The sequence below is a fragment of the Pelophylax lessonae genome (assembly GCF_965119305.1).
Source record: "Pelophylax lessonae genome assembly, chromosome: 2".
Lineage (NCBI taxonomy): Eukaryota > Metazoa > Chordata > Amphibia > Anura > Ranidae > Pelophylax > Pelophylax lessonae.
Window position 1 is genome coordinate 579,902,414 of NC_138769.1, and position 144,179 is coordinate 580,046,592.

Here is a 144,179-nt window from a genome sequence, read left to right on the forward strand (position 1 = left end):
CTGGGGGGCTGGGAGAGAATGGTCTTCTCTGAAGAGAGATATGTACCTTACCTACAATTTATTCCATTCTGGTACAGGTACATTGATGACCTGTTCCTGGCATGGACTGGCTCTGAGGATATTTTACATGACTTTTTGGACATGTTAAACATGAATGATTGGAATTTACAGTTTACCTACTCTTATAGTACTGATCAAATTTCTTTCTTGGATATTACGATTATGAAACTACCTGACCGAACTATCATCACTGACCTTTGCCGTAAACCATCAGCTGGCAACACACTGCACGCAACGAGTGTACATCCCAAATCCCTCATCCACAGAATCCGTACGCGCAATATTTGCGCCTACGTAGGAATTGCTATAGGGATGATGACTTCCACATTCAAGCAAACTCTTTACGTGATCGCCTCCTCCAGAGAGGATATTCCCATACCAACTTAAGAAAGGCTTTCAACAGAGCTTGTGCCAGGGACAGAAATTCTCTATTATACCCTTCCCCCAAACCCCCTCAACCTAATACAATTAAACTGATAACAACATTTTCGGATCACCATCAAAAACTCTTTAGTGGTCTCTCTTCATTGGCATCTGCTGACGGATCATCATATTATTGGGAAATATGTTAGAGATACTCCCGAGCTAGTGTTCCGTAGGGCCACCTCTTTACGCGATCAACTTATCCACAGTCAATATGACAGTAATAGCCATCGGCCAGTGAGTACCAGGGGCACTTTCTAATGTGGGGAGTGCCCCCGTTGCCCATGGATACTGGAGGGCACCACATACAAATTACCCAATGGTGATCTTTTTTCACCTCGTACCCACGCCAATTGTGGCACTAGAGGCGTAATATACCTCATGATCTGTGACTGTAACGCTTTATACGTCGGAAAAACTAGACGTGAATTACGTCAACGAATTGGGGACCATTTTTATTACATTTTTTTATTTTATTCTAACAGCAGTAAACTAACAGCTAATGGCAGACATATTGGTTTATGCCACAGATTTAAATCAGAGGTGGCAAAGTTTTTTGTCCTAGATTTTGTTCCCGAGGATCCCCGAGGTGGGAATTGGGACAAGAAATTATTACAACGAGAAACCTTGTGGATAGAAAGATTAAATGCAGTTATCCCTCCAGGCCTCAATGAGGTAATAACATATAAACCTTTTCTGTGACATTTCCTTCCCCTCTCTTTTTCCCTTTCTCTTTGTTGTCATTTGTCAGTTGCCAGTTGTCATTCCTTTTGTTTTCCCATCCCCTGTGTTTATGCAACAAATAGAGCATTTGATAGATGGTTTAGATACAATAAACCTTGTTATTTATTTATTAATTCAGATACCTAGAATATAGAAAAATATATATATTGACTGTCACTATTGTATGTTTTTTGCCCTTGGTGGCTACATACGTTCTATATGTATATATTTTGTATGTTACTAGTGTCTCTCCTTCTTTGTCTATTTGGGCAAAATATTTCCTTTTTCTTATGTTTATATATATCTTTTATGTTCAGAGGTGAGCTCATCATTTGTTAGGTCACCGTGGCAATGGAAAGCCTTTCCTGGCCGTGTCATTCCCCTCTCGGTGGGCATGTGATCCCCAGTATGATGGCGACCTCGTTCTGAGGTTTCCTGCATTCACTGCGGCGGTCCGCCCAGATCACGGCAGTGCTGCGCATGCGCAGCGTTGGCGCATGCGCGGTCAGCGGGACCAGAGCAGATGACATCACCCGCCAATCACGGGCGTGTGTGGTTTCCTCTGCTAGGAGACACATAAATAGCAGACGCCGTCAGACATGGCGGCATCTGCTGTTTATCTTCACACCAGGGTCACGCTACCTTCTGACTGGTTAAGGTGGGACAAATAAAGACTGCTAACTGCCCTCCCTATGCTTAGCCTTGGATTTTGTAATCCTTAAAATTCTCTATCTTTTCTATATACTAGATACTCATATGGGATAACGGCAAAGTCTCTGGACCCAGCGCTAAAATTATCTATCTATAACATTTTGTTGGCAAGAGTACCTTCCAGTCTTCCGATTCCTTTTTTTCCACACGCTCCCTGGTTGTGGACAATTACCCAATTTTTCTACATATTTTTATGGTATGAAAAAGTTTTTTGCATATACACCAGTGGATATCACTTCTCTACTTTATCCTTCCTCCTTTCCCTTTTTTTCCCCTTTTCTTCCCCTCCCTCCCCCCCCCCCTCCTTCCTCTCTCTTTCCCCCTCCCCCCCCTTTTTCCCCTTTTCCCTCCCCCCTTCCCCTCCTGTCCTCCCCCTTTCCTTCCCACTCCCCCTCTTCCCTCCCTCCATTCCCTTCTTCCTTTTCCCTTCCCTGGCCCCACCCTCCTACCCCCCCTCTCCTTTCCTTCTTTTCTCCCTCCCCCTTCTTTTTCCTCTCATTTCTGTTTTTCTCTCCCCTTCCCCCCTCCCCCCTTCTTTTTCCTCCCATTTCTGTTTCTCTCTCCCCTCCCCCCCTTTTTTGGTGTTCTCTTTCTTTTTCTCCCCTAGTGATTATCCAATTTTGACAAATAGTATTTTCCTAAACTTCCTATTATCATTCCACACCAGTGTACTATGATTAACGTATCCCATGCTTGCCAGTGAGAGGTTATTTGGTGGCCTGGCCTGATGGGCTTGATCCATAGTGGCTATTGGCTTCAGGTGAGCTCACCCCTCCCCAATTATCATGTGTATATATATTGAAGTATATATCTTCTGTCAAATTGATATTAATTATACTATATAATTATTATTAGAACATGCGTATTTTCAAAATCCTCCTGAAGAAGCGGTATATACCATGAAACATGTCGAGGGACATACATATGCCTGGATTTCTGCATTCCTCTGTTTTGAATATTGAATAAAATTTCGAAAAAATTCCTTTTATACGTTATATCAATTCTATGGTACCCTAAAAATCCTATTTCATATTCCCTGTCCCCATTTCCCTATCCCCCTTGGACCTCCTTGGGGAGGATTGGTCCTTGTTTCCTGTTCCCCATAATTGCTTATTCAGTTTGGATGTTGGTACATTTTAATATAAGCATATCTCAGGCTCAACTATTTATCCCTAACCTGTCTGGTGTGTTCCGTGGCCTTCACGATGCTGTTTGTTTACTATAGTTCTCTAACAAATCCATGAGGGCCTCACAGGAGGATAGTTGAATTTATACTGAGATTAACACACATTAACACACAGGTGGACTCTATTTACTAATTAGGTGACTTCTGAAGGTAATTGGTTCCACTAGATTTTAGTTAGGGGTATCAGAGTAAAGGGGGCTGAATACAAATGCACTCCACACTTTTCAGATATTTATTTGTAAAAAAAATTGAAAACCATTTATCATTTTCCTTCCACTTCACAATTATGTGCCACTTTGTGTTGGTCTATTACATAAAATCCAAATAAAATCCATTCAGGTTTTTGGTTGCAACATGACAAAATGTGGAAAATTTTAAGGGGTATGAATACTTTTTCAAGGCACTGTAAAGCCACAACTTGCTTTAGGTTTTGTAAATTATAGAGAGAAAATAACACCTCATATCAGTATTTTTTTTTCCGCTATATGTACCCCCTGGGGAGTTTTCCCTTCCATTCTTGCCCCAAATATGCAACAGGAAATGAGAGGAAATTTTACCAAAGCGAGTAGAATTCCAGTCTTAGACAGTTGTAACTAGAACAGGTGTTGCCCTTAAATGATTTCTCCTCACCTCTTGTTCTGGTGAGAGCTCCACAATGTTGGGCTTTCCTTGACCTACTGTCTCTGTGACAATTTTCAATAGGAACAAATAGAGGGTTAATCTGCCCACCGGTGAGACAAACACCAATAAAACGTTGGCAGAGGTTCTAATTCTTATCAAAAATTAAAAAAAATGTTTTGCATACACCCTAACAGTGCTGCCATGCATGGTCACGCAGTGGCACAGTAAGTGACATTATGTGAAGTGTCTCATTTAAAAGTGTTAAAGTGTACCTATAGCCAAAAGGTTTTTTCAGCTATAAATTATTACTAAAGGCAAAACTTTTTTGGTATTGGATAGAGCGGAGAGGGATTAGAACACCTGTCAGTTTTTATTGCTGTCTTTGCCTCTGTTAGGGAGATTCCCCCTCTCTATTGTCCTGTTTACCATTATCATTGAGTGCTGGTTCACATATATGTGATGTTAGACATCACATGTGAATCGCACTGCACTGCTCTTCAAATCACATGAGATATCTGTGCGTTGCGAATTCAGCCATACAGATTTACACAAACTGATCCTCTGTATGTCTCTCCCTGCAGAACAGAAGCTGAAAGCCAGCGGAAGGGAGCTTTCAGCTGCTGCAGAAAGGGACATACAGGGGATCATTTCTTGTAATTGCCCCCCCCCCCCCCCGAATCACCTTCCATGTCCAGGTATTGACCCCCCCCCCCCCTGTGTGTCCCCCCCCTGTGTGTCCCCCCCCTCCCCTCCACAGTGCTGCCAGTTTTACTCCTCTACCGCCAGCTGCTACAGGCACACAGGGCAGGGGATCTTTTCAGGATGGATCTTTTCAGTGATCGGTAATGAACACTGACTAGGTTCATTCATAACTGAAGCATAGCAAGCTGCATTTACTATGCACCAGTTTGTGAATGAACAAGAGCCTCTGTACAGGGCGCTTTCTGTTTATTCACTGTCAAATGCAGCTGAGGCTGCAGAGAAAGGGATGGATGAATCTTTTTTTAAAAGTGAGACATCAGGGTTCCGTTCACCCCAGACCTCCCCAAGCATTGTGATTAAAAAAAAAAAACAGATAATAAAAAATGTAACAAAATAATAGAAAAAAAGAAAGGCTCATTCAGACAGGTTTCTTTGGCTCATACAGTATGAATGAGTGTTTTTTGTGCAACTGTAGCCACCTGTTACTCAAGGAGGACACAGCGGCTGTACAAACACAGGTGCGGTTAAGTGGCCCTGAATACTCATTGTCTATGTTTGGGGACAAACGCGTGCATCAGCCTGTCAAATAAGGACTTGCGGCTGTGTTTGTACAGCTACCACATCCTCATAGCGTAACATAGCCTGCCTACACACAGCTCCAGCCACATAAAAAAAAAAAAAGCTGATTCACACAGTACAGGCCACAGAACCCATGTGAATGAGCCCCAAGGCCTCATTTACACACAGCACTTTGTTTATTAACTCAAAAGTTTGGCTACTCCCCTTGGTATTCCCTCTCCAAGTGTTCCCCCCAATTTACCTCCTCCCCCTACTCCCCCCCCCCCCCCTTCTTTTATCCCATCCCTTCTAATGGTTTTTGAAAGCGAGTAGTTCTGTTTTACTCCTATTGACTTTTCAGTAGGCGATTATGTGTACATGTGTCAAGTTGTTCTCATTGTTTATAACGTTTGATTGTTATTATTTTGAAAACCCAATAAAATTTGTTTAAAAAAAAAAAAAAAAAAAAAACAGTTTTTATCTTTTAGAGTTAGCACAAATTGTAAAAGTTATTTTGTGTTTGTGTCCGCTAATGATTTTAGTATATTTTTGGTGAAAATATTTACATTTTTTGGGTGGAGGGGACTTGTCAGGTAGACTGTACAGGGCCCCGAGATTTCTAACAGAAACCCTGGGCATGCTGCATGCACTGCAGTGAAATGTGGTGCAACAAAATTGCATTCACCGTGGGAAGGACATAAAACGTGAGCCTATGTACAGTGTTTCAGGAGTATATAACGTACAAAGTACAGGAGTCAGAAGTATTTAACCACTTGCCGTCTGCTCACTAGAGCTGTACTGCGGCAAAGTGGCTCTTGTAGGTCTGGCGACGTAGTACTACGTCGGCAGACACTCCCCGTTCTAGGCGGCGCGCGCGCGCCGCCGGAGGCTCGCTCCCGCTGTATTCAGTCACAGCGGGAGTCAGGCCAGGATCGTCGGGGGAATCGAGTGTGGAGATCCGCCCGCTTGTGTAAACACAAGCGGGCGGATCTCCTAAGTGACAGACAGGGTCAGATTGCAGGGTTCAGCATAGCCGAACCCTCGATCTGTCCTTGTGTCACTCAGTCACCTCCCCCCACACACGTCAGTAAGCACCAGGCATACATTAACCCCTCCCTCTCCAATAAAATTAACCCCTTCCCTGCCAGTGTCATTTTTACAGTAACAGTGCATATTTATAGCAATGATTACTGCAGTAATGTCACTGGTACCCCCAAAAGTGTCAAAAATGTCAGTCAAGGGTGGGATCTGTCTGCCGCAATGTCGCAGTCCCACAAAAAAAAAATCGCAGATTGCTGCCATTACTCGTTACAAAAAAAAACACCAAAAATGACATAAATCTTTCCCTTAGTTAGTAAACGCAATAACTTTTGCGCAAACCAATCAAAATACGCTTATTGCGATTTTTTTTACCAAACATAGGTAGCAGAAAACAAATTGGCCAAAAATGTAAAAAAATTTTGATTTTTACATTTTTTTGGAGGGGAATTTCATATAAAAAAATGTTAAAAATATTGTTATTTTTTCAAAATTTACGCTCTTTTTTTGTTTATAGCGCAAAAAGTAAAAATCGCACAGGTGATCAAATATCACCAAAAGAAAGCTCTATTTGTGGGAAAAAAAGGACGTCAATTTCATTTGGGTACGGCATCGCACGACTGCGCAATTGTCAGTTAAAATCACACAGTGCCGAATCGCAAAAAGTGGCCCAGACGTAAGACAGCAAAATCCTCCGGTGGTAAAGTGGTTAAAGGACAGAGTGCGGATGTCAGGTGTATGTAACATGCATAATGTATGGATCAGAAGTATATACAGCCCAGTACAGAGCACCCACTAAGATTATTTTCACCACCACCTTTAACCACTTCTGGACCGGAAGGATTTGCCCCCAAATAAAATTGATGTAATTTTTTCCCACAAATAGAGCTTTCTTTTGGTGGTATTTGATCACCTGTGCGATTTTTATTTTTTGCACTATAAACAAAAAAAGAGCGACAATTCTGAAAAAAATATTTTTCACATTTTGCTATATAACATTTCCAAAAAAAAAATTTAAAAATCTAAATTTTTTAACATTTTAGGCCAATTTGTTTTCTGCTACATATTTTTGGTAAAATATTTTTGATTGGTTTGCACAAAAGTTATCGCTTCTACTAACTACGGGGAAAGATTTATGTAATTTGTATTGTTTTTTTTTTTTACTATTTTTTTTTACTAGTAATAGCGGCAATCTGCGATTTTTTGCGGGACTGCGACATTGGGGCAGACAGATCGGACCCCTAACCGACATCTTTTACACTTTTGTGGGGACCAGTGACATTACTACAGTAATCAGTGCTAAAAATATGCACTGTTACTATAATAATGACACTGGCAGGGAAGGGGTTAACATTGTGGGTGATCAAGGGGTTAAATGTGAGCCTAGGGGAGTGATTCTAACTGTGGAGGGGTGTGGCTTGAGAAATGACCATAGAGACCTGCGATCCTATATAGAAGGATCACAGGGGCTCTATGATCATTTCAGGGAGAAGAACGGTCAGCTGTGTTTACAATAGTCGACCATCCTTCTCTCTCAGCGGGGAAGGATCGCAGGTGCCAGGCGGCAATCGGAGCCACCTGCCCCGTGCATCGGCTTCCCCGCTGACGATCGGGAGCACGGCAGCGCGCGCTCGTCCCCTAGCTCCCTGTGCGCAACCGTTGTATACCTACGGTGGTGTGCGCAGGAGCGGCTGCCTGCCACAGTATAACTGCGGCGGGTGGTCACAAAGTGGTTAATATACATGGCACAGAACTACCTCTATTTGCACACATTGTACACACTGTACTGTACATTCACACTGTACACACACACACATTGTACACACACATATGCTTTATACACTTACACCTCTGGTGAAATGGTTTTGAGCTGACTCACCTTCAAACAGCTCTAGCTCCTTAAAGCGGAGTTCCACCCAAAAGTGGAACTTCCGCTTATATGCTTCCTCCCCCCCCTCTGGGGCCACATTTGGCACCTTTTAGGGGGGAGGGGGGAACGGGTACCTGTTTTTGTTTTTGGTACCCTTCCCCACTTCCGGGAGACAGTGCCCCAGCATTGTCCCTCAGAAGTTCACCCCCCCCTCCTTCTTCCTTCGCCACCCGGCCAATTAGAAAGTGCAGCGCGCTTCGCACATGCACAGTAGGGAACCAGCTGTGAAACAGAAAAGCTTCACTGCCGGGTTACCTTACCCTGAATGGCGGCAGCAGCACCCAAGAGCCGATACAAAAATCTGGTGCCGACATCGCGGGAACCCTGGACAGTTAATTTCTAATATTTAAAAGTCAGCAGCTACAGTATTTGTAGCTGCTGACTTTAAATTTTTTCCTGGGGGACGAAACTCCTCTTTAAGGGGCCAATTCACACTATGTGCGATGACAGACGTTTTACTGCAGTATTAAACGTCTGTCTTAGCAGAAAAACAAAGCAGACAAATGTTTTCTTTGTGTCCCATTCACACTGCAATGCAGCCTACGTAGTGCTGCAGCGTGCTGCAATAAGATGCAGACATGCTGCATTTTATTGCAGCGCATCGGGCCAAATCGCACTGCAATGTCAGGCAGCGCAACGTATTATAAACCATGGCCATTATAAACCATGGCTAACAGGTGTACCAAAGAGCCAATTTATGCGCTTACGGCGCAATTGTACTCTTATGGCTGATTTTTATAAACAAGCATCAGAATTAAGATCCAAATTCATTGATAAGGGATATGATGGCCTTTCCCTTGATACTACTATTAATGAAGTGGCCAATTTAGATAGGAATACCCTGCTTATGCATGGTAACCGGAGTCAGTCTCAGGATTCATTTAAAAATATTTTTCTTACATCATTTTCCACCCAACATTATTTAATCAAAAAAAATATATATATATTCCAGAAACATTGGCCCATTATCAAGAGTGATCGAGCCCTGCATTACCCTATAAACCTTCAGTAGTTTTTAGAGGGGTACCTTCCCTTAGACACAAGATAGCTCAAAATGTAATAGACATACCAAAGAGACCCACAATTTTTTCAGACCTGAAAGGCTATTACCCTTGCCATAAGTGTAACATCTGTGCCATAAACAGTTTCAAAGGTAGAAAAATAGAAAAATTTATTTCAACACAAACTGGAAAGGAATATACAATTAACTCCTTCATAACATGAAGCACAAAAAATGTTGTATATTTAATACAATGTAAATGCGGCAAACAATACATTGGCCGCACTACGAGGGCCCTTCAAGTCAGAGTCGGTGAACACGTGGGTAATATTAAGAGAGGTTTTCCAGGCCATAGTGTGTCTAAACACTATAGTTTTTGCCATCATAAAAATCCAAAAAACACCTTCTTCACAGCTGCTGACAAACATACCCCACACTGGAGGGGCTCTAATGCAAAAAGGGAGATTTTGCATGCAGAAACCAGGTGGATCTATTGTTTGAAGACTTACGTTCCATTTGGCCTTAATGTTGAATGGGACGTGAATTGTTATATTAACAATAGTTAGTTCCTTTGTCCTTTTTTTCCCATTTCCCACTCTTCTTTTAACCTTATTTTTTTATTCTTCTATTGTATTCATTATACAGTAAATGTATATATATTCTCCATAGGATGCTTTTTAATCTTACATTTTTACACTTTTTTGCATTATTTAGCTCATGTATAGGGGATATCAAGTGCTGCACCATAATAATTCTTACGTGTATCATTTAACCACTTGCCGACCAGTCACCGGCACTGTACTGCGGCAAAGTGGCTCGATTCCGTCCAGCGACGTAGACCTATGTTGCTGGACTCCTCCCCTTGTAGGCGATCGCCGCTGCTCTTCCCCGATCGTTGGGGATTTGAGTTTGGAGATCCGCCCGCTCTGTTTACACAAGCAGGCGTATCTCCTAAGTGACAAACAGTGACAGATTGCAGGGTTCAGCATAGCTGAACATGCGATCTGTCCCTGTGTCACTCAGTCACCTCCCCCCACACACGTTAGTAAGCACCAGGCATACATTAACCCCTCCCTCTCCAATAAAATTAACCCCTTCCCTGCCAGTGTCATTTTTACAGTAACAGTGCATATGTATAGCACTGATTACTGCAGTAATGTCACTGGTACCCCCAAAAGAGTCAAAAATGTCAGTCAAGGGTCCGATCTGTCCGCCGCAATGTCGCAGTCCCGCAAAAAAAATCGCAGATCGCCGCCATTACTCGTTAAAAAAAAAACACCAAAAATGACAGAAATCTTTCCCTTAGTTAGTAAACGCAATAACTTTTGCGCAAACCAATCAAAATAAGCTTATTGTGATTTTTTTTTTACCAAACATAGGTAGCAGAAAACAAATTGGCCAAAAATGTAAAAAAATTTTGATTTTTACATTTTTTGGGGGGGGGGAATTTCATATAAAAAAATGTTAAAAATATTGTTATTTTTTCAAAATAAACGCTCTTTTTTTGTTTATAGCACAAAAAGTAAAAATCGCACAGGTGATCAAATACCACCAAAAGAAAGCTCTGTTGGTGGGAAATAAATTTTGTTTGAGTGCGGCGTCGCACTACCGCGCAATTGTCAGTTAAAGTCGCACAGCGCCGAATCGCAAAAAGTGGCCTGGACGTAAGACAGCAAAATCCTCCGGTGGTAAAGTGGTTAATACTTCTATACACATTTTTGACCACAAGATGGAGCTCTGATCGGGATATACACATAAAAAAAGTTTTTTCCATATTAATTGTAGTTTAGGTTTCTCATATAACAATCTTTGAATTATACCGAAAGGTGTGATTAATCTTTTCTTTTTAATATTAGTTAAACATCATTTATACTCATTCCGGTCCTTAATTGAGTTTCCTTATCATATAAATTATCACTTCCGCCCATATTCCTCATTTTGCAGTATAGAGATGGCAGCACTAGACGGTGCAGCACTTCCGCCCTTACCCATGCAGCATTGCAGTGTCAATTTTAGACCCGCCCATCTGCCAATTAGGGGGATATTTATAGGCGTGGAGTCACGTCCAGTGTACACGCCCCTGATGACGTCAGGCGTATGACGAAACCGGTCGGGTCAGCGTGACATTGGACGTGACGAGACCACGCCCCCACCAGCCTCCTTCCTTGCAAAGACAGCGTGCTGAGAGATGCCGCTGTGCTTCTTATTATTCACTTCATGCGGTTTGACATCTGCCTAAATGTGAGTGTACTTGCTTGTACACACACTATGTCCCTGTCACCATACTTTATATGTCATCGGTTGCTACTTGAATGCTGAGTACCCATTATTTTACATTGGAGGAAGAGACATCTGGTGGAGCTTCCTAGTACTACACCTTGCCTGTATTGGTCTATCCATTCATTTGGTTGACCCACATACTCTGGTAAGCTGCTGTTTTGCTATCTTGGTGATCCTTTTTTCTCTTGGTGCATTCCTTTCCCTCTTATTTCATCCATATTTCCTGGGATTTACCTGCTGAGACTTTTTGGTTTTCTCGGCTTTCCTTGGCACCCTTATAATTGTTTTTTTACACATGTGGTGGGTACTTCCTGAATATTGCTATATACAGTATTACACGGGTATGTCTCTGTTATCCTTCCTTTATTTATGACACCGTCTGCTGCTTGATTGCTGAGTATCTATCGTGTATATTGGAGGAGAGACATCTGGAGGAATCTTTTCTACTATATCAAACGCATTTAGGTCTATCCATTAATTTTCATAGATATAATTTTTTTGTTAGCGCTACACATATTCCAATCTTTGTATCTTCAGGATTTTTTCTATGAGTCCTATGTGTGCTGCTTTCTTATTGATCACCATACACTATCATATTTATATTAATCACATTTAGCGCTGACATTTTTACCATTACCAGAGCAAGAAGTTTGCCTGGACAAATTCCATTGGAGATCATCGGTGCTGCCTGGGGGGAGGTAGTGAGAGGAACGTGTGGTGCCGTGCCATCTCAGAGAGAGAGACTGAGCCATGGGAAAGCCATTAATCCTGTACCGTGCGGGAAACCAGAGAGTCAGAGCTGTAACCTAAGCATGGAGAGACAGGGCCACTGCCAGGATACAGATTTTGCTGTGCTACAGACCGGAGTCACCCCAGGCAACCTGACACCTAATTAAAGGGACCAATGCTGCTGTTTTACCAGATCTCTTTAGAGGGCCTAGCAGCCATTTTTGTTGCTGCTGCTAAAGACTTAGCCCTTAGGAGCCACCTAAACAGCTACCCCATAGCTCTATAACTGCCTGCAGGCCTTGTTGACTGTCATTAGGTATGCCAACAGTAATTGGGCCCAAATGATTAGCTGGCTGAAGAATCAGGATTAAGGACTGCTCTTTACAGTTGCTACTGACTTTTTCCCCTTTTGCTTAGTTGAAGAGGTACCTCTGTCAGGACCCATGTCAGGACCTGGGTCACCTGCTGGTGGAACTGTTGTTCTTGGAGGCAAAGGGCACAGTTCTGCTGGCCACAAGCAGGTGTTTTCCAGCAGCCAGTTTAGCCCAGTAATACAGTTGCACCTGATGCTTGTTGCTAGAAGTTATTTAATCCGGCATTTAAATGAAGTTCAATGCTTTAGGCTACGTTCACATCTTGGCGTTACTGCAGGCGTTTTTTAGGTGTTTTTTCAGACGTTTTTATGGGCGTTTTTAGGTTGACAAGTGACCAATGTAAAAAAATAAAAATGCCTGTAATCTGCCCAAAAAGAAGCTCATGTACTTTTTTGAGCGTTGGGCGTTTGGCTTAAAACATCAAAACGCTCAGATGTGAACAGGGGCCATTGAAATGAATAGGATTTGTCTTGTTGGGCGTTTTTTGAGCTGATCCTAGAGCAAAAAAATGCCCAAGAAAACGTCCCAAAACGCCTACATGTGAACCTAGCCTTAGTGTTCTTCATGTGAGCCGCGTCCCTGCCTGATCCTGTGCCTTATTCCTGTGCCTTCTACCTGCTCCCAATACCCTCCATCCAGTACTACATATACTGTTATGCTCTCTTTGTTTCTGTCTCAATCTTGACCCTGCCCTGCTCATGTATGGTCCCTCCATTTTGTACATAGGTTGTCTTTGTGGGTTTCTGCACCATCACCTTTATTTTGTCAATGATTAAATAAGTTAACCGTGCAATCACCTCATTCCAATCAATTAATTGCCCTGTGGGTAGCTGCCAACAATTATATGTGTACCCACACCTAAAACCAAATAAATTCAAAGAAAAATTGTAGCGCTACCAATATTAACATGAATGTGAAAATAAAGATAGAACTATATATTTTATGATGAAGCAAACTTTACGCAATCATAACCCTTTGGATATTGGCACCCTCTATCGGGGTGTATTACGTTAGGAGGGGAGCACTTGGGGGAATCAAAAATGGAGAAGGATCTGGGAGTCTTAGTTGATGATAGATTAGGAAACAGCATGCAATGTCAGGCGGCAGCTGCCAAAGCCAGCAGAACATTAGCATGCATAAAGAAAGGGATGCATTCCAGAGATAAGACTATAATCCTTCCACTTTATAAAACTCTGGTCCGACCGCATCTGGAGTATTCTGTCCAGTTCTGGTCGCCAGTCCTCAGGAGGGATGTGTTGGAGCTGGAGAGAGTCCAGAGAAGGGCAACTAAACTAATTAGGGGATTGGAGGACCTTGACTATGAAGAGCGTCTACAATCGCTCGATTTATTCTCCCTGGAGAAGAGACGTCTGAGGGGAGACATGATAGCAATTTATAAATATCTTAATGGGGATCCCAGCTTAGAAAAAAAGCTGTTCATTCGAAGGGATTGCATGAGGACTCGAGGGCATACAATGCGATTAGAGGAGAAGCGTTTTAACCTCAGGCAACGCGGGGGGTTCTTTACTGTTAGGGCAACAAGATTGTGGAATTCTCTACCACAAGAGGTGGTTTCTGCGGGTAGTATGGTGGCTTTCAAAAGACTCTTAGACTTACATCTCAAGGATCAGAACATTCAGGGGTATGTGAGATGATTACAGCCACACCCACCTACACAGGTTGAACTAGATGGACTATTGTCTTTATTCAACCTCACCTACTATGTAACTATGTAACTATGTAACTATGTATTACTGTAATTTACCCAAATATGCAGTGATATTCATAAATAAATAATGTAAAAAAAATGTATATATACATATCAAACATGGATGTTTGTTATCTGCACTATATAACATAAAACTGTTTAAATCAAGACTTCAAACATGCATGTCTTCACTTTTTGACATGCATCAATATAGATAGAAGTCCAAAATCGTGCAATCTACCTTTTTAGTGAAGGCAGATAATAAGGTGCAAACACCCTGTGACTCCTCCACCAATATTCTTAGCAGTTCACCTCCATCCATAGAATTTTAAATTCATAGGTCATAAGCGCATTTGCTCTTTAAAATGGGACCAACTTAAGAAATGGTTGCAGGTTCGAATGCAGAAAAACTCTTAAAGATGACAACTCAAACGGTCACAACTCTTCATTATTCCACTCCTCTAAATTGGATGGAACTATCTTCGTGCTACATGCATAAAAACTTTACATTTATTAAAAAGCAACTTGAAAAGCACTCATATTCTGGGCGATCCAGGCAGAAGTGGGAGCAGGGTACATGTCAAAACCAGATACCCCAAAAACTAAGAGTTGCAAAAAGAGGAGGTGTTCATTGGGGTCAAAGGTTTACTTAGATCTCTAATATAATATAAAATAATATCATTTGTAAATGGACATAATACCCCCTTAGGATTTTAAAGGAGACCACAACATATTATTCCAGTAAAAATAATTTTATACTTTATTGGTAACAATCATAAAAGCGTAATACAAAACAAATTATGGCTTATTGGCATTGTAAAGGTAGAAGTTTACACTTATGCATAGTATTCATGTGTTACTAATACCCAAGCATTGCTTAGATTCAATTTCTACATAACACGGCCTCTTGATAACCTATTGATAAAGAATCACCCAATGCCTTTCAGTTTTTCCTTTTTTCAGGGATGTAACAAAAAACGATACATACTATGTCTGCAACAAAATGCAATTCATCAGTATATACGAATTAGTAAGTAGCAAGGCATGGTAACATATGGAATAATATGTTGTGGCTATCTTTAAAGTCCAAAGGGGGTATTATGTCCATTTACAAAGTACAAAAAAAGAAGTTGCAAATGTGGTAGAGGAGGGGAGGAGGAGGCAAACAAGCAGAACTTTTTTTCCTCTTTAGGCCCCTTTCACACACGGAGTCCGTTCAGTTTCGCCTGTCCGTTTTTTGGCGGATCTTAACAGATGCCCCATGCATCTCTATGGGGCATCGGATGTCAGCGGAGGCATGTCCACTGACTTTCAATCCGATCCGTCAAAACCATACGGATGGAAACCCTATTTTCCATCCGTCTGGCGGATCGGATCTGATGAGAACGGACAGACGGTCCGTTCCCATCCGATTCCCCCAAAGAGAAGAATGGGGACCTGACAGCTGTGTCTCCACACACAGCACGGAGACACAGCTGTCATCCGCCTGTTCAGTGGGGGATCGCAGTGGTGTATTTAGGTTTTGTGCTGCCCTAGGCCTGACTAAACTTGGGCACCCCCTAATTTAAATATGACCCACCCCTTCCTGTAAAGGCCGCACCCCTTCATGTTTATGATCCGCCTGTTATCTGTAAATCACAGACTTCAACCAGTTTTTCAGTGTCTATCAGTGCAGCCTCATCAGTTTCCATAAGTTCAGCCTCATCAGTGCAGCCTTATCAGTGCAGCCCTTTTTACTGGCCATCAGTGCAGCATATCAGTGCGGCCTCATCAGTGGCCATCAGTACAGCCCGGTCAGTGGCCATTAGTGCAGCCTACCAGTGCATCATATCAGTGCCCATCAGTGCTGCCTTATCAGTGGCCATCAGCGCAGCCTCATCAGTGGCAGTCATTGCAGCCTCATCAGTGGCCATCAGTGCAGCCCATTAATGCCCATCAGTGCAGAATATCAATGCAGCCCCATCAGTGAAGCTTATCAGTGCCCACTTTTTTGCTGCCCCCCTGAAAAGTGCTGCCCTAGGCCTGGGCCTTGTTGGCCTAGGCCAAGATACAGCACTGGGGGATCGGCGTATCGAAAAACGGAGTACACCTGACGGACTCCGTGTATGAAAGGGCCCTTAGGGTGAAATTCCACTTTAAGCAGTCATTCTGCAGGAGGAGGAAGCAGCAGGGCTTGGATAATGGCCGTTTCTCCCTAAGTTTTATTAGTTACTATGAAAATATTTTACTCAAATTTAGCATTGGAAAAATATAGAACAGACAAATGTGAGAATCAATGTTTATTTGTAAGGTGTAAAATTGCAGCATTTTGTCTAGACAGCAGGATAAGAGGATGCTACATATCTTTTTCCATTTCCATAGGATGATTTAGTCCAAGTGTAAGTTTGGATTGTCGCAGAATGACCATTAAATCTGACCATACACCTTCAAGACAAACAAAAAAGTAAAAGTTATAAAATGCAAACAAGCCTTGGATGAATAAAGGTTGGTACGTCTATGAAAAGTTTGTACATGACTGCTAACACAAATAGCACCATATGTAATGAGGTTAGCTTCCATGGTTAAAAAGCAGGTCCTGCTACAGCTGTGTTTTTTTGAGTTTTGGATAGGGTGGGGGAGGATTAGAACTCCTTTCAGGTTTTTACTTCTTCCCTACTCTATCTTTGGAGACATTTTCCCTCATGTACATCACCGGTGACAATGATACTACCTGGCATGAAGTGAGGGAAAAATCTCTAAAAAAGACATAAACAAAAAAAAATCTGTCAGGGGTTCTAGCCTTCCCCTACTCTACTAAAAATATATATATATACTGTTGCCTCTTCCCACACTTCTGAAGTAAAGTAAAAATTTGGCAGAGATTCTAATACCTCCTCACTATTTTCCAACCCCCAAAACATTGGTTGGACATACATTTGGGACCTGTGTCAACATACAAGTCTATGGAAATCTAGAACCCCTTTGAAGCAGGTCAAATGCAAGTCAAAAGGAGGTCAACTTAGGATCAAATGCACCTGTCAGTCAATACTGATCTCAGAAGCATCTCAAATTGATGTGATACTGATGCCACCCACACCAACCCAAAGCTTCTTGACACATGCTTTTAAAGGTAAATACCTGTACTGTAGTAGCCAAGCGCATATCAGAAACACAAAATACTTACCTCTTGTTAGGACGAGTTACATAGCACAGTGTGTACATTGCTATATCAAACTCAGGACTAGATCCCATAAAGAAAGATCCGAGTGACTTCAAATAGGTGGACCATTTAAACTGGAATGAATACACATCAGGGTAATTTGTCCACTAAAGAAAAATGAAATTAACACAAATGTAATTTATTTTGTTAGTTTTACATAGAACCATGCATTCTAATGATTTTCCTAAGTGCTTTAATTCCATCGCTTTCAAAATTTTGCATAATTGTTCAACAAATAGATATCCATTTTACATAAATATATTTTCTAACAACCTCTACTGACATTTCTTCCTTTTTTCATGCATCGTTATTTATATTCATCTATGTAGAAATGTCACCACATAGTGGATTTTCTGCTAACTACATGCCAAGTTAGTAACTGTCATGCTTTACAAGCAGCAGTAGGATGAGACCATGAGATGGACCTGACAGAAAATATAACAGCTCAGGTTCTTATCTCTTTAAAATGTACACAACATCCAATATATAGGAAGCAAATGACTCCTCAGGCATACCATGGTCGAATTTTTGGGTTATATGGGGGTCTATTCTTTTTATACATTTTTGTAAATAATATTAATTATCTGTACTATTCTACTACTATTAAAACTGGTCTTAAATTTTCTCCTGTAGTCTGTTGAGAATCTTCACATTTTTTATTTGTGGTCAGGTAGAAACTATTGTATAGACACAAGGCTCAATTCACAAAAAAAAAAAAAAAAGAATATAAATAAAAATGTATAAAAATGTCTGTTTAACCACTTGCCGACTGCCGACAGTAATCCTACTGCGGCAGTGCAGCTCCCCTGGGTCCAGCAACGTAGACCTACGTTTAGACACAGCGGGAGTCAGGCCGGAGGAGGAGAGGGGGCGATTTCCGCCTCCCTTCCCTGATCGTCGGGGAAAGTGTGAGAAGACCCGCCTGCTTATGTAAACAAAGTAATCGGGTCTTCTCAGTGACAGACAGGGAGAGATCACAGGATTCAGCATAGAACCTGCGATCTCTGTCTGTGTCACAGAACCCCCCACACGTCAGTAAACATGAGGCTCACATTTAACCCTTTGATCACCCATAGGGTTAACCCCTTCCCTGCCAGTGTCATTATTACAGTAACAGTGCATATGTTTAGCACTGATTACTGTAGTAATGTCACTGGTCCCCCTAAAAGTGTCAAAAATGTCAGTTAGGGGTCCGATCTGTCCACCGCAATGTCGCAGTCCAGCAAAAAATCGCAGATCGCCGTCATTACTAGTAAAAAAAAAAAATAATAAATATGACATAAATCTTTCCCGTAGTTAGTAAACGCGATAACTTTTGCGCAAACCAATCAAAATATGCCAAAAATATGTAGCAGAAAACAAAACAAATTGGCCTAAAATATTAAAAAATTTTGATTTTTAATTTTTTTTTTTTGGGAATGTTATACTGTATAGCAGACCGTGAAAAATATTGTTTTTTTTCGAAATTGTCGCTATTTTTTTGTTTATAGCGCAAAAAATAAAAATCACACAGGTGATCAAATACCACCAAAAGAAAGCTCTGTTTGTGAGGGAAAAAAAGCCGTAAATTTTATTTGGGTACAGCATTGCATGTCCGTGCAATTGTCCGTTAAAATAACGCAGTGCCGAATCGCAAAATAGGGCCTGGTCAGGAAGGGGGTCAAATCTTCCGGTCTTAAAGTGGTTAAATAAAATAACAAGTGACAGCTATTTTCAGTAGAGTCAATGAGATTTGAAATGTTATAGTTACATAGCTTACAGTCTACTGTAAACTGATGACTGTGAAAAAATGACCCCCATAGCACCAAGCAAAAAAGGATATGCACAACTGGGAGCAGTAATTAAATAATATATGTTATGGATAAAATTAAAATATTTTCAAAAGTTGATTATTTTGCTGCACTATCTCAGAATATTAGCTTAGCCAAATCCCTATCTTCCTACAGTGCTAGTTTGTACAGAAATTGAAGTGTTTTAGGGAGGAAGGAGCCTTGATCTATGGTTGTTTTTTAAACCAAAAAACCGAAAACATTGATAACCCCCTATTAATACAACCTTGAAATGTATTTGAGTTCACAGGCTGATCTACTAAAGCAGCTGAAATGATTCACTTATGATTGTGTGAATACTCACTTCAATTGTCCAATAATGTAAAAAGCTCATTTGTATTCACTTTGAATGCCAAATCATGTGTAGATGAAATAAATAAACAAGAATTTGCTTTTCACACAAACAGATAATTAAATGACAATGTGTATTTGTATGTTAATGTACTTTGACCATCGCTCTGGGCATTATTAGATAAAAACATTTGACAAAAAATGACAAACAAAACCCCAAACCACAGGCAAAAAGACAAGCATAATGCAGTTGCAATGTACAACATTTATTAACCGATAGTCTCAGGGACAGGGTGAGCTTCCCGAGGAGAGGCTGATGGTTTTCCACACAGGACCGGGATCTTTTCTTCTGTTTTATGCTCTGTAGGCATTTGTTTGAAAGTGAAGGGAGCCGTGGACAACGCGACCCCTCTGCAATAAGTAGATGAGTCCTATGACCAAGTTTTGGGATCATCAGTGATCTATCTGGGGGCTTAATAAAAGACATATTGGTGGAGCCATACAAGATACGTATGCATTCAAATTGGACACCCTACTTCGACTGATGGGGTAACTTAAATTGATCGTTCTTGAGACAACTCTTTAGGAATCGTCTGAGGAAGTGACTAAGCGAAATGCGTCGCGATTCCATATCTACCACGAGTGAACCCTACATTTTATTATAATAATTTATCATGATTCATCATGACCTGCCATGTATTTATATGAATCGCCTTGGTTTCAGAGGCATTGGGGTTCCAGTGGTGTAGGAGCTTCTCCTACGATTTATGTTGAAGGGAGCCGTGGACAACCCGACCCCTCTGCAATAAGTAGATGAGTCCTATGACCAAGTTTTGGGATCATCAGTGATCTATCTGGGGGCTTAATAAAAGACATATTGGTGGAGCCATACAAGATACATATGCATTCAAATTGGACACCCTACTTCGACTGATGGGGTAACTTAAATTGATTGTTCTTGAGACAACTCTTTAGGAATCGTCTGAGGAAGCGACTAAGCGAAACGCGTCACGATTCCATATCTACCACGAGTGAACCCTACATTTTATTATAATAATTTATCATGATTCATCATGACCTACCATGTATTTATATGAATCGCCTTGGTTTCAGAGGCATTGGGGTTCCAGTGGTGTAGGAGCTTGTCCTACGATTTATGTGTATGTATTGATTATGTTTTATTAAACACATGTCTATTGTTGTATCTTTGTATGTCTGTATTAATTAAAATGATATTTTTTATCAAATGATTGTTACATTTCTTCTCACTGAGATCAGCAATTGCTAGTTGCCTATAAAGTCCCAAAATATTTTGAGGGTGTGAGAGACCCCACCCTATTGCGTGGTTTTCTCCCCCCCCCCTTTTTCGTGTATAATAGGGTTGTGGCAATAGCATGCTATAGAGAGTTTGTGTCTCATTCACTTTTTATCTAAACTCTGCTCTACTAGAAGAGATGCTTCTGTCCACCTGTCACCAGTTAGCCAACTTACTGGTCCATCTGTGCTGTAGCTCAAGTAATTAATTTCACCAGCCTTCTCCAACAGGTAGAGCTGCACCCAACTATGGAATCCAGAGATCTTTCTTTTATGAATTTCACCTGCAAAAACAAACAACTCTAACTTGTATTTTATTCTACACAGTCTTTGTTTTAAAAATAAATATTTAATGCATGGCGCATACGTCTCAGAGCATTCAATTGTAAAAAAAAACAGCACAGCAGATGTGATTTCCTTTCAGGCACTGTGTCTTTTATTAAAACCTTAAACATGGAGGAAAGGGAAGGATAAAGGAGGGAGTCACTGCTTTGATTCCTTCACTTGTATGCAGGGCTGCTATTAGAAACCAGGGGCCCTGTACAGCCTTCCAGATGCCCCCCACCCAAGCCCGCCTACGCTCCCCTCACCTCCCTAGGGTGCAGCAAAACAGTGGCACTGACTTTATCTGCCTACACCCTGAAAATAAAATAAAAATGTCCCTCCTCTGCTCCCACCTCCTGGGCCCCTCTGTTGGCCTGATGGGGCCCAGGGAAATGTAATTTAGGCCCTGGTAAGCAAGTAGTAGCTGGGGTCTTATCTAGTAAAAATCCATTTATTCACTTAGGCAGAAATAAACAATACAGCTGCCCTGGACCCCCTGTTCAACTGATGAGGCCTGGGCCTAGTACAACAGGACCAGTTGTACTGCCTTATCAGCGGCCCTGCTTGTATGTGAAAATTTCAGCTTGTGCTACTAAGCTCTGTCATATTCCCTTTTCTAACAAAACAACATTTAAAAATGTATTTATTAACAAATGTAAATGTCCTATTATTAGGCCTGCTCAGAAAGTCCCGGAAACTTCAGCTGGTGTGGTAACAATGATCACTTTATTGGTATATGACATTAAACAAGGGCAACAAAAGATTTGCCACTGCAGGTGCAAGGGACCCATTCTAAGGACCCTCCGTGAGCTGAGCGGCAACTGACGTAGCCACCACAGACCAGGTCAAGTGCTACCTCATGCATACAGTACAAAGCTCTATATCAGGCATCACTAAATGGTGAACCGCGGTCCGGATCCGGACCCAGTTAATGTCTCATCCGGACCCCTGCAGTCCCACCCTTTAGAGTCGTTCTGCCCACAGCCATCACCACTGCCAGTCTCACAGAGCCAACAGCTGGAGGCAGGAAAGCTATAGACAGAGGGCAGGGGCTATCCAAGTTAACAAGCAGGTGATTGGTTGCGAGGATACAGGGCGGTCATTGCACAAACATGCGATTCGGACCTCTGATGGAAGAATATTTTACTGACTGGACCTTTGTAAATTTTAATTCAATACCCCTGCTCTATATCAAAGGGCATGCAAGGTATTGTTATTCAACAACTGTCTATCATATACCTGCAGCTAAATCTCTGTATTTGAACTGTAGTGAGCCCTAAGCAAAAACATTTGCAATGAGAATATTTGTCTTTTTGGAATTTTATGAATGCATGAGCTAACATGATTTTAAGTTAATATTCACATTGTTTTAGTTTTATTTTTGATACAATGACCTCCATCATTCAGTTCACCAAGAAGACGTCATCCTTTAAAATAGGGAATATTTTGTCTTTAGGGCACTGCAGGGTGCTGAGACAGAATGCTAACAAAGATCCCTTATGCGTCTGCTAGTGATGAATACACTACTATGGTAATCTCTTTTGCGGCCAGATCACAACATATAGAATATAAAGGAATCCATTGTGACTTCACAACTTGTAATGTAAATGGAGCATTTTTCTTACCATGGAACACATGCTCAAAGCCTGAAGAGTCTAAGGAGCCATTTTTACGAGTGTATAGTCCAAACCACATTTCCCTTAAATCAAGCTCAAAGCTTTCCATTGAGGTATAATAGCCTATTAGGAAAGACAGTGTTACATGTTAAAAACATTCTCATAAAATACAGGTTTGGAAGGTGAAAGAAGACGAAAAAATTTTATTAATTTGGCATTGATGTCACTTCTCTAATAGTTTTACCCATTTATGCTAAATAAAGCATTAGTTACCTAAGTAGGAAATGTCTGTGTTGCCCCTTAATGACAATAAGGAATATTGTCATTTTCCGGAGTGGGCTTTGAGAATGCTGGGAAATGTAAAATCCATTAAAATGATATAAGTGGAATTCCACATCAATGCTATTGAGATTGTTATTATAAAGGGTGAGCAACCCAATGTAACACATCAATTCCGTACATGGTAAAATTATCTGTTTGAAATGTAGTGTGCTTTCCATTAGTTAAAAAGCAATGAAAAAGAAAAATTGTGTTTATGAACTGACTAGTCACTAGTAACTGACCTACTAGTCACCTAATCACCCAATAACATATACATACATAAAACTATGAAAGACCAATAACAAAAGCTTGCTTGTAAATGTATATAACAGAACTCAAAAAGATGTAACTGTCTCTAAGTGGATTTTGTGGACAAAAAGACAATATTCAAGAGCAATTCTATGAACTGGTAATGTTTTCAAGCATTTGGCTCTGGCTATACTTGGGTGAAAAACTGAAGTAAACTGTGATCCTGTTTGCAACTCAAGGCTAAATCTTTATTCTTTGTCTAGAGTGTACCTTTACATAAAATCTGTACTTTGACAATTTTGGGCAACGTAACAAGTCCACTTTACAAGGTTAGCAACATTAACTTCAGCATCCTCACACTTTATAGCCACCTCAATCCACTGCCAAAGCACAGCAAAGTCCATTGTGAGTTTCATCCTTGTTGAGTTGTGCACATTCTATATAGGCTCCCCTGCATGGGACTGCACAGACATGGAAGGCTACATTGTGAAGGCAATTGAAGTGTCAAATGGTTAATTAATATATTAATCTGCAACAACAAGTTAAAGCTGCTGTCTCTTCAAAAGTAAACAGCTTAAAATGTATCTCTAGACAAAAGAGATATGCTCTTCTTACTAAAAGTTAAAACTAAAAAAGCTTTGGATACATTCCACTCTGGATAGAGTGAATAAGGGTTTAACCCTTGTCAAGTTTGTATTGCTGTCTGTATCCCCATTGGGAAAAAGGAAAAATAAATATTTCAGTTTTCTAACCTGCCACTATAGAAAATCACCCAATAGCTTTTGCTGATTATATTATTGTATTCCTGCATGTCTAAAGATTTCTATTAACTCATTATAGGCCACATCAAAAATGGATGTCAAGATGATTTAATTAATAATTCACAGGTCCCCACAGTTAGTTAACAACTAATGTATCACACCATTAATGGTGACTGTAGCTGTTCAGGTGTCTGCAATTTGTGCTGCATGTCATATTGACTTCTTGTTACATGGCTCATAATCAGTTGTGGAAAAACTGGCATGATTTCCCAATCACATGGTAGCATAATGAGAAGATTGGCGAAATATATAGGCAAAACCTTTTTTCTTAGTGTTTCATGGAGAATCAAAGGAATGGATCCTCTGTAAAGTTTTGTTTGCACCCTGTCTCCCCATTGGGGGATGTACCCCTCTCTTTGTACTGTGACATTGTTGCTGAGACAAAAAGTAAAGGAAAATCCAAAACTTTAGAGTTGTCCCCAGATCAAGAAATGGGGGAATATCAATGGGGATAGCTGTTCCAGGGACAACTGTCAAAGAAGAGAAATCCCTTTACTTTGGGAGATTTCCTCTCTGGGACAGGAAGTTAAGGGACATTTCCCCAATAGGCAGAAAAAATTAAACTGGCAAGGGTTTAATCTTTCCATACTTTGGTAGCCCAGCTTATGTATTCCATTAACAGTTGTAACTATTGTTCCAATGTACCTTTATCAATTAGGAATTTGGATAGCTTGCTCATTACAGAAGTTTGGAACATGGCTTCCATGAAAGCAGTTTGCTCTTGGGTCTCCTCACTAGTAACAGACTCCACTCTTCCTGTGTTCTTGAAGTAATTATCCAGCAGTGCAATAAGATTGGTGAAAGTTGGGAGAGTAAACAGTTTGCTTTCATTCACATAACTAAAAAGCCTAAGATTATAATACAGAAATTAATTAATAGGAGAATAATTAGGAAAATGATATGCTGTTGGTTCAAAATATATACACAGAATACATATATGCAGCAAAGTAAGGTCTGGCATTAAACTGATTAGTGTTTTTAAATACAGCAGCAGTATTTTTATGGAAAAGCTCCAGCAACCTAGAGCTTGTAAAAAGTTTATCCTTTAATAATTTGAGATTTTGCAGACTATTGACATACATTTTATCCACTGAAAAAAAAGTCTGCTGTTTATGTTTATAACATATGTGTGTGGCTTGTTCTGTTTCCTTCAAGATAAATGGACTTTGGCTGCCAGCCTATCACTACTCTATGGGGTAATCTAGTTATATTCAGTAGTTAGTGTAACCTGTACCTGTACTGTACAAAGACTCTAAGAGCTTGCACTGTGTTGGGGCATAAGGACCTAAAGTAGCACCTTTTGATCAGCACACGTTCAGGGTTTACATTGGTGCACTAAAATGCAAGGTCTACTTATATTGTCCTTGAACCCTCACCTACAATGAGTAGGTGTAAATTGTACCTGTAAAGAAAAAAATAGGATTTTTATCTATCTCACTGCCATCTTCTTCCCTCAGTGCCTAGGCAACGATGACATCCAATTCCTTGCGGCAATATCCTGCCGAGGCCTGAGCAGCCAAATTCCTGGGAAAAGACACTCTTGCAATGAACTGAAGTTTCTTCTCCTGAAATCTGGCCTGCTCTGCCTTCCCCAGGAATCTTCCCAGTAGAACAGTGAAGCCATGCCCAGCAGAGGGGGAGGAGTCCTCACAAGCTGAGCAGATCTTGCATTTTACTGCAAGGTCCACTTTAAAATAGAATTACAGAAAAAAACCTAACTAGTCTTAACCCATTTGCGCCATCGTCTCCTGACCCTTTAAGAGGTTTCAGATGCCAGGAGGCGGGGTTTATAATCATGTGACCGCAGTGATTGGCTGTTACACCGATCACATGCCTGGAAAGCTCCTGATCGCAAGAAGCTGAGAGTGCATAGGGTGCGCGCTCGTGGCACAGCCATGTCAGCTAATTGGTATGCAATTTGCGGTTGCTCGGTGCCAACGCCCACCCGCCAAAAGGCCGCATATTTGCGTACTGTCTGTGCCTAGGGGTAAAAATGTCCTCAACCCTTTAAGACAGGTATGACAAATTCCATCGCACTTGGTAGCCCAGGATAGACCATTTCCTACCTTCTCAAATGACCTCCTGAGTTTTAGAATTGTAAAAGTTCCATGTGGTACAGCTTAAAGACCCCTGGGGTACCCATCCTTCTCCCTCTTCTATTTCCCTTCCTTCTCTCCCTTTCTCTCTCTCCTTCCTCTATTGTCGTTGCAGAATGCCCTTTCGGGCTTTCCTCCCTCACTGTTGAGCTCCTGTAGTCTCCGGATGAACAGTTTAGGCCATGGCCGTCAATATTATTTTTCCCCTTTTTTTTTTTTTTGGGCCTGGCCTCATTTTAATATCTTCCATTTGTGCCACAGAATCATAAAGACATCAGTGGTTCAGACTGCATGATATTGCCTTGATTGCCTGGATGTTGTTCTTTTGCCATTTTACTTGATCAAAGGACCCTTGTGTCTTAGACACTCAACTTTTCCTCACAAATGGATGTTCTGTATGTCCTGTCTTAGCCACGTTTTGTTACAGTATTCAATTGTTGCCGCTCTCATTTTGCATTTGGGGAGCAATACTTGAACAAAGTGCACTGATGTTTTATGTACACTACATTTTACCGCTGTCAGAATACAATAGCACAGTGGGAGAGATTTCTGCATCAACACATTCAGTGAATTGAGCGATTTTTATCCTTCAACACATGATTGAAGAAAAGAGAATTGCTTAATGTATAGCCAGCTACAGTCTATCACTCCTCAAAAAGCTGCTTTATATTCTTTGCTGCAATTGTGCTCTTCCAGGAAAACCTCCCTGTGTTAAACTAAGCCACACTATCTTGAACTTAGCTACTGGGCAGTGATATTGAAAGAGCTGAGCAAGGAGACATGTGTTCATGTGATATCATAATTTTCAAACTAAAACAATCTTATAAAGTTATCTTTGCTGTCTAGATCTTTCAAATATGATCTTTGTAGGAACACGACAGTAACTATTCGATATATTGGGTTATATTTATTAAATGCAAATAGGCTGTTCACTTTGTGAGGAAAGATAGCAAGTTTGCGAAGTAAAACTTGAGCACATTTACTAAGCTCTAAGGCAAAGAATACCCAATCACATGCAAGTAAAAAAAACAGCATTTTTGGTTGCACATAACTGGATGATGGGAGTCAGCAAAGCTTCATCACATTCACTTAGCTCTGAGTAACATTCCCTTCCAAAGTGAACAGTCTATTTTCCTTTAGTAAATCAACCCCCCATAGGCGTGGTCCTCTCAAGTATGATTCTGATTAGACACCTAAAGGTTTTGCATAGAAACCAGGCTACAGGTTTTATTGTCAAAGCTTAGGCAGGCCATAGACGGTGAAAATTTATTTCCTGCAAACGTGGGTTGCGGGAAAGAATTTTGCATGATTCCCCCATCTACACAGACAGTGTTGATGGAGAAATCCCCCCTACCGAGCAATTGTCTTCTCCTGGCAGGGGTGCGGGTGGGGAAAGCCACCCTGGCAGGAGAAGACAGTGATTAAAGTTAGTGTCTATAGCAGGTGCTTGCGATAATCGCAAGCGAATCCTGGAGGCTGGTTATACACAAGTTGATCCATCAATCAACTTGGTACATTCAGCCTACCTATTAATGGTTCAAATTTTGGCCTGGTTCAGCAGGAACCGTCTATGGCCAGCCTTAATTGAACAAGCTGAAGTTAGAAGCTGATTGATTACCATGAACAGCTGCACCAGATTTTGCACTCTTCAGTTTTAGTAAATCAACCCCTTAGATTCTCAAACACTTAGATTATCAGGCGATCCCACAAGGTAAGAGAAATATGGCATATTTAAGAAACAAATGGTGCGTCACAATGATATCAACTTACTTTTGGCTGGCAAAGTCAGTCCCTGTGCTGGTTCGAGAACTGTTGGCTTTGTACTGTAGATTCAGAATAATATCATCACTGCCAGCTTTATTGATATCAGCTACATATAGCTCTTCAGCCAGATTCTGAATCTCATCATTAGTAACAGCAAACTGCGATTTCAAGTGAGCTTTTACTGCTATTAAATATAAAACAAGCATAAATGTTATTTTACACACTTCAAACTTTTGTTATGTTAATGTTATCACATAATGTCATGTTCACTAATCTAAGTTTTTATCCTTATTGAATATCAGCAAAGAAGTATACATTTTTCCTATGTCAAGGCTATTCACCAACAAGATGTCACTCAAAACAATGTACTGTAACTTGAGCCAGCCTAACATTAAAGATGTATGCATGAAAAAATACAATACATACAACAGTTGGAGCTTGGCACCCTGTACAACATTTTACTAAGCGTGTAGCAAATGGGAACTGGCCATTCAGAATTTTCTCACTTCAAAGAACAAAAGAGTTAGCAGGCTTGTGTAGAAATTATTAAACACCTATGAGTTAAATTGATTTCCAAACAAGTCTGAGGGCAATGCTCAATTTTATGTCTATACACTATGCTACTATTTTACATTGCTTTAGTCCTTATGTTTGTGAAATTTTAGTGGATGAATGATTTTCTTTAAAAGCTTCAGATATTTTAAAAACAGTCCTTATTGTCCCAGATAACAAAAGTGGCAAGGATGGCTAAAGCTTAATTTTGGGGCCTCAGATAAAACATTTTTTAGAAACTGCAATATGAATGTGGAGTTTCAACTTTAATAGAAGTAATTTGAACAACTTGCATTTCCTCTCTAAATGAAGCTCTGTGATGTAGGGCAACAACTTGATAAATTATGGAGGGATGGTCTGGGGTTAGGTAATTACTGCTGACTATGGAATGACCACTATTGATGAACATAACAAAATTGCACTACTGAGAAGTCACCAGGTCTACAAGGATTCTTATTTTTGGTAATGTAACAGCCCTTAGGAGCTGCTGGTTACGGGTTCCCCTGGGTTACCATTAGCAACAACAGAACAGTCTGGCATTATTCCATGTGTTTTACCGCAGACAAGAAACAGTCCAGTATCATTGGTTTTTAGGTTATATTTGGAACTTGGATAGGAAAAGGGAATGAGTGGGATATTCCAACTTAAAGAACTATGCTCAATAGGCTGGGACAACTTAAATAGAGATGAATAGCGCTGGTTAATGCTGTATAATGGTGAGCAACGCTGAGTAACGCTGAATAGAGCTAGTCACGGCTAGGCCGCTGCTTCACTTTGCCCTTGGCTGTGAATGAAGTAATAGAGCTTCCTGAGGTAAACTCTATCCTGAGGACAGCTGGTGCTCTCTTCTTTAAAAAAAAAAAAATAATCTGTAATGAAACAATTATGTTGTATGTACCCTATATTAAATATTTATTTGTATAAAAAAGACTTTAACTATAGAGGAACAACCCAGTTAGATGGTTTATTTTACATTGCAAATGACCTGTCCCTTCCAACAAAAGAAACTGGACTTCAGCTTTTAAGAAGGCTTGTAATTAGGGAGGTGTGTTCTCTTTTTTCATTCTAAAAATGGGTGCATCATTGGCTGCAACTGCTGATCAATAAAAATTCTCAAGCATGTCCGTTTGACAATAGTTAATCTAAGGATCGACTTCTGTCTAGTAGGGATGGCCACAAAATGATAAAGATTAAACCGGTCCCTGCTGAACCAACCAAATTTTGATCAATGCATGGCTAGCATAAAGTGGTTCAAAAGGCAAAACATTTTTTACACAAGGGCCCTTTCATACGGGCACCTCCGTTAAGTGGAATCCTCTTGCTCAGCGAGGGATCTCCTTGCTGATTCCCGCTGAACAGGCGGTTACAGTCCGTGTCTGCTATGCAGAATGGACATGGATACAGTCCTGCTCTCCTCTATGGGACAATCTAATGGAAACAGACCGCCTGTCCGTTTCCATCTGATGCCATCTGATCTGCCGGACAGATGGGGAAAAGGACCACCATCCATCTGTTTTTGGCAGATAGGAACTGATTGGATGGTGGTGGGTGTCAGCGGACATGTGGCCGCTGACATCTGCTGCTCCATAGAAGAGACTGGAGGGTCCGATCAGGTCCGCCTGAAAAACTGACAGGTGGACATGATCAGAGAGCCCGTGTGAAAGGGACCTTAGTGCATTTCTCCCTTAGGTATATAAGTTCCACTAGCTCTTCTTCCCCTCTTTCTGACCACCCCTAAACACTAACCTGAGACCTCCCACATTCTAGCCCTGTCCATGCCAGCAGTCTTGCTCTTCTCTTCTCCTGGATTCAAAGGCTTCACTGAGCGCAGCGGGAGCCATTGGCTCCTGCGGCTGTCAGACAAATCTCGTGAAGATGGAAGCAGGAGGCATGGCCAAGCCACTCTGTTTCTATCTATGGGTGTGAGTGCCCTAGCACAGCTGTGATCCAATATCACTCAGATTGCTATGGGGGCACTCACAGGGAAAAGGAGAGGAGAGAGCTGGTGGGGGACTATCCAAAAAAGTTAAGGGACCAACTCTGTGCAATATTGCTGCACAGAGCATGTAATGATAGCCTGTTATTTTATTTTAATTAAAAAACTTTAAAATCAATTTAGAAACCCCAGATGGTCTTAGTGGTAAATGCACACTTGCTAGGTTGGTGGTAAATTCACACCCTATAGTAAATATTCCCATAATATGTAACATATGTTTAACAATAACATAAGAGATGGCTCTCGGTTTACCACAAGTGTTTTGTACAAATATTGGATAGGTTGACACTGTAGCACTTGTGAAATCATATTACTCCATATAGAGTCTAGTCATAGGATATAAAAAATCAAATATATTAGTGTTTAATCCTATCCACTCTATTTGCAATGTATCTGAACAGAGAGTAATTCAATTTAAAAGTAAAACATTGATCTTTCCTTGCTTGAGGGGTTAGAGTTCGGAGCTCCAGGCAGCCATACACACATTGAAGTTTTAGATCAGTGATCCCTCTTCCATCCCACCCTCAATATAGCCCAGCAATCTTGCTCCTTTTCCCCTTGTGTCTGAGGACCTGGACTTCCGTACTGGTCTGGTCTGGTTTTGGATTGACGGAGCTTGACAGGTTTAACAGGTGGAGATCCGGCGTCCATGTGGGGTCTCGGGTGCTCAGGATACCTCTGCTACGCAGCTGGAGACGGAAGAAGCTGAGAGTAGCCGAGGAGACCCTAACAGTGCCTAGAGGCATTTGGGGGACTTTGGCCAGAGGCGGAGGAAGCTGAAAGTTCCCGAAAGTACCTGGACTGAGTTTGGAGACACTCAGGGGACCCTGACCGGTGATGCGGCCAGTGACGGAGGTGCCCGAGAGTGGCTGAGAGCGACTGAAAGCTGCCAAAACCATTAGGAGGCATCCGTGAAAACATAGGAGAGTACTGACAGATCGGAGGGAGAGTGGAGGCAGTGGCGTAGCGTGGGTTGTCAGCACCCGGGGCAAGGCAAATAATTTGCGCCCCCTAACCCGTGGGATTTTAGCACTCGAGTCTCTTCCACTAGATTAGTTAAAGAAACCCTTACCCCCTAAGCACATGTATTGTTTGTTATGAAAATACTGATGCAATTAGACCCCGTTCACACTGGGGCGACGCTACTTGCCGGGGCGACCTCACAAGTCACGGTGCGCTGCTCGCACCGCGACCTCGGAACGGCCGGCACGGACTTCATAACATTGAAGTCAATGCAGGTCGCTCCGGGTCGCCCCAAAGAAGCTCCGGACCCTTTTTCTAAGTCGGAGCGACTTGTGTCGCTCCTATTAAAACGGGTCCGCAGCTTCTCTATGGAAGGCGACCTGTCAGGCGACCAGGTCGCCTGACAGGTCGCCCCAGTGTGAACGGGGTCTAAGTGGTATTAAAACATTTTTATTAAATAAACAATTATCAATGTATACCATAGATCCCATTTAGAGCAGGGTCCCCATAGATCCCCCTTTAGAGCAGGGTCCTTATAGATCCCCCTTTACAGAAGGGTCCCCAAAGATCCTACTTTAGGGCAGGGTCCCCCATAGATCCCCCCTATAGAGCAGGCCAGGATCCCCATAGATCCCTCTTTAGAGCAGGGTCTCCCATAGAACCTCCTTTAGAGAAGGGTCCCCATAGATCACCTTTTAGAGCAGGGTCCCCCATAGAACCTCCTTTAGAGAAGGGTCCCCATAGATCACCTTTTAGAGCAGGGTCCCCATATAATCTATGGGGACATTTCTCTAAAGTGGGGAATCTATGGGCATCCTGCTCTAAAGGGGGATCTATGGGGACCCTGGCCTGCTCTAAAGGGGATCTATGGGGACCCTGGCCTCCTCTAAAGGGGATCTATGGGGATCCTGCTCTAAAGGGGGATCTATGGGGACCCTGGCCTGCTCTAAAGGGGATCTATGGGGACCCTGGCCTCCTCTAAAGGGGATCTATGGGGATCCTGCTCTAAAGGGGGATCTATGGGGACCCTGGCCTGCTCTAAAGGGGATCTATGGGGATCCTGCTCTAAAGGGGGATCTATGGCATAGATCCCCTTTAGAGCAGGGTCCCTATAGATCCCCCTTTAGAGCAGGCCAGGGCAGGTCCCCCATATAGATCTCCCCCCTTACAGCAGGCCAGGGTGAGGTGAGGTCCGGACCTTGGCCTGCTGTAGGGGGGGATCTATATGGGGGACCCCAGAGTGACCTAACTTCACCCTGGTCTGCTGTAAGGGGGATCTATATGGGGGATCATGTCCCCCATATAGATCCCCCTTACAGCAGGCCAGGGTGAGGTGAGGTCCCGTCCCCCATTTAGATCTCCCCCCTTACAGCAGGCCAGGTTCCCCATAGATCCCCTCTGAGGATCCTCTATGAGTAGCGCTACATAATCATATGGCTCCAAAATACACTCTTCTGTGCCTTTTATGTCCACGTCCACCACATATAGTTCATACTATTCAGTGTTCTTCTCACACACTCAGTCAGTCTCAGTCAGTCACTACTAGCACAGGCACAGCCAGCCCAGTACTACTCCAGTCCAGTCCTGACTCCTACCTTTTTTTTCACCTGTCCCGGACCCAATTACAGCAGGCTAGGTTTTCTCCTCTCCTCCTAGGTTTTCCCCGTCCTGCAGCACCGTCTGACGTCGGCTCCCTCCTCTCTGGCCTCTCACCTGCCGCCGCTGCCGACTTCATCTGCTTCTGCCTGGTCTGGTGGTTCTCTCCTCTCCAGTCCCGTGCTCAGTGCTGCACTGGGCGGCCGCTGCACCTTAGTCCCTCCCCCTCCCAGATAAGCCAGGCGTGCAGGGACTGTCTCTCCAAACCCCCCCCTCCACAGTGGGCGGATCGGGAGCCGAGCTGCGCACAGCCAGTGAGAGTGAGTGAGCCAGCCTGGCCAGGGGCAGAGAGCTGTGAGTGTGGGCGGGCAGCGGCAGCAGCCTATGACAGAGTGTGAGACTGTGAGTGACAACTGAACTTCAAATGGATGCGCCCCCCCCAGATGTTGCGCCCGGTGCGGCCGCCCCCCCCCCCCCCTGCACCCCCCACGCTACGCCACTGAGTGGAGGGACTTGCCGGGGGCTCTGGGTTGGAAGGGACGGAGACGGAGCTCAAGGTGCAGAGGTGTTGGCATGTATCGGTGCCGCTCCAGCTGAGGGAGAAAGAATCATAAAGGGGAAAATCCACCAGCCGCACCAAAAGAGTTTTTGCAGAGCCCTCGTGGAGTCTTCCCAGACAGAAAACAACCTTCCAGGATGAAAAGCTGACCCCCCTATAGCTGGTTAAGCTGACAATACTGACAAAATATCGAAAAGCTCCTCTACAAATCCCAGCCTAGATAAGGCGAGTGGTGAGGTTTTTTTTTTTTTCTCTCTCTCTTTTTTCTTTCATTCAACTTTTCTGTACCTGCTGAACCTCTTGAATTTGTGGACTGTTCAGACTAGTATTGTTTGATGTTGACTGTGCCCAAATAAGAACTGGCAGATGATATCAGTAAATGTTATTTTCTCCCACATGGGGTTTCAGAGGAAACAATGTAGAGGGCTGCGATCAAGAGGGACAGTAAGAATTACAAACATGAGAGGGAAAACAGCGAGGCAAAAAGGATCTAGAAAGAAAGAATTTTTTTCTTTTCCCATGGTGTGTGAAACACACTCAAAAGACTTACACCCGGTGCATAAAAAAGTGCATACACGCAAAACGTGAGACACACAAAAAGTGCACAAGGCGTACACATAGCCCTCCTCCGAGGAGGAAGGGCCTTAACCCTGATCCCCCGGGGCGCAAGGCTCCTGACGGGGACTGAGGTACTCACTATGGCCTGCCCAGCCGAAGCCAGGCAGACCCCGTGGGGGACTGCTGAAACAGCCCACCCCAAGTACTTGGTGGGGCTCCCCCGAAGGGAGACCCCATGAGAGAGGGCAAACTAAGCCAGAAGGCCATATCCACCCCCTCCCAAGACGTTCAGGGCAGGCCCGAGGACCTACGCCATACTAATCGTGCCAGTGATCAACAAAAAAGGGACAAACGTGAACACACAACAAAGAAAAAAGAGTGGGGAAGGGGAAGTGGAGAAGTGCTGGGTAGTGTCAAAGTGCAAGACCTTGACAGGCCCCCCGACCAGGAATAAAAAATTCCTCTGGTGCTGGCCAAAAGGCCCGTCCCAAGAGGCAGGTGCGAAAAAAGTGTGTAGTGGTGCAGTGACCTAGGTGCCAAAAACTCAAAAGTGAACTGCACCTCACCAATGAGAATTACGGCACCCCGGGCTGCCACCCCAGGGACACGTACACCACTGGCTTTTTTGGGTCCCAGCCATTCTAGAAAGAAAGAAATAGGAAAAAAAATAAATCAAAAGATACAAAAATACATAAAGGAAGCAAAATGACGTAGAATCTCAATAGAAAAACTGCAAGTGTTAGAAGCACCAATATCACTTGAGGAGATAATGAGGGCACTAAAAAATTCAGCGACAGGAAAAAGCCCCGGTCCTGACGGATTTAGGATCCATTATTATAGGATGTTCAAGGAAATATTAGTCCCAAAACTATGTAAATATATGAATGGGATAGAAGAAGGAAAGGAAACAAGAGCAGAATCATTACAAGCATTTGTAACAGTAAAACAAAAAGAAGGAAAAGATGCAACCTTGTGCTCTAGTTATAGGCCAATAGCGTTATTAAATCCTGACACAAAATTATAGGCAAAAGTGTTGGCAACAAGACTAAAAGACTTAATGCCCAAATGGATTCATGCTGATCAGACTGGATTCATTCAGGGTAGAGAATGGAAAGACAATGGGATAAGAACTGTGAAGACATCTTGATCAGATAAAACTTAGTCAGTCTGACGCTATGTTAAGGGGGGATATCTCAGTTTGTCTATAAGTATATAACAATGGACAATACCCCAGTATATTCTAGCAGACATTTAAAGATGAACCATATAAGTTTTTATAGATACATTATCATATGTGAGAAGATATTAGCCATAATTATGTCATTATATTATGTAAGGCATATACATATATATTTAGGAATGTTATATCACATTTTGGGTTTATATTCTTACAATAGTAATCTTTCTTAGAATACATTATGTTTAAGTGTAGGACATGTGTATCTCGTTACTAATTACCTCATTTCAGAGAAGTTTGTGTGTAGGTCTGGTGTAAGTTTTTATGACACTATAGATCTTCCTATCCTAGTCTGGATGCCTGACAGTAATGTCAGAATCCAAATAAGTAATGGCTATTCACTAGCCAGAGGTCAGAGAGGTCATCAGATAAGAACATGATGGGTAATTGTTTCAAATTATGTTAAATACAAAATCTAATGAACGGTACGATACTGCCCTCTGGAGGCGAAATACCAGGCGCAGTCTTGAGATAATTTGAGATATTCCAATATAAAAATATTATATTGTGTTAAATAATATAATTATTGGAATGGCATTACTTGCCCAGGTGAATAATGGAAATACAGGTGGACATTTATGTATGTACTGGGAGTCTAGACAAAGTTTTATGTTGTGTTATATGATTAATCTCACATTTAGAGAAATCATTTAACTTTATTATCCAAGTATGGGGTTAATTATCAAAAGAGGTGTCTATGATCTCACCAGTTTAGGTATAGAATATCCCGACCAATTGGGATAATGTTTCATCCCTCTGGGTTTTACTTATGGTAATTTTTATAGCTCTTTGTTCTTACCATATAAAAGACCAACCCAGATGAGACATGACACACATTACACTACTGACAACACACCTCACACTTACACCACACACGCTATTACATTTTTCAATAGACTCATCCAGACATACTTCCTGGTCCATCATTCATCTGAAACTTGAAGGGAATCCACCATCTTAAGAAAGGCATCCATCTTAGGACTCTGGTAACGATTTGAAGCTAGCGGCTATCTTAAGTGTGGTAATTATGCCTTGCTATGTTATTTGATTTTATTCAACAATTGTTTATTCCTTCCTTATATGTTTTATATTGCATATTTAAAGGGTAATGAGATTACAATCCCAGCCGTATAAGCCATGGTAGATTTTTCTCTAAAAAGCTGATTTTTGTTTTTATACATTATTATTAATATCAGATTAAGTGCATTATTTGCAATTTTAAGTCTTCCGTTTTGCATGGCTTATTCTCATTCCTTCTGCAGTGGAATGACTTTGGGCCGTGTGATTCGCAGACCATTGTAGTCTGTTTATATAGAACATTAATTTATGGCTTATACTATACCTGGGAAGAAATGGTAATCCTGCTTTTACTTTGGTTTCACTTTCACTTTGTTTTGTTTCACTTTGTTTCAGTTTCACTTTCATTATTGAGCTAAACATCACATTGCATTGATTATTTGAAGTTAGCATTTTTATGTAGAAGTTATCTTTATGTGTCATTTCTTGTTTGATCATATATTGTGTTTGCATGTCTTGAGAATAAATATTTTTATATACAGTGGGTACGGAAAGTATTCAGACCCCCTTAAATTTTTCACTCTTTGTTATATTGCAGCCATTTGCTAAAATCATTTAGGTTCATTCTTCTTCCTCATGAATGTACACATAGCACCCCATACTGACAGAAAAACACAGAATTGTTGACATTGTTGCAGATTTATTAAAAAAGAAAAACTGAAATATCACATGGTCCTAAGTATTCAGACCCTTTGCTCAGTATTTAGTAGAAGCCCCCTTTTGATCTAATACAGCCAGGAGTCTTTTTGGGAAAGATGCAACAAGTCTTTCACACCTGGATTTGGGGATCCTCTGCCATTCCTCCTTGCAGATCCTCTCCAGTTCTGTCAGGTTGGATGGTAAATGTTGGTGGACAGCCATTTTTAGGTCTCTCCAGAGATGCTCAATTGGGTTTAAGTCAGGGCTCTGGCTGGGCCATTCAAGAACAGTCACGGAGTTGTTGTGAAGCCACTCCTTCGTTATTTTAGCTGTGTGCTTAGGGTCATTGTCTTGTTGGAAGGTAAACCTTCGGCCCAGTCTGAGGTCCAGAACACTCTGGAGAAGGTTTTTGTCCAGGATATCCCTGTACTTGGCCGCATTCATCTTTCCCTCGATTGCAACCAGTCGTCCTGTCCCTGCAGCTAAAAAACACCCCCACAGCATGATGCTGCCACCACCATGCTTCACTGTTGGGACTGTATTGGACAGGTGATGAGCAGTGCCTGGTTTTCTCCACACATACCGCTTAGAATTACGGACAAAAAGTTCTATTTTGGTCTCATCAGACCAGAGAATCTTATTTCTCACCATCTTGGAGTCCTTCAGGTGTTTTTAAACAAACTCCATGCGGGCTTTCATGTGTCTTACACTGAGAAAAGGCTTCCGTCGGGCCACTCTGCCATAAAGCCCCAACTGGTGGAGGGCTGCAGTGATGGTTGACTTTCTACAACTTTCTCCCATCTCCTGGCTGCATCTCTGGAGCTCAGCCACAGTTATCTTTGGGTTCTTCTTTACCTCTCTCACCAAGGCTCTTCTCCCCCGATAGATCAGTTTGGCCGGACGGCCAGCTCTAGGAAGGGTTCTGGTCGTCCCAAACGTCTTCCATTTGAGGATTATGGAGGCCACTGTGCTCTTAGGAACCTTAAGTGCAGCAGAAATCTTTTTGTAACCTTGGCCAGATCTGTGCCTTGCCACAATTCTGTCTCTGAGCTCTTCAGGCAGTTCCTTTGACCTCATGATTCTCATTTGCTCTGACATGCATTGTGATCTGGAAGGTCTTATATAGACAGGTGTGTGGCTTTCCTAATCAAGTCCAATCAGTATAATCAAACACAGCTGGACTCAAATGAAGGTGTAGAACCATCTCAAGGATGATCAGAAGAAATGGAAAGCACCTGAGTTAAATATATGAGTGTCACAGCAAAGGGTCTGAATACTTAGGACCATGTGATATTTCAGTTTTTCTTTTTTAATAAATCTGCAACAATGTCAACAATTCTGTGTTTTTCTGTCAGTATGGGGTGCTATGTGTACATTCATGAGGAAGAAGAATGAACCTAAATGATTTTAGCAAATGGCTACAATATAACAAAGAGTGAAAAATTTAAGAGGGTCTGAATACTTTCCGTACCCACTGTATATTCCACACTGTAGACTGTACTCACTAAGATTGGTATATGCTTTTAAAAAGAAATTAATCAATTAAAAAGAATTCACGACATTGATTTATGGCAATAGGTGAAGACTCTCCTTTTTCATAGATCTTTGCTTATTAACCATAAATAAATACACTGCTATATTCAGAGCAGTATAAATATTCTGACATAAGTACGAGCGCGAGATATTTATTATTAAATATTCTTACAGAACGTTACTCCTATTACATAAATCTAGAGGCATTAGGGTCCCAGAACTACTACTGTCAATAGATGCGGAAAAAACATTTGACAGGGTAGATTAGGGCTTCATGCTAGAAACAATAGAAGACCTGGGTATTGGCCCTAGGATAAACCAATGGATAAAAGCACTGTATAGGGATCCGACAGCATTGGTAATAGTAAATGGAAATCTCTCACCTTCTTTCAGGAGTGTATAACGGGACGAGACGGGGTGCCGGCTTCGCCCCTGTTGTTTGTCCTGTCGCTGGAACCTTTACTTGCCACCATACAGAATAGCAAAGATATAAGGGGAGTAAAAGTGGGTGATGAGGAACACAAGGTAGCAGCATATGCTGATGATGTTCTGCTCTACATCACTAACCCTAGAAAAACACCTCCAAACATAATAAAAGAACTAAAAAAAATATGGGGAACTTTCAAACCTTACGATCAACCCAATAAAATCAGAAGTTTTGAACATTGGGTTCAGTAAGAGAGAAGAGCTAGCTTTGCAGAAGGAATTTCAGTTTATATGGGCAAAGTCAGAATTAAAATACTTAGGACTAAAACTAGTCTCTCCGACAAAGAGCTTATACCACACCAACTTCATCCCCCTACTTAATGAGATAAAAGCAGATATTAAAAAAATATTACCACGGCCACTCTCATGGTTCGGCCGAATAAATATGGTCAAGATGGTAATTCTCCCCGAAATCTTATATAAATATCAAATGTTACCAATAGCTATCCCACAGACATATTTTAAAATAGTTAAAACAATGATATTAAAGTTTATTTTGGCAGGGAAAGAAGCCAAGGTTACAGTACACCATACTTAGTAAAGACAAATCACAATGGGGGGTTAGCAGCACCAGATATTAAAAGATATTACACCGCAGTTATAATTTCACGAATGATAGAATGGGCAAAAACAAATTCAGATAAAAGATGGGTTAAGATTGAAACCACATTAAGTGGAACACAATTAGATAAGAATGTCTGGATTCCACCTAAATATAGGGAGTCACATGAATATATGCAAGAAATAACTAGAATACTAAATAAGACATGGGACACAATATAAAGACAAGCTAAATGGGTATACAATTCACCACTAATATTACTAGAAGGCACAAATTATTTCACACCTGGGAACGAGACACAATTTGGTAACTGGATCAAAAACGCAACTAAAAGACATTACACGAGAGGGAAAGATAAGACCATACTACTAGTGTTGAGCGAACACGGACTGTATTATTCGTGTTCGTACCGAATAATTGGATTTTTGTTACCCGAACACGGACCCGAAAACTTTACTGTATGTTCGGGCTTAAAATCCGTGTTCGGTCATTTTATTTCCTGTTTTGTATGTAATGGCGCGCTTTTAATGGCGGGCTTTCAACAGCCAATCAACAAGCGTTTAACTGGTGTGCCTTAAGCCATCCCAGCCATGCCTACTAATGTATAAGTAGCTGTGATTGGCCATCTGAAGCATGTGACCATGTCTTTATAAGTTCGAGAGCCCCCAGCGCGCCGCATCATTCTGCTGTAGTTTAGGGACAGAGCACACATCATACGTGCTAGCTGCTGATTAGGGACAGACAGTGATTCTGTGAAAAATTGTGTCCGAAAAGAATGCAGGGACAGGTCAGAGTGCAGGCAGGGAAAGTTATTAGAGCATTTTAGGGCAAGGCTGGAGATTAGGCAGGGTCAGTTTTCTACATCGATTTTGCTGTGTGGGGGGGTGGTGCAGTGAACGATCTTATTGAGCATATTAGGGACAGGCTGGAGATTAGGCAGGGACAGTATACATCGATTTTGCTGTGTGGGGGGTGGTGCAGTGAACGATCATTTTGCCCTCACTTGAGTCCACTGAGGAGGAGGAAGAGGAGGGAGAAAAAAAATCTATTTTTATCAGTCAGTTGTGTGCAGCGTTCATCTTAGATCTATTTTACTACAAGTTAAAAGGGATTCCCCCCCCCCCCCCTTCATAGCCTTTTTGCAGCAGTGCTGACTGTGACATAAGACACTGCTGTGTTCACATGTGCTATTGAGTGATTTTCAATTTTATACACTTTTTTCTACTATTCAATATACACCCTTTTGGGTTAAAAAAAATTAAATTGTGGCATAGTCTGTACTAATCTATTTAAAAATTGCAAACTTAAAGGGGAATTTTCGTTTTTTTCCCTTCATAGCCTTCTGCAGAACTGACTGTGACATAAGACACTGCTGTGTTCACATGTGCTATTGAAAAATCACCAATTTTATATCATATTTTCTATTCCGCTATTCAATCTACACCCTTGGAGTAAAAATAATTAAATTGCGGCATAGTCTGTATCGGTACGTGTGAGATACATCTTTCCAATTTTTTGGGCGCATCTTACACCGCAGAGGATTGCAGGGTGTTTCAGTTTGCCTCCTGCCTGTTCCGAACTCCTCCTACTCCTCATCCTGCCTTTAGGTTACAAAAAATAGTAATCGGGGCCTAGTCTGGGTCTGTACGTGTGAGATAGATACACCTTTTGATATCATATTTTCTATTCCGCTATTCAATCTAAACCCTTTGGGGTAAAAAGAATTAAATTGCGGCATAGTCTGTATCGGTACGTGTGAGATACATCTTTCCAATTTTTGGGGCGTATCTTACACTGCCGAGGATTGCAGGGTGCTTCAGTTTGCCTCCTGCCTGTTCCAAACTCCTCCTACTCCTCATCCTGCCTTTAGGGTACAAAAAAATAGTAATCGGGCCTAGTTTGGGTCTGTACGTGTGAGATAGATACACCTTTTGATATCATATTTTCTATTCCGCTATTCAATCTACACCCTTGGGGTAAAAATAATTAAATTGCGGCATAATCTGTATCGGTACGTGTGAGATACACCTTTCCAATTTTTGGGGCGCATGGGTGTTTCAGTTTGCCTCCTGCCTGTTCCGAACTCCTCCTACTCCTCATCCTGCTTTAGGGTACAAAAAATAGTAATCGGGGCCTAGTCTGGGTCTGTACGTGTGAGATAGATACACCTTTTGATATCATATTTTCTATTCCGCTATTCAATCTACACCCTTTGGGGTAAAAATAATTAAATTGAGGCATAGTCTGTATTGGTACGTGTGAGATACACCTTTCCAATTTTTGGGGCGCATCTTACACCGCCGAGGATTTCAGGGTGCTTCAGTTTGCCTCCTGCCTGTTCCGAACTCCTCCTACTCCTCATCCTGCCTTTAGGGTACAAAAAATAGTAATCGGGGCCTAGTCTGGGTCTGTACGTGTGAGATAGATACACCTTTTGATATCATATTTTCTATTCCGCTATTCAATCTACACCCTTGGGGTAAAAATAATTAAATTGCGGCATAGTCTGTATCGGTACGTGTGAGATACACCTTTCCAATTTTTTGGGCGCATCTTACACCGCTGAGGATTGCAGGGTGTTTCAGTTTGCCTCCTGCCTGTTCCAAACTCCTCCTACTCCTCATCCTGCCTTTAGGGTGCAAAAAATAGTAATCGGGGCCTAGTCTGGGTCTGTACGTGTGAGATAGATACACCTTTTGATATCATATTTTCTATTCCGCTATTCAATCTACACCCTTGGGGTAAAAATAATTAAATTGCGGCATAGTCTCTATCGGTACGTGTGAGATACACCTTTCCAATTTTTTGGGCGCATCTTCCACCGCCGAGGATTGCAGGGTGCTTCAGTTTGCCTCCTGCCTGTTCCGAACTCCTCCTACTCCTCATCCTGCCTTTAGGGTACAAAAAATAGTAATCAGGGCCTAGTCTGGGTCTGTACGTGTGAGATAGATACACCTTTTGATATCATATTTTCTATTCCGCTATTCAATCTACACCCTTGGGGTAAAAATAATTAAATTGCGGCATAGTCTGTATCGGTACGTGTGAGATACACCTTTCCAATTTTTGGGGCGCATCTTCCAACGTCGAGGATTGCAGGGTGCTTCAGTTTGCCTCCTGTTCCAAACTCCTCCTACTTCTCATCCTGCCTTTAGGGTACAAAAAATAGTAATCAGGGCCTAGTCTGGGTCTGTACGTGTGAGATAGATACACCTTTTGATATCATATTTTCTATTCCGCTATTCAATCTACACCCTTTGGGGTAAAAAGAATTAAATTGCGGCATAGTCTGTATCGGTACGCGTGAGATACACCTTTCCAATTTTTGGGGCGCATCTTCCACCGCCGAGGATTGCAGGGTGCTTCAGTTTGCCTCCTGTTCCGAACTCCTCCTACTCCTCATCCTGCCTTTAGGGTACAAAAAATTGTAATCGGGGCCTAGTCTGGGTCTGTACGTGTGAGATAGATACACCTTTTGATATCATATTTTCTATTCCGCTATTCAATCTACACCCTTGGGGTAAAAAGAATTAAATTGCGGCATAGTCTGTATCGGTACGTGTGAGATACACCTTTCCAATTTTTGGAGCGCATCTTCCACCGCCAAGGAGTGCAGGGTGCTTCAGTTTGCCTCCTGTTCTGAACTCCTCCTACTCCTCATCCTGCCTTTAGGGTACAAAAAATAGTAATCGGGACCTAGTCTGGGACTGTACGTGTGAGATAGATACACCTTTTGATATAATATTTTCTATTCCGTTATTCAATCTATACCCTTTGGGGTAAAAATAATTAAATTGCGGCATAGTCTGTATCGGTACGTGTGAGATACACCTTTCCAATTTTTTGGGCTCATCTTACACCGCCGAGGATTTCAGGGTGTTTCAGTTTGCCTCCTGTTCCGAACTCCTCCTATTCCTCATCCTCATCCTGCCTTTAGGGTACAAAAAATAGTAATCGGGGCCTAGTCTGGGTCTGTACGTGTGAGATAGATACACCTTTTGATATCATATTTTCTATTCCGCTATTCAATCTACACCCTTGGGGTAAAAATAATTAAATTGCGGCATAGTCTGTATCGGTACGTGTGAGATACACCTTTCCAATTTTTGGGGCGCATCTTCCAACGTCGAGGATTGCAGGGTGCTTCAGTTTGCCTCCTGTTCCGAACTCCTCCTACTTCTCATCCTGCCTTTAGGGTACAAAAAATAGTAATCGGGGCCTAGTCTGGGTCTGTACGTGTGCGATAGATACACCTTTTGATATCATATTTTCTATTCCGCTATTCAATCTACACCCTTTGGGGTAAAAAGAATTAAATTGCGGCATAGTCTGTATCGGTACGTGTGAGATACACCTTTCCAATTTTTGGGGCGCATCTTCCACCGCCGAGGATTGCAGGGTGCTTCAGTTTGCCTCCTGTTCCGAACTCCTCCTACTCCTCATCCTGCCTTTAGGGTACAAAAAATAGTAATCGGGGCCTAGTCTGGGTCTGTACGTGTGAGATAGATACACCTTTTGATATCATATTTTCTATTCCGCTATTCAATCTACACCCTTGGGGTAAAAATAATTAAATTGCGGCATAGTCTGTATCGGTACGTGTGAGATACACCTTTCCAATTTTTGGAGCGCATCTTCCACCGCCGAGGAGTGCAGGGTGCTTCAGTTTGCCTCCTGTTCCGAACTCCTCCTACTCCTCATCCTGCCTTTAGGGTACAAAAAATAGTAATCGGGGCCTAGTCTGGGACTGTACGTGTGAGATAGATACACCTTTTGATATCATATTTTCTATTCCGTTATTCAATCTACACCCTTTGGGGTAAAAATAATTAAATTGCGGCATAGTCTGTATCGGTACGTGTGAGATACACCTTTCCAATTTTTTGGGCTCATCTTACACCGCCGAGGATTTCAGGGTGTTTCAGTTTGCCTCCTGTTCCGAACTCCTCCTACTCCTCATCCTGCCTTTAGGGTACAAAAAATTGTAATCGGGGCCTAGTCTGGGTCTGTACGTGTGAGATACACCTTTTGATATCATATTTTCTATTCCGCTATTCAATCTACACCCTTTGGGGTAAAAAGAATTAAATTGTGGCATAGTCTGTATCGGTACGTGTGAGATACACCTTCCAAATTTTTGGGGCGCATCTTCCACCGCCGAGGATTGCAGGGTGCTTCAGTTTGCCTCCTGTTCCGAACTCCTCCTACTCCTCATCCTCATCTTGCCTTTAGGGTACAAAAAATTGTAATCTGGGCCTAGTCTGTGTTTGTACGTGTGAAATACACAGTTTTATAAACTTTTTTTCTATTCCACTATTCAATATACACCCTTTTGGAGTGTAAAAAATTAAATTATGGCATAGTCTGTATCGGTATGTGTGAGATACACCGTTTTATAAAATGTTTTCTATTCCGCTATTCAATATACACCCTTTTGGAGTGTAAAAAATTAAATTACAGCATAGTCTGTATCGGTACGTGTGAGATACACCTTTCCAATTTTTGGGGCGCATCTTCCACCGCCGAGGATTGCAGGGTGCTTCAGTTTGCCTCCTGTTCTGAACTCCTCCTACTCCTCTTCCTCATCCTCCCTTTAGGGTACAAAAAATTGTAATCGGGGCCTAGTCTGTGTTTGTACGTGTGAGATACACCGTTTTATATCCTTTTTTCTATTCCGCTATTCAATATACACCCTTTTGGGTGAAAAAAATTAAATTTGCAAAATACTTTGCATATTTGACTGTGAGAAACACCCGTTGTATTTGTATACTGTTTTTCTATTCCGCTATTTAATAAACACCCTTTTGGGGTAAAAAAAATTAAATTGCGGCATAGTTGCATATTTGACTGTGAGATACACAGTCACCTGTTGTTTTTTTTTTTTTTCCGCTATTCAATAAACACCTTTCTAGGGCAAGATCATAAATTACAGAAATATGAGGAGACCGTCAAATAGGGGCCGTGGCCTGGGTCGTGGTGCTGCTGGTAGAGCTCCTGTTGCAAGGAGAGGACGTGGTCGATCTGTGCCAGCTACACGCACAAGTGAAACACCTTCCTCAAGTGTGAGTAGGCGACAGAACCTGCAGCAGTATTTGGTAGGGCAACATGCGCCTCTAGAAGTGATGAGGCCAGAACAAGTAGAGGCGATAGTAGATTGGTTTGCAAACAGACAATCTGTCAGCAACACCCCCACCTGGGTTACCAACCATCTCCACAATGTCCCGTGGAAGCATTCAGCTTTCCATCTCCCAAACACTTCAGAGGAAGAGGAAGTACCCCCCTACCCACCTGCGATCCCTGGCCCTGAATGCCAGCATTTCAAAATTCTTGGCCTTTGAAATGCTGTCATTCCGTCTGGTGGAGACGTACAGTTTGAAAAGCCTTATGTCGGTGGCTGTCCCACAGTACGTCGTGCCCAGCCGCCACTACTTTTCCAGGCAAGCCATCCCTTCCCTGCACAACCAAGTGGGGGAAAAAATCAGGTGTGCACTGCGCAACGCCATCTGTGCCAAGGTCCACCTAACTACCGATACGTGGACCAGTAAGCACGGTCAGGGGTGTTATATCTCCCTAACGGCACACTGGGTAAATGCAGTGGCGAATGGGCCTGAGGCGGATAGCAGTTTGGCGCATGTCCTTCCACCATCGAGGATTGCAGGGCGCTTCATTTTGCCTCCTGTTCCTAACTCCTCCTACTCCGCTTCCTCATCCTCTACCGCCTCCTCATCCGGTCAGTGTAACACCTTCACCACCAACTTCAGCACAGCCAGGGGTAAACGACAGCAGGCAGTTTTAAAACTTGCCTGTTTGGGGGAAAAACCACACACCGCGCAGGAGTTGTGGAGGAGCATGGAACAGCAGACAAATGAGTGGTTGCTGCCAGCGAGCCTCAAGCCCGGCCTGGTGGTGTGCGATAACGGGCGAAATCTCATAGCAGCTCTGGGCCTAGCCGGTTTGACGCACATCCCTTGCCTGGCGCATGTGCTGAATTTGGTGGTGCAGAGGTTCCTTAAAAATTACCCCGATACGTCAGAGCTGCTGCAGAAAGTGCGGGCCGTCTGTGCGCACTTTCGGCGTTTTCACCCTGCTGCTGCTCGCCTGTCAGCGCTGCAGCGTAACTTCGGCCTTCCCGCTCACCGCCTCATATGTGACGTGCCCACAAGGTGGAACTCCACCTTGCACATGCTGGAAAGAGAAGCAGCAGGCCATAGTGGAGTTTCAGCTGCAGCACGCACGCGTGAGTCGCTCTGCGGAACAGCACCACTTCACCACCAATAACTGGGCCTCCATGCGAGACCTGTGTGCCTTGTTGCGCTGTTTTGAGTATTCCACCAACATGGCCAGTGCCGATGACGCCGTTGTCAGCTTAACTATCCCACTTCTATGCCTCCTTCAAAAAACAATTTGGGCGATGATGGAAGAGGATGTGGCACAGGATGAGGAGGAGGAGGAGGAGGATGAAGAGGTAACATTTCCAAGGCTTTCAGGGCAGTCATTCGCAAGTGGCTCCGAGGGTGGGTTCCTGCACCCACAAACGCCAGGGACACAGTTGTCCAGCAGGGGCACAGTTCTGGAGGATGAGGAGGATGAGGAGGAGGAGATGGAGGAGGAGATGGAACCATGTTCACAGCAGGGTGGCACCCAGGCCAGCTCATGGCCATCACTGGTGCGTTGCTGGGGGGATACAGAGGACACAGACGATACATCTCCCACAGAGGACAGCCTTTCGTTGCCTCTGGGCAGCCTGGCACACATGAGCGATTACATGCTGCAGTGTCTCCACAACGACCGCCGAGTTGCCCACATTCTAACTTGTGCTGATTACTGGGTGGCCACGCTGCTGGATCCCCGTTACAAGGACAACGTACCGTCCTTAATTCACTCACTGGAGCGTGATCGCAAGATGCGTGAGTACAAGCGCACGCTGGTAGACGCGATGCTGCTGGCATTCCCACCTGACAGTGGGGCCACAGTGGAAGCACAAGGCCAAGGCAGAGGAGGAAGAGGTCGCCAAAGCAACCAGGGCACCGCCAGCACCTCAGAAGGCAGGGTTAGCATGGCCGAAATGTGGAAAAGCTTTGTCAGCACGCCACAACAAACAGCAGCACCAGCAGCTCATATGGAACGTCTTAGCAGGAGGCAGCATTTCACCAACATGGTGGAGCAGTATGTGTGCACACGCCTACATGTAGTGAATGACGGGTCTGCCCCCTTCAACTTCTGGGTCTCCAAATTGGGCACATGGCCTGAGCTTGCCCTTTACACTTTGGAGTTGCTGGCGTGCCCTGCAGCCAGTGTATTATCTGAACGTGTATTTAGCACGGCTGGGGGCGTTATCACAGACAAGCGCAGCCGCCTGTCCAGAGACAATGTGGACAAGCTCACGTTCATTAAAATGAACCAGGCATGGATCCCACAGGACTTTTCCGTACCTTGTGCAGAATAGAGATGGATACCGACCTTACCCAGCCATTGTTCTATTTTTGATCTTTCTCACTCTTTTGGGGTGTACCCTCATTTAAAATGACTGAAAAAAAGCAGTGTTGGCTACCTCGTCCTCCTCCACCCCTGCTTCCACCTACACCGCCACATCCACCACCACCTCAACCTCCCTCCTACTCCATATGGGCCTCGTCCTTCACAGATGAAGAAAGTTGTTTTATTTTTCTGTTTTTTTTTTGTTGTTTTAAGTTATTTCCCTATCCACATTTGTTTGCAGAGCACTTGCCATGCTCTTAACTACGTTTTGCTGCCATTTGCAGCACTCTAGCCCTTTCCATTGGTGTTTTAGAGCCATTTTAGTGCCTGAAAGTTCGGGTCCCCATTGACTTCAATGGGGTTTGTGTCCGGGTAAAGTTCGGAAAAAGTCCGGGACACGGACCCGGACTTTTTTTCAAGTTCGGCCGAACCCGACGAACACGGACATTCAGGTGTCCGCTCAACTCTACATACCACGACTCAAAACCAAGGGGGAAAATCTGTCTCTGAATAAATGAAGATATTTCCAGTTAAAACATTTTGTGGGGTCCCTGCCATGACCCATTAGAACGGAGAAGGACTTGAACCTAGTGGAAAAACTTTGTAATCCACAGATAAACATAAAACATGGTGTTTCCCAGATATATAAAATGTTAACTGAATTAGAAGGTCTAAAAAGGCCTCCATTCATAGAGACATGGGAGAATGAGATAGGAACACAACTAAAAGAACAAGAAGTACCGATAAAATAGAATATTGAGCGCTGTCCATAGCTAAGCAGTTGACATAAACGCCATTGAAATAAATTATAAATGTCTCTCGAGATGCTATATAACACCGGTAAAAGCACAAAAATGCCAACCAGAGAAATCTTCACTGTGTTGTAATATGAAAGGTACAATGGCCCACATTTGGTGGGACTGTTCTAAGATCCGGGTATACTGGCAGAAGGTGCAACAACTTATCAGGGAGATTACAGGAGTAAATTTCACTGATGACCCATGGGTTTGCTTATTTCACAAATCTGACAAATCAAAAAAACAATATAAAAACACAATAGTACCACATTTGATAAATGCAGCCAAGGGGGCAATCCAAAAAAATGGCTAGATCCAGAAAGCCCCACACTTAGAGGTTGGTTTAAAAGAATCGAATATACATATAATATGGAATATTTAGGCAGTAGAGAAGAGGATCAGACAGTGAGTTTCTAAAAAAACATTGAGAAAATGGTCGGAATTTAAAAATACTAGCAGATATGCAGAACTTTGGATGGAGAGAAGGAGGGACAAGTATAGAGATGGAGGGGAGGAGGCACAAGAGAGGGATAGATGAGTAATGGAAGAGTCGGGGGGGGGGGGGGATTTGTTGGGAGGGGGAGAATGTATTTTTGTGTTAATATTTTTTTGGGAAAAGCAACTTTTGTATCTATCAAATCATTGTGAAATTAAATAAAAATATATAAAAAAGAAAAAGTAAAACATTGATTTACAAAACATTATTAATATACAAAATCTACACGTCATACAAAATATGTAGCATTTCCTAAAATCCTTTGGGTACAAAATAAACATTTTCAGTATCTTATACTTTAAGAAAACACAAGCTATAGCAGGAAATAGCAGTATGTAAGAAGTCTCACTCGGTTGTGGTAATGTGGTTCCATAGATCACAGAAGGGAAGATACAGAGAAGAACAAATGCGTCCTTCATCGTGGATGTGTCACCAACCAGATTCCTAAAAGCAGTAACTGCAAGTCCTTTATAAAGAGTATCAGTGACCTCATGGGGTGGAACATACACAGACCATGCCTGTATGCTCCATAGTCTTACTTAGATTAGGTATTATGAATAATCATCATGACATTTCATTTTGTAATTATTGCTGATGCCTACCGGATTAGTAAATAAGAGTTTTTCTAAAAAAAAGAAAAAAAATGAATTGATTTAAATTTTATTGATGCCAGAAAGTACAGCCAGACCTATACTTCTGGCACTGTAACAGGAGAGTTGCAGCTCTCATACACACAAGGCAGACTGTCATTTGTCCGCCACTCCTCTCCCCTTACCCCTTCACAGAATGCCTTATATTCTGGGAATCATTCAATGCAAGAGGACAAACGAGAGTGGAGCTTAGGTGTTTAAAGCAAGACAAAACTTTTTATTTATTTTTTTTAACACTAGTAGATTTTTGAATGAATGTTTATACGAATATTTGTATGATAATATGTATGAACTTTATGAGTACATTCAACACCTTACCAAAATGTTGTTTTCTTTTAATATTCAATTTTGGATCGAATAGACTTTACCTAGCCACATACATTGTTAGAAATTTGTATGCTTACAAAAGATTTTCCATCGTACTCCTTCAAATACTCTCATCACTGCAGTTAAAATTGAATATCGATTTAACCCCACTAATGATTGAAAATTTGAACGAATGGTCTTTAAACAAGAAATTTTGAACAAAATTCTACTAGCGTAAAACCAGCTTTAGTCTTAGACATAGAGAGAAAGAGGGATTAGAACACCTGTCTCATTTTTATTACTGTCTGTGCCCCCCATAGGGAGATTCGCCCTCTATATTTGTCCTGTTTACTGCTCTAACTGAAAATGAAAATGGTCACCAGAACCGGAATAGAGAGGAAATCTACCAATGGGGACACTAGTTCTGGTGACCCTGGTGATACCCTGGATTCCCTAACTTTAGAGGGATTTCCTCTAACCTCTAGATGTGGCTATAGAACAAGAAGTGAGGGGAAATCTCCCCAAGAAAACTTACAGGGGTTATAACCCTTTCTTACTTTCTTTACCTTTCTTATCCAAAATCATCCAATTTATCCAAAATTTAAAAAAAAAAGTTTTGATATTAGTTTTAGATTTAGGGCTACCTTCTCAACTATTGCTATTATTATTATTATTATTATTATTATTAATATTATACAACATTTATACAGCGCCAACAATTTACGCAGCACTTTACAACATAAGAGCAGACAGTACAATTACAATACAATACTTTGAATAGCACCCCTATGCACTAAGCAAATGCTCCTTCAATGTAGGTTCTTTGCAATGCCCCACTACATATGGTAAAGCGTTACCATGCATTGTGGTGCACTGCATCAGAAAAAATGTCAAACATCTGTTTTTCACTGCATTTGCTGCCAGGGCTGCTGATAGGGCAGTACAGCTGATCCTCCTGTACCAGGTCTGGGCCCTATCAGCTTGACAGGGAGGCCCAAGCAGCTTTAACATTCGTCTATATAGTGCAACAGTTTTAACTAAATTGAGCCAGGTTCTCAGGCATAGCAGGGCTTAAAGTACATTTCTCTGGGCCCCATCAGTCCAGCAGAGGGGCCCAGGAGGCAAGAGCAGAGAGGGGACTATTTTTTTCATTTTCGGCTTGCAGGTGCCGGCTCCACTGTGCGACGTTGCAGTTAAATTCCCGGCCACTCACTGCCTTTCCCTGGCAGAGTGATCTACCTTCCTCTGTTCTGAGGAGGGAGAAGGCAGAGGCTGTACACATGTGGCCAGAGGTGACAGAGCAGGGAGGCCCAGCACAAAGATCCTAATGCACAGGCAGGCATGTGAACTTCGCAGCACTTCCATATTGAAGGTACAGAAGGATACAGAACCAGCACCTGTTGTACTGCATGTAGCAAGTCAGTGCAGACAGCTACTGTATACAACACTTGCTGTGCTATGATCATCATCATCATCATTATGATCATAAACGCAGTGAGGTGCTTACTTTTAGGTCTTGTTTTCACGTATGTTTTTGGAGCAGTAAAAACACACAGCTGAGCTGCATTTACCGCCACCCAACCACTCACCTATATGCTGCAAAGGCACTGCCACCATTATACCCAGTACGACAAGTGGTGCCAGGGAATTTTACACACATTCCCAATGGCTTCATCCTCATGATGGTGGCAGTGCCTTCGCATCATAAGGGGGAGTGATTGGGTGACGCCGCTCAGCTGTGCGTTTATACTGCCCTGAAAACATAAGTGAAACCAAGACCTTTAACCACTTTACCACTAGAGGATTTTGCTGTCTTACGTCTGGGCCACTTTTTGCGATTCGGCGCTGTGCGACTTTAACGGACAATTGCGCGGTCGTGTGATGCTGTATCCAAACAAAATTTACGTCCTTTTTTTCCCACAAACAGAGCTTTCTTTTGGTGGTATTTGATCACCTGTGCGATTTTTACTTTTTGCGCTATAAACAAAAAAAGAGCGTTTATTTTGAAAAAATAACAATATTTTTAACATTTTTTATATGAAATTCCCCACCAAAAAAATGTAAAAATCAAAATTTTTTTAAATTTTTGGCCAATTTGTTTTCTGCTACCCATGTTTGGTAAAAAAAATCACAATAAGTGTATTTTGATTGGTTTGCGCAAAAGTTATTGCGTTTACTAACTAAGGGAAAGATTTCTGTCATTTTTAGTGTTTTCTTTTTTAACGAGCAATGGCTTTTTTTGCGGGACTGCGACATTGCGGCAGACGGATCGGACCCTTGACTGACATTTTTGACACTTTTGGGGGTACCAGTGACATTACTGCAGTAATCAGTGCTATATATATGCACTGTTACTGTAAAAATGACACTGGCAGGGAAGGGGTTAATTTTATTGGAGAGGGAGGGGTTAATGTATGCCTGGTGCTTACTGACGTGTGTGGGGGGAGGTGACTGAGTGAGTCAGGGACAGATCGGATGTTCAGCTATGCTAAACACTGCGATCTGTCAGGCGGGCGGATCTCCAAACTAGATTCCCCGACGATCGGGGAAGAGCAGCGGTGATCGCCGCCGCTCCTCCCCTGGCCCGACTCCCGCTGTGACTGAAAACAGCGGGAGCGCGCCTACAGGGGGAGGAGTCTAGCGACGTAGTACTACGTCGCTAGACCATAACGAGCCACATTGCTGCAGTAGCAGCAACGTGAGCAGACGTTAAGTGGTTAAAGAAGGCATCTCACTTAGTGTATGTGAATCTAACTGCTAGCTATCAGAAACAATCCAGTAGCAGTGCAGCCACCAGATCCCTTCCACACACCACTGTTAGTACTGGCCACTTTCCTCTTCCCACACACACACAGTCATGTTTCCTGGGCTCTGCGCAGCCATGGACAGACCCAGGACTGGCGTGGCAGGTAGCGCCAGGTGGAGGGAAGGGAGATCAGAGAATGTTCATTTTCTGATCTCCCCTTCCTGGTTGATGACCCAGAACCAACATGTAAAATGTAATTTCCCACCTTCACCACATACACACACACACACACACACACAGTGCCGGGACAAGGTCATCTAGAGCCCAGGGCAAACATTCCAAACTGTGACCCCCCCCCCCAAGATGTATAAGCATTGTGTCAGCAAAACATTGAGCACTAATCTGCTTGCTTACCCCATAAGCATTAGTCCCAACTGTTGAAATCCCCCCTCCCTGCACAAATTTTTTCCTCCCCCATCCTCCAAATCCCTGCAGCACAAATGCCCCCTCCCCCCAAAAAAAACAACACCTCTCCTAGCAGAAAACCTATACCCTTTAAACCCCTCAAATTTCCTTTTTGATTACACATTCTCTCTCCCTCACTTCAAGTCACCCCTTCAAGCACAAATCCCCCCCCCCCATCATCCCTACTAACAAGAATACCCCCCCCCAAAAAAAAATTCCCCCCCAGCACAATTCTTCTCCCCCCTCTGCCATATCCCCTCTTCTAACCCAAACCCCCCACCTAGCACAAATCCTCTTCCCCAATCCCCCTCCTAATACAAACACCACTCTTAGCACCTCCCAAATTTCCCCTCCTGAAACAATTGTTACCCCTTGCTCCTATGATAATGTTTTTACCTCTATGCATTAAGGTAAAAAACCTCCACACTACTTGCTCCCTCCCCCTCCTCCAAAACCCTAAACATTTATCTGGCTCCTCCCATGAACCAAAACTATCCCGACTACAACAGTGCTACTCCTCCTTCCTTAGGCTAGGTTCACACTATAGTGGCTCTACAAGCCGCGTTTTGCAGGGTTAGGGCAGCCCATGCATTTGAATAGGCTTCCATGCCTCCTGAAATGCAGGGAATGGCACCTTGATTGGAAACTGCAGGTGCAGTGCAGTTCCCAATGCATGTGGGCGCCATTGGCATTAATTTCACCCATACACATCTCCTTTGTTTTTCTGTGCGGGAACTGATCTGGTCCGGCAGCGGTATTCACTCGCACAGATGTGATACTAATCAAAAAGTCAGCTGCAGCAATCTCATTAGCAGGGATGAGCTCAGGTGTGTTTGGATCCTAGTCTGAATGTGCCTAAGCTATCCTTTCAGGAAGCTGTCACTGCACATTGACAGTTTTTAGTGGTCAAGGTATTGTCTGCCCCACAGCCACCTCTTATATACAGTACGTGCAGTTGCAGAGCTGTTTATAATTGGTTGGGCCCTGCAATGAGGGAGGGGGTCCTGTCTGTAAGGGGCAGGGCCGGTTCTAGACTATTTTACGCCCTAGGCAAGATCAGCTACTTGCGCCCCCCCCCCCCAAAAAAAAGGGAAGGGGTTAAAAACTCCTCTATGTCATACCCAGTGACCCTGATCTGATGCTTCCTCCATGTTATGCTCTCATACCTAGTGACCCCCATATTCCTCCATGTCACACCCGGGGATCCTGATGTCCCTCCATGTCACACCCAGGGATCCTGATGTTTTTCCATGTCACACCCTGGTACCCCAATATTTCTCCATGTCATGCTGTCATACCCACTGACCCCAATGTTCCTCCATGTCACACCCAGGGACCCCGTGTTTCTCCATGTCATGCTGTCATACCCAGTGACCCCAATGTTCCTCTATGTCAGACCCTGATGTTCCTCCATGTCACACCTGGGGACCCTGATGTTCCTCCATGTCACACCTGGGGACCCTAATGTTTCTCTGTGTCACATCTGGGGACCCCATTCCCCCATGGCACACCCAGGGATTCCTCATGGCTCACCTGGTGACCCCGAACCTGTTACACCCGGTGACCCCTATCCCCCATGTCACACCTGGTGACTCCGATTCCCCATGGCACACCTAATGACCCCGATTCCCTTTCATACCAGGGATGCTCCATGTAACACCCAGGGACCCCGATCTCCTGTTCTGGGCACACTCACTGGGCTGTATGAAGAGAGTGGCCTGCACTCTGCCCTCCTTCACAGTGTTCCTGCTGATTCCTTCTCCCAGGACGCTCCTTTTCTGGACCACAGTGCTCACCACAGCTCCAACTGGCTCCTGGTGGAGGGAAAAGCAGCAGTCAGAGAGCTCCACACTTATTTCATCGCCAACCTCCTCAGACCCTTCCGGTGCTTCGTCGCTTCTGCTCCAGTAAAGGTTCCGCCCTCCAGTGCCGAGCTCTGGCTCAGGTTCAGCTCTCCTCAGCTCCCTGCTTAATACCGACCCAGGGAAATGAACGGCTGCCCATCAGCTACGTGCAGAGAGTCACTTCCTGCCAGGGGTTAAGGCCGCTCAGCTCCAGCCAAAGAGAATCATCATTCAGGCAGCACACTGGTGGACTCACTTCCTGCCTCTTGGGGCCCCCCAACAGTGGTGGAAATCCAGGGCCTGGTAGTTCCACACTGCCCAAGACACCTGGCATCTTCCACTGCCCCTTCTTCCTCCCCCACGGCCGCCCCTCCCCTCAGCTCACAAGGATCATTCATGATGGAGAGAGAGTGCCAACTCATGGCTGTGCCCCTAGGTGGCAATGCGCCCTAGGCGGCTGCCTAGTTTGCCTAGTGGAAGCACCGGCCCTGGTAAGGGGACCCAAGTTTTCTAACAGCAGCCCTGTTTGCTGCAATAACTCAACGCACCGGATAACGCATTTCCTTAACACATCATGATGCAGCACGATCATCTACTTAGGGACTCTGCTGAAGAATACAATCTTAGATCATGAACATGAACTCTACTTAGATATTCAAATAATTTACTGCATGCTATATTTTGAATAAAAGTCATTAAGGGTTCTTTACACTCCGCGGGGATGATTTTCTAAGGCAATAAATACTTTCGGTTTGCAAAAGGAATATTCACTGAGTTTTAGTAAATAGGGTGAAGACACGTTAACTTTAATTATTCAATTATGTGCAAGGAAAAAATCCAGGTATGCAGTATATAGAAAACACAGCTTCCCAATATTCACATTCCCAGGTGAACTGATACTTCTTATGAAAAGTGAGGAAGAACCCCTCAGAAGATAGATGTAGCACTGTCCCCATAGGGCTTGCTGTGTGTTGACTTCTTAGGCCTCCCTCTGATTACCTGTAAACAGTTGCTGGGGGGTTTTCACATTTCCCTCCTTACTCCCGTTTGCTCTTTACTCAATAAACAGTCTAGGGTATTCGTTTTTTTTTTTGTTTTTTTTTGTGGAACTTCGATGGGGGAAGGGAATAGTGGGATACTCCAACTGAACTATTCACAGTAGATAAGGACAACTCTTACTTGGCCTCACCCGATTACTTGAAGAAGCAGTCACACTTCTTTAACCATAATGCCACTTGTATGGAAGAAATAAGTCTTCTTGCTCTGTCTTGAAGCAGACTTGATGCAACTATTTTATCTTCAGGACACTCTCTAGCATCCCCTGGACTGACACCCTTCCACTGACTCTTCCACTGAAGGGATTGCCCTCACATGACAGGTCCCATGACACAGATCTATACTCACTTTAGACAGATTCAGATCCTTTCCTGTGTATCCCTTCCAGTCAGCTCAGCAGGACATCTGGTTTCAGCTCCTATCAGACTTTCAGGCCCTCAGGTCGACTACCCGTGGCCGCATGGCAGCCTCTGCAGAGGAGGGGCAACCACCCCCCTGGGCCCCCAGCTCTCCAGTCAAAGACCCCAAGCACATGTGCTATTGACATTTATACAGTCACCCAGCATGCACCAAGGCACTTTCCTCTGCCAATCACCAGGGCTGTAACAATGCCTGTGCCCTCACTTGTCAGGTTTCCTCCCACTGTCCAATATGCCTCCCTATTTGACCAATGTAAAACATTCAGAGAAGCTGAGCTGAGCAAAATGAGCAGACCCTACCAATGGATCTTGCTCTCTGATAGGCAGAGAACACTTACCTGGAAATCTTCCTGGTAAGCAGAAAGACCCAAAAACTATACACTCTTCTGGCACCTACCTAGGAGGGTACTACATCGATGTTCAATGGCCAACTAAAAATAAAATGCATGGTTCATGCATTTTTGTGTATTTATAATTCAATTTAGTTGACTAACTTAATTACCATGCAGAAATGCATGCACATGCTAGATTTCCATTTCTGAAAAATATGCTAAACTGAAGTCCATATGTGTAAACTAACCACATAGTAATTGTAAAAGAAATTTTGAATTCTGTATAAAACTTTACTTCATTTTGTATGCTTTGCTTATGTTTTGCACACTGCGCTCTGATTCTGTACACGGCACTAATAACGTTTTGCACACAATCACCCTATTCTATTACATATTCACATTCTTTAGACTCTGATAAGAACTAAAGCCAGCCATAGACAGCTTGAGATTCGAACCATGTGTGCGCAGGCTGAATCTACCCAAATTGATTGATTCATTAACTTGGATACAACCAGCCTATCAGATTTTACATGCGATTATTGCTAGCAGCTATTATAGGACAGCGGATGAGAAAAGGTATTTAGCAGTTTATATTTACTACAGTAAATGCAGTGCCAGGTTCTGTGTACTGTGAGAGACCAGATATAGTAAATGCAGGTTCCTGGGTTTAGAAACAAGAAACGGAAGTTAAATCTAACCTAGTTTTATTTCAGAAAAGTGCAGTACAAACATTGCTTTTCCAGTCTTCTGAAGAATAAGAAGACAATGGGTTTGATTTACTAAAACTGGAATGTGCAAAATCTGATGCAGCTCTGTATAGGAACCAATCAGCTTCCAGGTTTTATTGTCAAAGCTTATTTGAACAAGGTGAAGTTAGAAGCTGATTAGCTACCATTTACAGCTGCACCAGATTTTGCACTCTCTAGTTTTAGTAAATCAACCCCAATGACTTTCCTAAGCCCCCATCGCTGTGACAGAAAGTGAAATGATACTAAACAGCTTAAGAAAGCAGGGAGTGTTTAACTAGGGACTGTACTAAGTAGCACCAAACAAGAGGTGGTAAAAGGTCTCAAAAATTAAAAGGCTGCTGTGGCAGCACCCTCATTGCCTGGTAGTTTATATTAAACAATAATGCAATAGATTGCATGAACAATATAACACATAATTATGTGGGACACAACAAGGAGGTGGGACACGGTAGGTGATTCCTGAAGGCAAAGTGTTTTTTTTTTTTTTCACAGTGCTGTACGTGTTCCCCGCATTTATTTAGAAATCTTTTATATGGAGGACATTACAGGTCTCATATTTTGCTTTTCTTGTATGCAGTGGTGTCACTAGGGGGGGGGGCAGAGGGGGCCACGCCCCCCCCCAAAATTACAGTGTGCCCCCCCAAAAAATGAGGCTATTAATTTAACTTAAGTAAGTCCCGCAGGCGCTGGCGCTAAAGGAAGAAAGGAGGAAGGACTGCCAGGCGACACAGCAGGAGGGCGTTTCCCATGGAGGCATGTCAGGCCCGCCCACTCGCCCAGGATAGCGGCAGACAGCGCGGTGCGTGGGGTGACGTTGAAAGGGAGAGCGGGCGCCTGCGCTGTGTCTGTGTGAAAGAGGAGAAGTGGGAGCCAGCGCCAGCAGAGGAGAGGAGGACAGTCACAGGACACACACGAGTCGAGGATGGAGCAGGCCGGGACCGGCATCATCCGAATACATCCATTTAGGTCAGTGGGGGTCCTGTCCTTGGGGGTCCTGTCCTGTCCTTGGGGGGTCCTGTCCTGTTCCGGGGGGTCCTGTCCTGTCCTGGGGGGTCCTGTCTGGGGGGGTCCTGTCCTGTTCCTGGGGGGTCCTGTCCTTTCCTGGGTGGTCCTGTCTGGGGGGGTCCTGTCCTGTTCCTGGGGGTCTTGTCCTTGGGGGTCCTGTCCTGTTCCTTGGGGGTCCTGTCCTTGGAGGTCCTGTCCAGTCCTTGGGGGTCCTGTCCTGTCTTTGGGGGTCCTGTCCTGGGGGTCCTGTCCTGTCCTTGGTGGTCCTGTTCCTGGGGGTCCTGTCCTGTCCTTGGGGGTCCTGTTCCTTGGGGGGTTCTGTCCTGTTCCTTGGGGGGTCCTGTCTTGTCCTTGGGGGTCCTTTCCTGTCCTGGGGGGGTCCTGTCCTTGGGGGTCCTGTCCTGTTCCCGGGGGTCTTGTCCTTGGGGGTCCTGTCCTGTTCCTTGGGGGTCCTGCTCCTTGGGGGACCTGTCCTGTCCTTGGAGGTCCTGTCCAGTCCATGGTGGTTCAGTCCTTGGGGGTCCTGTCCTTGGGGGTTCTGTCCTGGGGGGTCCTGTCCTTGGTGGTCCTGTCCTGTTCCTGGGGGTCCTGTCCTGTCCTTGGGGGTCCTGTTCCTTGGGGGGTCCTGTCCTGTTCCTTGGGGGTCCTGTCTTGTCCTGGGGGGTCCTGTCCTGGGGGGTCCTTTCCTGTCTTTGGCGGGTCCTTTCCTTTCATGTCTTTGGGGGGTCCTTTCCTGTCTTTGGGGGTCCTTTCCTGTCTTTGGGGGGTCCTGTCCTGTCCTTGGGGGTCCTGTCCTGGGGGGTCCTGTCCTGTTTTTGGGGGGTCCTGTCTTTGGGGGGGTCCTGTCCTGTCCTTTGGGGGGGTCCTGTCCTGTTTCTGGGGGTCCTGTCCTGTCCTTGGGGTCATGTCCTGTCCTTGGGAGTCCAGTCCTGTTCCTTGGCGGTCCTGTCCTTGGGGGTCCTGTCCTTGGGGGTCCTGTCCTTGGGGGGTCCTGTCCTTGGGGGGTCCTGTCCTGTCCTTTTCCTGGGGGGTCCTGTCCTGTTCCTGGGGGGTCCTGTCCTGTTCCTGGGGGTCCCGTCATTGGGGGTCCTGTCCTCTTCCTTGGGGGTCCTGTCCTGTTCCTTGGGGTTCCTGTCCTTGGGGACCTGTCCTGGGGGGTCCTGTCTTGGGGGTCCGGGGGTGTGCGGCCTGGTGTGGTCCGGGGGGCGGGGTGTATGGTGCGGTCCATCCGCCGCCCCCCCTGGCCCATGGAGCACCAGCCACCACTGCCAGCCTAACAGCAGTCTGTCTGACTGTGAGGCTCAGAGCCACGGGCGGAAAGTGAAGAGGAGGAGCCAGGCCAGCCACAGAGAAAGCAGAGCACATCAGGCAGGACACCACAGGAGCAGGCTGCCGTCCATTTTAAAGGGCACAGACAGGTCAGGTCAGTCAGACTCACAGACCACCAGAGTCTGGTGAAGAGGAGGAGCCAATGAGCCACAGCCAGACACAGGAGTCAGGACACGAGGAGCAGGCCCGGGGCATCTATTTTAGAGTGAGGTCAGCCAGGTCACGGTCCAGTCTGTGGCTGTGCAGACCGAGTGCACCGCACCAGCCCAGCAGAGGCACCGTGACCGCACGCATAGCTGCCAACTGTCCTGTTTTTGACGGGACAGTCCCAGCAAATAGGACCTTGTCCCGGCTAACTTACTCTGCCGGGACTTGTCCCGGCCAGTGGGGGAGGTTGGAGGGTCCGTCTGACCTTTTTATTTCCTAATGTCTCCCTGCGATCCAACTGCCATGATATTTAGGCTCAGGATTGCCGGGGGGCGCCCTGTGATTGGGCAAACATGGCGGGGGCTGGCCTCTGTGCCTGTCCAGTAACACAGGTGGCGCATGCGTAGGTGGTGGTTTGGAGCCAGACCCCGCCCTCGCAGTATCAGACCGTCACCAGCGCACGCTCAGCAACAGCCTTTTCAGCCGCCTGCTGTTCAGCAGCTCCAGACCCGACCGACATTCTTCTTCCTAACAGTGAGTGTGTGCTGGCAGATAATTAAATTAAATTCACAGTGATGCCAAAAGGGGGTACAAGGAGAGAGCAGAGTGCTGTTTATAAGAGTGGGGAACAAAAGACAGATTATACTGGAGAGGTCACAGGGGCACTGGCACCTGCGGGTGAGTTGAGCAGTGAGTCCACTGCAGTGGTCATTTACAAATTACAATCTCATATGATTTTACAGCTGGACATATCAACCTTAATGACATGTATTATATGTTTGCCATGTTCAGCTGTAAAATTCAGGGTGATACCATCCTCACCCTGCAAAGGACAATGTGGACTGACACTCTGACAGGATTTTACAGCTGAACATGGCAAATATATAATACATGTGATGTCAGTAAGTTTGATATGTAAAACTGTAAAATTATGTCAGAATTATTTCATAATTATGCATTTGATGCCCATTGTTTCTTGACAGTGGGCAGAGCCAAAGCACAGGAGGAAACGAGGAGCAGCAGGCCTGGGACATCTATTGCGGAGGTCACGGCGTCGGTGGGTGAGTTGAGCAGTGAGTCCACTGCAGTGCTCGTTTACAAATGACAATCTCATATGATTTTACACGTTGGCAATTGAGGCCAGACTTGCATCCCAAATAGATATTGATCTTGTGGTTAGCAGGTTTTCAGAAATCCATAAAAATTCATGTTGAACACTAATTTAGTGTGAATGACTACATTTAAGTTCAATTATTATTTTTTTTTTTGGTGTGGTTCACTGTAAAAGGAAAACACATATTTGTTGTGACACTGCACTTTATTTTTTGTGTACTTGTTTACTTATTTATGTAGCACTGCCCCTTGAGGACTTGCGTGATATTATTCTCTCAGATCCCCCTGGGTTACCCTTAGCCATACTGGCATTCACAATTTAACACTTTACTTCTGGGTTCAGTCAGTGATCAGTCCAGGCAGGGATTTGTAGTTGTTTTTGGTGTTTTATTTTAAATGGGGATCGGAGAAGGAAATAGTGGGATACTCCAAATTAACTATTCTCAAGATAAAGGACTTTTAATTCTCCGTACAGCCAGGCGGTTGATTCATCCTGCCACTTAGGTGAATTTGGGGTTAAGTCTCTATCCAGATGACTTGATTAACTAAATTATCTTCTGGACACTTTCTTAGCATCCTCTTTCTCGACCACTGACACCCATCCTCTGACTATCCTACTCCGGGGTGGCCCTCCTCAGGTCAGGCCCCCAATGACACAATCCCCTGTACTCATGATACTGTTTTTCTAGGGTCTCCAGTGTCTCCACCCCCTCAGTCAGATTTCCTGGGCCTATGGGTTCATCTCCTGATGCCACATGCCACTGCGACAGATGAGAAGGCAGCAGCCACCCTGCCTCCGGGACTCTGCTCACCAGCCAAAGACCCCGCAGCACATGTGCTCCTGGCTTTCATACTGTATCCCAGAATGCACCAAGACCGCCAGTCCCTGCCAATCACCAGGACTGTATCAAAGCCTATGTACCCATTGGTTAGGTTTCCTCCCACTGTGCACTGTCCAACATGCCTCCCTATTGGACCAGTGTGAAACACTCTCTATACCCAATGAATCACATACTGAACACTGCAGCCCTAACACACAGATCCTGCTCTCTGGTAGGCAGAAAGCAATATAGATTTGCCTGCTGATCCTCTGATAGGCAGACAGAGCCAAAAACTATACTCTCTCACTAGCACCTGCCTAGGAGGGTGCCACATTTATTTTTAGTTTTATACTATAATGTCTGTTTATCTGGTAACATTTGAAAGTTAGATATTTATAGTTAAAGGGACACTATTCCTGACCCAATAGTGCTGGCATGCCCCCCTCCTCCCCTCTCCTGGGTGGTTAAAGGTTTAATCTTCCATTTTAATCTCCCGGCAAATTTCATGATTTCAGCAAATCCAATGCATTCCCATTGGAAAGCATTGGGAAGCTAATGCGCACGCTTGGCATAATGCCGCTCCTCAGAGATGCATCAAATCAATGCAATTTCAGCTCTTCAATGCCGGACGTGGAAACTCTGAACGTCAGTGCTGGGCAGCGTGCAGCACTGACACAGGAACAGGAAGCACCTCCAGTCTGAGTGACAGCCACTGGAGGTGTCCCTAGGCAGTGGAATGCCTTAGGGACCTACTATAGACACCAGAACAACTACATTCAGCTAAAGTTGTTCTGGTGACTGTAGTGTCCCTAAAAAATTATTACAATTTTTGTTCATTTAGTAAGTGTACTATAAGCTTCCGTAACAAACGCTGGGGCTATAACCTTTTGTAATTTTCTTGTGGCACTTTAATAGTTACAATAAGATATGTTAGTTATTATTATTATTATATTATTGCCTATGCTTTGTGAGACAAATGGGTCTTGCACTCCAATTTGCATTTAAATTTGCATGGCATTTATTTACCATTATGTGGTTTAATAGTGTTTTTTTTAAGGGGAATTTAAATTATTACGTACATTTCATCTATAGACTTAAATTTGCATAATGACGGGAAGGGCAAACCCTTCTTGATAGTTTCTTATGGAAGCATAGCTAAATCAGGCCTTTTTTTACAGGACAAGCTAGCTCATTAGAGTTGGCCCTTCATAATGCAAATTTCTGTCAATAGGTCATGTTAAAGGGACTCTCCAGTTTCCTTCTCGGAAGTACGCCTAAGGGACTTTTTAGCATCTTAATGAAAGTCTCTAGTCAGATTAAAAAGTTGAAGCTCAAGTGTATTGTATATTGCACAAATAAAACAAAGGTGGATTTGTAACAAGACCTCTGGAGTTCATTCTATCTATCTATTTATCTATCTATCTATCTATCTATCTATCTATCTATCTATCTATCTATCTATCTATCTATCTATCTATCTATCTATCTATCTATCTATCTATCTATCTATCTATCTATCTATCTATCTATCTATCTATCTATCAAATTGCATTTTATAGTTGGCCCCCCTACTTTTGTCCCTGGCCCCCCATGTGCCCCCCCTAAAAATGAAAGCTGGAGACGCCACTGCTTGTATGTGTTTTGTAATGCTGAGTTAACTGAATGTACTTTGGCGTTTTGTCCAATACATTCTAGTCAAGTTTTTGTAGCCCATTTCTTGATTGCAGTTACGGTTTGATGCTGAACAAAGTCCAAGATTATCTTCACTTGTTATTTAGTAAATGGCAAACCCAGATAACACTCCCATCTCCCCAAGCTATCTGGCACACGATCCCCTTAAAGATCCCCTTAAAGGTAAAGCATACATTGTGGATGTGTCTGAGTAAGGCCCTGGGTTTCTTCAATTTTTAGGTCTAGAGGTATTTGCTTGTAAAAAGCTTTAACGTTTCAATATTCTCCAAAACCCTAAATTTACTAGTTTAGAATTTGCCATTTTTTTCATGGATATGGCCAACCCAAGGTGTCTTCAGTTTTTCCTGCCATCTTGCAATTATAAGGAGCTATGTGCATATACATATAGAAGCTGTGTGTGTATAGATATAATGGACACGTTCAGCGAGAGAAATATGAAGGCGTTTTTCTGAAAATGATAGTTGTCTGGCTTAGAAATTATTGAAGCCATTGACTAAGCAAGGCAGGCAGCATATATAGGTTCTGCTTTTTGCCACTTCCCTCTCCATACTTGTGTCTCTTCTTATGTTTGCCTGTGACAAAATTGCAACTATCTCATCATCTGAATGTTCTATGCCTGTTTCCAGTCTGTCCTGATCTTTATTTCAAACTATGTTTTTGCTATAAGACTGATACTCCATCTTATCCTGTGTGCTATAGGAGTTGTCCATCTCCACCATCAAGAGATCTTTGTGATGACCAAGCACACCTGTGCCTTGTTTCCTGTTGACATTCTCTCCTTGTCCGCACTGATCCTGAGCCTGCACTCTGATCCTTCCGTTGCCTGCACTTCACTCTAGTCTTGTCTTTAGTTTTATCAGGTAAGAATGTTACATACAAACACATGATACAAGCATATTTGTGCAGAAGAAAGAACTTTAATTTTCACATTTTAGCCACACTTTTCTGCTCATTAAACCACAGGATAAGAAGATGCAACATATCTCTTGCCACTTCCATAAGTCGAGTTGGCCCAGGTATAGGTTTGAATCCTAAGGGTCTGGCCTCCCATTCTGACAGTGCATCTAAAAAAACAGCAAATGATAATATAAGATAAGAGTATATAAACCCCAAAACAAAAACATAATATATTGCAGCTTATTAGTCCTTGTTGAGATGGCTGCATTAATTTTTTTTCTCCAAAGCTTCTTTAGCTATATTTGTAGAGCTAATCCAGTAAATTATTATTATTTCAGGTTCTTATATAGCGCTGTCAATTTACGCAGCGCTTTATATATACATTGCACATTCACATCAGTCCCTGCCTTAGGGACCTTACAATCTAAGGTCCCTAACTCACATTGATAGTAGGGCCAATTTTATACAGGATCCAATTAACCTACCAGCATGTCTTTGGAGTGTGGGAGGAAACCGGAGTACCCGGAGGAAACCCACGCAGGCACAGGGGAACATGCAAACTCCAGGCAGGTAGTGTCGTGGTTGGGATTTGAACCAGCGACCCTCTTGCTGCTAGGTGAAAGTGCTAACCACTATGTCACTGTGCCGCCCAATAACACACTTCCGGTACCTCGGTGGCTATGTCACTCATCATCTCCATTATATGGGGGGGGGGGGAGCAATTTGTAGTTTTCAAACGATAGCTAAGAAAGAAGATATTCTTCTGTGCAGCTCACAGGACATGACAGGCACAATGCAATTGTGGCAAGCGCAACACATATTTTCTGTATTTGCTAAAATTATCTTAGCTTAAAAATAAGAAAGCCAAGGCAGCCACCACATCTTAGGGCTGTAAACTGCAATATGTTGCGTTTTTCTTGTGTTTACTTATCCTTTAAGTATATCCAGTGGTGTGTATTGTAATTACATGCATTCAAAACTGCAATCAGAAAATAATACACTTTGTTAATGAGGCATCTTTAAAGAAAACATATCTGTTACCATGCCCAGACCACAATTTATCCTACATCATTGTGTATAGCCAAACAAAACATACTTTGTTTTCTTGCAATATTGCAATTAATGATAACATAATACTGATGTTTGCATAACCGCCACTAGGTAGGATATAGTAACTAAGTAATCAATATAGATCATGTCTGAGCAGATCTAGACCATGAATTTTATCAGCAGCAGTAACCATGACAAATGCAGTCTTAAAAAAAAAAGAGCCTGTACGATTCTTCCACCTAAAACTTCAGTGTCAACTTTTTTTTTTTTTTGCTTTGGAAGTGGTTTGGAAGGGAAATGCTATGTCAACATTTTACTGCTATCAGTTACTATTCGGGAAACATCTCCTTACTGTCTGTCTACTTCATGTCTGTCATACAGAACAAGAAGTTAGGGGAAATGCCTAAATAATGAAATAAATAAATAAGGTTAAGAATTTGTTAGAATTATATCACTGTCTGCTTCCCTATTAGCCAGATTTAGCCTCACTTCCTGCCCAGAAGTCTAGTATCAGACAGAACAGTAATAGAGAAATCAATTCTAAGAAAACATTTAAAATCTGATACAAAATGTCCCAAAAGGAGGAGCAGATAGAGTTTTAAACCTAAAATAATTTGAAAGCCTACCCCCACTTTATTCTACTCTATTAAAAAGAAAAATGGGATTTAGAGAATAAAATAATAAAAGAAAAAATACACCTCTGCAATACATGGACATTTTCCCATGTTTTAGCACAATAAAAACAGCACAAGTACAGAAATCCAGTAAACTCCTAATTTTCTGTAGTGAGATGACAGTAAAGTGACTCTGTACAGTGATAACAGTGCTGCCCAGTTCTTCCACTGAATTATAGAAAATCTCCCCCCCTATGCTTCAAACATCAAAAGGATGCTGTTCCGTAGTCCAGTAAAAGTAGATACTTTAGGAGCTCTCAACTTTTATTGTATAAACTGTTAAGCTGAGTATATATATATATATATATATATATATATATATATATATATATAACTTGAACCCTCCGCCACATCTTTTTGACTTCATTTTTTTTAAATGCATGAGGAGCATTTACCCCAGACTAACATACATCGTCTTACGGGATGTTCCGATTGCCTACCTATTTTGCATTACCCTTGTCTCCACCAAGAAATGTCTACTTATCCTCCTTTTCAATGCGGCAAAAGCCTGCATTCCTGACACATGGAAAAATGCTACTCCTCTCCCTCCCTTGATGTACTAGTGGTTTTCCAAAATTAACAATGCCATGCTTATGGAAGATCTCCCGTCCACCCTTTATGATCATTAGGAGAAATTCCAACATAGTTGAAATTATTGGATATACTTTAAATACTCTTCTGACTATCCTGACTATAATTTTTTCGTGAGTAGTAGTCTCATCATCTGTTGATTTATATCCATCAGGCCTCCCTACTTTGATCACCCCAGCAGTACCAAAGGGTCTTCCTCATGGAGTTCTCTCCTACCCCTTTGCTTCCTCTTGTACCCAAGGTCCTTTTACCTATCCCCCTCCTTTTTTCTTTCCCTCTTCTTTTCTCTTTATTTTTAGATTACCTAACCCCCCCCCCCCCCCCCCCTCAAGGGTTTCTCTATGGATTGAAAATGTCTGCTCTATGGTGAATGGCAAAATGCAAAAAGTTTCTCCTCCACAACATATATCTTGATAAAGCATGTGAGTCATACATAGCAATAAAAAGTCAAGGGTAGTTCGTATATATGCCCAAAGAACGGCTGGCATACTTACATACTGTCAGGGCGAGTGACATAACACAGAGTGAAAACTGCAAGATCAAACTCAGGACTGCTTCCAACAAACAGGGAACCAATGCTCTTCAGGTAGTTTGACCACTTAAACTGAAGTCCAAATACATCAGGATAACCTGTCCACTAAAAGAAGATAGATATTAATAAAATCAATGTTGTATAAGTCCAAAGGATTTATGTATGATTCAGGGTTTTAAGTGATGATGAAATGTAAAGCCCAGCTCAAGCAAAACCTTTTGTTTTTATTTTTGGTAAATCAGGAAAGGGTACAGGTTAGGTTTTAACTGTCATCTGTGTCCCTAATCTCCTGGGAGAAACCTTTCCCTGTGGGACACAAAAAAACCCCAAAACACAGTTTTAGCATACAAGGGTTAGAATTTCTGACAATGTTTTTTATTTTTGTCAGTGTCTCCCTGTCTGTGCTATTTCTTGCATAAGCTTCATGGGGGCATGCAGTGACGGAAAATCTCTTCAATAAGGCTACAGACAGAAATATAAACCTGAGATAAAATTGGCTGTAGAAAACTTGTGAAAATTTGGTTGGATTTAAGCTACGCATAGATGATTCAGTTTTTTCAACAAGTGGCTTGAACGAAAAAAAGTGACCCAATTCCCCCATTCACACAATCAATGTGGATGAGAAAATCCTCCCTGCTGTGTCTTTGTATTCTAACCATGTGGAGACGACCCTCGATACAGCTGCAGTCAATAACCTGCAGCGTTGAATGAGCAGCTAAAATCCGACAGGGTGGTTGAACAGAAGTTGATTGGTAGATCGACTTCTGATCAACCGCAGTGGCTGTACATGGATCGAAATTCAGCCAGTCCCTGTTGAACTGGCCAAATTTTGATCCATGTATGACCAGCTCTAGACTTTAAATGAAAATAAAATAAAAGATTTCCTAACGGGAAAACCACTCTTATGTATTAACAGCAACTTTACAGTTAAGCAGTCTCTCGGAAATATTCAGTTCATAAGGAAACTGTTACAAATACGAAAGCAATGTCACGTGTGTATTCCAAAAGTGTGACTTCCACTTTTTTTAACCAGTAGATCATGTACCTAAGAAAAGGATTTTCTGTGAAGTCTTTTTCTTTCTTTGAAACTTCTCTTTTCAAATGGTTTCAAAGAAGGAAAAAAAATGGATTCATAGGCTAAATACTCTTAACAAATGGAATAAACATTGAAATTGATTTAAACTTTTTTGGAAGATAGTTAATGGATAATTTAATAATTTTATGGATAGGTAAATATGGTTGCAAATTTTGTAGTGTATATTGTGAAAATTCATTATTAATGGAGTTAATCTATTTGAGATAGTATTTTTCAGGTAAACATGATTGATAGAATGATTTTATCTGTGACTGTATGCATATATTAATATGATTGCTAGATAGTGTATATTGTATTAATTTTTAGCCCCCGTTCACACTAAGGCGACCTGTGAGGCGACCTGGTCGCCTCACAGGTCGCCGTAGGTCGCCTCCCATAGGGAAGCTGCGGACCCGTTCTAATAGGAGCGACACGAGTCGCTCTGACTTAGAAAAAGGGTCCGGAGCTTCTTTGGGGCGACCAGGAGGCGAACGCCATAGACTTCAATGCTATGAAGTCCGTGGCGGCCGCTCCGAGGTCGTGGCGTGCTGCTCGCACCGCGACCTCGGAGGTCGCGGTGCGAGGTAGCGTCGCCTGCATGTGAACGGGGGCTTAGGGTGACGTCAAAAAAATAATAATATAATAGGTTGATAATATTTGTGTAATTAAGGAGTTAATATGTTTAATATGGGCAGCAAAGGAGTTAAAGTGACACTAAACTCTGGTTAAAAAAAAAAAATCTATTCAAGTATGTATTCAAAAAAGTACCTTCTATTGCTCTCAGCCGCCTTCAAATGTCTGAATTTTTTTTGCTGCTGTGATCTTATTTCCTGTTAGAGAGTGACTACATTCATTCTGCATGGTCCCACTGTATGTCAGAACCTACCCGTTCTCTTTTGCTCGCTCCCAAGATGAACTAAAGAATTTATTGTGTGCTTATGTGCTTAGAGCAGTGCGTATGTCGGCAACTAATGTGCACTACTCGTTCAAAGTGAAAGGGAAAAAGGAGAGGTTTGAGGCCTCACAGAGGATGTTACAAGGAAGCAGAAAAATATAGTAAAAAATGAAAAAATAGTTTAAAGGGGTATTAAGTAGTGGATGTGTATGGATTACTTTTGGAGAATAAGGATAAAGGAACTGCATGATTAGCCAGCCCAATGTCTCTGAATAAAATTCAGATAAAATGCTTCAGTGCATCAGGTTGGCTTATGCACCCTTATAAATAAAGCCATTAAGTAGTGGATGTGTATGGATTGCTTTTGGAGAAAAAGGATAAAGGAAATGGATGATTAGCCAGCCCAATTCCTCTAAAGAAAACGCTGATGAAATGTGTCAGCTGGCTTATGCATTCTTTTTAAATCAGTAGGCTTTATGCTATGTCAGTTTTTTGCTTCTTCCACATTCAAAGGTGAATCGGATTTAGTTTCACTCATACACTGTACTAGATTCTTGTCAAAGGAAGAAGATTGGAATGCATCCAGGAAGATCTAGGATGGCTGAGTAACACCTGAGCTCTATCTGTGTCAGAGGAAATCTCAGGCTTTCTCCGAGTGAGAGGAAGGAAGGGTTATGGTGCCCATACATTAGATGAAAAATCGTTCAAAAATCTGTCACTTGGACAGCCCGTTTTTTGTCCAGTTAATGGGCACAAATCGAAAATCAGTTGTGACATTTTTGAGCCAAAAAATCAAAGGAAAAGTTTGGAAAACTACCGAACAGATGATAAAATAAAAGGTTAATGTGTTTCTCATCCGTCAAAAATTTAACCGTTGGAACTGCGCATATGTGAGCCAAAAACAAAAAAACAAAGGAGAAACTGATCTCATTTATGTCCATTAAATGATTTATTTAGGTCATTATATGATGGCAATATCTTTTGCTCTCACGACCGTGTGTTCATTTTTCAAAAACGTGTTCAAACTATTTTTCGACTGGTGTATTGCTGGCATAGGCAGTACCTGACATTATACAACCTGTTGGGATCTGATGGCCAGGAAGCTTATCCACAAACACTTATGACCTACAGAAATCCAATGTACAATGATGAGAGTTCCAAAGATGAGTGTGGAAGCCTATGGGTTTGTATGGTGGCTTATAGTGTGGCTTTGTGATTGGAGTGACTTATATCTGTGTAGCCTAAGAGTGGGCTTTTAAACTGCAGCTAAGGAAAATGAGTGATTAAGCCTTGGAAACTGGACAATTTAGGAGCCCATAGTTCTATGAAAGCTATGACTTCACTGGCTGGGGTTTACACAAGGCGTTCCTTGGCTCCCAACAGCTGCACAAAGTAGCAACAGAGAGTAATGAAATAAGTTATAAATACTGCGCTAAAACATGAAAAGCAGTGATAGGGTAAAAAAAAAAAAAAGTCAAAATGAAGCATGTAATCAATATCTATTTTTGCACACAGCGGCGGATCGCCGCATACTTTTTAGAATTCTACAATAAACTGAACCTGTTGCATTGTCCTGCATGGGCAAAGAAAAGGTTATTTTAAAATAAAATAAGTAAAGAATACTGCACTGAAACATGAAAAGCAGCGATAGGGTAAAAAAGTCAAAATGAAGCATGTAGTCAATGTCTATCTATCATTGCACACAGTGGCGGACCACTGGTTACTTTTTAATAGAGCACAGCTTCTAAGCAGGGCCAGATTAACGTAGGGGCTATTGGAGCTACAGCTCCAGGCCCCTACCTTTATATAGGCCCCGGGTTGGCCATATTCACTGTTACCGCTCTTCTGTCACTTGTAAACACAGAAGTCTGGCTTCTATGCTCGCTTCCCCAGGCAGCTCCCTCAGAACCTCCCCACACAGCACGAAGGCCGGACAAGGAGGGACAGTTGCCGATGCATGGATGTGTTTATGGGCTTCAGAGACAGCATCCCATGTGGAATTAGGCATGCATGGCAGCACCCTTCCTCCTCTGGGTGCATGCCAAGGCACGGCCCTTAAGGCCCTTCAAAATCCTCAGCACCAAGCCCATGATGCTCTTAATCCGGCCCTGCTTCTAAGGTAGTCTACATTACAATTCTATTCAGCTCTGGAAGGGACACAAGATGTATTTCTGTGAAGTGTTTCACAGGATAATTTTATAGTCAGTAAGTGTTGGTCACATGAGACTGGACTTGCTCTCTAATGTTGAAGATGTTAACTGCTTATCCAAGCAGCTTCCTAAGCCTTTTATAGCCACATGGGTAACTCAATCACCTTAATCCAATCATTAGGGAAAGTGCCAAGGCAGATGTTGATCCACCTGGCGTTTTGACAACAATTCACATCTGCAGTCACGTATTTTAGTCATGTATCTCAGATGAAAAACACTTGGCCCCGACTAAAAAAAGGACTTGAACAAGGCTGTTTTACAGATTTTTGTATCTCCTATCTTGTTCTTGGTAAATAAACATGTGCCTTGACACGCTCCATGGTGGCTAGATTAAAGTATACGTAACCCCAAAAACAAAAATGTAATATATTGCAGTTTATCAATCCTTAGATGTGGTGGTGGTTCCATTGGTTTTTGCTTTTTCATGCTAAGTACATTTTCTGCAGGCGCAGAAAAATTCTTCTTGATTCTGCAAAAATCTTGTGTCCTTGTAACTTACTCTGCACTTAACTGAAATCTCAAACAGTGTTATAAACTTTCCCAGCTACGTATCTTCTGTAGACTACACAACAATTCCACTCTCTGTCAGCCTTTTTCAACTAGGGTTCCAGTGAGACCCCAGGATTCTTTGAGAGGTTGCCAAGGGTTTCTTGAGCGACAAGCGCTTTTTGCTTTCAGATACAGTATCTACCACTGACGCCAATTAGCTTTTAACTATTTGTACAAGCATTCTTCCCAATAAGGACCTATGTAAGGAACATTCTTCCCACTGACTATCAGGCTACTGTTCTGTGAGCTGTACGTAGTGTAATGGGGCAGTTCACCAACCACCACCATGTGAATGGGCACTTTTCCACTGACCATTAGTGTAAGCGAACATTTCTTCACTTATCACCAATACAGTATAAGAAAACACTGCAACCTTCACTCTCTGTATCTTTTCTGGACATAATTATAATTAGTTTAGATTATTGTTTTGGCTAAAATACCATGAGTTGTAGATACAGTAATAGTTACCACAGATCGCCCGAGACCTGAAAGTTATTTTAAGGGTCCCCCTGTGTTAAAAAAATGTAGAGATAGGCTGCTCTAGGTAATGAAGATGTTGAGAGGGGAAGGTGTTCTGTACTCCAAATCAAATGAGACTCCTGACAGGAGATTGGCAACCATGCTCCTTCATACATATTCTATGGTAAGTAAGTGTTACTAGCAGGATCATCAGGTGAATATAAAGTAAATAACTCCTAAAAAAAAAGGAAAGTAATGCAGCCACAACATCTACCGTGTTTCCCCGAAAATAAGACCGGGTCTTATATTAATCTTGGCTACAAAAAACACACTAGGGCTTATTTTCAGGGGATGTCTTATTTATTTACGGTATGTACAATGACAATCTTAAAGTGATTGTAATCCTAAAATAAATAAATATCCTGATCATTTAAAGCAGTGTTTCTCAACTCTGGTCCTCAGGGCACCGTAACAGGCCAGATTTTAAATATTACCTTGGGGAGATGCAGACTAGAATACTGCAATCACTGAGCAGCAAATTATATCACCTGTAAAATATTTCAGTTTTCTTGCAAACCTGACCTGTTAGTGTGCCCTGATGCCCGGAGTTGAGAAACACTGCTTTAAAGCATGATAGACAGCACAGTGCTTGTGCTGTGTCATTTAGCCCTCTCTATGTTCTAAAAAACCTGGAATAAAACAATAAAATGTTAAAAAAAAAAGGTATCACCCCCCTCTCTCCTTGTCAGCTCAGGAGTCAGAATTATGGCATTCTGAAATCCCAAAAATAAACCTTGGATAAAGTCCTTGTAAAATTATGTAATTGATTTTGTAAAAAGATTATGTAATGTGCAGTGTGTCTCCTTTTGTAACTTTATTGTTGAAAATATCTTATTTACAGCGCTGCTGGGCACTCACATGACCCTCTGGAGCTCTACTTTCCCTCTCCGAATACTGCAGAGGGAGGGGCTGAGATCAAGGATTTTACTAGGGCTTATTTTCAGGGTAGGGCTTATATTGCAGCCATCCCTGAAAATCACGCTAGGGCTTATTTTCAGGGAAACAGGGTAAGAACTGGCAAGCAGAAATAAAATACATTTTTGTTTTTAGGTTAAGATCAGATTTAACCACTTAGGGACTTCCCTATAGCACTTTTACTGCATCAGGACGGCCGCTGTGTGTAGGATCACATATACATACATGATCCTGCACTTCCGGGTAGCGGCCGTGAGTGTACACTGCCAGAGGCTTGGTCCCACTGTGTTTTTTTACAGCAGAAGCCAATGGGCGGGTAATCCAGACTTGATGTCCACTGGCACCCGCCAATCACTCGGTACACAGGCAGAACGGCAGTCTGTCTATGTTAACAATGCAGATTGCTGTTCTGTCAGGAGGGAAAACATGGATCCTGTGTTCCTGCAAAGCAAGAACATGGATCCATGTCTTCCCCTAGTACAAGCACCTCCCCCACAGTAAGAAAACACCAGCTACGCACACATTTAACCCTTTGATCACACCTGATGTTTAGCCCCTTCCCAGCCAGTGTCAGTGCATATTGTTTAGTACTGATCACTGTACTAGTGTCACTGGTTTCCAAAAAGTGTCAGTTAGTGTCTGATTGTCCACCACAATATCAAAGTCCTGCTATAAGTCACTATTCACCGTTATTACTAGTAAAAAAAAAAAAAAATATTCCATAGTTTGTAGACGCTATAACTTTTGCGCAAACCAATCAATATACGCTTATTGAGATTTTTTTTACCAAAAATATGTAGCAGAATACATATTGACTTAAATTTATAAAGAAATTAGATTTTTTACATTTTTTTTCCATAGATATATTTTATAGTAGAAAGTAAAAAATATTGTTTTTCAAAATTGTCGGCCTTTTTGTTTATAGCGCAAAAAATAAAAAAAACTCAGAGGTGATCAAATACCACCAAAAGAAAGGTATTTGTGGAAAAAAGTACATAAATGTTATTTGGGTACAGTGTCCCATGACTGTGCAACTGTAATTTAACCACTTGACGACGGGCCGCTGCATATATACTGCAGCAAAGTGGCGCTATTGCGCAAAACATACCTGTGTGTCCTTTCGTTTAATAGCCACTAGATAGCGTCATCGTGCCGCCATAGGTGCGATTGCGCTGTGATTGGCTAGTGGGATGTCAATCAACGGGGTCCGACAGACTCAAAGTCCGCCAGCTACACACGATCATGCCTATGTAAACAAGGCAGCTCGCCTTTCTGCAAGGGGACAAGATGGCGATCTTGTGTTCCAATCAGTGTAACTCCCCCCCCCCCCCCACACACACACACACACAGTTCGTAAGCACCTCCTAGGGATGAACTTAACCCTTTGATCACCCCTGATGCTAAACCCTTCCATGCCAGTGTCATTAGTGCAGCGACAGTACATTTTTTTAGCACTGATCACTGTATTGGTGTCACTGGTCCCCAAAAAGTGTCAGTTAGATGTCAGATTTGTCTGCCGCAATGTCGCAGTCCTACTAAAAATCACAGATCGCCTCCATTTCTAGTAAAAATAAATAAATAAATACAATTTCCATATAAATATTGCATTGTTTGTAGACGTATATTGTTTGGGCAAACCAATCAATATATGCTTATTGAGATTATTTTTTTTACCAAAAATAAGTAGCAGAATACATATTGGCCTATATTGATAAAAAAAAAAATTGATATAACATTTTTTATTGGGTGTGTTTTATAGCAAAAAATATTATGTTTTTCTTTTTTTTCCAAAATTGATGCTCTTTTTTTGGTTATAGTGCAAAAAATAAAAACCGCAGAGCTTATGTGGGTACAGCGTCACACGACCACGCAATTGTTAGTTAAAGTAACGCAGTACCCTATGGCAAAAAATGGCCTAGTCAGGAAGGGGGATTAAATCTTCTGGAGGTCAAGTGGTTAAGATGATTGAGTTTCGCATGGAGCTACTAACACTGGGGTATGTTCCTGAGAGTAATTAGAGCTAGGGAAGCTGCTTGGACAAGGAGCAAAATTGTTTTTCATTACTTAAAGCGGAGTTCCGGCCCCAAAATCGTCATAGTCGATTTTGGGCCAATCCGCTTGCTTCTAGGTCACCTGAAAAGGAAATGGATAGTTACGATTTTTTTTTTTTTTACTTACCTTGTAATTGCAGAAAAATATACTCACCTTTCTTCCACTTCCTCCCTCGGCGGCCGCGGCCCACGCCGTCACTTCCGCTTTGCAATGATTCCTGGGAGCTGAACGTCATCGCTCCCAGGAATCAATGTGCCTGCACCGGCCCCGACGTCAGTTCCGGTGCAGGCGTGTCATACCTTGCTAAACAGCATGCCCAGAAGCTGTGCAGGGATGACGCTGCAGCCCCGGAAGTGGGACCGAAGAGGATGGAAGAGGACGCAGAAGAGGATCGCGCTGGCTTCAGCTGCCCACATCTGAGATGGCAGCGCTGGAGAAGAAATTTTCAAGGTAAGTATTTCTTCTTAAAAGGTAAGTGCGAACTGGGACAGATCAGAGGCTATCCATTGTGAAATGTACTAGCCCTGACTGTCCCGAGGGTATTTTCATTGAAATTTTTTTTTTGGTGACCGGAACTCCGCTTTAAGTCCAGTTGAAGGGGAATAACTACTACTAGCAAGTTGCAACAAAAGATGTGGCCAAAGGGAACTGATAAGTACCAAAAATGTGCAGCCATGCACGCCTATATTTTCCATCTCATGTAAACTCTGAATTCTCACCTTTCATCAGGATTACAGTTGCCATTTTCTTAGACTAGGTTTTAAAAATAAATGCAACTATTTAATTGATTGTAATAAGAAGCGCTATTCTGCCTGTGGAACTGTTGCTATGAGTTCAGTGAGCATACATAAGGATTATTTGCACATCCTGCGTCATTTACTAAACATTGTCTGTGGGGGGAGCTATAAAAATTGCACAGAAACACTTACAGGTCCATTTACACTGTAACTCAGGTAGTTGAGTTGGCCAGCCTTTTCCAGCAGGTAGAACCGTACCCAATTGTGGAAGCCAGAGATCTTTCCCCCATGGATTTCACCTATGAATGCAAACCACCAATGAGTATGTTCGCTGTGTAAAGAAAGCTCAAAGCAAGAAAGATACTTTAAGGGGGAGATTTACTAAAACTGGTGCACTCAGAATTTACTGCAGCTATGCATTGTAACCAATTAGCTTCTAAGTTTTATTGTCAAACATTAAGGCCCCTCTCACACATACGGTCTGTTCAGTTCATCAGCTCAGTCACGTCAAAACGTATCAGTTTTTCATCCGTTTTTTCATCCGTTTTTTCATCCATTTTTTTTTTTAAATGGAAAACGAAACGTTTGTCTGTTTACATTCGTTTTTTTGTCTGATCCGTTTTCTTGACGGATGAAAAATAGGGCATTCATCCATTCCAAAAAATGGGCATTGACGGAGGTGGATGAAAACGGATGTTAACGGATGATCATCCGTTGTCATCCGTTTTTACAAGGAGATGCATTGATGCCCGTTTTTCATCCATCAACGGATTGGTTACTATGCACAGCTGCCCACACCAGATTCTGTGTGCACCAGTTTTAGTAAATCTCCCTCTATATGTATTAAGTGAAAGCATCTCCTATAATAATCACACCTACATACACAAAAGGTACCGCATTTAATAGAAAATTAGATATTTACCTGTACAGTCCATTACTCCCTGAAATTACATCATTAACATTATTTTAAGTAGCTTTTTTATCTCCTGTACAATATATATTATACTAACAATCAATACATAACATTTTGATGTGGTCAAAATTCAAGACAAAATTATTAAGCACACATCAATCATGCACCAAAACGTAAAGTGGATTTCCTACTTCTAAAAATGCTCTCTCCCCGCTCCTAACACCTATGTTTAGTAACCTATGTAAGAAAGATGTAAACACTTACCTATTTTCAGGCTGCTCCAGTTTAATCACATGACCCCACTCCCCTGTATCAGTCAGTGCCACTGCAAGGGAGAGGAGAGAGCATTCCAACAATGGCCTATCCATTCTTGGTGCTCCCTCCTCTCCCCTGCAAGGGGACTGGCTGACACAAGGGAGCGGGATCACATGACCAGACCAGAATGGCCTTAAAATAGGTAAGTAGTTACATCTTTCTTACAAAGGTTACTAAGTATAGGAGTTATGAGGGGGGAGGGGACAGTTTTAGGAGTATTTAGGGTTAGGATAGAATTCTACTTTAAGGGATTTATTTAAAGCCTAAGTGTAGATAAAATAAAAATAGAAAATCAGCACAAGGAACATAACTTTCAGTCAGCAGGATGTGTCCTTTGTCCTAATTCTTTTTAAGTTACATAGTTACATAGTTAGTAAGGTTGAAGGCCGACCACTGCATCTAAAGTCCTTAGCATTGCCTGTTTCCTTGTGCTTCTTCAAAAGAGCTTGAACAGCACAACCCCAGTTTGCTTTGAAGTCTTTGCCTGAGCGAGATCTTGCTGTTGTAGTATAACTGCCTTGTGTCTTATTGCTCTACTGACCTGTGACATGAAACTGTCTTCCACAACCTCACATTAGTAGCAGAGTTTGGCTGTTCCTCACCCAGTTTTAAGCCTCCTACACAGCTGTTTCTATTTCAATTAATGACTGTGTTTCAACCTACATATGAAATTGATGATCATTAGCACCCTCTTGATATAACTGATATATCATACATCTGACTCTAATCCTACAAAATCCCTGACTTTGTACAAGTTTACAAAGTGTGCAAGTGTAAGAATTGATACTGGTTTGAAGCCAAAAGGTAGTCACACCAAATATGGATTTGATTTCAATTTTTCTTCTGTTTGCTCACTTTGCATTTTGTAAATTGATAAAAATAGTCAATTAAAATATATATTTTTGAAAGCATTCTTACTTTACAGCATTTCTCTACACCTTCCTAAAACTATGACACAGTGCTGTTTATTTGTTTTTTGTTTTTTTGTTTTTACACAATGCTGATATAAACGTATGTATTGGTATTAATTGTATAAATTAACATAAATTTTGGTGTGAGGGACCTACTATATTGTTTCTGTTACCACTAATAGGAGCACTGTACTGTTCTGTAGGTTATTATACTGTTCACGTGTTTAGTAAATGCACATTAGTGGTAGCTGCTCTTTCAAAGATATAAAAGCTATTTGCTGTACTTCTGAAATCAGTACTATAGGGGATATCTGCTGATTTACATATTCCGAGACATGCATGTATATGCTTATGGAGGCAACAGGAGACAAATACCCAAAGACTTTTAAAGCTACCTTGACTCAGCAGAAGACAATACCCAATAGCAAAAAATTCTCCCCTATAATATGAAGTCTGGGTATGTCTCATAAGCTGTAAAGTCCCCCCCCCCCCCCAAAAAAAAAAAAAATAGGAATGGAAATAAACCAAATTAGTTAAAGGAATCTCACATCTGTAGCCATTTTACAGACTGCTATCTTGTAATCAGGATAGGAACAGACGGTATACTCTTTACTAAAAATAGCTGGGAATAATGTCCAGCAGATGTTCTTAAAAATATTAAAGATGTATAAAACATGTTCAAAATAAACTTATTTAAAATGAGACAACGCTTTTTAATAAATATATGATATGTTAGTTAGTTAGGCCTAATGTGCTGACAGTATGTAATTTATATAAAAAAAAAAAGGTAAGATAAAAGAAGCAGTTACTCCTTACCAAGAAATATGTGCTCAAAACCTGATGAATCCAAGGGCCCCTTGGTACGGGTATAAAGTCCAAACCACATCAACTTCAGGTCATCCTTAAAGCTTGCGGAAGATGTATAATAACCTGTGTGAAGGTTAACAAATTTTAATTTGGACTAACCTTGACAATAACTGGCAGGTTGCAAAGTTGGACAATTCCCTTTGGCACATTTCATAAAAGTGTTGCCTAACTTTTTGGAGCCATTTCTCTGCATTTTAGACCATAGTCTAAGGAGACTGGCGTCTGAATTGGTTAACTAACCCCATACAGAAAAAACTGCTATCCATACAATACCTGTCATTCACCTATATAGCAAGTATGGGTTCTATGACACTAGATCCCAAATGCTCAGTCTCCTTCTATAAAGCCTTGGGGTTACAGAATTTTGAGTATAATGGCTTTGGAGATGCCTCTCTCAAGCCCAAAATGTTATATAAGATGCATAATATAAAAGAAGGGCCAGGCCAGTGGTAAAGTCCAAGTTACATAGTTACATAGTTGGTAAGGTTGAATAAAGACAATAGTCCATCCAGTTCAACCTGTGTAGGTGTATGTGTGTCAGTGTCGATAATAATTTCCCATATCCCTGTATGTTGGGTTCTTTAAGATGCACATCCAAGAGTCTTTTATAAATATCAATAACACCACCAATTGTGGAAGAGATTTCCATATCCTTATCTCCTTGACAATGAAAAACCCACTGCACAGCTTAAGGTTAAACAGCTTCATGTCGAATCTCATTGTGTGGCCCCATGTCCTTATACACACTCTGGAATTAAATAGCTTTTTTCCTGTGCTGGGATCATCATTGAGGTATTTGTAAATCTCTATCATGTCCCCTCTCAAGCATCTCTTCTCCAGCGAGAATAAATTTGGTGCTTATAGTCGTGTAAGAAAGTTAATTTATTGAAAAAAGTCTGTTAACCAGCCCCAACCAACCCCTCACCCCATCAAGGCTTCAAACTTTCAGAGGACAGGAATACTTAGACTGTAAAGAACTCCAAACCATCTGCTGGAGTGCTTGCACCTTCCCTAAAATCTATATTCAGAGCAGAGTTCCCCACGATTTGAGTATTCATCATCTAAACATTTGTACATCTTATCAGCATTCTTTACAGTTTGAGTATTCACATTTTCTGAAAGTTTGAAATTAATTTACCACAGTTTCCTACAATCTGAAGAGAAATGTTGATCAATGTATGGGCAGCCTGATCAATCAACTTGGGTAGAACAAGCCTGTTAGATTTTCTACATGTGACTACTGCCAGCGGCTTTAGCCGCTAGCCATATTCTGCCGGCCAGGAAGGCTCCCTGCGCCCTCCTGCTGGCAGAACACAATAGCGCTGCAGGAGGTATTTTCCTATCAACACTAACTGTGTTTTTAGGACCTGATGAAAGAGGTCTCCTATAACTCCTTAAACTCATCGGTCTGTTAACAGACTTTTTAGCAATAAGCTAACTTCCTTACTTGGACTTCGGTCTGGTGTTCTCTTTAGTTTATTTTTCATATATAGTATAGCTACTGTATATGAATCAAACTAGTAGGTTGTAATAACATTTTGCCAACAATGTTACATCTATACATTTTCCTACGCTATAGCTACAATACATTTTATCTGACTATTGCGCCAGGTCTAAATAAGATAATATAGCTATGTTTTGACCAAAGCGCATGTGATACAGTGAAGGCAGACATAAGAGGACATTTATAATAAGGCAAACAGCAATGTTCAAAATATCATAACCTTTAGCAATTGATCAAAATTCCTCTTTCACTAATCTCTCCAGAATAAACACAGATATGGTTGTTAAATATTATAGAATATTATATATCATCAATGCTCATGCATAATTGTCTATAAAAAGGTTGCATGGACTGTTTGTATGTAAGTAATCCAATTTATAGCAAGAATAAGTGCAAATACTTTTGTAATAATAGTGGTATTGCTTTTATAATAATGATGCTTACCTTTGGAAACTAGGAAATTTGAAAGTAAGCTGAAGATAGAAGTCTTAAAGACCTCATCAACAAAGGCATTTTGCTCTGTGACCTCTCCAGTGGGCACCGACTCTGCTGTTCCAGTCGTCTGCACGTAATTGTCAAGCAGAGCAATGAATTTGGAAAAGGTTGGACGGGCAAACAGTTTGGCTTCATTGACATAGCTGAAAAGCCTAAAAGTAAAACAGAATTTAGTAAATGCTTAAACTGCCCAACTAAGATGAAGATGTTGGCAGACTTAAACTTTATATGTAACTTCATATATGATTTATTCCTTTTTAACCGCTACACAAAATTGGAAACTAATAAATAAGCCATGTTACTGATATAGAGTTTTTGTTGTGTGAGACATTGCATCTGTGCAATGTTTGTATATTTATAAGCCTGTTTGCATTAACCTGACCTTGAGGAGTCTTTCATGATTTAAAAAAGTTGGATTTCGAGTCATTGCAAACAGACACCTTTCAGGTCTCATTTTTTCCTCTGGAAACCAAAGCAGGTTGTTGCTTGAGACAAAACCTCCACTTTATTGATATATGAAGACTTCTGTCTGAAAGGTTGCCCAAACCTCACCTACATCAGGATGTGCTCAGCTGTCTGGCTAGCAACAGTTCATAGAATCTGAACACACGACTCTATCAAGGGCACACTGCGGTATCACCAGTTATATGGTTCCATGAACCCTATAAACACTGGGTAGAAAGGAGAGGTCACCCACTGTGAGTGCGTCTCAGATGACCTCTTAAATGGCTAATGTCATGTACCCTTAAAGTTTTAAGACAAAGATAAACAATGTATATGACAGCTTTCCGGTCCTTAAAAGTGGTGGCTACATTCATTTTTTTTTTCAGGCTTTCTTTTCTTTGTGCTTGGCAATCCTACCAGTAACCCAATTCCTGTGCTAGGGTAAAAACTCTCATTGATATCTCCAAAATGTTTATCATTTAGAGGGACTGCTAGCTTTTGAAATGAAATCACTCTGTTACCTTTTCCTCCTCAAGTGTCCCTCTTTTTGGAGAGATTTGTAGGCCTTAATAATAAATGCAATATTTAACTACTAAAAGTGTTACACTAAACCTTTCACACAAATCTTTGTATTACTATTTAAAAAGTCAGTAGAAAGAAACATAGTAATGAAAAAAGCAATTTGAGGTTATTTTGGGTTATTTTGGGTTATTAATTTTGAGGTATTAATCATTTTTTGCCTATTATTTCTTTATGATGTCAACCTAGGCTACTCACTTTTAGTTTGGACAGCCAAACACCTTCCTAACATGGGTAGAGATATTCTGTAGAGGTGAACTGGGAAGGCTAACAGCATTACTTGAGATGTTAGTGCAGCAGAAGCAGTGTATGAGACGTTACAAGTTCTGGATCACAGGACAGCTCTTAAAGTTATAGTAAAGTATTGTTTTTTCTATTAAAATAACAAACATGTTATACTTACCTGCCCTATGTAGTCGGTTTGCACAGGGCAGCCCAGATCCTCCTCTTCTTGGGTCCCTGGCAGGAGCTCCTGGCCCCTCCCTCCTGTTGATTGCCCCCCCAGGAAGCAGCTTGCTATGGGGGCACCCAAGCAGAGCTGCAGCTCTGTGTATCCATTCAGACCCCCTCTCTCTCCTGGTTGGCTAACTGAGTTTCACTGACAGCAGCGGGAGGCAATAGCGCCACTGCTGTGTCTCAGCCTATCAGGAGAGAGAGTTGCGAACAGCTGAGGCACTCATGGACATCCCTGGATAGAGATGGGCTCAGGTAAGTATTAGGGGGGCTGAGGAGGCTGCTACACACAGAAGGCTTTTTATCCTAATGCATAGAATGCATTAAGGTAAAAAACCTTCTGACTTTCCAACCCCTTTCATTTCTGATGAAATCAACAGGGTTTGTTCACTAATTAAACATATATAAAAAAAAGATTTTTAAAAGTGTATTTCACAGATAAAAAGGAGAAAATAAGAGGTGTATTTTTAAGGTTTACATTCATTTTAGGTAATTCTGTGCTTGGATACATTATTTACTTAACTCCAGGTACAAATCCTTACATTTAAATGTTTTCCACAATGGCCACAAAGGATATAGGTCCACTTTGCGGGCACCAAGTGCTCTTATAGTCCCAGATTGTACCTCATAAAAGTAGCCGGTGACATCATCCCTGTACTAAAAAGACTATGCAGAGAGTGGAGCTGTGGGAGGGACCCATCAGGTCTGCACACTACAGGTTGTATGTAGAAAACTACATGGGGGGGTGGATACAAAGTCTGTCAGCAGAAAAAGGAGAGAAAACAGCAGTGACTGATCTTTACCACAGGAGGCTCTGCACAAAAAGCAAAATACAAAAGTTGCTTCAAGAAATGCAGGATACCAGGATTGAATTAAGAATACACAAGGCTCTTGTATTTATACAATATTTGGTTGGCCTGGAGTTTAGCTTTAATCGTGTGGTGCTGTATGTTACCTTTGAACATTTACATTCAGTCACCTTAATCCAATCACCCTTGTTTTGAGAAATGTGTCAAGGCAGATGTTGACTGTCCAAGAATAGTCCAGGAGTTTGGTTTGTACAGTCTTTTGGACACATATGGTGATGATAGTATAAAAGTGACTAAAGCCTCATACACAATCCCAGTTTCCTGCTAGGTTGAATGAAAAAAACCTGAAAGTTCAGGTCAGAGTGGCTACACTGATGTAGCAGGTTTCCCAGGCATTGAGCCTGAGGTTGGTCTGCCAGTGTTACCAGTTACCTTTCCAGCCCATGTGAGCTGTGACCCTAGGTGTGAGAACTGAGACAATGACAATTCCGGCATCTTTGGTTTGGTTGTTTTATTGTATTTAGGGGGTGGGAGAAGGGAATGAGTGGGATACTCCTCTGGCTCAACTAGGTATACTTTTGGGACTCTTTTGGCAAGAAATGCCTATTAGCACTGTCTTGATGCCAGCCATCGCTAGCCAACGCTTCCTGACGCTTCCTGACGCTTGAATACACTGTAACACTGAAAACTGTGCTGGAACCTCGACTTTAATTCAGAAGATCCAGGACTGTAGAATACTTGACTCCTGACACTGCTTTGCTCAAAAGTCACTGAATAGCTCCCTCCAGCCGTGCGCTGGCTTGAGGTAGCTCCTTGTAAATTCCTGTGCTGCTGCAACTCTCAACTGGTACACACCACGCTGTACACTGACTCTTCAGGGCCCAAACTGAAGGTGCCCCTTTAACCCTTCAGGGTCCTCTGACTAGGTACCCCCTCTAACTGCAGGGTCCTCTGACTAGGCACCCCCTTTACAGCTAGCTGACACTTGGGTCCTAGAACCTTCTCCGGAGTGGCCCCCTCTAACACTAGGTAGACCCCCAGGGGTAATCCGCAGTACTCACGACCTGTGTAGGCTTTGCTGGGACTGGACCCCTCTCTCTCTCCGCTGGTTCTCGGCACACCGGATCCCCTTAAGCTCAACTCAGCACCCTCTGAATTCTCAGGCAGCACCCAGAGACATCCACTTCCTCTGACAGGAGGAGAGACAGCCGTACTCTCCCTCCTGGGACTCTGCTTCCCACCAAAGACCATGAGTCATGCACTCCCTCAAACTTATACCCACTCCCAAAATCCTCTGCAGCAGAATCTGCCCTTTGGGGTAGCTACAAGCCTGAATGTGTCCCTGATTGGGTTTCCTCCCCTGCCCTATGAGAAGCCTCTCACAGAGCCAGTGGGGAGACTCCCCTCTCAGCAGACACACCTGGAAGCCATGACAACCTACTTGACAAAAACAAATCATGGCTCTGCTGTTAGGCAGACAAAGCCCACTATATTTTACCTAGCACCTACCTGTAGGGTGCTCCACTGACATGGGGACAGCCCCCCCGCCAGAGCACTCCGGTCCGCGCTCAGCCATTGGCTGAGAGCACTGATCAGGAGTCGATCGGCAGACCTTTTTCGGTTATGCCCCTTTGACAGAAGCCGGCAAAACGGTCAGCTACTGTTGGCCCGACTCCAGTACACTCAGGCCCAATGTCAATAGAGAACTGGCTGTTGCCGCCCAACATTCGGCCTGTGTGTACTAGGCTTAAGTTACTTGCATGGCTTTGAATGCTGGTGGTATGTTTCCAACAGTCCTTTGAGCTAAACGGCTGTACATACTGGCCGAAGGTCAGGTGACATTGGCCGGTTCAATAGAAACTGGTCAATATACGGCCTGTGTGTAAGAAGCCGGTCCGACAGAAACCGGTCGTTCTGCTGGCTTCTGTCAAAGGGATATGACCGAAAAAGGTGACTGAGTGCCAATGGCCAATGGCTGAGAGAGCTGACTGGTGTGTTCTGGCAGGGGGGGGGACACAATAGCTCAGAGGGGAAGATTGCTGTACTAACATTGAATAGTTAGTACAGAGGCTCCTCACGAGTTCAACAGATTTTTTTCATTTAGCCAGCTGGGTTGAATAAAAGAAAAACTGTTAGTGTGCATCAGGCCCAAGGAAGCCACTTTGATTAGCCATGAAGCTTTTTCAACATTACGGACAAGTCAAGCTGAATGTTATGAACTACTGTTAGCTATACCATTTTTTTCATCCAGGGTTCCATGAAACTCTAGGGCTCCTCCAAAAGTTACTAGAGGTTCCCTGAGCAATAAGCAACTTCTGACTCTCAGATAAGTGACCATTGCTCTTTTCAGCTATCTGTGAGGAGCATCGTTCCTACTGGTCACTAATTTAAGTGGGTCTTTCTACAATAACCACCAACCTAAAGGGAAGGGCTTTTCCCACTGAACACCTACAGGTATGTAGGGGAGCATTTCACTGACCACTAATATTAGAGGGCACTACACTGACCACCATTGTAATGGGGCACTTCACTGACCACCAATGTAATAGGGCATTTTTCCAGTCACCATCAAAATGAGAAAACACTGCAAATTTTACTATCTGAGTTTCTTTTTTGGCCATAATTATAACTAATTTAATTGTATTATTGCTAAAATTCATTTTGTCATACACAGCAGCCCTAGAGATCAAATATGCTAGGTACACTAAGTACCCAACAATCACATTTCTTTTACTTATTTGTAAATCTCAGAATAATGTTTGAGCTAATGTACCATGAGCTGTAGGTATAGTATTAATAGAATAATAATACCAGGGGTTCCCTGTGACCTGAAAATTATGTCAAGGGTTCCTCCGTATTAAAAAAGTTGGCAAAGACTGAGTCATATTATGACCTGGATAAATTAAAACCTTTACAGACATTGGCAGAAACAATAACCTGGGGGTTAGAAAAGAAAGTGAGACTGGAGAGTTCTTTTTATATGACACCTGAAAGGATGGCACGAAAATACTATATTCGCTAAACACACATGACACCCATCTGCTACTAAGGGTTTATTTCATTAAAGTGAAGGTAAACTGTTTTTTTTTTTCTGATCACATTGTATAGTTAACATTGAAATTCAATAAAAAGTGATCTCCACTCTCCATTATGTGTCTATTTTTGAAGTAGATCACATGCTGCAATTTAGCAATAGGAATAATTTGAAAGATATTAGTAGACATTATGTTTACAATTTGTCTACATGGTAAGAATACTGAATAAACAAGAGTTTCGTGCATTTTAGGATAATTCCTGTATTATTATAAGCCTGGAGTAGTTGAAGCGATGATTTAACAAAAAGGACATCCCTGAGATTACTACCATTTTGCAATTACAGTGGACCTATGCACTCATAGTATGTCCTCAGTCTTCTGTATAAAATGACACTGCCTCACATTTAACCATGATAACTAAGAACAATCAGTGGCAGAATTGAATTACTGCAGGGGACAATTAGAGTAGGGTATTGTTTACCCACAGCTGTTTTTTTGGTGTTTACTATTAATTAAAAATGTGCCCAGAGCTGAGCTTTAAACCCCATCTCCAGGCAACACTTGAAATCTTTCCCATCCCACCAGAACTTCATTGCTGGTGAAGCAATTGCATACTTACCTAAGCCCACCATCCATGTCCCTTGTTGGTGCCATTTTCGGGGGAACTGATAATCCAGCACTCGAGATGTGCCCACGCCAGTCATTCCTAGTTGTTCCCCTTGTACTGCTATCATCATTTCAGTCTTTCTTTTAAGTTCTGAGAGGACCCCGCCACTGGAAAGTCAATAGGAAGTGTCCATGCAAGCAGTGGATATCCAAAGAAGGAAACTGCCTCCTGTGTGAGCAGGGATTTAAAGTGGAACTAAACCCTTCTATCCTTTTCAGGCAAAAAAGTTGTCATCTTTCCCTTAGTTTGATCTGAAACTGCCATGGTGCTGCACATGTGATGAGATATGACACCAGACATTTGATGTTTTGACAGTTTGGTTGAGAGCACTAGCATAGGTGTGCAACATAACAAATGGTCTCAGTATAAGAGTGGAGAGTGTTGATTGGGTCAATATTTTTTTTTTTATTGCTATTTTATTTTTTTTTTATTATTTTTTACCATTTTTTTACAGCCCCCTCAGGGGGCTTTGGTGAAATATCAGGGACAGAGATTGCCCAGTTCCTTTCTCAGCTGCACTGGACAGTGAATGGATGGGAAGTACGGCTTTCTGTTCATTCACAAGCTGAAGCATAGGAAACACAGTTTATTATGCTTCTATTATTAATAGACACAGGAGCAATCAGCACTGATCCCACAAGGGGGGGGGGGGGAGGGCCTGGTCAGCAGGGAAATTTGCGCCACATGAGGTGATTACAGTGTGCCCAGGCCCACCTGGCATACCCTGTGCGCACGCCTATGAGCACAAGCAAATGTGACAGTTAGCATTCCCTGCATGCCGAGAATGTAAATTAAATTTTGAAACCATTAAAGCAATTATTTCTGCTTCAAGTAAGTAAAAGGGGCATTTTGGTTGGGTTATTTTATACCAATAAAGCAATTATTTCTGCTTCAAGTAAGTAAAAGGGGCATTTAGGTTGGGTTATTTTATTTTATTATGCCAGAGATTAGTTAGAGGGGATGAAGAGAGGGATCCTGGAGCATAGCATTATACCCCATTGTTCCAGTGTTGTCCCTCACTTCTATCTTGAGACATGGCACAGTCCCCACCCTTTCAAGCTACAGTTCCTTACATAAGCCTTAATTCATTATTTTCCAATTACCCAGCATGTTGAAGTTTGCATCTTTCTAAAATAAATATTTAATAGATACTTAATAATGAAATATGATGGAAGCAGGTCATCAACCTACTTTTGGCTGGCATAGTCTGTTCCGGAGCTTGTCTGGGAGCTGGCTGCCAAGTACTGGAGATTCAAGGTAATGTCAGCACTGGCAGCTCGGTTTGCATCTGAAGAATACAACTGCTCGACTAAATTGGTAATTTCATCATTGGTGGCTGCAAACACCTCTGGAACTGCTCCTGGAATACAACAGTTTGAACAGAAACATACAGTGATTGCTCCAATAATTTATTATTTGAGTACATTTAAAAAAAATAGAAAAATACTGAATATGCAAGTTTTAGAATAAGTGTTTATGTCTATAATGTTTATTAAGACACAGAAAAAGCATCAAATTGCAGATATTAAGCTTAACAAAGCATCGCCAAACAAGTAAGCAATCAATTCAGTTTATCTTCGAAGTCCACTTATTTTATCTTCATTGAGGATCTATATAACTTTCTGCAGTAGGACTGCAGCCCCTTGCCAGTCATTGCCAGAGTAATTGTTTCTGAAAACTGCAGCAGAGATGGATAGTAGAACCAGCATCAGACAGTGACCAGAGAGGGCACTGAAACTTTAGGGGGAGACTGTCATGAAGGGTTGTCTTTTCTGACCTCCATCTGAAAATGCGAGTTGCCTGGCTGTGTCTGACATTAGCACTTTTGAGTCACAAATCCAGAACACACACACACAATATGAATCAAAAAGTAGAAGAATTCCATATCTTGATATTTCTTATATATGACAGACAGGGAAATGGCATTTTCAAAAGGGAGGTCAGCATGGGCAGCCTTCATTCTTCTTTTATGACAGATTTTCTTTAATTGGTAGAAACCCTTACTATGAAATAAATAATAGGAAATTCTATAAGTGAGATCTGTATTATGGAACATAAGTCATTTCTGGAATGCAATTCAGTCCATTGTCCCCATGATACCAAATCTCAAACATAATTGCACCACAGTTACACCTATAGTGTATATTTCAAATATCTATTAAAATACATGTACCTTGTTACTTCAATAAAAAATGATTGAAATATCAAATATATGCTGCCCTAATGGGTGGAGTTGGAAACTTGGGATTTCCTTGTATTTTTTAAGCCAGGCTCAGGAACAGGGAGATACATGTTTCTGAGGACCACACTCATTTTACAGCAGGAAAGTCCTGGTACAGAAGATCAGTGCTGGGATGAAAATGATAGACACTAGATATGTGGGCTGTGTTCTCTATATGCAGTTTATGTAAAATGTACTTTTCATGATTGCTTTTTTATCATAGAGGAACCCCTGACATGATTGAATCTTTTTATTATAGAGGAACCCCTGATATTACTTTTAGGTTTCAATGGACTACAAGTGCGCAATGAGTGTTAAAACTGCTGTGTTTAATTAGGAAATTTTCTCAGAGTCCTGTAGACCCAGGAAGTGAGAGGATATACACTATAGTACCAAAAGTCCAAATCATTTGGTGGAGGGGGGATTATGGTGTGGAGTTGTTTTTCAGGGGTTGGGCTGGCCCCTTAGTTCCAGTGAAGGGAATTCTTAAGGCGTCAGCATACCAAGACATTTTGGACAATTTCATGCTCCCAACTTTGCGGGAACAGTTTGGGGATGGCCCCTTCCTGTTCCAACATGACTACACACCAGTGCACAAAGCAAGGTCCATAAAGACATGGGTGAGCGACTTTGGGGTGGAGCAACTTGACTGGCCTGCACAAAGTCCTGACCTCAACCCGATAGAACATCTTTAGGATGAATTAAAGTGGAGACTGAGAGCCAGGCCTTCTCGACCATATCAGTGGCCGACCTCACAAATCTGCTTCTGGAAGAAAGGTCAAACATTCCCATAGACACACTCCTAAACCTCCTAAACCAGCCTTCCCAGATGAGTTGAAGCTGTTATAGCTGCAAAGGGTGGGCCGACTCAATATTGAACCCTACTGACTAAGACTGAGCTGCCATTAAATTTCATGTACGTGTAAAGGAGACCACCCCATTTCTTTTGGTAATAAAGTGTAAGTGAGGGATTTCCCTTCTTACCCAGTTGTCACAGGAGCACACATCTCACATTGAAAGATTTATGGCAACTAAAAATGTTCAATTTACGTCCATTTTCAATAATTATAACATTGGTGCTCAGGGCAATTAAAGAGAATAAATCTCCTCAAAGAGGATAAAGACAGCAATAAAAACTTAACAGTGATTATTTCTAACCCCTTACCAAACAACTTAAAAAAATGGAATTAGAGTAAAAAGTCTCTAAAAGAAGCAACAGTTGCCTAACTCATTTACCGCATGCTAGTTGTGAAGCTAAACCTATTTATTGAATTACAATGAACTAGTATGCATTCTATGAGTTGGTGAAAGGCTGCTTTGATCAGGGCTTTCTCACACTGCTGTTTAGGTTCCAGGGATTCTTTTTAAACATATAACAAAAATGAATGATTAACATTTCATACATAGTTTATCATTCAGTAGCTGGTTCCTAGTTTATCTAATTTTGAATAAGTTATTTATAACACTACCAAGTAACTGGCATAAAATAAAAGTATCTCACTTGGCTCTGGTAGGTGCGCTCCATAGACAAGGCATGGCAAAAACCACAGAAGGAAGGAGGTCCTCATTGTGTAGTGTCTGCGGTTACAGTCCTGTAAACCTCTCTGTCGCTGCAAGTCTTTTATAGACACCTTGTATCAGTGACCTCAGACGTTGAGACATCAATACGACTGACCTTGCTTGTCTCACAACCTTTCTGAACTTCAGGAATTGTGAAACATTATCCTGGGTGGCCGTTAGAACTGGGTGACCTTTAAATTTCACTTCTTAAACATGACATTTTCACTTATTTATCAGAAACAATAAGAATTTGACTTGAATGTGAATCTAATACAAATATTCATGTATTGATGTCCAGTTCGAAAAAGTAAACTCCCATTGGACACTTGTACCTACAGGTAAGTTTATATTAAAGCTTACCTGTAGGTACAAGGAATATCTCCTAATTGTCCACTGTTTAGGAGATATTCAGTGTCTCATCAGCCAGTCACATCACCGGCGCATGTGCCCTGAAGGAAAGGCATACTCGTGCCGTTCTTTCAGAGTTCTGTGCCACGGCTAAGACTTCCACACACATACGCGGCATTCAAGCAGCCAGAGCCCACAAAACCAGAAGGAAGACCGGGTGAGAAGTCCTGTCAATGGTTAAAGGGAGCCACTGGAGGGCTTCATTTCAAGGCAAGTCTATCATTATATGACATTACCTTGCAGGGAGAAGATTTTTTTTTTTTTAGTAAAGTTTACTACCACTTTAATCTGCATCCCCAGTTCTTCTTTTCTCCTCGTACAAATGAAATAATTTTTTAATGAAACCTATCTGTTTTTATTACATACCAGACCCATTAACATCATCACTAGGTATCCTTGCTTCTCTATGCAATACTGGCAGATCATGGGTTATGGGAGGGACCAATAGGGTGCCGCATGGCTTCCTAAAAACAGGAAGCTGTGGTAATGCCCTCGTGTGATGCTGAAAATCCATGATTGAAAGGACTGAAAACCAGTGAATGAAAAGCACAGTAAGCCCGGGGACGAAAGGACTAGATAAAAGCAGAACTAAACTCTCTTAATTAATATTACCTATTTTTTATCCTTATGCTTGCATTTTTTTTTTTTTTACATTTCTTCAGTTGCTTATTGGTTTCTGGCCTAGGCCAAAATGATGTAATGCATTCCAGGAGTCAGAATGTATTTTTCAAAATGAAATCCGGGAATATCTTGCTGACCACGACCACAAAACCGCTCTCTTGTTTGTAGTCACACTTACAAAACAAGGTCCCCATTTTTAACACATCATGAAACCGAGTCACAGAGTTTTGGAACATTAAGCAGACATTCAAGGTATAAAGACTAAATACCTTTATACCTTAAGTTGGAGAGGCGAGTGGATGATGTCACGATTTCCACCTCATTCAGAGGAAGCCTTGTACTCACTGCTAAAAATTCAAGGCTTCCTGTAAATGGCTGAGAAGCCCTCGGCCCAACTCAGTTTTGTTCTGGCAGCAGACAGGAAGTCTCTGCACCACAGCTGGAACACAACACTGTATATAGTATATAGCTTATTTTTTATACCGTTTATACAGTGCAGACAGCAGCTACATCAATAAGTAAAGAAGCTTGGCCCGAACAAACTATTTAAAGTGGAAGTAAACCTGAAGCTCAGCTTCAATCAGATAATCCTATAATTAACACTTCCTGTGCTAGGGTGACAAAAGTAGAGAGCAACGTTGTCACCCTTGGAGTGTGTTTGTAGCCAGGAGCTGGATAAATTACCTGCAGTGACAAAGGACACTTCACAGCATTTGCCACAGGGAGACTGTTCCCCCTGGTGTACAGCACAGACTCTGTTACAACATCCTGAATGCAGAGCAAGTGAGGACTTGCAAGAGAAGGGCAAAGGATCTTGGGACATGTAGTCCAGAAAGCCGGGTTTACACGGGAGCCGGACCGTGGTGGACTACAAGTTCCAGCTGGCTTGAGGACTAATACAGAATGCAGGGAGAGGAGATAAATAGCCTGAGGAGAGGAGATGGTCTCTTGGGACCACATTTTTCATCTGGAAGCAGTGATCCCGACAGTTGGGGAGAGTGTAGCTGTGCTGCGGCCGCAAAGGAAAGGCTCTGGGAGCGGGTATGGTCGCATCTGCTGTCGGCAGTATTTGGTCAGCAGGTGGCAGCCTGGAGGTCACCCTGCATCACAGATTTAGCAGAGCTGTGGCGCTGAGAGGTGCGGGGTCGAGCACAGAATCTGCAGAGGCCTGCTGATGAATCTTCACACCTTCCCAACTGAGCTCGGTATCATTTAGATTGGTGAGGGGGTGCATGCCCATCCTCTTTATACCCAAGGACACTGCATGCAGACACCATTGCTTTGTTCCTTTTTTAAAGTTCTACCAGGAGACCCTTATAAAGCACTATTGCATTGACTACCTGCTATACTCATCCAACTCAAATCACACAGGGCCCAATCAATTGAGCTAGCTGAAGACACATGTTTTCTACATCAAAGAACTACTGTAGTCGTCCCCCCCCCCCCCCCCCCACAAGGGACAGGAACATTGGGCTTCCATACTACCCAAAATCACCATGGAACTCTCTTTACTCAGAGATCAAGGTCTTAGACTCTAGATGCAACTTGCTAAGCTGTGTTAAGTGTTTGTGTTAAAAGGAGAAGCTGTGGTGTCAGGAGGTTAAAGGGAGTAGTCTGACTTTAGATTGATCATTCCCCTACCCTTTTCTGGCCTGCAGCCATAGTCCTTTATTGGCTAAACTTGCTGGTTTCTCATTCCTCGGGGGACTCCAGCTGACCATTTATTTACTTGTTCAGCTAAAGAGTATAACAATAACCTTATTTCTTTTATCTGATTCATTTACTGTTGATTCTATTTACTGCATAACCTTAAGTAAAAGTTCATCTGGTTACTGTGAATTTCTCTGTGTCTGTATTCATATTTCTTTGCTGAAATGTCTGAACCCAGGGTCTCAGAGGCATCAGGAAAAACTTGCAGGATCAGGGCAACCATTGGGGTACAGTATCTTTAAGCAGCCCCCCCACGGGCAGGGAAGGCCTTTGGGGTGTGCGAGCGTGCGAGCTGTGCTGTGACATGAGTCACAGCAGGCACTGCCAGGGCATGTCCCCCTGCCCTGGGGCTGGCTGAAGATCAAAGCACCGCGGCATCGGCACAGGAAAAAAAATGGCTGTGGCCGCCCCAACAGGTACACTGCGCATGCGCCGCGGCCACTCGGGAAAGCCCGTACACACTCAGACATTTTTAAAGGCAAGGCACCACACCAAAAGGTAAGTGAGACCCCTCCGCAGCCCCTGCATCTCCTCAGGAGATGAAGTTCTGCGGGCATGGTACAGGAGATTCTCCAGGAGAATCTCCTGTACCATCCCCGCAGCACTGCATCTCCTGTACTATGCCTGCATCACTGCCTCTCCTGTACCATGCCCACAGCTCTGCATGTACCATGCTCACAGCCCTGCATCGTGCCCATAGCCCTGCATCTCCTACACCATGCCCGTAGCCCCTGAATCTCCTGCACCATGCCTGCAGCCCCTGCATCTCCTGTACCATGCCCGCAGCCCCTGCATCTCCTGCACCATGCCCGCAGCCTCTGCATCTTCTGTACTATGCCGGCAGCACTGTCTCTCCTGTACCATGCCTACATCCCTGCATGTGCCATGCCCACAGCCCTGCATCATGCCAAAAACCTGCATCTCCTACACCATGCCTGCAGCCCCTGCATCTCCTGAACCATGCCTGCAGCCCTTACATCATACCCGCAGCCTCTGCATCTCCTGCACCATGCCTGCAGCCCCTGCATCTCCTGTACCATGTCTGCAGCCACCGCATCTCCTGCACCATGCCCACAGCCCCTGCATCTCCTGCACCATGCCCGCAGCCCCTGCATCATGCCCGCAGCCTCTGCATCTTCTGTACCATGCCCGCAGCCTCTGCATCTTCTGTACTATGCCCACAGCACTGCCTCTCTTTACCATTCCCACAGCCCTGCATGTACCATGCCCACAGCCGCTGCATCATGCCCGCAACCTCAGCATCTCATGTACCATGCCCGCAGCCTCTGCATCTCTCTCTTATTTGTTGCAAATATTTTTTTCCTCTTTGTGTATGTTTAGGTGACCAGGGGGGCCAGGAGTGAGGATGGGGGGGCGCACACAAGATTAGCTTACACAGGGCGCCTGAACACCTAAGGCCGGCCCTGCCCATGGGGGTAGTACTACATGTTAAAGAGGTTGTAACCCTAAAAAAAAGAGATCCTGTTTCCTTATAGAAGGTTAAACAGCATAGTGCCTGTGCTGTCTAATCTGTCCCTTTCTATGTTGTAAAAAACCTGGCTGATCCTGCCTGTTCCTGTGTCCTCTATGTGTGCTGACCACAGGGATCATGGCCGCTGATCCATGATACGTGGTCAGGTTACATTCCTCTGTCCTCCCACTGCTCTCCTTTCTCCCCCTTCCCCCATTCTTTCTGCCTGTCATCTCCTGTGTGTGAGCTATCTCTTTCCCGCCCCTCCCCTCCTGCTGCTATTAGTAGCTGGCAGTAAAGTCAAAGAAGGATTACTGCTAGACCCCCCAATCTAAGGACTACAGCAGGAGGGGCTGGGCTGAGGGGCTGAGCGGACAGCACAGCGGTCACTTCACCTCCCAGGCTGATGTCAGAGGGGGATCTCAGCCATCCCACTGTAGCCCTTGGATCAGGGGAGGAGAGCAACTGGAGGTCACGTTACCGAACAGAAACAATCTGAAATAAGGTATTTAGAGGCATTATTTTATAAAAACATTACCACTGTAGTATGAATTGGTAGAACAGAGGGGCTGGTAGTAATCTTTCTTTGACTTTACAACCACTTTAAGACTACATGACACTCTGTTAGGATGATATGATACCTCCCCTTTTTCTATATAATGGTGAGGTGTTTTGTAGTTCACAAAAATAGCAGAAACACTAACTAATAAAACTTTAAATTTAACAAACAAAAAAAAGGCATGCTTTCCCCACATGCAGAGCAACGTGCTGCCCTTTACCAGGTGCAAAGTGGTGCCATTAATTGTTATTGGCACCCTCACATATCTGCTAACATTCGTGTTTTTACACAAACCAAGCCACATGGTATTGCTGCACCATGCAGTTCAGTGTGACGCAATTTTGTAAAAGAGTCAGCGACCTCTTTTTGCATGTTTCCTGCATGTAGGACAGCCCAATGAAATACATTTTGAACCACTTGCCGCCACTAGAACGTACATGTATGTTCTCGGGTTTCAGTGATTATACCGGCGTCATCACTGCAGTTGTAGTCATGACCCCGGTATTTTTTTTTTTTTTTTAAGGCAATGCTGCTAAATAATGTAAAAAGGATCTAAGCAGCTATAAAACGCTGGATCACTATTACATATGGCAGAAGGTAGTCCCCCTCCTTCCATCACCTTCCCAGGCTCTACCAGAGAGCCTGGGATGGAAGTCAATGGTTTTTCCGGCTAATCATAGAGATGAGGGGGGGAACGAAAGTTTCCCAATCATCTCTATGGTCTATGAAACCGGAAGCGACAAGGATTTTTTCACTTCTGGTTTTGGATTGTTGTTTGGTCAGATGTTTTTAGGGTCAGAGGAGAGATATATATAAATATATACAGTAAATAACCCATACACCTCACCAACTCTGTAAGGGCTTATTGGTTCAGCTGATTTCCTGTACTTCAAAACAAGTTTAGAAGTATGAAACAAGGTCCTTGAAATGGTTTCTTTAATGTATTCCTGTACTTTCAAATCGTCTAAAATTCCCAGTATACATTGCTTTGAGTCTGGATGGATAGTGGTTTGAAAAACGGTATTCAAGGTGTGAAGAACTTTTTTCTTATATCTGTGGAGCTTAGGACTACTCCAAAGCATATGAATGAAATGATGTTTGCCCTCCCTCTAAGTCAGGGGTGGGGAACCTAAGGCCTGGGGGCCGTATGCGGCCCTCAAAGTCATCTGGTACGGCCCCCCATGCAGCTGAGTCTCTCAGCTGATCTGTCAGAATGGAGCTGATGCTTCTTGTATAGTTCCGGCTCTGTTCTGACAGTCTGAGTGAGTCACAGCGGAGTGATATCAAATGAACTCTGCCTGTGACCAATACAGGAAACATCGCCTCTTCCTCCAGTGCGGCGCCGCTGCTAGCCAGCAGCATTTCCCACCAGCAGTACACACAGCAGTACCAGCCAGAACCAGCCAGAGCCAGCAGTACCAGCCAGAATCAGCAGTACTCACGGCAGTACCAGCCAGAGCCGACAGTAATCACGGCAGTGCCAGCCAGGACCAGCAGTACCAGCCAGAGCCAGCAGTATTCACAGCAGTACCAGCCAGAACCAGCAGTACCAGCCAGAGCCAGCAGTACTCACAGCAGTACCAGCCAGAGCCAGCAGTACCTACAGCACAGTACCAGCCTGTGTCAGCAGTACCCACAGCAGTACCAGCAGTACTCACAACAGTACCAGCCAGAACCAGCAGTACCAGCCAGAGCCAGCAGTACCAGCCAGAGCCAGCAGTACCCACAGCACAGTACCAGCCTGTGTCAGCAGTACCAGCCTGAGCCAGCAGTACCCACAGCACAGTACAAGCCAGCCGTACCAGCCTGAGCCAGCTGTACCCACCAGCAGTACCCGCCAACAGTTCTTTTCTTAACTTACCACTACAAAGATTTGAGTGCACTCCAGACTGACCGACGCAAACATGGAAAACCAGTTGCGAGTAGCATCATCATTAATACCAGCTAACATCACTTACCCCACCAAAGAGAAGCAGTTGCAGCCATCACATTAGGGGTGAGTTAATTAAATGTTTGACCAAATATAACAGGCACATTTTTAAGTTGATAATTTTATATGGCCCCCAAATGATTTTATAAATACCCAAATGGCCCTTAGCACAAAAAAGGTTCCTCACCCCTGCTCTAAGTGGTAGAACAAATTTTCTATCACCTAATTGCCTATGGTGGTAAACAAAAAAAAGATCTTTGACAGGTGCTTTACCCAAACTGTGGCACGTGGGATGGATGTGGCCCATTGCTTGCCTTTCTCTGGCCCTCTAGGAGCTATTTCTTTCACTGATATTAGGGATAATTCATCCCACTGACACCAACAATTGTATACTATTCCTCCCACTGACCAGAGATGGGGAACTTATTTGACCTACTGACACCAATTATGGGGCACTATTCCTCCAACTGACACCAATGATGGGGCACTGCTCCTCACAATTGGGTACTAACAATTGGGTACTATTCCTCCCACTGACACCAGAGATGGAAAACGAATTCTCCTACTTACACCAATTATGGGGCACTATTCCTCCCACTGAAAACAATGATGGGGCACTGCTCCTCCCACTGACCCCAACAATGGGGCACTATTCCTCCCACTGACACCAGTGATGGTACACTATTCCTCCCACTAACCCCAACAATGGGGCACTATTCCTCCCACTGATATGATGTAATGTTTTACTCCCACTGACCACCAAGCCTATGGCATTGTTTGCTCCCACCCATGCCAGGGCATTTTCTACTCCCACTGGCCACAGTCTGACCCCCCCTAAAGTTTGGGGCATTAAAGGGGCATTGAACTGGCCCTTTGTTTCAAAAGTTTGGAGACCCCTGCCCTAGACCAATGGTCTTTAAATTGTGGCCTGGGGGGCGGATGTGGTCCTTTGCTTGCTTTTATCTGGCCCTTGGAGCATTATTCCCCCTACTATAGGCAGCAGTGGGGCATAGTACCTACCACTGACACTGACAATGGGGCACTATTCCTCTACTGACACCAATGATGGGGCGCTATTTCTCTCACTGACACAGACAATGGAGAATTTTTCCTCCCAATGACACCAATGATTGGACACTATTCCTCCCACTAATACCAAAGATAGGGCATTGTTTACTCCCACTAACATCAGGACATTTTCTACACCTGTTGGCCACAGTCTGGCCCCCCTAATTTTTGAAGCACAGTAAACTGACCTTTTGTTTAGAAAGTTTGGAGATCCCTGTCCTGGACCATTGCCTCTGTTGTGCTAGAAAGGGGCAACCACAAGGCTCATGCAGGAATTGCATTCCAACATGTGTGAAAACATTCTATTGGCCAAGTTGGAAAAAGGGATTTGAAAGTGCTGATGGAGTGCACATGAGTGCAGAAGAACTTGTGGGAGTTTAAGAGCTTGTGTTGATAGGTCAATAAAGCTTGCTTTCAGGTGCATTCCACTTGCACTTGAGATCAGTTTAAAATCCTTCTGAAATCAAACCATAAACTGGTGCATTGACCTGCATCTAACCTCCTTCTAAAACTATATTTGACCTCCTTCTAAGCTCCATCAACCTGCTTCAAGGCTAGGTTCACATTTACAGGTGTGACCGTGTGCATGTGTGTTTTCTGCATGCTGCTTGTAGGGCGATTGCATCCATGTTTTCTGCATGCCGCTTGTGGGGCAGTCTATTAATTTCAATAGGCTGCCCTACTGCTGTGGCATCATGTGGGTTGGCACATGTGAAAATGACTGTTAGCAGATGCATGGGGGTATCATTAACAATTAATGACACTACCACATGTCTACAAAAGAGCTGGGCATTTCTCTGTGTGTTGGGAAAAGCACACAACAAAGGTGTAAGCCTAGCCTAAAGGACTTCTATGGTCACAGCATACACTCTCATGTTATAACATCAGGCTACAACAACATGGAGAAAGAGACATTGTCGTTTGTTATTTCATCCTGCACTGATGCTGAATGTCATGCCGCACTATCCCCTCCAGCCAGCAGGGGGAGAGCTATACCCAGGAAGTCTATGGATTCCGATGCAAGTCGCTGAGAATCATGAGAGTTGTAGTTCGACATCAGCCATAAAATAGGGTCAATGGACAATACGATTCCCAGAGGATACTAAGAAGAAAAGGGAGATGCAAGAGTTTTTTTTACTGGAAACATCTTCCTTTTGATGCTGTGGGAACCAAGGAGAGCACATCTACCTACATGCTGACCAGACTACTGGGAGATCAGGCCATGGAGGGCTGAGCTTGAGGCCCAGGAGCAGGGACACCTGGTTCAGAGCCATACAGATCACAGCATTGCTTCCGCACTGTTGTCGCAGGGCAACCAGAGCATCCTCTCATCCTCTTCATCCCACTGCTGATCACCAGAGGCAAAAGGAGGTGGAAGGAAAGACAGAGGAGGCCCTTTCAAAGTGAGAGTTCACAGCCATACCACGGGGACTGGTAAGAGGGCTCACTGCCCATTGTTCATACTGCTTGCAGGGACTGAGCTACTAGAGGCAGGACATTGATTATAATGCACCTATACCACATATTTATTGCACCAATACCACACTTTATACTGCACCTACAGTATACCGCATCTATACTGCATCCTTACTGCACCTAAATGCATACTGGTTTAATAAGACTGTGAATAAGTGCACCAACGCATCTTAAAGGGCCCCAACAACAGCCGTTATCAAGCCATTCATCTAGTCCCTACTCATTACCAGTAAAGCACCTTGGTAGTATAGTCTTCTTAACGCAGTTATTTAAGCTACATTACTGTCCTTTCTTTCTCTTTGGTGAACTTGTCACTGTTTATACTGATATGGCATAAGGTGTCACCTTATGCCTTGTGTTTGCTACCGATCTCATTTTATGTCAAATTTTGTCATTACTATTATCAATCCACCTTTATGCTTTCTTACATTGATATCCATACTGTGTGATAATATACCAAATTTGCAATTACTAATGGGTTCAGTGCCTGCTTCTTTGACATAGTGCTATTACTGGGTACAGAGTGTACTTTTAGTGATTTTCTGTGAAAATTCATGCTCATTCCCCTACCCTAGTGTGTCAGAGGGGTTCAAGTGCTTGAAGAGGTCTAGACAGAGAACAGAGGACCCATCTTGACCAGCGGCTCCTACGAGAGTAGCGCTACACTTACTTGAAAAATCTCCTTTCATGTTGTGAGTGCATTCTGTCTGCTGGCCTTCTCTTTCCACAACTTCCTGGATTCCCTGCATTCTTTGCAGCTTCTCCACGCAAGGATTCCTGTATTGACCCCACCTCCTAAAACTCCTCTTCTCTGCACCTCTGTAGTTCAGAAGGCAGACTCTGTGAAATGTGTGACACAGCAGTACCTATTCCAAGGGCATAGTAAAATACGTGTCACAGAAATAAATTAAGTAAATATGTGAGGATTGTCACATTGTAAGGGGCCTGAAGATGGCTAATTGGCTGAAATGCATGTTGGGGCAGAGGCTTTAGTGCTGGCGTCATGCCGCTGCATGATATCGGCCAGCAGCAGCAGCCAGCAGCTACATCGGTCTGTTTGTTTGGCGTGCTATGTATGTGATTCTCATTGGGGGAATAAATACTACACTATTACCATCTTTGCTGGCTCTGGTTTAAGATTTATTTGCTGCAGTTTGGATCAGTGCTGGGAACTGGAGAGTACAGCACTGTGGATGGTTGCTTAGACTTCCCTGGATGATACCTACCTATGATGACTTACTAAGCTTGCTACACATTATGTAGCACATTTTCTGGGGAGTGTCCCTTTCATGAGGTGATAGCTAGTACTTCTTTAACCACTTTACCACTAGAGCATTTTGCTGTCTTACGTCTGGGCCACTTTTTGCGTTTCGGCGCTGTGCGACTTTAACTGACAATTGCGCGGTCATGCGATGCCGTACCCAAACGAAATGTACGTCCTTTTTTTCCCACAAACAGAGCTTTCTTTTAGGGGTGTTTGATCACCTGTGCGATTTTTACATTTTGCGCTATAAACAAAAAAAGAGCGTTTATTTTGAAAAAATAACAATATTTTTAACATTTTTTTATATGAAATTCCCCCCAAAAAAGATGTAAAAAACAATTTTTTTTTTAATTTTTGGCCAATTTGTTTTCTGCTACCCATGTTTGGTAAAAAAATCGCAATAAGCGTATTTTGATTGGTTTGCGCAAAAGTTATTGCGTTTACTAACTAAGGGAAAGATTTCTGTCATTTTTGGTGTTTTTTTTTTAACGGGTAATGGCGGCGATCTGCGATTTTTTTTGCGGGACTGCGACATTGCGGCGGACAGATCGGACCCTTGACTGACATTTTTGACACTTTTGGGGGTACCAGTGACATTACTGCACTAATCAGTGCTATAAATATGCACTGTTACTGTAAAAATGACACTGGCAGGGAAGGGGTTAATTTTATTGGAGAGGGAGGGGTTAATGTATGCCTGGTGACTGTGTGAGACAGGGACAGATCGGATGTCCAGCTATGCTGAACACTCCGATCTGTCACTCCCTGTCACTTAGGAGATCCGCCCGCTCTGTTTACACAGGCGGGCGGATCTCCAAACTGGATTCCCCGACGATCGGGGCAGAGCAGCGGCGATCGCCGCCGCTCCTCCCCTGGCCCGACTCCCGCTGTGAATGAAAACAGCGGAAGCGCGCCTCCGGCGGCGCGCGAGCGCCGCCTACAGGGGGAGGAGTCTAGCGACGTAAGTCTATGTCGCTAGACGATAACGAGCCACTGTGCCGCAGTAGCAGCACAGTGGCTAGTGTTAAAGTGGTTAAACTGGGAAAAGTCTGGCAACAATTTGAGTCGTTGGTGGAGGAATCATAATAGATATGTTTTTTTGAACTATAAAGGACTTTTTTGCACTTTCTGCATTTTTATACATATATACTTTATTTTTATTGTGATATTATACTGCACTTATGATTTATGTATTTATATTTATGTTGCCCTTTTTTCATACAGTATCTCACAAAAGTGAATACACCCCTCACATTTTTGTAAATATTTTATTATATCTTTTCATGTGACAACGCTGAAGAAATGACACTTTGCTACAATGTAAAGTAGTGAGTGTACCGCTTGTATAACAGTGTCAATTTTCTGTCCCCTCAAAAAAACGCGCACAGCCAATAATGTCTAAACTGCTGGCAATAAAAGTGAGTAAACCTCTAAGTGAAAATGTCCAAATTAGGCCCAATAAGTCATTTTCCCTCCCCGGTGTCATGTGACTCATTAGTGTTACAAGATCTCAGGTGTGAATGGGCAGGTGTGTTAAATTTGGTGTTATTGCTCTCACTCTCGCATACTAGTCAGTGGAAATTCAATATGGCACCTCATGGCAAAGAACTCTCTGAGGATCTTAAAAAAAGAATTGTTGCTCTACATAAAGATGACCTGGGCTAAAGGAGATTACCAAGACCCTGAAACTGATCTGCAGCATGGTGGCCAAGACCATACAGCGGTTTAGCAGGACAGGTCCCACTCAGAACAGGCCTAGTCAGGTCGTCCAAAGAAGTTGAGTGCACGTGCTCAGCGTCATATCCACAGATCATCTTTGGCGAAATAGACACATTTGTGCTGCCAGCATTGCTTCAGAGGTTGAAGGGGTGAGGGGGTCATCCTGTGAGTGCTCAGACCATACGCCGCACACTGCATCAAATTGGTCTGCATGGCTGTCATCCCAGAAGGAAGCCTCTTCTAAAGATGATGCACAAGAATGCTTGCAAACGGTTTGCTGAAGACATGTGTCAATCGTCTGTGGCGGCAACCAGGTGAGGAGTACAAAGACAAGTCTTGTCTACAGTCAAGCATGGTGGTGGGAGTGTCATGGTCTAGGACTGCACGAGTGCTGCCGGCACTGGGAAGCTACAGTTCATTGAGGGAATCATGAATGCCAACATGTACTGTGACATACTGAAGCACAGCATGATCCACCTCCCTTCAGAGACTGGGCCACAGGGCAATATTCAAACATGATAATGACCCCAAACACACCTCCAAGACGACCTTGCTAAAGAAGCTGAGGGTAAAGGTGATGGACTGGCTAAACATGTCCCCAGACCTAAACCCTGTTGAGCATCTGTGGAACCTCCTCAAACAGAAGGGGGAGGAGTGCAAGGTCTCTAACATCCACCAGCTCGGTGATGTCATCATAGAGGTGTGGAAGAGGACTCCAGTGGCAACCTGTGAAGCTCCGATGAACTCCATCCCCAGGAGGGTTAAGGCAGCGCTGGAAAATAATGGTGGCCACACAAAATATTGACACTTTGGGCCCAATTTGGACATTTTCACTTAGAGGTGTACTCACTTTTGTTGCCAGCAGTTTGGACATTAATGGCTGTGTGTTGAGATATTTTGAGGGGACAGCACATTTACATTGTTATACAAGAAGCGCACTCACTACTTTGCATTGTAGCAAAGTGTCATTTCTTCAATTTGTCACATAAAAAGATATAATAAAATATTTACAAAAATGTGAGGAGTTTACTTACTTTTGTGAGATACTGTAAGCGATGGTAGCAAGTGACATGCTGCATCTGGTGACAAGCGACAGTGGCAAGTGACACACTGCATCCAGTGGCAAGTGACAGTGGCAAGTGATACCGTGCATCCGATGGCAGGTGATGGTGGCAAGTGACACACTGCATCTGGTGGCAGGCGACAGTGGCAAGTGACACACTGCATCTGGTGGCAGGCAACAGTGGCAATTGACACACTGCATCTGGTGGCAGGTGACAGTGGCAAGTGACACGCTGCATCTGGTGGCAAGCAACAGTGGCAAGTGACACGCTGCATCTGAAGGCAGGCAACAGTAGCAAATGGCACGCTGCATCTGAAGGCAGGCAACAGTGGCAAGTGACACGCTGCATCTGAAGGCAGGCAACAGTGGCAAGTGGCATGCTGCATCTGAAGGCAGGCAACAGTGGCAAGTGACACGCTCAGGGTTTCCACTGATTCTGTATTATAATGAGTCAAATTATTTACTTATATATTACAATGTAAAAATAGAAATAATGCTCTTCAATAATCCTGACACCATATCAACCATGGTGCCATGACGATTGAAGCATTAACACCAGTCATTGCCCTGACAAATTGCTCATGGCAATGGATTAGTAGAGGTAGGATACCTCTGCAAAAACGGTGACCTACGAAAAAAAAAATGAATCAAACTACAGGAAAATGGCACCGCAATCATGGTATATATAGCAGAGCGCCGTGCCATCCAATTACAAACCCCCTGAAGAAGCGACGTGACCCTGTGGCGTAACGTAAAGGGGAGGGGCTTTGATTATGTCATGACCCTGTTTGAAGTACACAGAGTGGTAAAAATACCAGTGAGGATTATTTCTCCACAAACTTATACATGGAAGATACAGTGTGGTGCGCTGGAAGCACCAGAAAATAGTAGTACAGTGTAAATCTGTCAGAGTTTTTTATCTGTAATAAAATTTTAAACAAGGATAAAGCACTATGTCCAGCGATTCTTTCTTTCATGTCCGGGTGAATGGGAATACCAATGCTTAATGCAGGAAAGTAAGAACCCTATGAATGAGATTATCCCCCAGGTAGCATAAAAAGTTCTCTGGAATAGGACAACAAGCTTCTTCTGATCATATAAAAAAGTGTGGTCAGATTTTAGGGTGAGAGCACATCCAGTGGAAAAAGCTTGAATTGTATTGTGAGCACAGAGCTGTGGGATTCAACAAGGAGTCACAAATTTATTTACCGATTAACAGCACTTTTTTGGCATGTCTGTATATTTCTGTTACAAATGCATGGACTGATTTCGTGAATTAATTTGTGATGTTTTCACTTGTTTATACATGTTATTTATAGCCACAAAGGTTTAGTGTAATGATATGCGTCTATTATGTTTCTTTTTTATCTATCATTGCAATTAGATAATTTTATATAGTATAGGTGGAGAGCGACAATATTTGATTTGTTTAATCAGGACCAGAAGGTTTTACCCCAGGGGCGTAACTACAGGGGTTGCAGGGGTTGCAATCGCTACCGGGCCCCATGCTCCAGGGGGCCCGGTAGCAAACCAGTGGGTGAACTTCCAGGATCGCAAAGGTCACACTTGCGACCGGACCCTGGCATTGCACCACTGTGGGGAGGCCCCAAGATTGCAGGAAGTGGGCCCACAAGATTGCAGGAAGGGGGCCCACTGCAGAACTTGTGAAAGAATCCTGCTGCGGGACCGTAATAAAAGGCCATGCAACGAGTGTAAAGAGCCCCAGGATTAGTGGGAAGAGCCCTGGGCTTGAAGGTAAGGGCCCCGGCCAGGGGTCTGGGGGGCCCTTCATGGTTACTTGCATCAGGGCCCTGAAGGTTCTAGTTACGCCTCTGTTTTACCCCCTTAATGACCAAGCCATTTTTTGCGATACGGCACTGCATTATTTAACTGACAATTGCGCAGTCATGCGAGGCTGTACCCAAATAAAATTGATGTCCTTTTTTCCCCACAAATAGAGCTTTCTTTTGGTGGTATTTAGTCACCTCCTTGAGTTTTACTTTTTGCGCTATAAACAAAAAATGAGCGACAATTCTGAAAAAAATACAATATTTTTTACTTTCTGCTTTAAAACATTGCCAATGAAAAAATTTAAAAAATCAAATTTTTTCATAATTTTAAGCCAATATGAATTCTGCTACAAATTTTTGGTAAAAAAAAAAAAGTGTATATTGATTGGCTTGCACAAAAGTTATTGCTTGTTCGGAATGGAAGTGGGTATTGGCACTGCTCTCAAATCAAATATGCAAGTGTCACCTTAAATAAATAGAAAATAAAAAATGTAAATCTATGCATGTCATAAAGTTCAATGAAAAATTTGATAAAAGATTGTGCAAAATAGTGCATGTGCAAACAGTGCATAAATACATTACACATACAATGTAATCATGCAGTATATATAACCGGTGCAAATCCAATATTAATAGTCTAAGAAAGTGCAAGTGCAATAATTCAAGTGTCTAATTATTTATGTGCAAATAGATTAGGGTCCAACCACAGTTTAGTGAAAAAATAAATATGCGACAAACCACTTTATAGGGGGTATGCCCCTATATCAAATAAAAATAAAGATACAGTCCATAAAAAACTGTTCATAAAAGCAGTTCATGAAAAAGTATTAGTGTCTGAATTAGGTCCACATTTCCGGAGCATTGCTGTTTATAGTGGTACTTTAGTGAAAAAAACAACTTTTCCAATAAACACCCCGTGGTGTGGTGAATCCCAGTGCTTTCACTCATGTGAAATGCACTGGGGTTGCATTCACCAAAAATCGATCCCCTTTGCAGGGGTATCCCACTTTATCTGCCTTTAGGGCGACTCCTCTCCCCTCGCCTTCAATCAGTAACCATATCTTCTCATCTCTTATTCCAGGTTATTATTATTGGGCTCCAGGGCCGGTGCTAGCCTATTTTACGCCGTAGGCAAGACCAGCTACTTGCGCCCCCCCAAAAAAAAAAAGGGAAGGGGGTTAAAAACTCCTCTATTTCATACCCAGTGACCCCGATTCGATGGTTCCTCCATGTTATGCTTTCATACCCAGTGACCCCCATATTCCTCCATGTCACACCCGGGACCCTAATGTCCCTCCGTGTCACACCCAGGGACTTTGATGTTTTTCCATGTCACACCCTTGGACCCCAATATTCCTCAATGTCATGCTGTCATACCCACTGACCCTGATGTTCCTCCATGTCACACCCAGGGACCCCCGTGTTCCTCCATGTCATGCTGTCATACTCATTGACCCCAATGTTCCTCTATGTCAGACCCTGATGTTTTTCCATGTCACAGTTGGGGACCCTGATGTTCCTCCATGTCACACCTAGGGACCCTGATGTTCCTCCGTGTCACACTTGGGGACCCCAATCCCCCATGGCACACCCAGGGACCCCAATTCCTCATGGCACACCTGGTGACCCCAAACTCCTGTTACACCCGGTGACTCCTATCCTCCATGTCACACCTGGTGACTCTGATTCCCCATGGCACACCTGGTGACCCTGATTCCCTTTCATACTAGGGATGCTCCATGTAACACCCAGGGACACCAATCCCCTGTTCTGGGGACAGTAACTGGGCGGTATGAAGAGAGTGGCCCCCACTGTGCCCTCCTTCACAGTGATCCTGCTGATTCCTTCTCCCAGGACGCTCCTCTCCTGGACCACAGTGCTCACCACAGCTCCAACCGGCTCCTGGTGGAGGGAAAAGCAGCAGTCAGAGAGCTCCGCATGTCCTTCATCACCAACCTCCTCAGACCATTCTGGTGCCTCATCGCTTCTGTCCCAGTAAAGGTTCCGCCCTCCAGTGCCAAGCTCTGGCTCAGGTTCAGCTCTCCTCCGCTCCCTGCTTAATACCAACCAAGGGAAATGAACAGCTGCCTACCAGCTCAGTGCAGAGAGTCACTCCCTCCCTGGGGTTAAGGCCGTTCAGCTTAAGCTGAAGAGGATCATCATGCAGGCAGCACTCTGGTGGGCTCCATTCCTGCCTCTTGGGGCCCCTCCAACAGTGGTGGAAAGCCAGGGCCTGATAGTTCCGCCACTGCCCAAGACACCTGGCATCTTTCTCTGTCCCTTCTTCCTCCCCTACCACCACCTCTCCTCTCAGCTCACAATAATCATTCATGATGAAGAGAGAGTGCCGACTCCTGGCTGCGCCCCTAGGTGGCAATGCGCCCTAGGCGGCTGCCTAGTTTGCCTAGTGGAAGCATCGGCCCTGGTGCTCGCTATCCGTCTTCAAGGTGGTCATGGTGTATAAACCAACAGCGGAGTCTTCAGCAGAGTCCACGGTGGCGGGTGTTAGCTCCTCTGGCGGTACAGAAAGTGTCTACTTGTCCCCAGGCTGCAAGTCTGGTGCGGGATGGAGCCGTGAGTGGTGCAGTCTGTGCGGGTGAGGTGGAGAGGGGTCTGTGAGTGCTGAAGGGGGAGAGTGCAGAACAGGACGGCAGGAGGACGGAACTTTATACCGGCCGGACCTACTGAGGGCAACTGATGCTGATTTCATTTTCTAGCAGGACCTGGCACCTGCCAACAATGCCAAACGTATCAATACCTGGTTTTAAGGTCATGGCATCACTGTGCTTGATTGGCCATTAAACTTGCCTGGCCTAAACCCCATAGAGAATCTGTGGGGTATTGTCAAGAGGAAGATGAGAGACACCAGAACCAACAATGCAGATGAGCTGAAAGCCGCTATCAAAATCTGGGCTTTCATAACACCTCAGCAATGCCACAGGCTGGTCTCCTCCATGCCATGCTGCATTGATGCCATAATTCATGCAAAAGGAGCCCCGACCACTATACTGTACATACTTTTCAGGTAGGCAACATTTCTATATTAAAAATCCTTTTTTTTTTTATTGGTCTTATGTAATAATCTAATTTCCTGAGATAATGAATTTTGGGTTTTCACTAGCTGTAAGCCATAATCATCAAAATTAAAAGAAAGAAATGTTTGAAACATATCACTTTATACCATTTCTGAAATAAATTACCTTTTTGATGATATTCTAAATTTATGAGATGCACCTGTATACTAAGCATGCTTTTTAGGTGTAATATGGAACTTATTCATATTTATTCCTATGTAATGAATTGTTTATTATTTAATTTTTCACTTGGCATATTTATATATTTATCACTTGGAAGTATTATCTAATTATTTTAGAGCAGCGCTGATACACACACTGTTTATTTTAAAGGAACACACCAACTTTATATCAGCAGCAGCCCATTATAAGAAACACATCACTTTTAGAAAGTAACATTGTTCATTTATCTTTCACTGTTTATTCACAAAAATTTTAGTATGTATTATTGATTATTCATTTATTCACAGGGAGGAACCATTTTTGTAATTAAGAGCAGCCCTGATATCTATACCATACATCAGTGATCAATCTTTTACACACAGTAAATTTGTCTTATTTCACAGACTCATTAGAATCTGCTGGCTGAACAAAAAAAAACTAAATTCTGCTAAACAGAGCAGATGATGAATCTCCCACTGTCACTAATGTATTCTGACACACAACATTTGATTGGATGTGGGCACTGTTCGGCTGACAATTTTTCACCCAGATTCTTCCATTTTTCAATCTAAGGCCACCCACAGTGGGAATTTTGGCTGGTTCATGAGGAATTTCACTCCATGTATGGCCAGCTTTTCAGCTTATTTGTGAAAGATTCCTAAGTTTATTCTGTCACTCTGTACAAGAAATGCCTTTGACAGTCTTACTTAATCACCCTTTTTTCAACTCAAATTACAAGAGATGGAGAGCATAATTCAGAATACAAAATTGACAATCTGTGGCCAGCTTTAGACTGTTCAGAAATTCTTATAATCAGCCATGACACATTTTCTTAGAAACATTTAAAAAGTAGGAAAAATTATTAAATTCTGTTTTTACATATGTGTGAATAGGAACACATAACAAACATACAGTATAAGGTTTTCTCATGTTTGACTGCTAAAATGGAAATACCCTTTAAGCACAAAGAAAAAGGCATTCAGACAAAAATTCCTACCCCCCCCCCCCCCCCTCCATATAGTATGCAGATTTAATATATTCACTACGAAACTCACTAAAAAGCTTAGTTTTAATATCAGTATTAAATGTAACAAATGTAATTACTAATACCTATAAAGTTAAAAAAGAGCCTTGGATGCAGACGCTGTCTGAACAACCTGAAAGCTAGTGTCAATCATCTTTGACTATGCCTATAGCACATTAACAGGCACAAAATACAAAAATACACATTTGATGCTCAATAAAGATTTATAGGGAGTTGTAAACATTTTTTTTTTTTACGTTTAGAATTTAATTTGAACTGCTGAATTGAAACTGCTTTAGTCATATGCCTGACACAGCAGCAATCGGGGCTGTTTAGACACAGACTCATAGGGTTTGATTTATTAAAACTGGAGAGTGCAAAATCTGGTGCAGCTGTGCATTGTACCCAATTAGCTTCTAACTTTAGCTTGTTCAATTAGGCTTTGACAATAAAACTTGGAAGCTGATTGGTCTCTATGTAGAGCTGCACCAGTTTTTGCACTCTCCAGTTTTAGTAAATCAGCCCCATAATGTAGAGTACGTACATAAGCAGAATAATAGAAGCCCCAACGAAAGGACTTTCCTTGCAGATGCCAAAGAACAAGGAGATTATGTTACCACACAACAGTGCCGTCAGAATAAAATACTTTTTTTATTCATTTGGAATAAAACCGTGTGCTTTGCTAAATCCCGCTTACAAGCTTCTCTCGCTGAGGGCAGCCTTGCCTGTTCCAATTTTTTTATATATTTTGTTGCCTCTCAACTTACTTACATCTATGATTGGCTACACTCGACTTCTCCGAACCCCTCCGCTAAACTTATGTCAGCATTTCGGGGAACACTTTCAGGTTTAAAGTTTATAGGTCTGTACCCTCTTGCTGCTCAAAATGCTCCCCTGAGGATGTAGGTTTGTTTTCTGGCCTGGCATGGGACAAAATATTATCCTCAATTCACTCTAATATTTCACCCAGGACTCCCCTAGGCACAACTACAAATTTCAGGAATGACTAGATTTCCCTGACTCAAGTTGGTGGTATGTCTCAACACTTTTGGACAATCACAGTTTTGTTTCTTTTGAGACACCCAAAGAAAGATACCAGATTGATAATAAATCCTTTTTTAATTACTACTGCAATGCACCATTAAAGTGATTGTAAACGATCACCTTGTGAAACAACCCATTCCGTTTAACCACTTAAGCCCCGGAATATTTTACCCCCTTCCTGACCAGGGCCTATTTTGTGATTCGGCACTGTGTGATTTTAACGGACAATTGCGCGGTCGTGCGACGCTGTACCCAAATGAAATTGATGTCCTTTTTTTCCCACAAACAGAGCTTTCTTTTGGTGGAATTTGATCACCTGTGCGATTTTTTGATCATGTGCTATAAACAAAAAAGAGCGACAATTTTGCAAAAATAACAATATTTTGCACATTTTTTTATATGAAATTCCCAAAAAAATGTAAAACCTTTTAAAAATTTTAGGCCAATTTGTTTTCTGCTACATATGTTTGGTAAAAAAATCGCAATAAGCGTATTTTGATTGGTTTGCGCAAAAGCTATTGCGTTTACTAATTAAGGGAAAGATTTTTGTCATTTTTATTTTTTTAACGAGTAATGGCGGCGATCTGCGATTTTTTTTTTGCAGGACTGCGATATTGCGGCGGACAGATCGGGCCCTTGACTGACATTGTTGACACTTTTAGGAGTACCAGTGACATTACTACAGTAATCAGTGCTAAAAATATGCACTGTTACTGTAAAAATGACACTGGCAGGGAAGGGGTTAACTTTATTGGAGAAGGAGGGGTTAAGTGTGTCCCTAGGGGCGTGTTTCTAACTGTGAAGGGATGTGGCTGTTTGTGTAACAACAGAGAAATACGATCCTACATAGCAGGACCGTATGATCTCTGTTCTTACACAGGGGAGAATGACAGGCGGCTTTGTTTACATTAGCCACCTGCCTTTCTCCCTCTCCACCCGGCGATCGCGAGTGACCGTCGGACATCGGGTCCGCCAGTCACACACGTGGGGTAGTCCTCGAACGAGCGGAGGCGCGCGCTCGCCCCCTAGAGCCTCACAGGCTAGTGACGTACCCCTACATCACTTTGCCTGTGAGGGGCTGACTGCCGCCGTATATAGTCATGCGGCAGTCGGCAAGAGGTTAAAATAGAAATGAAAGGCAAAACATTTTTGTATAGATATGAAAATACATTATCCCTTTTTTTATAGTGATCATATTTCCCTCTGTTCTCAGCTGCATAAGAGATGGATAGAGGAGAAGCAGAAGCACACTGATCTTCCCGGTGAATGGCTGTGCAGTGGGGGCATGTCAGGACAAGTCTAATCATTGCAGGAGAGCACTGATTTCCCAGCATAGCTAGAGAACTGACTATGTGTTCTCCTGCTTAGTGTGTCAGTTTTTATTGGAAAGCAAAGAGTCTGGCAGAAAGAGAACAGGATACTTTCTCATACAAATACATGGTACAGCAGGCATATATCAGGAATATGAAGTGTTGGGGTAACAAACACTCTAAGGCTCAATTTGGTGCTCTTGAGTTGATTGGATTCCCCCTTGGAGCATCTAATGTATGCCTCTGGATACACCCAATTAGTTACCACCTTCTACAAACGCTTGCAAGCCAAAGACTCCAGTGCCTTTGTATGTTCATACCAGAAATGGCTTTCCTATACTGTATACCTGATCTCACAGAGGAAGGTTGGGAGGAAACTACAGAGATTTGCTTTTAGGATATTATCAGCGTAGCTGAGAAAATCACCCAGTTTAAGTTTATGCATAATGTGAAAACCTTAAAAAAATTCTATGGGGGCAGCGCTACTTAAGTACCACACTGATCCTACCAATGTAAACTATATATATATATATATATGTATAAATATATATATATATATATATATATATATATATATATTTATATTTAAAATACAATAAAATGTAAGGAGTATGTATGTGTCCACACAAAAAAAACAAAAAAAAAAACAGAATGGTGATGAGGTGCTCTGTGCTCCAATTAACATCTACCCAAGTGCTGAAAGTGCTTCAAATAATGAGCTCTGTGATGGAATTCCTCCAGAAAAGCCCGTAGTGCCATCTCAATACACACCGCACTCACCAGATTAATTTGACCCCTTGTTTTGTCAAGTGAGTCACAAAGTGCCCTAAAATGGTCCCAAAGTTGTGTGAACTCGGCCCCTTGCAAGGAACCATCCAGCTCACCGGGGTCCTCTGGGATGCTCCTTCATATAGCCAAGGAAAGAAGTGCCTCAAGTATTGCCATAAAAAAAGGGAAGGAGAACCCCATATAGTGTATTTTCTTTCTTTGAAAGCAATTGAGAGTTTCCTTGGCAATCATCCCATAGTCATTTCAGAATTGTCAGATTTTTTTCTTTTCTGGGGCTAAGCTACAAATTATTATTTTTTTTTTAGTAAGTACAGTATTTTATTTTAAAAACAGATCTCACATGAAAAATGCAAAATCTTGTATTAGGATGTGATTAATAATATTTTGGAATGCTATAAAATCAAGCATATAAATAACATATTTAATAATAATTTAGCATAAAAATATAATGGTCTTAAGAATGTGTTTGCCATCAAAGGTGTTTTCATAAACCCAGGGTCACAGACACTACCAATTCTCTAGTGCATGTAGAAAGTATGTCAATGGGTACAGTGTTATAAATAATATCAATTTGCTAATCCATTAGATAATTATGTCATAGACACCTGGGTTTGTGCAAATGGTTCACACAGCATTTCTAGTGTTATCTTGATACCAAGTTCAACAACATTAACACTATGCAAACTGTTACATGGGGTGAAGGAGAATTGTTGATCTCATTAATCTATACTGGTACAGTTTATATTATTGCATTCAAAATACAAATTGCAATTCACTAGGTCACAACATATATGGCTCCTACTGTGGAATATGTTTGAAGTGTAAAAATTTAATTTCCATCCACTTGCTTCTAAAGGAAATATGTCACAAAATAAATATGGAATGTGTCATTGATTTTTGCCTCTAGAACAACATACTCAATGAGACACTTTTAGACTTGCATATACAGTATAGTCAGGTTAAGGAAAACTTCAAACAAGCTGAAAAGGTCTGGTCTAGGCAGCTCCCATGATAGGAAACCAACAGTAGCTCAAATCATAAAATATTTTATAAGGAGTGCTAGATTAAAACCAGATGAAAGAGTCCCAAATAGTTTTAATTGTTAGTTAAAAAAAAAGTTATATAAAAACAGCCAGAGCTAGGAGAAAATTATTTAATGGAAGACTGGATTTGCTGCACTAACAATCAAATTATATTGTAATGTGACAAAAATCGAATAGCAAATCTAATGTGTCAAAGAAAGTGAGTCCCATGTGATAAACAGTCCATTTATGACATCCCATAAAAAGTTCTAAACTTGAAAACTCCACTGTATATAGACTTCCAACATGTGCATCAAATATGGATGTAGGTAACAAGCCAACAGATGAATAACCCAGGTGTGCCTCCACCAAAAGGTAAAAAAAATGCCTTCTTACCAGAAATATTGGACTTTTAGTAAAAAGAGTCAAAAGTGCTGTGTGCATAAATATCTCTAAAGATGGAAATCACGTGCTACTTTTCCTCCTCTCTGGTAAGAGTGCTCTCACAATTAATGCTGGAAATTACTCCCTTGTGACATGCATAAAACATTAATCAGAATTATCCACGTGTAAAAATAGTAAGGTATATTTATTAAAAGCAAAGAAACTTTAGTAGCTCCCAATAGTAATAGAAAAATGTATGCTCTCTCGGGAGCCGATCCGACCACCTCGTGGTTTCAGCGTGCGTGGGGATGTCACGAGCGTGAACTCCTCTCTATGCGTTTCATTAGAATTGACAGCATTGGGAGTATGGAGATACGGTATGGCATACGTATACTGAACCCACGAGGTGGTCAGATCGGCTCCCAGAACTGAGTTACTAGTGTTTCTTTGCTGTTAATAAATATACCATACGATTTTACACTATGTGGATACTTCTGACTTATCTTTTATGCGTCATCATTATGGAGCAATTTCCACCAAATGATTTGCGAGATCACTCTAACCAGAGAGGAGGAAAAGGAGTACATGATTTCCATATATTTATTTATTTATTTCCATAGACATTTATGCACACAGCACTTTTGACTCTTTTTATTAAGAGTCCATTATTTCTGGTAAGAAGGCATTTTCTTCCTTTTGGTGAAGGCACATCTGGGTGATTCACCTGTTGGCTTGTTATCTACATCCATATTTGATGCACATTTTGGAAGTCTATATACATTGGAGTTTTCACGTTTGGAACTTTTTATGGGATGTCATAAATAGACTGTTTATCACATGGGACTTTCTTTGACACATTAAATTAGCTTTTTTAATTGTTTTTCACATTGCAATATAATATGATTGTTAGTGTGGTAAATCCAATCTTGCATATGATATTTACAATTTTATACAATTTTTATTTTTTTTGTCAGCAGTTTATTTGATCAACCAGTGCAATAACTGGGCCCCCCTAGCCCAAGTGGAGTTAGTGGCAGGGCTACCAGCAGCATTCACAGCACTGAGCCGAAACATATGTCATTATTGTGGAATGTTCTAAAAATAATGGTGGAGGCAGGCTGGTGAAAGGAGCAGGCTGGGGTTTTACAGTGCTGCATGGCTGTACAGGAGTGCAGGAGACAGAACAGCTGTTTCAGGGAGAGAGGTCATACTTACAAGGAGGTGTGTTCTTAGTGGACGCCCTCCTTACTTTCGCACAATAGGCTGCTATTGGAGGGAGAAGAGAATCCTCCCTTTAGTGGCTATTGAGGCCCCTGCTCCTTCTGGTAGGAGTAACACTGTCTTTGCCTGTTGTCAATGAGGCAGCTGGAGGATGGAGCAGTCACAAGCCCCCAGCGCAACCCTCCCCTCTACATAATAACACCCCTCTCCTTCATCAAAGCTCAATACATAAAAAACAATTGGATGGACCTAGAGAAAACAGTGACTTCAAATATCCGTAGTACTTCCAATTTTGAACTCTCCATATGGAGTGACAACATGACAGCATTTGTTGAGCAGCAATGGACAATTGTCTAAGAGTAGTTGATTATTGGAAGATTGGGGTAGATCTCTTGCTGAGATGTAATGTGTTCCAATGGTTGATTGGTGCAAAGGGCACCCAGATAAAGTCTGGATAATGGGTTTGGCTTTACCAGTGCCAGAGTATGGGAAGTATAAATGGAAGATTGGGGTTGATCTCTTGCTGAGATGTAATGTGTTCCAAAGGGTGATTAGTGCAAAGGGCACCTAGATAAAACCTGGAAGTTGGGTTTGGTTATAACAGTGTTAGGAGGAAGTTTTTGTAGGTAACAAAAGGTAGCTGTCTGTTGCACCGCCGTTGTGAGGAGCACAGGAGTAGAACAGGAATAATGTTACAACCCAGATGAGATGCAAGGGGACTGGTTGTGAGGTCAGTGAGGTTAGCACCACTCACTGCAACTATTGGTTGGTCTTTGTGACATAAGGTTCATCTGGTATCTACTAAAGGTTTGCCAGACATCAGCAAGATGCAAGCATGGCTAACCTCCATACACAGAATCTTCTCCTAGCACCCTGTTTGTTCTAAAGCAGGGGTGTCAAACTCAATTTCATTGTGGGCCGCATTATGGTTACTCTCAAAGGGCCGGTTATATCTGTAGGATTAGATGTACAGAGCACCCCACACCCCCTTACACCCTTACATGAGATGTCAAGAGCCCCCCCCCACCATCAGAAGTCAAGAGTCACACACCCCCTTCCTTACATCAAAATGCACCCCCTTACCTTGTGCTGCTGCCAGGAAGAAGATGCAGGTGGATATGGGAAGAAGTTGAAGGGCTGCAGTCAGCTTCCAGAGTGTGCTGAATGCTGAGACCAGGGGAGGGAGAGGCAAGGAGGTGTTGCGCCTCCACAGAGAGGCGCAGGATCTATAGGGGGAGTTCTGCCCTCCTCTCTGCTGTGGACTGCTAAGAAGGGGTGGGCAAAGACAAGCCTTTCTGCAGCTGCACAGAGGAGTGCAGGATCTGGCAAAGGAGTTCTGTCCTCTCTGCTGCTGACTACAGAGACAAGGTTGGGGCAGAGACAAGGGGGGTGTAGTAGCTACAGGAGAGGTGCAAGGGCCACATGAAAAGGCCTGGAGGGCCACATTCGGCCCACTGGCCTTGTGTTTAACACCTGTGTTCTAAAGGGTTAGATTTTGCAGGATTAAAGATTATACTGGAATACTACATGGAATCTGTGCTCTAGAGAGTTATTCTGCTTTTGCTACACAGCGCAACTTAGAAGGGGAGGTGAAATGTGTGGGGAACTCTTCCCAACAAGAACACATTATTTACTCTTGGCTTGGTAGTTTAGAGGGCTAAAACCTTTGTTGGATTTTATTATTTGTGTTCTCGTGTAAAAATTCAAAAATAAATCCCTCTTACATACACCTTCACAAATTTAATACCAAAAATACTTTACTCCTCAATTTACTCCTCTGATGCTCTGGGAGGGCAGGTTGGCAACCCGTTAATCAGGATCTGGGCTTGACAATCCCGCTATGCCAGAGCATAGGCATGCGGTTCCCTGGTTTGAAGTCACCTGTCACATCAGAGGGCTCCCCGGGCCACAAGTTGAGCTCCTCTGGTTTATGATTTTGTTTTGGACTGCATTAATAGCTGTCTTGGGACACACATGCTTTATACCCTCACACCTAGATGTTGGACATCCCATATCAAAATCATAGCAAAAGAAGGAAATTGCACAAGGATTGGAAAATATCATGCTGTTAAATAATCAAGTTCTTCACTGGAAAATCTCAGACTCTGAAAAATGCCTTTATATGTTGTGTAACCATATGTCATGTGGCTTGTTCTGATTTTGCATTATTGCAAAATCAAGAGACTAGCATGAGGCTTGTCACAGTCTATAACTACAAAAATGTTACAAGTGATTATACTTTTTGGTACGTTAAAAGATTAGATACATAAAAAATCATGAGACTTAATTTTCCTCTCTGTAAAAGCTTTCATTTTATAAGTGTGTTAAAAGTTTTAATGCATTTTGTTTTTTAAAAGGTATTTCAAAGTGGCTTTAAAAATTTTTTAAAAAATGTCACCATGGGTCCAGAGGCAGGTAGACGACAAGACAAAAGAAAAAAGGTAAACAAAGATTGTAAAGATTTTCTATAACACCCATCTGTCTATGACTGGACATATATGGGTCATTTATTTTCATTCAACCAGTGGGTTGAACGAGAAGAAAATTACTAAATTTCCCCATCCAAACATTCGATTTGGATGGGGGAATCCCTCCTGCTGAGCCTTTGTATTCTGACAGTGAAGAGACTTCCCACCATCAAAATACATTGATCAGCACCACTAGCTATAGCCAGCATCGCTGGTCAAGAGAAAATGTTACAACAGGCTAGTTGTATACAAGTTGATCAATAGAACAACTTGTGTACAACCAGCCTGCCCATATATGGATCCATTCTGCCATCTGTAGCGCCACCCTCGTGAGGGCCACTGAAAGATGACTGACCCCAGTGGTTGCCCTGACCTTGCAAGCCTCCCGACACCTCTGACACCCTGGGTTAGGACATATTTCAAAGTGATAATGCAATTACACAGACACCAGACTGTAGCAAAGTAAATAAAGTATTTTATTCAAGTTTCATGAAGCAGATAAGAACAAGAATGACTTAGGCAGATACCTTTCAGTGTTAAACTCTTACTCTTGGTAAATACGCAAAGGGTACGCAATGCAAAGAAAATCACAATAAATCAAACAGTAGTAACCAGTAGGTCCTGAAAGAACCTATGACCCCCCCCCCCCCGGTATAAAAGGGAAGAGAGTGACCTTTTATGTCAGACTACATCCTTCAAACCCGGATGCCATGGGTCCAAAAAGTTTGTAACACAATTATAATAAAACAGGTTACAAGGAATGCAATATTTAATCTCTAAGAACAGTTTCCCTTAATGTGTGCAGATATTGTACACAGAGTCTTTTAAGTGGGGGGAGGAGAGTAGAAGAATCTTTGTGATGTAGATGTTCAGTGTCTTCAGCTAGAGGGATTGCTGTGCCATGGCATCCAGCAACAGAAAATTGCATATTCAAAGTGCTTCCTTTTAGAAGCTTTAACCACTTCAGCCCCAGAAGGTTTTACCCCCTTAATGACCATGCCATTTTTTGGGATACGGTAGTGCATTGCTTTAACTGACAATTGTGGGGTCGTGCAATTGTCCCACAAATAGAGCTTTCTTTTTGTGGTATTTGATTGCCTCTGCTGTTTTTATTTTTTGCGCTACAAACAAAAAAAGAGTGATAATTTTGAAAAAAAAAAAAAACAATATTTTTTACTTTCTGCTATGAAACACATCCAATAAAAAAATGTAAAAAATCGAATTTCTTAATCAATTTAGACCAATATGTATTGTGCTACATATTTTTGGTAAAAAAAAATCCCAATAAGCGTATATTGATTGCTTTGTGCAAAAGTTATCGCGTCTACAAACTATGGGATATTTTTAGGGTGTACAAAAGGTGGGCTTCTGCCCGCTTATTAACCCTTATTAATGTGCAACCAGTGAAGGGTGCCTGGCTGTGCACCTAGCCATTAGGTATGAGCTTTGTATTTGAGTCGAAGCTAAGTTTGACTCGAACATCGGTCATTCGATCGTTCGTCGAATGACAAACAAATGTGCTTCTTCGCTGGAAATTTGAGCGCCCATAATGCACTGCGTGCATTATGTAATTGGCCAAAGCATGCACCCTGACCTCCATGCTTTGGCCAATTAAATCATCTGTGCCATGATTGAACAAAAGGCAGGCTGCCTTTAGCCAATCATGGCTCAGGAGCTAAGTACACGCCCCACACTATATAAAGGCTGCTCGCACAGCCGCAGCGTGTAGAGTGATTATGGGCAAGATAGGAGACAGGGAGAGGAACGTGTTTGAGGCAGGGAGAGAATAGTTATTTTGCAGTTTGTTAGACAGTGCAGTGAGACATTGCTACCGTAGCAGTGTGAGTTTAGGGAGGGAGAGGATCGTGTTTTTCAGGCAGGGAGAGCAAAGGGATTTGAAGTTTTACAGACAGTGCAGTGAGACATTGCTAGCAGTGACTTAGGGAGGGAGAGGATTGTGTTTTTCAGACAGGGAGAGCAAAGTGATTTGCAGTTATTCAGACAGTGCAGTGTAGTCTAAAAAATATACACAAATTATCCTAATGTACAAACAGAAAGTGCTGTGATGGTGTGATTCAAACAAAAGTGCCAAAATGTACACAGTGCTAATATACAATATTATGGGTCCCAAAGTCCACAATGTTTGTAGCAAATCTTCAAATAAATGTGAATAAACGTGATTCTTATCCAAAAGTGAAAGTCCATCTATCCATGTGGCTTATGCATGAATCCCACCACCTCTCAAGTTATTCCCTTATCAGACGGATTTAGTAAAGGTGCAAATTACTCCTCCTAAGTAACCTCCTATGCTGTGGAAAGGATTCATGCATCAGTGTCACTATCCCTCTAGTCTTCCTGCTTGAGCACTTGCTTCGCGGAATCATGGACAGGGCACTTGAGGCAGAGCAGCGGGAGGAAGAGGAGGACTTCCTTTCCTCACAAGGCCTCCTTTATGCAGATATCATCCCTGCAGGGACACAAAACACACAGGTGGAAGAGGAAGAGGAGAAGGATTGCGGCAGCATGGATGTAGAGGATAGCATACAGCAGTCTTCAACGGATGGTTTTGATTCCCCAGAAACCCCAGGAGTTGTATGTGGTTGGGGAGAGGTTGCTCCTGACAATGTCAGCCTTAGTGACCCAGAGGACTCAGAAGCTCATGCTTCCTCCAACTTACGTTGCATGGGCTCCCTGATTCTGCAAAGCCTGCGAAAGGACCCAAAGATTTGTGCTATCAAGGAGAGGGATCATTACTGGTTGGCAACCCTTCTTGATTAAAAGGGTAACGTTTCAGAGCTCATCCTGCCTTCGCAGAGGGAGCAGAGGATGAAACATCTTGAGGAGGCCTTGAAAAAAAATTTGTGTACCACCTTTCCAGACACTGGAAGGTTAACATTCTCTGGACGTGTTTCTGAGGCATCGTTCAGCCAAAGGAGGAGCGGTGGAGAAGGGGGCCGACTGACCGATGCCTTTAAACAGTTCTTTAGTCCTCAGTAGCACCCAGGGCTGTTACATTTAAGTAACCATCGGCAGTGTCTCCATTATATGGTGCATGATTATCTAGGTGCAAGAGCAGACTTGGAGACCTTTCCAGCTGAGCATCCACTGGGTTACTGGGTCTTGAGGATGGACCACTGGCCAGAACTTGCTCAATATGCAATGGAGCTACTAGCCTGTCCTGCTTCCAGCGTGCTTTCCAAACAGTCATTCAGTGCTGCTGGAGGTTTTGTGACGGACAAAAGAGTGCGTCTGTCCACAGACTCTGTTGACCAGCTGACTTTTATCAAAATGAATCAGTCCTGGATCAAAAACAGCTATCAAGCCCCTGATGCTGATGTAACTGATTTAATTTGTTAGGGGTCTGCCATCCCTTGAAGACTGTGTATGCTGCCTATCCTATTCCTCAACCTTGATTCTGCTAGCTTCCAACAATGTTTTTGGTTTAGGTGACTACCAACCCCCAAGGCCTAGTTTCTCTGCACTTGTATGACAGGTGCATACAATTTAAATTTCATATGTAATTTTTAACAGCAGGCCCTGTCCCTGTGCCCTGTGCCCAGCAAGAGTAACTGTGAAGGGTTACGGTGTTCAGGCACCAGCAACACCAAAGGCCCAATTTTTGGAACCTGTATGACAAGTACATGCAATTTCAATTTGGTATGGAATTCTTACAAGCAGGTCCATGTCCTACGCCCAGCAAGAGTAACTGTGAGGGGTTGGTTACGGTGTTCAGGCACCAGCAACACCAAAGGTGCAATTTTTGGCATCTGTATGACAAGTACATGTGATTTTAAATGTGTATGGAATTCTTACCAGCAGGTCCCGTTCCTGCGCCCAGCAAGAGTAATTGTGAGGGGTTGGTTACGGGGTTCAGGCACCAGCAACACCAAAGGCCCAATTTTTGGCACCTGTATGACAAGTACATGCAATTTCAAATTTGTATGGAATTCTTACTAGCAGGTCCCATTCCTGCGCCCAGCAAAGGTAAATGTGAGGGGTTGGTTACGGTGTTCAGGCACCAACAACGCCAAAGGCCCAATTTCAGTTTCAGTTCCTGCCGATACTAACCTTCCAGGTCCCCATCACTCCACCTGGTTTACATAGCCAACACCCAACCTTGGCCAGGTCAAATGATAGCACAGCGCCCCCACTAGATCACTGATAAGAACACATACACTTGATCTTTGCCAATTTCAAATTTGTATGGAATTCTTACCGGCAGGTCCTGTTCCTGCGCCCAGCAAGAGTAACTGTGAGAAGTTACAGTGTTCAGGCACCACCAACACCATAAGCCCAATATTTCTGCACCTGTATGACAAGTACATGCGATTTCAAGATTTGTATGGAATTTTTAGCAGCAGGCCTGTTCCTGCACCCAGCAAGGGTATCTGCAAGGGGTTACGGTGTTCAGGCACCACCAACAACAAAGGCCCAATTTTTCTGCACCTGTATGACAAGTACTGTACATGCTATTTGAAATTGTATGTATATTTGTATATGCCATTTTTTCCTTTAGAAAATGTCAGCATTGCTGCAGCAGTCTACATACATTGTAGAGATGCACTACTTTACAGACACGTTCAGGGGACAATAAAAAAAAGGAATTTTTTAATTTTTATAGTTTCACTTTAAGCCTCATTAAAATCAGTAAATCACTGCTCCTTTAAAAACGATTTTCTTTCAAAAACTTTTTTTGCATTGCTACATGTTCCCCAGGTCAGTACCCGGACCCCCAAACACTTTTTTGGGGCAATAACTTGCATTCAAGCCTTTGAAATTAGACTGTTTGATTTTTGACGTTCGACTCCCATAGACTTCAATGGAGTTCATTTGTTTGAACAAACTTTTCCTCTGTTCGCGGTGTTCTGGTGCGAACCGAACCAGGGGGGTGTTCAGCTTATCACTACTAGCGATACTGAGAATCAGCTGGGTCTGTACCAGTGACGATGAGAGTGACCCCCGACAGTCACTTGGCCAACAGGGAGCTGACAATGGTGGTTCTGCTCGCTCACTTGTTAGTGACTCTCCATGCTGTTTAGGCTGCAGCGCCTGCTTGCATCCCCCAGCACAGCCAGTTCTCTGCTCTCAGCTGAAGGCCGGGGTCCCAAGAGAAATACTCCTCCCTGGACCAGGATTTTTATGTCCTTACCCAGCATTTCTCTCTACCAGCCAGCTGAAACTTGTAGTCTCCAGCAGTCTGAATCCAATGCAAAGCCTTGCTTCTCGGACCACAAATCCCACAATCTCCTGCTCTCAGCTGTGGTCTCTGCTTGCTCTGCACTTAGGAAATTATGACACAGTGTCCAGGCTGAGTACTAGAGGGAAACAGGCTCACTATAGCTGGTGTTACAGAATGTCCCATGATGATACAGGCAAAGTTACCCAGCACCTGGCTACACATCTATCCAATCAATTACATATCCTTGACCCCATTCAGCTGTCATTGTCTAAATACAGCCATTGCTATATCTGGGTAATGACATCACCAGCATCTCCAACTCTTTGTTTACATTAAGCTGTTGGTCAGGGAATCTTCCAGCTGGCAAACTATAGGGGCAATGGATGTCACTGATTGCTAGGACGCCAGCCGCCTTCATAGCAACCAAAGATCCTTGCTAGGCACACAGTTAACCCCTTTATTGCCCCTTTCATGTGAACCCCTTCCAGTCAGTGTCATAATACAGTGTAGAGTGTACAGTACTATATCTGATCACTGCATTAGTGTCACTATTGATGTCAATGTCAGTTAGCCAGTTAGTGTATCTCCCCAGTGAGGGTCTGTTAGTGCCAGACGGCACATCACCCTATCACAGTCCCACTTTAGGTCGCTGATCACTGCCATTACTAGTATAGTGTTACAGCTGCGTATATTTCAGTATATATACCATTGTTTGTAGACGCTATAACTTTCACACAAACCAATTATTTACACTTATTCTGTTTTTTTTTTTTTTCAAAGACGTAGCAGAATACATTTTGACCTAAATTTATGAAAAAAATAGATTTTTTTTTTAATTTATTGGATATGTTTTATAACAGAAAGTAGAAAATATCGTTTTTTTTTCAAAATGTTCTGACTTTTTTCATTTATATAATTAAAAAAAAAAAAAAGTGGAAATGTATTGGATATGTTTTATAACAGAAAGTAGAAAATATTGGGTTTTTTCAAAATGTTCTGGCTTTTTTCATTTATATAATAAAAAAAAAAAAGTGGTGATCAAATACCAACAAAGGAAAGCTCACTTTGTGTGAAAGAAATTATACAAATTTAATTTGCGTACAGTGCTGCATGACTACGCAATTGCCAGCTAATTAACATAGTGCTGAATAGCAAAAAATGCTCTGGTCATGAAGGGGTGAAACTTTCCGGAGGTCAAGTGGTTAATTACCACAAGTCTAATCTGTGAACTGGCAATAATTGTTTTTGAATCTGTTGCAGCTATAGTAACAGGTTCCCAATGTGGCGGTAATATCAACTGATGAAAAGAAAAGAAAAACACTCGCGCCAGGAAAAAATATAAGTGTGTGTGATTTAAATGAATATAATAGTGGACTGCTGCTGCTACAACCCACAGTGGTGTGAAAATAAAAAGACTGTAATATAAAATATATTACTATCAGCGCAATGCCTTAAATTAAATGTAATACCTCTAAAACCGCAATGGTGAGGCAGTATATGTGATTCAACTGTGGGTCAACATCAAAAAGCGTTTAGTAAAAAGGGGGTCAATAACAATGGATCCTGTGTAAACTTAAATTACATCCATGGTAACCATAATAATCAAAAAAATTCCCATCATGTTTGTTGCCTGTGCCCAAAAACAGATATATCAATATATTTAGATGCAAATAACAGCTAAAGTGCAAAAAGTGTCAACAAAAAGTGCATATAGTGTCCTTATGCTGTATTGTCTCTCAGAAAATCAGTGTTCGAAAAGGAAATGGGAATGAATATACTGCTACAGTTGTAGCGCAGGGAAAATCTCTTCAAAACAATCCCTCTGGAGTGCAATGCAAAGCAATGGTGGTGTCACCCTCCGTGCTTGTGGGATATAGTAAGATTGCACACTCACCGGAAGATGTTGACCCCCAATACCATACAGCAAGGGGAGTCAAGAAGGCTTTAGGACAAAAGTATTCAGATGGATGTCCCCTCCGTCCGTGTCCGGGTGGTCCTGGATGGTCCTGCTGCTCGGTATGCCGCTACAGACTCTGAGCCTCCGCCACCCCCAAATCCAACAGCTCCATCACTCGCACTGCGCGTCACTGAACAGCCTGCGACCATGGGCTACAGTGAGGCTACTTTTTGTAGCCATAGCTTAACTGGGGGGGGTAGTGGTCTTTCCCCAGGAAACGGGAAAGAGATATTTAGCCGCATTTAACAAATGGGGAATGATGGAGCGTTTGTAACGACTCAGTGGTTTGGCGGCACAGTGCAATAGGACAGTCCAGGGGTCCGATGGGAGAGTGTCCCCAGTGATCAAGTTTATGAGATGCAGAACGTCCAGCCAGAATGGTCTTATCAAGGGGCAGTTCCACCTTATGTGAGCATGAGAGGCGATGTCCCCGCAACTCTTCCAGCATAACGGGGAGTTGGAAGAGGACAATTTGTGAAGCTTTAGTGGAGTATAGTATTATCTGGACAGCAGCTTATAATTGGATTTGGCCATTTTAGAGGAAATTGAAGAAGTGTGGGCAAGTGCAAGGACTTTGTCTTTTTGTGTATCCGAGATGTGGGCTTGAAGGTCAAACTCCCATTTCAGTAAGAAATCTGGGTATTGCCGTCCTTGTAGAACAACTAGTGCTTTAAAGAATTGAGATTTGACGTGCAAAGGAGGGTCCTTATGTTTGAAGATTTCCTCAACGGGGTCCAGTTTGGAAAGCTCCCTCAGAGGACGGGGGTGAGCATGAAGGAATCTAGTGAGTTGTCTGTATCTCCAGTGGTCCTATGTGGAGATGGGTTTGGATCCCAAGATTTGTTGCAGGAGTCGTGGAGCATCCGAATGGGTGACATGATGTAGTAACAAGGGACCTCAAGGGGTCCACGCCTGGAAACCAGCATCCAAAGAGCCAGGTATAAAATAGTTGTGTTTCTAGATGGGCATAGGAGGAGAATTAAATTTCCAAGCATGTTTTTTGTGAAGCCATATATCCAGGGTGGAGACTGTCAAGAGTGAGGCAAAGGGAGATAGGGCTTATGTTGTGCAAAGGGATCCAGGATACTGTAGAGAGATCAGCATCGCAGAGATAAAATTTGAGGTGCACCCAAAGTTTGTTGGTGGCAGAGTATTTCCAGTCGACTATGCGGGTTAGGAGAATCACATGAAAATATCCCTTAACATTCTGGAGTGCAAGCCCCCCAGAGAGCTTTAAAAAGATAAAGTGTCACTCTAGCTATTCTGGGGCGTCTGCCCTGCCACACAAATTTAGATATCAAAGACTGTATTAACAAAAAGAATCCTATAGGCACACCCAGCGGCAACATTTGTAGGACAAAAAGGATATGGGGGAGGATGTTCATTTTGACAATATTAATCCTACCTAACCAGGAGTGAGGCAAAAAGGACCATATGCGCAAATCTGATTTTATAGTGTTCAAGAGAGGGATGGGAATTATACATCAAATATAAGATCCAACAGGGGGTTGTCTCTTATGCCCCCTCCTATACCAAGTTCCTAATAAGTATCCGGGACCTTACCCCGTGCACTCCTCTCCCCCCGAACTGTACCAATGTCAAAATCTGAATCTCTTCTAAGACGATTCTACGATTGTTTAAGGAACTTTATCAGTTAACTTCTCGTCCTCATTTTAGGAAATAGCCCTGTATTAACTAACCACATATGTTTAGATCTATCCACCATACTCACTTGGCTCCTCTAGATGGGAGGGGAGCCAATGGCCCTCTATTTCCCTATATGATTTGCAGTAACATTCCTTGTATACACCATTGTCCCTTTAACCCTCCTTTTCCTCTCCCCCACCTTCCTTTTCATCTGGAATGTTCTTTGTTCACAGTTCACCTTATTGCACTTTGAGTCAATGTTATTTCTGTTACTTTGTTTTGGAAAACTCAATAAAATATTAAAAAAAAAAAAAAAAAAAATGGGGTACATTAAGATTTAGGATTTCAGATTTGGCCAAATTTATCTTGAAATTTGAAAGTTGTCGAAATTATTGTTTTTTTCTTTGTTCCCCATCACTGGATTTTTTAGTGCCAATATTTGTCCTCTGTATGCTTTGGTGTTTTTTGGACATATATATTTATATTTTCTTTTTGCATTTGCACATCAGCTTTTTTCATGCTGCGTCATCCCAGTGTATATTTAATGTTCACCTGGTAACTATTTTTCTTAATTAAATGGCAGCCGATGATGCATTAATCAACCCTATGCATGGGATCCTTATCCCCATGACTAAGCTTTGTTGGTGGGATGAAATGCGTTTGATGCAAGGCCTGGTTGGAGCCCAGGCTGAGGCTGTCATACACCTTCTTATGGGGTTTTGCAGAGATGTGTGATGTCCAGGACTTTTCCTTTTTCCATTTTCGAGTGATTGTCATTTTTTTTTTTAAATAACAACATGTTATAGTTACCTGCTCTATGCAATGGCCCCGATCCTGCTCTTCTGGGGTACCCTGGTGATGCTTCTGGCTTCTCCTCTTCTAGGTTTGCCACCATAGGAAGCCGCTTCCTATGGTGGCACACCTTTGGACTGGATCCCATAGTACATTGCCTGCATCCATAGACACAGTCAGCACGGCGTAGCCCTGCTCCCCTCTAATTTGTCACAGCAAAAACAGTGAGAGTGGGGAGATAGGCACAAGCTCTGGATCGAGTGAGGATGCAGGTAAGTATGGAGGGAATGTATTAAGGTAAAAATAGTATAAATAAAGTGCAGCGCTGAAATTCATATACAAAAATGGTGAAATATATGTGCATATATGTTAAGAAAAAATAAATAAATATATATGGATTGAAATTCGTATATAGTGAGTCCCAAGTGAAAGTGAAGCATCCAAATTCATAAAGGTGATTGTATATTGTAGATAGATCCCTACACCAGCAGAAAAAAAATGAATGCGCTCACTGGAGGGTATGGACCCAAATTACCATATAGCAAATGGGTCATACAGACTGGATAATGATCATAGATATCCCCAAATGCAACTGGTTTAGCGGATGTTCAAATGGGTGTCCATGGAGTCTTACATGAGGATGCCAGGATTTCCCACTCAGATGTACATGTGTAGGGAAAAGCCTACACAGCACAAGAAATACAATCAGATGGCAAGTATACCGCGTTTCGTTACATTTGACATAATCATAGGAAGTTGCCAGATCCTGGCAACTTCCTATAATCTGGCAACTTCCTATGATTATGTAAAATGTGATGAAATGCGTCAGTAATATTATACTTGCCATCTGATTGTATTCCTTGTGCTGTTTCACGGATGTTTGTAAGTGTACTTCTTTATTTTAATAAGAAATTTTGAAGCAGTTTTACACTATGTTTGTGTTGTCTGGCTTATCCCTACACATGTACATCTGAGTGGGAGATCCTGGCATCCTCATGTAAGACTCCATGTCCACCCATTTGAACATCCGGTGATCCAGTTACGTTTGGAGATATCTATGATCATTATCCAGTCTGTATGACCCATTTGCTATATGGTAATTTGGGTCCATACCCTCCGGTGAGCGCATTCATTTTTATTCTGCTGGTGTGGGGATCTATCTACAATCACCTTTATGAATTTGGATGCTTCACTTTCACTTGGGACTCATTATATATGAATTTCAATCCATATATATATTTATTTATTTTTTCTTAACATATATGCGCATATATTTCACCATTATTTATACTATTTAGGTGAACAACTTATGTTGGTTGATGTGCTAGCAGCTTATTGTTGGTTTGGAAATTAGCGCAGTTTGGAAACTTTTTTTCAACACATTAAGGTAAAAATGTTTAGGCTTAGAACAACTTTATGTTTTAACCATAGATACATTTTATTGTACCTAAAGCAGCTGCATTTACCCATCGATACATGTAAGCAGGTAGAGAGGTATCACTTGTGTCCACATCCAGAGGTTTAAGATATTTCTTTTGGCTGCATAGGCTGATTGGGATGGTGGGGTAGCAAGTGGAAACTAAGTAAGTAAATGCTGACAAGGCGTCCTGTAAATGAGTATGGGTAACATACTGTTTTGATGAAAATATGTGAAAAATACAATTTCTTAAAATTACACAGACTTTAGAATGTAAATGTGAATTACAGAATTGCAAACCTAAATTCAAAAGTATATGTATGACTAAATAGATTCTTTGAGCTGAAAGCTGTGTAACATACTATTACATTCTTTCCACAAAACAGTGTTGTAGGTCACACAAGAAAAAAAATCTAGTTAAGCTTCAACTACATTTGTCTAATCAAGAACCTGGTGGCACTGCAAAAAAATATATTTATTTAACATGACCTTCCCTGGAAACATAAATGCAGCTAAAGTTTGCAAGGTATTCCATAATAAACAGAGGCAGGCTACAATACTTTCATCCAGAACCCATTGCCAACCTTCATTATTCTGTAAGTTGTCATATTTTGGGAGCTCTTTTTTTACTTAAAACAAAACAAGCCTTTTTTTCTGAAGAATAGATTTCCATAATTTTGTGACTGCATTTCATTACAAAACCAAAATCTTTTGGACTATTCGAGGAGATGTTTGAATCACTTGCTAAAACTGCTTAGGATACAGTTTTAGCATTGTAAATAAATATCTGTCATAGCTAAACTTGTTGCCCTGGGAAACTGACAGGTTACTACAAGCAACGTTTCTCACTTATTCATTCACAAACGTAAAATTTCCTGTCCTATGTGGTAATGCAGACTGGCAAAGAATACTCTTTACTTGAATAAATCAATAAGGCTGCATTTTACAATACTTATAAAACATCTTTGTGTTATGAAATGGCATAGAAAGCAATGTTTTCTAGCCCATCTAAGCTAGAAACAGAAGTGCAACTATAATACAAGGTAGTCTGTACATTTTACAAACTACCTATCACACTCAAGTGTACCATACTGCTTGTGAAGGCATCTTTCATTTTCACAGGTTCTTATTCCAGTTCTCATACAGCAGCCAAAAGCAAACAAAAAACACTCTAAGCCTAGGTTCACACTGAGGCGGGTTTGAAATCACTCACACAATTTCAAACCGGCATTTTCATTTCCTGCACAGATGTCTATTGAAATCATCCCCCGAGGTCGCCAAAGGTAGTGCAGAAACTACTTTTGGGAATTGGTGCGGCGCCGCAAAGTCAGCGTCGTACCGATTCAGACGGTGCCATTGCCAGCAATTGGCTCCGATTTGACATGCGATTTGACAAGTCAAATTGCATGTTAAATCATACCAGTGTGAACGTGGGCTAACTCATATATATTCCAGACACTTCCGAGATCAGGTGCAGTTACAGTCTTTGGCTCTAGCTGTAAAAATCCAAAATGAATGGAGACCACACAGTAAGATATCCCTCTTTAAAATCATTTATTGAATCCCAGAGTCCATGCATATTCACAAGAGCTTGTTCCACTAATGTGCTGTGCCAAAATGGAGATTATTGCAGACCTACAATTTGGCTCCAGGAACGTTACATATAGGATCTGTTGCGAGTGTGCATTTACTCTATAATTTTGATTGTACAGTACAGTGAGTTATCTAGGTCAGTGGTCTCTCTTTTCTTTGGATTTATATAAAACTAAACAGATCTATGAAAAAGTTATGTCTTTAGAAAACTCATAATAGAACCTGGGCCTGTGGTCATGTGGAAATATATAGAAAAAAAATTATATTGGGGTTTTTGACCCCCTATTCAAAAACCTAAGTGTTGATCTCCAGCAAACATCAAAGTACTCAGAATCTTCTAGCTCCTATACAAAGCTCAAAAAAACTTTTAATGCCTGCCAGTAAATTTTCAAATGACTATTTAAAGACCTTTTAACATTGGAAAAACCCACTCCCTAAATTATTAGATGCTGTATTACATTAATTTAAAAAACAAAAGGGGGGGGGGACAAGGCCCCTTAACCATCAGCAGTTTTTTTTATCCCTGTTAACCTTGTCTCTTCAGGTAGGAGACAACTGTTGTATTGTCTAAGCATAGTAGCAAACTTCTCCGGGAATATTTTCTGGAAGGTTTTGAGGGCTCAATATGCTCCTCAGATCTCTAACACATGGGAGATCATGGTCTCTGTAACCCATGGGGTGGGAATAAATGGAGTAGTCCTTTCAGAGCTACTAGTGCAAAGAATCTCTCACCTTCAGGTTATTTAGAAAGGTGGATGTAAATGTTGATTGTCCCTCTGGGCTAGGAATCTGTACTGGAAAGTGTGTATGCACCACTGGACCTATTTTATCACTGGGACTGTAGATACCAAGGTTCACAATGTATTTGCAAACATTATAATGCTGACAGGATGGAGCTGATCAGGATCAAATACAGTTAATGCTGTTTAACTGGAATATTTTCCCCTGAAAGGCCTACAGTGTCTTTAGTGTTGAACACCGCTTCCAGATAGATAAGGGACCTGGAGGGATTTCATAGATTACTAACCTCCCAAACGTTATTAACTGGTAGAGAACAATGTTCTTCTTAAGAAGTAAAACATCCCTCACTTGGAAAAGGCCAGTCCTACATTGTCCCGGTAATGATGAAACCTAAAACTCTCCAGCCCTAAGGAGATTTACTACCACCAGTAGTGCTTTGGTGAACATGCAGGGGGATCTGGTTAGCCCAAAAGATAGACAGACAAACTGAAGGTGTTCTGTAACTACCCTCAAGCAAAGAAATGGTTGATAGGATGGGAAATAGTTATATGGAAATATACATCTTTTCGTTTTTTTTTTTATCCAAGTTAGGAAGAATTCTCCCACCAGGAGAAGTATTAAGCCTAGTGCACACAGGCCAAATGTCGGGCGGCATTGGCTGGTTCAATAGAAACCAGCCAACATTCATCCTGTGTGCCGGCCTCTGTCGATGGGGCATGACCAAAAAAGGTCTGAGGATCAGCTCCCTATCAGCTCTCTCTCAGCCAATGGCTGAGAGCACTGGTCGCAGTGTTCTGGCAGGGGGGCCACCCCCCTGTCAGAACACAATAGCACAACAGGGGATATCGCTGAAATAGCATTGCATGGTTAGTACCGTGGCTCCTCCTGAGCTGTCAGGATTTTTAGGGTTGAACGAATTTGACTATTAGTGTGTACTAGGCTTTACCAACCATAAGACACCATAAGAATAGAACGATAGACACAATGAATAAGAATGCAAATTCAGCAAGAAACCTAAAGCCCCGTACACAGGAGCCGAATATCAGGCGGCATCGGCCGGTTCAATAGACATTTGGGCCCGTGTGTACTGTAGCCAATCTGACTTCTGTTGAAGGTGCCTGACCGAAAAAGGTCAGCCAACCGCCTCCAAATTAGCACTCTCAGCCAGCAACTCTGGCCTGAGTTGTCAGTTTTTTTTTGTTCAGCCTGTATGGTTGAATGAAAAATCTAGAAGTGTGCACTAGGCTTAATGTTTCAAATGTACTGTATCTACAGGAGATGCAGGCTCCATAAACAAAATATCCTAGGGCTATCCTAATAGATGTGACATATCATTACATAAACAGAACATTCTACAGAGTTATGTGCAGCAATGGACACCAATCTGCCATATAGTCGTCAATCGTAAATTTTAAAAAGAGGGGATGAAACATTCATAAGAACATCATCAGCAAAGAGAGCATATTTGTGCACCTGTTGACCACAAACAATCCCCTTTTATATTAGGTCATGGGTGCTGAACCTGTGGCCCTCCAGCTGTTGTGGAACTACAAGTCCCATGAGGCTTTACAAGGCTGACAGTTATAAGCATGACACCCAAAGGCTGAGGCATGATGAGACTTATAGTTCCGCAACAGCTGGAAGGCAACAGGTTGAGCGCCCATGTATTAGGCCCTGATTGTATAGCAATTTCAAGGGACTCCATGGCAACGGCAAACAATAAAGGGCAAAATGGGCAGCCCTGTCGGGTTCCCGTTTGTATACCAATTAGAGAACATTTATAGCTTTTTAAAGATGCTTTGGCAGAAGGATCACTATACAGAGCATTAATTGTGCATAAGAAATAGGTACCAAACCCCATCGTCTCAGACATAGAAAAGTTATTCCCAAGATTCCCAACTATTGTAGCAACCTCAAGTGTGTGCTAGAAATGAGAGTAGAAAAATTATAGTATAGCTTAGGGCTAAGTCTGAGCTATGAAATCTGGGTCAGGGTTTACTGAAGTTCAGTACTGGGTAACTCATCCTGGCAGCTCTCTGTTAACTCCCTCTGGTCTAGAAGATTAAAGAATCTTCTAGAATTAGTGGGTGGAGGTTTGAAGGAGCTGCCTTGAATATTTATGGAGCCTCAGCCAATTCTCAGAGGTAGGCTGGCAGGGGGCTGAGACCACTCCATAAATAAACATGGGCCATGCCAGCAAGGGAAGTCAGGTGAAAGATGGAGAAACAGTGTTGAGGAGGCTGTCGGTGGCCATAAGGGGTGCCCCCTAGTCTGGGGGGTGGTGTCCTGCCTTGGGCCGGTTCACGGGTGCTGGAAGGATCCTGCAAAAACACACAGGAGGAGTCTTTCCGGGAGACACACACAGGAGCAAGAGAGAGGGCAGAATGAGTAGTCAACACTGTAGGGACTAACAAAGAGGGGAGTCTGCCACATGTAGCTGGTCTCTCTTGAAGACACCGGTGTGCTTAAAGGGTAACTCAACTTTTGTGGGGGAAAAAATTGTTAATAAAGAAAAAACAATATACAATTGCAACACAAATCATATTGTATTTGAATGTTATTAAAAATGACCTTTCCTTTTCAATCTGCAGCCACTGTAATAATCTGAAAATGCAATGCAATATTGCTACCTGGAGCTGTTCTGTACACAGAATGTGTACTGGCCAAACCCAGAAACATAATTTCCTGCTTGTGTGATTGGCTTACCAATATTCCCAGAAGTCTGCCTAAGATACAAGTCAGATTTCTGGCATCCCCTACAACAAAAATGTCATTTTTGGTGAGATACTCCCAAAAGGAACACGTCTAAAGGGATGCAGGTACAGCAGATTTCCTCATTAGTGCTCTGCAGCTGCCACAGCTGATAGATTATGCAAACACACAAAGAGGGGCTACGAGTTCCTGCCTGTAATGGGCCATTGCTAATGTGACTGAAAGCCTGTCAGATCATTCAAGTGATTAAACTGGAGCAAACAAGTGTGTGCAGAAGGAAAGTGAAGGAGACTTATATAGACATATTTAGGAAGATGTCCCTGAAAGTTTGCTATAAGTTTTGCTGAAGTCAAGTTACATAGTAACATAGTTAGTGAGGTCGAAAAAAAAGACATCAGTCCATCCAGTTCAACCATAATGTGTGTGTGTGTGTGTGTGTGTGTGTGTGTGTTGTGTGCGTTAGCTGCTAACTGTACATTGTATACCCCTGTATGTTGTTCTTCTTGAGGTGCTCATCCAATAGTTTTTTGAAACTATCGATGCTCCCTGCTGATACCACTGCTTGTGGAAGAGAATTCCACATCTTTAGGGCTCTGACAGTAAAGAACCCCTTACGTAGTTTAAGGTTAAACCGTTTTTTTTTCTAGTTTTAGTGCATGGCCCCATGTATTATTGAATTCCCTTACTCTGAAAAGTTTGTTCCTTATTCTATGGTCACCAGAACAGTATCTGTACATTGATATTATATCCCCCCTCAAGCGACTCTTCTCCAGAGAGAATAAGTTCAGTGCTTGTAGTCTTTCCTCATAGCTGATATCCTCCATTCCCCTTATTATCTTTGTTGCCCTTCTCTGGACTCTCTACAGTTCCAGCACATCTCTTCTGAGGATCGATGCCCAGAACTGGACGGCATATTCAAGATGTGGCCGGACCAGAGTCTTGTAAAGTGGGAGAATGATCTCTTTATTTCTGGAGTGAATCCCCATTTTTATACATGTCAATATTCTGTTGGCTTTGCTTGAAGCGGCTTGGCATTGCTTTCCATCTTAGATTCTCCCAGAGGTTCCCCCCTAGCGAGTAACTGACACCCAAGTGCATTACCTTACATTTTTCAACATTAAACCTCATCTGCCATGTAGTTGCCCACCCCATTATTTTGTTCAGGTCAGCTTGTAAGGTTACCACATCCTGCATAGAAGATATTGGGCTGCTTAGCTTAGTATCGTCCGCAAATACAGAGATTGTGATCGAAATCCCATCCTCAAGGTCGTTTATGAATAAATTAAACAGGATTGGTCCCAGGACAGATCCTTGGGGGACCCGACTTTCTACATCCACCCAATCAGAGTACTCCCCATTTATCACTACCCTCTGGACTCGCCCCTGGAGCCAGTTCTCTATCCAGGTACTCACTCTATAGTCCATACCAACATACCTTAGTTTGTACAATAAGCGTTCGTGGAGAACTGTGTCAAATGCCTTTGCAAAGTCCAGATACACCACATCCACAGGCCTTCCTTCATCTAGATGGCTACTCACTTCATCATAGAAGGTTAATAGATTGGTCTGGCAAGAAAAAATTTTCATGAATCTATGCTGATTACTACTAATAATACCGTTTTTAGTACTATAGTCTTGCATATAATCCCTTACCATCCCCTCCAAAATTTTGCAGACTACTGATGTTAAGCTAACCGGCCTATAATTCCCTGGGATATATCTCGGCCCTTTTTTAAATATTGGTACCACGTTGGCCTTTTTCCAATCAGTTGGCACCATACCCATCTGTAGACTATCCATAAAGATCAAGAACAATGGTCTGGCTATCACCTGACTGAGTTCTTTAAGAACCCTCGGGTACAAGCCATCCGGACCCGGTGATTTATTTATATTACGTTTTTCAAGTTTTGTTCTAAGTTTATCTTCTGTTAACCATGGGGGTACTTCCTTCGTTGTATTATTTACATAGTTACATAGTAGGTGAGGTTGAATAAAGACAATAGTCCATCCAGTTCAACCTGTGTGTGGACGTATTCATTTCTCATACCCCTGAATGTTTAGATCCTTGAGATGTACGTCCAAGAGTCTTTTATAAGCAGCCATACTCCCCGCACTTACTACCATTTGTGGCAGGGAATTCCACAGTCTTGTAGCCCTTACAGTAAAGAACCCCCTGCGTAGCCTGATGTTAAATCTCTTCTCCTCTAAACACATTGTATGACCTCGTGTCCTCATGCATTCCTTGCGTCTGAATAGTTTTTTTTCTATGCTCTGATCACCATTGAGGTATTTGTAAATAACTATCATGTCCCCTCTTACGCGTCTCTTCTACAGGGAGAATAAATCAAGTGCTTCTAAATGCTCTTCATAATTAAGGTCCTCTAATCCCCTAATACATTTTTTTGCCCTTCTCTGTACTCTCTCAAGCTCCAATACATCCTTTCTGAGGACTGGCGACCAGAACTGGACAGAATACTCCAGATGTGGTCGGACCAGAGTTTTATAAAGTGGTAGGATTATAGTTTTATCTCTGGAATACATCCCCTTCCTTATGCATGCCAGAATTCTGATGGCTTTGGCAGCTGCAGCTTGACATTGCATGCTATTGCCAAATCTATCTTCCACCAACATCCCCAGATCTTTCTCCATTTTTGATACCCCCAGAGGTTCCCCCCTAGCTTGTATATTGCTTTTATGTTATTGGTCCCTAAGTGCAATACCTTGCACTTATCCACATTAAACCTCATTTGCCATGTAGTTGCCCACTCTGTTATTTTGTTCAGGCCATTCTGTAAGATTTCTGCCTCACGATGTGAAGTTATTGCCCTGCTTAATTTTGTGTCATCTGCAAAAACTGAGATAGAGCTACTGATCCCGTCTTCAATACTATTTATGAATAAATTGAACAAAATTGGTCCCAGAACTGTACCTTGGGGGACCCCACTTACCACCCCAGACCAGTCCAAGTATGCGTTGTTTAATACCACCCTTTGGACACGCCCCTTTAACCAGTTCCGTATCTAAGAGCAAGCATTGTGGTCTATGCCTGTTGCCCTTGATTTATAAATCAAGCGTTTGTGGGGAACTGTATCAAACGCCTTAGCAAAATCCAGGTACACCACATCCACAGGTCTCTCACTGTCTAGCTCACAACTCCCCTCCTCGTAGAATGTTAACAGATTGATTTGACAAGAACGCCCCTTTGTAAACCCGTGCTGATTACTGCTGATGATGTTGTTTTCTTTAGCAAACTCTTGTATATAGTCCCTTATCGCCCCCTCCAGAAGTTTACATACGATTGACGTCAGGCTGACCGGCCTATAATTTCCGGGGACATGCCTTTGCCCTTTTTTGAATATGGGTATCACGTTAGCTTTTCTCCAGTCACCTGGTACATTTCCTGTCAAAATACAGTCAAAAATACAGTCAGCAAAGATCAGGAACAGTGGTCTAGATATTACATTACTGAGTTCTTTAAGTAATCTCGGATGTACGCCATCCGGGCCTGGTGATTTACTTGTGTTAATTTTATCTAGCCTTTCCCTTTTTTCACCCTCTGTTAGCCATAGTGGCAAGTCCTGTAAAGTACTGCTAATAAAACCGTCGTGGTTAGTGTACCCCTCCTTTTCTTGTGTAAAGAGTGAGGGAAAAAAAAGCATTAAGCACAGTTGCTTTATCAGTGTCCTCTGTAACCATCCTTCCATCATTGTTAATTATGTGAGAAACATGTTCTGACCTAGTTTTGTTACTGTTGATAAATTTATTAGATATATTTAGATATATTTAAAGACTTTCTTAGGGTTCTTTTTACTATCCTCCGCTATTTGTCTCTCAAAGTTGATTTTAGCCATTTTGATTTCGGATTTACATTTCTTATTTAATTCCTTGTATAGCTGGAAAGCCTATAACGTCCCCTCCGATTTATATTTCTTAAAGGCCATTTTTTTTTTCCCTAATAAGTTTATTTACATTACGCTAAGCCAGCCTGGCTTGGCTTTGGCTCTTTTAAATTTGTTTCCCATTGGAATGCACTGTGAGATGCTTTTGTTTAATATGTTCCTAAAGCATTCCTGTTTTTCCTCTGTGGTCAGTGTTCCTAGGGTTTGGTCCCAGTTTATTTCCTCTATCATTGAGCACAGTTTGGGAAAGTTTTTCCTTCTGAAGTTTAGGGTTCTTATGTTCCCCTCGTGCCTTGCTATGTTGTGATTTACGCTAAATGTGATCATCCTGTGATCGCTAGAACCCAGGTTGTCGAGGACTCCTACATCTGAGATTAGATCTGGGTCATTAGTAATTAATAGATCCAACACTGCATTCATTCTAGTAGGAGAATCCACCAACTGAGACATGTAGTTGTCCTGTAAGGTTTCCATAAAGAGACGGGCCTTTAGAGAGTATGCAGTCCCCTCTTCCCAGTTAATGTCGGGATAGTTGAAGTCCCCTAATATGATGACTGGCCCCAGCTTTGCCACGCTACCCAACATTGACATAAATTCCAACTCTACCTCCTCCCTTTGGTTTGGTGGCCTATAACAAACCCCCACAATTACTTTCCCTTTTCACCTTGCCTACGGAGCTCTACCCACACAGATTCTAACTCCATACTCATCCCTTCCATTATATCACTCCTTTCCACCACCCTTACATTATTCCTGACATAGAGACATACCTCTCCCCCTCTTTTTCCTTCCCTGTCCTTCCGATACACAGAATACCCTTGGATATTGGCCAGTCAGTCGTGTGAGGAGTCGAACCAAGTTTCTGTTATTCCCACAAGGTCTATGTCCTCCTCATGTACTAACATTTCCAACTCATCCATTTTATTAGCTAGGCTCCTGGTATTTGCATATATCCCTCTTAGTTTTGTGGAAGTTGATATTGTATAGTACTTACTTTTATTTATTTTTGGTCTTAGGTTTCTCCGCACAGACCTCCCAATTTTAGGCGCTACGGACCTGCTGTCACTTCTGCCCCCAATAATACTCTCTGTCCTCAGCTCCCTCCTAACTGACTCTACCACTGGGCCCTCCCCCCCCTCCCCCCCTCCTCCTAGTTTAAAAGCCCCTCCAACTTGGTGGCCATCTTTCTCCCCAAAAGAGCTGTACCATCCCCATTAAGGTGCAGCCCATCCTTACTAAAGAGCCGGTAGCAGACTGAGAAGTCAGCCCAGTTCTCCAGGAACCTGAACCCCTCCTTCCTACACCAGTTCCTCAGACACTTGTTCAGTTCCCTAAGCTCCTTCTGCCTCTCTGGTGTGGCTCGAGGAACAGGCAGTATTTCAGAGAAAACCACCTTGGAGGTCCTAGTCCTCAATCTAGTCCCTAAATCCCTGAAATTATTCTTTAGGATCCTCCACCTTCCTCTTACTTGGTCATTGGTGCCAACATGCACCATGACCGTTGGGTCCTCCCTAGCCCCGCCCAATAATCTGTCTACTCGATCTGCGATGTGCCGAACTCGAGCGCCCGGTAAACAACATACTGTTCGGCTACTGCGATCATTTTGACAGATTGCCCTATCTGTCCTCTTGATAATTGAGTCCCCCACTACCTCAACCTGTCTAACCTTTCCTGAGTCACGGCCCCCCTTCTTCCTGGAGCCGCCGCTCCCCTAGCAGCTGGGGGAGGGCACCTGCTCCAGCACTGCCACCCCTGAGCTGATATCCCCATCATCATCCAACTTGGCATATTTGTTGGAGTGAGTCAACTCAGAACTGGCCTCCCTGGCGCTCTTCCCTCTACTCCTCCTTCTAACTGTCACCCAACTGCCTACCTCTGATGCCTGCGTCTCCACGTCTCCACCCTCTTCTATGCCGGCCCCTGCCAGCACCTGATGGGTAATGTCCAAGCTCCTTTCCAGGTTGTTGACGCTACGCAGTGTTGCCACTTTGTTCTCTAGATCCAGGATCTGGGCTTCCAGAGAAACAAGTCGCTCACATCTTGCACAGCAGTATTCGCCCTCGATTGGTTCATCAAGGAAAGCATACATGCAGCAAGAAGTGCACTAAGTGGCATCCCCAATCCTGCCAGACATTATTACCCACTACTCTATGGGGATAATTAGGATACCTGCTATTCCGTATACCTGGTCACAGTCGTTACAGTATCTCCACAGGCACTGAGGTTACTACCAGACGCTAACTTACTCCTTAGTCGCTATGGTTTACACCCATTCGCTAACTCCCAGTCGCTAAGGCTACACACCTTGTCCCTAAATATTCACCCAGTCGCTTAACACCCAGTCGCTACACCCAGTCGCTAACACCCAGTCGCTAAGGCTACACGCCTTGTCACTAAATATTCACCCAGTTGCTAACACCCAGTCGCTAAGGCTACATGCCTTGTCACTAAATATTCACCCAGTTGCTAACCCCCAGTCGATAAGGCTACTCGCCTTGTCACTAAATATTCACCCAGTCGCAGACACTGAGTCGCTAACACCCAGTCGCTAACACCCAGTCGCTAACCCCGAGCCGCTAGGGCTACACGCCTTGTTACTAAATATTCACCCAGTCGCTAACATCCAGTCACTAACCCCCAGTCGCTAACCCTCCGGTCACTAAGGCTACACGCCTTGTCACTAAATATTCACCCGGTCGCTAACCCCGAGCTGCTAACACCCAGTCACTAGGGTTACACACCTTGTCACTAAATATTCACCCAGACGCTAACCCCAAGCCGCTAACACCCTGTCGCTAATACCCAGTCGCTAGCCCCGAGCCGCTAACACCCAGTCGCAAACACCCAGTCGCTAACCCCAAGCCACTAACACCCAGTCGATAACACCCAGTCGCTAACACCCGGTCGCTAACCCCAAGCCGCTAACACCCAATCGCTAACCCCAAGCTGCTAACACCTAGTCGCTAACCCCAAGCCGCTAACACCCAGTCGCTAACCCCAAGCCTCTAACACCCCAGTTGCTAATCCCAAGCCGCTAACACCCAGTCACTAACACCCAGTCACTAGGCTACACTCCTAGTCACTAAATATTTCCCTCTGGCTCTCCCCTCCCCAAGTGGCTGACCAGTAGATCAGCTGATCAGTCACTTACTTACTCATGTCCCTGCTGCTGCTGTCGCTCCCTCTGTCCTTCTGATCGTCCTCCGCCGCCGCTCATTCACCAGTCACCGGTCCCAGCACCCAGTTTCCTTGTGCGGCTTCCCCAGCACGTGTCCCCCGCAGCTCCTCCTTCTCCTCGCATACAGCACATGGCACTCAGCTCCCTCTCTGCACGCACGCACATGCACACACACAGCACACAGCCTCGGCTTCTCTCAGCACCGCCTCCTCTGTGAGATCTCCTCCTCCTCCTCAACACAGCATTTAATTTAACGTTACTAGCTGGGTTTGTGTAGCCCCCCATTTCTTTTGTGAAAACTGAAGAGAAGAATTTATTTAGCACTTTAGCTTTCTCCCTGTCCTCTGTGGCCAGATTTCCTTCATCGTCTTTTATGAGCCAATGTGTTCTGGTCTCGCTTTCTCACTATTTATATACTTAAATAATTTCTTGGAATTTTTTTACTCTCTACTGCTATATGTCTCTCGTGCTCTATTTTAGCCGCCTTGATTTCGCCTTTACATTTCTTGTTGCACTCTTTGTAATGTTGGAACGCTGCCAATGACCCCTCAGCCTTATATTTTTTGAAGGCCTTTTCTTTAGCTTTAATATTCATTTTTATGTTGGAGTTTAGCCACCCAGGGTTTATTTTTGCTCTTTTAAACGTATTCCCTATTGGAATGCACTGGCCAATCCCTTTGTTTAGTATGTTCTTGAAGCACTCCCATTTTTCCTCTGTGTTTTTTGTTCCTAGGGTTCTATCCTATTTGATATTGTCTAACAAACAGCGCAGTTTAGGGAAGTTGGCTCTTTTGAAATTCAGTGACCTTATATTACCCTTGTGTTTCCTATTTCTATGATTTATACTGAAAGAATTGACCTGTGGTCACTGTTTCCTAAGTTGCCCTGTATTTCTATATCTGTGATCAGGTCAGTATTGTTGGTTATTAGTAGGTCTAGTACCGCATTGTTTCTTGTCGGTGCGTTCACCATCTGACCCATGAAATTGTCCTGCAAAACACTTAGGAACTGCCTAGCCTTAGACGAATGTGCGGTTCCTTCTGCCCAGTCTATATCTGGATAATTAAAGTCCTCCATTACAATGACATTTCCCATCCTTGCTGCCATTCCAAGCTGTGATAGGAGGTCCGCCTCCCCCCTCCTCCCTCTGGTTTGGGGGGCCTATAGCATAATCCCAATATTACTTTCCCCATAGTGCCTTCCCTTTGAAGTTCTACCCATAGGAATTCCACCTCCTCCTTAGCTCAATTTGTGATGTCGTCCCTCATATTTACCTTAACACTGTTCTTAATATACAGACATACCCCTCTCCCTTTTCTACCTTCTATATCCCTGCGATATAGGGAATACCCCTGAATGGTCGCCAGCCAGTCATGAGAGCTGTCAAACCAAGTCTCTGAGATTCCCAAAAAATCTAAATCCTCCTCATACATTAGCAGCTCCAGCTCTCCCATCTTGTTGACCAGGCTTCTAGCATTGTCATACAAACCTCGTAATTTTGTAAATTTGCATACAAAATCTTTGTTTGATGCTTTTAGGCTGCACTTGCGATTTGTCCCCCTACCCACCATGGGTTTATAGACTGTGAGTAACCTACTGCCAATGCCCACAATTTCTGCACGATGAACCTTGCTCCCCACTGGCTAGTTCTACATCTATACCCTCCCCCCCATCACCTAGTTTAAAAGCCCCTCTAACTTGTTGGCCATCCTCTCTCCCAGTACGGCTGCACCCTCCCCATTTAGGTGCAACCCGTCCTTACTAAAGAGCCGGTAGCCGACTGAGAAGTGGGCTCCCCATAACCTCCCCATAACCTCCTATCCCTATCCACGTTATTAAACCTCTAATAAAAAACAAAAAAAAAAAACAAAGCAAAGCTACAGACTGTTTTCTGACTGCTGTGAAAATTTAGTGTGCCGGTTGTGCAGGAGTGGGGTTTCCAAGTTCA

General features: G+C 42.7%; 1 protein-coding gene across 1 annotated transcript; it reads right to left on the reverse strand.

The window, feature by feature from the left end:
* Positions 1-16,355: 16,355 nt before the first annotated feature.
* Positions 16,356-91,560, reverse strand: LOC309546720 (uncharacterized protein; the record flags this gene model as incomplete). The annotated part of the gene is made up of 14 exons (XM_082246423.1): positions 91,481-91,560; positions 88,950-89,118; positions 81,721-81,923; positions 79,722-79,835; positions 76,959-77,065; positions 67,781-67,919; positions 65,012-65,134; positions 49,746-49,862; positions 27,874-28,051; positions 24,653-24,855; positions 22,626-22,739; positions 20,854-20,960; positions 17,207-17,349; positions 16,356-16,467 (listed from the first exon to the last, which is right to left on the reverse strand). Exons 1-14 carry the CDS (start codon positions 91,545-91,547, stop codon positions 16,356-16,358), a joined length of 1,896 nt encoding a protein of 631 aa, XP_082102549.1. The 5' UTR covers positions 91,548-91,560.
* Positions 91,561-144,179: the final 52,619 nt, after the last annotated feature.